The sequence below is a fragment of the Pagrus pagrus genome (genome assembly GCF_965226575.1).
Source record: "Pagrus pagrus genome assembly, chromosome: 13".
In the NCBI taxonomy this organism is placed as follows: Eukaryota; Metazoa; Chordata; class Actinopteri; order Spariformes; family Sparidae; genus Pagrus; species Pagrus pagrus.
In genome coordinates this window covers 26,180,659-26,304,900 of record NC_140197.1, presented here as the reverse complement: position 1 = coordinate 26,304,900, position 124,242 = coordinate 26,180,659, and the positions used below count along the sequence as shown (strand labels likewise).

The window sequence follows — 124,242 nt, the reverse complement described above, 5'->3', positions numbered from 1 at the left end:
AAATACATCATCCAGAATTTTATTGGCCAACTAACGTGCTTTTCATTTAGGGGGAGAAAAGGTAAACGAGTCCTTCTGTAATGCTTGAGGCAACATTAAGAGGCACACAGCAGTGGTTATATCATATTGTAGCTCATTATTTCACTAATGAGCAGAAGTTATTCACCTCTTCCCAATCAACTGACATGCACAGCCAGCTGATGTTTTGCTTTCCTGGATCACTAACCAAGTAGAAATGATGCTTGTGCACGTTTCAGACAGATGTTGAGGAACGGCACAACGAAAGCATGAAAGGGAGGAAGCATCCAAATGTCTGCTAATAAAAGTCAAATCTTGACCTCGAGATCTCTCCTTTTGTTGGAGGCTGATCATTTCAAACAATTGTGCAAAAAGTGATTCGTGATGAATTTCATGCCCAATAATAATCAACTATGCCTTCGTCAGTGGCTACAAACAACATGCCTTTGCTCGTTTCCTTTGTACTTCAGTTCCAACGTGTTTTTGGACAGATGCCACGAGCCCCAGACTCTTATCAGCGTGGTGTTGCTATGGATGTGACCTGTATGAATGTTAAGTAGGTTCTTGCTGAGAGGATGATTTCCCTGAATGAATAATTATTTAACAATAAACTCAGTCAGTCAGTTATCAGCTCCGTCGGCTGACAACAGGTTTCTCAAAGAATAACAACATGTCAAACTGAGAAGTGAGTGAAAACAACCTTTCACTCTGATAAGTCTGTATACAGGGGCTGATGACAGTCACATTTAATTAAAAAACAAACTAAACAATACCTTAAAACTATGTTAAAAAAAAAATAGGCTCAGTCTGCTCAGCCTCTCTGTTCAGCAGAGCCAGAAGGTAATGACAGGTCAATTGAGCTCTTATCAGGCAGAAATTGAGTTTAAAGTCATCTGCCCAGATGATTGGCTGTGTGGCAGGTCTAAGCCCTTTGTATTACCGTCCCTCACCCTTCAGACTGAGGTGCCAGGGGGTAAGAGGCAGTGAAGAGAGCTCATCTTCCTCTCAGCAGCCATCACGATGAAAGGTTTTGATTAGCTGTTATTCTTGTGGTCCCACCGAGCCTGAAGGAGCCGAGCTGCTGATGGAGCTTTCCCCTGATGGGCAAAAACACAACTGCATTACATCGGTCATAAAACCCTCCTTTTTAACACCGTCTCTGACATTTCTCAGCCAGCAAAAATAGAATTACTTCATGTTTGGGTATGTCACGAAATACAACTGTGAAAAAACTCCTGCTTTTTAACACTCTGTAAAGGACAATGGAAATGAGAACATTGTGTTATTTTTTAGACCTGCTGGCATTATATTAATGTGTTTCTCCCAGCCGCTGGGTTTATTTCTGTAATATTTGTCTGTAATGCTTCAGGCACACCTGAATTATGTTCTCATACCTGCAGCCAGTCTACCCAGAGTTCTCAGAGGGATCCACCGAGGCTCGGTGGACGCTGTGTCAGACACATTTAGATTTCTGCCTTTCATATATCCACCCACACAGTCACCCTGCACAGTTGCTGGTGAATGCTGCTGAAACCTGCGATTTTTCCCAAATACGGAGAGGGAAGGAGGAAGAGCTTTGAAGACAGATCACTGCAGCATCATTTATCACAAATCAGAACCACGTAAATGAAGAAAAAGTTCTATTTTCTGTGCATTTGCGTCTGCTGTGAAACTAAAACTGTGCCTCCAATGTGTGTAGAATAGAAATGAGTGCATTTGAATATACAGATTGACTGTCATCTACATGTAAAACACACTGGATTCACGTGTGCGATGATTTATTACAGCTTTATTTCAGTATATGAGCAACAAAGTGTAACCAAATAGGGTATGTGACAAGAGCTGTTTATAGCAGGATTAGTCATAGAAAACAGCCCACTCCCCCTGTGACAAACAGTCTATAAAACAGTAGCACATCTCGCCAGCCCAGGAGAAAGCTACCAGTCTGCCTTTCCCTTAATTCAGAAGACGGGGAAGCCACTCGGCTTGAACGCTGCCCCTGCTTATGCACCCAAACAAGATTATATTATAGCAGGGATTTAAATTCCAAGCCAGAACATGTCCCCTTATCCCCCCTGAAATAAGCTTGGGTATTGTTACAGTCTTCATTTTCATCTTTTCCAGTCAATCCTCCGTGTAAGTGTATATCACTGTGGCACGACAGAATAAGATAACAATATCTGGTGGTGGGAAATAAAAGCAGTGTTGCTGCTCTGATGCTCTAAACAACATGCCAAAATGTTTTCCTGTAAGCTGTACACCTCCAGCCAGCCCCATTTTCTGACTGGAGACACATTCAATCTTGAATATTTACTAAACATCTCCAGCTCGCAGATGTAATCCAGACTGTAGCAGTGAGATGAACCTGGTTTATACTTTTATCTATCAGACGGAGAGTCCTGAAATCTTTTCACTGTTCACCCCAGAAACTCATCTCTCCCATAAGTACGTCTTGTCCTCCTCTCACCCGCTGAATCATATCCCTTGTCCCGCATCGTCCTCCTGAACATTAATAGCCTACACTTTTATCTAGCAGTGCAGCTCTCATTGCTCTTATTTCTTCTGCTGCCACTACGTGATCACTATTGAATTATGAGCTATTGCGAGAACACTTTATCTCTGACCAGTCCCTTCTCTATTTTTTTCTCTATTTTTAATCTAAGAATTGAAGCTTTTTATTGAACTCTTTGCATATTGCTGAAGCACCTATATGAAGGTTTAAGCTTTACTAGTTTGGCAGCAGAATGGCTTTAAAGGCACCACCTTTATATCTAAAGCCCAGTCTGACAGTTGGTGTTGGTCCAGGACCATTTTTGCAACTGACCAATCATGTTTCTGTAATGTCATAGCTCTGCAACTCCAGAAAAAAGACTGGAAAAACGTGCACATGGCAGACGTTATCCTTTTGAACACGTATTTAACGTTATGGAAGGGTCCATTTTAACCCAACTGATGTTTTCCCAAACCAAACCAAGGACTCTTGTTGCCTCAACCGAACCGAACAGCAAGAGAAGACTGAAAAGAAACGGAAAATAATACGTGACCAGTTTAGTAATATATTCCAAAGGGGATACAAAAACTCAGTGTGTGCTTTGCTTCACCGGTTCAGCCACAACAGCTTGCTACAGACGCAGACTTTTTCATCTGTTTTTAGTTGAAATGATGTCCTTGAACAATATCATTATGATGCTCTAGGAAAAACACCGACAGGGTGTTAGACAGACACACCATATGTAAATGTAGAGCGAAGTGTAGCCATCAAAATTCAAAACACAGGATGAGAACCTGCTGTCAACCCCAAATGTATTGACATGTCAATAACACTCTATATAAAGGTCCTTGTAATGAGCGTTATTTAATAATACAACATTTATAAAACCTTCTTAATTAGAGTGAATCTATTAACCCTAACAAGGCCTTGTTCTCACTTTTTTGCTTTCACTTATCATTCTGAAGTAAATATTTGTGTATAGCTTGGTTCCCTATGAATGTTAATAAATGCCTTTTTAACTGCAAATAAATGGATAATAAGGTTTGTATTGATCTTTATTAAAACAACTATAAAAGCTTCATAAAGGTTTAACTATGACATAAAAGGTAAGTTGGTTAAATGTGTTTGCAATGCTTTTAAGAACAATTATAAGAACGTTTTATAAATGTCTTATAACAATAAATGTGTTTATTATCCAGTTAGTAACACTTATATAATAAAATAAAGTTAATTAGTATTTCTAAGGACTTATCAGGGCTTTATTACCTATTAACAAACAGAACTGTCACGATAATGACCAGGCCAGTTGTAAAACAAAAGAAATGTTTATAATTCATATTCTTTAATTAGCCCAGATATTTGAATATACAAACTTAATAGGGTTATAAAAATGACCTTTAATTTGCACAGTTGATCCTGGTAGTCTGTAAAGTGTCGCTGTGCCACTTGTTTCAACATTAATATATTTCATAGAGCACATTGCAGGAGCACGTATGAAGCAAAAGAACAACGTTGTGGTTATTCAGACGCTTGATTTCCATCTCCACTTGCCATTACAGCTCAACAATGTCATTAGGACACAAATGCTAATTACAAGGACCTTCATATAGAGTGTTTCTGAAACCTCAATATCTAATCATCACGTCATTTGAGGTCCCACTGCCCCTGAAGTGAAACCTCCCCACCACCCCACTGATGCAACATTACGTCCTTTCCCATCTAACCCCTCCTCTGCCTTCCGCCGAATCACAGCGAGATCTGGTCGGTTTGGAGAAAACAAGGACATACGTTGGTGAAAACGAGTTGGTAAGCGGCAGCTGCCTGTGAGCACATCCTAGAGTCACTTCTGAATGATCGTGCTCTTTCATGTTGCTCACCGTGTGGAGGTTTTTTCTGCAGCTCCGCTCAAACATTTCAGCTTTGAATCAGCATGAGTGTGTGTGAGTGTTTACACACATGCACGCAGCGTGGACAGAAGGACAGTCCGCCCCCACCTGCTGCACCTCCACAGAACAAGAAAAAGACAAACTGAAGTTATTTCAGGAATCCTTTCAACACTTCATATAAATGACCCGATAGCCTGCTGAGACACTGTTACATATTACTGCAACTCAACAGTGTCTGAACATGCCTATATCACACACACACACACACACACACACACACACACACACACACACACACACACACACAATCCATTTGCTTTTCATTGTCCTCCCTCAGTGTAAACACACACATGCAGACACACACATTCCCATTATTGCTCACTGTCAGGAAGGAGGTGTGGATTACTACTTCTTGGCCCTGTGCTGGCAGAGAGTGGATCCATTTCCCAGTACTCCCTGATGACCCATGTGCAGCATGAGTGTGGGCCAGAGGCCAGACAGGCTGCTGATGGTCTTTCTGCTGGACATGCAGAGTTCACGTACTCCTGCGATTGGCTGTTTGCTGCAATGGCAAATTTGTCCACAAGTTGAGTTTAAGCTGAATTTGTAAATACACTCTTCACCGCACACACTCCTACCAAACAACAATAAAGTCAGAATGGCAGGAATGAAATACACGCGGTACTTTTCCATGGTCCAAACAGCCATCTCATCCACATATACTGAGTAAGTCAGACTGCTTGGCGTTTCAATTATTCCTCACAATATGAATGTATAACGTGGAGAGCCATTCGCCGAGGGTTGCTCATAATAAATCAGACGGTCATGAAATGAAGTGTGCCGCTGACTCAAGCAAGAGGAACTTTTATTTTTCCCACACCACAATGGAGCACTCTGGTCCGTGCTGTGGTCCACGGTCATCTCATCATCCCTCACCATAATCCCCTTTTATTAGTTTCTTCTTATTTTGGGAACATAAAAGAAGGAGTCCTTCGGACCGAAAATAACATCTTAACATTTCATTTCCCTTCTAACTTCATTTGATGTTTGAATATTAGCACTGTTTTAAACGATGTTATGGAAATATCTGATAAAAATATGCCTGCATTCCTCAATAAATAAAAACATTTTCCCATGGTCTGTCTGGTTTTTTATTTTTTCCTTCTTTGGTCAAGGTTTTTGTGCAGATGAAGGTCGTGTGACCAAAAGCCTGGGCATTTTATAAAAGTGGAGCACAGCTCTGCTGTGTGTGGGCATTTTTTCTTTCATATTTGGTCAAGGTTTTTAGAGATGGAGTGAAAGAAAGTCTCTTTTGTTGCTATGCAAGAATTTAAAAAATGACTCCTGGAGTCTTTGTGTGCTTTTTTGCATTCTGATGAGGCTCCTGAATCATATGTTTAATTGTGCTGAAATTGTCCTTCAGAGAGCAATTCCTCACAGAGCAATTCAGCTGAATTGAAATTCATGTTTTTATTTTAAACGCCCGTCGTTTCCCAGAGAAACAATACTCTAATGTGTGATCCTGATAAAAAACAGTAGCTCTTTAAGGGGTTTTCTGAACTCTCTCTGAACCCCAAACAGCTTTTAAACACAACACTATTGTTCAAATACTCATTTCCACGTATTATTTCTGGATCCAGCTTTTTCATTTTTCTTAATCATTTTCTAAGGCCGTCTACTACAACTGACGATTTTCTCTCAAGGAGACAGTATTGAATGTACTTTCATACAGCTGCCCTGAGAGAAAATATATAATTTTAAGTTGAAATCCAATTGCAGATTTATTGTTTGTTGTAGCAGGAAAGTAAAGTAAGAAGACAATAACATCAGACTTAATGACATCTAAACTATGAAGCTAAAGACATGTGTGTACTGAGTGTCTGAAGCAAAGAGAGTCGTCACGTGTCTCAAGGTCAATAGTAAAAATATCTGCCTTTCATTTTTCAGCTCTGTAGGTTGTAGATTTTATGCAAACGTGACAGGTGATGTGTGGTTTCTGCAGAAACACCAGCAGCTGAAAGAGTCTGTGTAATTCAATTTGACATTCCTCAGATTTTCTGCTGTAAAGAAACCCACAGTTAAGATTTCTGATTGCATTCAACCTGCACTGTCTGAGCCCTGAGATATTCCTCGGAGCTATCAAAACAAGACATGCTGGAGTGTACATCAGACATACATATCAACATCTGACTCCTGGAATAAATGAGCTACAAGACCCTCAACGACTTGACATTTTCAGCTTGCCAATTTAAAACCATCTTTTTTAAAGAATGCAACAAGCAGAGAGGCAAGTTCAATTATGTTTTTCATTCAGCTGAGAAAACACGTCTAAAATTAGGCCTGAACTGGCTGTTTTAAAGACACGACGACAAAATGATTAATGCTTTTCTGGTGTGCCTGAACTACTGCAGTGCTTCTGTACGTGCCTTCGACGAGCTCCTGCATCTCAGCTCCAGTCAGAATGCTGCTGCTGCTGCTGTTGTTCTCTGAAGGCTACCCTCCAAATGAGTTTAAATCGCTCTGAGTTTTGTGGAAAGCATTTCAAGCGCCGGAGTGTACCCGTGAACATTTTAAGGTCCATTTGGTGCTCAGGACAAGAGTTCTTGGTTACTGCAATGATCACTGAATTCATGATCCAGTGTCAGTAGTGAAATATCGCGTGATGCCCGATTCAGTGCTGATACTTAAACTACATCTTAATAATGCGACTTTTCAGACAGTATCGCTTGAACCTCTGCACACTTTTCAATCACTTCAGTCGGACAACAGTTTGTTTCAAATCATTCATTCAAATCATTACCTGCAGTTGCCCCTCGGGGACAAATAACATGATTAAAAATGATTTGAAATTATTGTAGAGCAGCAACAAGTCGACTAATTGATGAGTGCATTGAAAGAAAATTAAGCAGAAATGTCCCTTTTTGCTCAGTCCAGCCTCTTAAATGTGGGGATTTGCTGCTTTTCTCTGTCATTCATGATAGTGTTTTGGATTGCTGGTTGGACAAAAGAAGCAATTTAAAGACGTCACTTTGAGCTCTGGGAACTCACAACTCTTTATAAACAGTTTATAGACTAAATGATCACTTAATCAAACGTGAAAATCGATAATGAAAGCAGTCGTTAGTTGCAGCCCTAATTTATTGTGTTTTTGTGTTTAATGTCATGTACTACACGCTTTCATCGAGTTTAAAATCATAGCTGAAAGCAATACTTCTTCATATCGAACACATCGGGCAGAAAACGCAGGATGCTTTTTTCTGCCCCTGCTTACTCTAAAATACAGACAGTCGGACACGAACACAGAAAAAAATAGCAATTTAATTTAGGCTGAGGCAGAAAGGAGTGAAAAAACATGCGGACAAGAGGAAAACAACTCTATATAGTGTCAGTCTATTTCCAAAGCCAGTAATTACAGAATAGATAGAAACCAGACTGAACGTCTAAAACCACACTGCTCATTACACACCAGAAAACAAAATTGTTGGTTTAGGCAAAGTGTCTGTTTATGGTCATGCACTTGTTTCTCCGTAAAAACCATAAGATATGTGAGGCTGGACGTGATGAAAACAGGTCATATTTTGACGTTTGAGGGAGTTGAGAAGATGAGAAATGTGTGGGCTTTGTGTCTTGCAGAGTCTTCCTACATTTCTTTCAGGTCACGTCTTTCCCTTCATTGTCAATCTATCCGAGTGGAGGCACCACCTCTGGGGATGATGCTTTCAGGGGACCCCAAAGAAACAGTGGTCTTAGTTAATTCTTACTGGCACCACCACTTCCCCAGTAAAGCTCCTCTACTGCTCCAGCACGCTACACACAAAGGGCAGCCGCTGCACGTCTCTGGTGGCCTCGGGCTAATGAGCTCAACTCGCCGGAGGTGTGAGGCCTGAGGCTGGAGCTGCCCGCGCTGTAGATCAGCCAGCCAGCGGTGGATGGAGCCGGTGGGTGGGATTGTAGCAGACCTCCACCAAGACTCTCCACAGCGCCTGACTTAAAGTTATACCAGTCTGGTGTGTCGTCTTTTCTGATTCAGTTCACGCTCAGACACCTTTCTGGTTTGATGTCAAACTTTTTTGGCCCTTAGTGAATCCAGCACTTATGTTAGTGTCCATACACTGTTTGTGAGCATCAGAGGACATGCTGACATCAATTTAAAGCCGTGAGTACCGCCACTTGTATTATTCACAGCATAAACTTCAGAGAGCGTTCACACTGCACTGGCAGGGAAAGAAGAGAAGCAGCAGCAGCGACTTTCTGAAGTTCACAAAACATCCAAACATCCGGCTGTCTATTTTTTTTAGCTCCTTATCTGTGTCAGGGTCATCAACATACCGAGCAGATGCCCAGATGTCCTGTTTCCCAGCAGCCTCCTGCAGCTCTTCTTAGGAAATCTTCCAGGTCAGTTGGAAGAGTCCAGCCAGCATGGTGCTCCCTGGTGCGCTGGAAATGTCTTGGTGGCATCTTCCTGAACCATCTCGACTTTAGTCAAGCTCCATGCATTTAGGAAACTGAAAAAAAAAAAAAAATCCTTGATCTGTCCCTTTACCCGGATCCACACCAAAAGTTAACTGGGTGTATTCTGGGTAGAGACTCATCCTCCACCCAAGTTTTGTGGAAATATGTTCGGTAGTTTTTGTGAAATCCTGCTGACTAACCACCCAACGGATGGACACGAGTGAAAACCTCCTTGATGGAGGTAATCAATTCCTTTTATTGGCAATACGATAAAAGGAAACATTGATTCTGATTATCAGAAAAATGCTCAGTATCGCCTCAGGGTATACAGTGTACACATGCATGTTAATATACTGCATGTATAATTTACTTTTACTTGTACTTTTAATACTTTAGCATATTTATTGCCAGAAAATTACTTTTCATCATCACATACATTTAATATCAGATACTTCAAGACTTTTACTCAATTTCTGTACATGAGGGTGACTTTCCCTTTCACTAAATATTTCATCTTTGCTGTTACTCAAGTTTCACTTTTGCCTACATTTTACAACGCTGCCCTGCATTGAGGAAAAAAAGGCTGACACATCTGCTGACACCAGAGGAGCACCTCGCTGAAATAAACACTGTCTAGACCTCAGCTGCACCCTGATTACAGTTTGACTCAGTTGTTTGACATCTATAATCAAGAAGAAGCCCGATTTAATCGTAAGAATACACAAACAACTCTGTGTTTTTATTACAGTTTGGTTAAATGCTGTCAAAATAACACCGAAAAATTAAAAAAACAAAACTCACAGACTGTTTTCTTTCGGAAAGCAGATGGACTGCAGAATTCATTAGCAGTCAAAATTCATACTGGTCCACGTTTTTTGCCCATTTACTCCATTTAAATTTCAATTCATGTTAACATGGTACATAAATCAACTTGATCCTGAGTCTTGCTTGTTAAAACATCATCAGACTGACATGGACCATAAGACTTCAGAGGGTTTTTAAGGAGGACGTTTGTCCTTCCTCGTACTGAGGGTCTAAGGACAGAGGGTGTCGTACACTGTACAGATTGTTAAGCCCCCTGAGGCGTCCTGATCTGTGATTTTGGGCTTTATAAATAAAACTGACTTGACTCGACTTGATGTCTGCCCTTATTTTTGTCAATGTTACATTGTTGTGCAGTTTCAAGTCACTGCAAGATTTTTGCATGCTAGATTTCATAAACACAAAAACAATGGCTGTCTTTAAAGGAACAGTTCAGCCATAAATGGATGACGGGTGAAGTTCAGTAGTCAACAAAACATTTCTGGAGCTTCATAGAAAAAAATGTGTTGCAGTATTCTCCAAAACAACTGAAGTAGCTGGAGACATGTTTTACAATGTAAAAAACAACAACCAAACACCCCAGACGAACCATAAAATGGCTCCACACAGCTCATAGGTCTCAATTTTAAGACTCATGAAGCCCTGAGATCCCAAATTGATTTGAAAAAGACGTTATTTACACCTTGACATGCGGTCCAGCACGCTAACATTTATAGCTTAGCAGCTACAGTGAGGACTCTGGCTCTGAAAAGGATGAAATAACATCTTTTCAAATCAATTTAGGATCTCAGGGCTTCTTCTGTAGCTGTATGGAGCCATTTTATGTTTTCTTCAGTCCCCATCTACTTCACTTGTAGACGAGAATGCTACAACGCTGTTTTGCTGTGAAGCTCCAGAAATGTTTTGTGGACTTTAAAACTTCACCTGACTTTCCATCGGCATGAGGGTGAGTGACTAAATTTAAATTTTTGGGTAAACACCTGAAGTTGTTCAAAGTCCTCCTGGATTCATATTCTACATATATTTTTTAATCCATTTTTTATTTTGTCATCCTGATCGTCCATAATGTAATTTTGAGTCTATTCGCAGAACATTTAAGAGGGATCCCTCCTCTGTTGCTCCGCCTGGCAAATCTGTGATATTCTCGGCATGTACATCGTCGGATATGCGCCGATGTGAAACTTTTTTTAACATAACATTAAGCAGGAATAGATGCCTGGGATCATTAAGAATGACTAAAATCCAAGTGAAGTTTATTGTTTTAGTGCACTGATGACATTTTAAACAATAAAGCTTATTGTTAAACTGTAAAATATTCTGCCTCTATCACACATCAAGTGTTTGATAACCTTGTTTTCGGGATCATAGCTGATATATTGATATTGAAACTTTTTAAATTCCTAATATCGGTGTGAGCATCGCCATGAAATATCAAGTATCCGTCGGGCTCTAGTATCGATCTCAGACCGACAGAAGTCAGCACAGTGTCATGAATGTCATCAGTCGGATGCTGTCATCCAAAGTGTTTCACAGCACCATTAGCTGTGGTGGCCCTGATGGGAATAAGACCTTTTACCCAACAATGTGAGTGCTCCCAAGCAACAGGAGAGTTTTTACTTTTGTTCCTCGTCTAAGAATACTGGGTGCAGGACTGTGGGGAGGACTGAAGGTCTCACTGCAGGGGGCCGACGTGCGCTCCTCAAGCTGGGATCCCGTGAGTCAAAGTGACAATGTTCAGCTACAAATAGGTAAAATGATAAACAGTGGCATTTCTACATGCCATGTCTGATCTTATAAGCCTCTTTCCCGAGCTGACATCATTTGAGCAATTGGTTGTGTTTGTTTTCTGTCAAGGAAATGCGCAGTGAACGCACGCAGGCACGCACGGGGGCAAGACATAATGGATGAGCGCATAAAAGGTTCCAAACCCTCCAGTGCTGACAAATCACTGAGGAGAACAACCACCCAACCACCATATAGATAGAGTGGACATGCTGGGAGAGAGAGAGAGAGAGAGGAAGAGAGACACAGGGAGAGAGAGAGAGAGAGAGAGAGAGAGACAGAGAGAGAGGGAGAGAGAGGGAGAGACAGAGAGAGGGAGCGTTGTGGTGGAGCCAATGTTTGTCGTCGAACTCCAGCAAATATGAGGATGGGAAGAAGATAATGGCCCACACTGCACAGGATGAATGAACCTCCGCAATTATCCATTTGTGTCCTTTTATGATGCTTCTGACAAAACCAAACCTGAAGAAGAGACTCTGGACAGCAAAGAACAAAGAGGATCGCATGTGTTGTTTTTTTTTTTTTTTTTTTTGGACATGTCCAGTCATTCTTCACACCATCCTCATTTACTGAGAAGGGATGCTTATTGAGTCCAATTTAAAATCTAACTGAAAATTATTGGATCCAACATCTCCATGGAGGGATTACTGGAGACTTCTGCGTTGTGTGTGCGCACGGAGACGCCGTAGCTCTACATGAACCGCGATAGATTGAGTACTTTTATGGAAATTGCTTGGAAATTTCAGCTCAGCTGAAAGACATACAGGCAGCAATAATAGCACACACCACACACACACTCACTCTCTCTCACTAACACACACATACTGCACAGACACTGAAGCCAGCGCCGGCGATCTGTGTGCCTCTGCAATAAGTGGCTGATAAAAAGCAATAAATTCTCTAAAATAAATACAGTCATCCGGTTGTGCGCCATGGGCGACGAGGCGTCAAACTTCAGGGGAAGCAGCAGGACCGGTGTCTCATCACCAAAAGCCAGGACTGGTGAGGATCGCGGCAGTGCGGAGATTCTGGGCTAAACTCAAACTGATCACCACTGAAAACAATGAGATTAATGATTTTTGGACGACTTGTCAGATTACCACTGTGACAGTTTTTGATGTTATTCAGAAAAAGAGATTCAGATCGGGGCTGTGCTGGACTTGGTCACTTTGATTTGTTCGCTCAGAGATCAAGTGGCAGAGAGGGACATGAGACGTTTTGTTTTGTGCTTGGAATAAACGAAAACAGCCATATTATTTAATTAATAAGTTCAAAGGGGATCTTTAATTTTATTTTTGCACTATGATGGAACCACCACCATGCTCGAAGAAGAGCCTGTCCCTGTCGCTCCCGGTTCCCCGGGAAGGACAGGCGACTCTGAAGCCGCCGCAGCATCTTTGGAGGCAACCCCGGACCCCGATCAAAATCAAACACCGGGGCTACTCCGACACCGACCGGCATCACCACCGGCACATGGAGCGCTCCGACGCCGTGGATACGAGCGACCGACCAGGACTGAAAAAGTCTCGGATGTCTTGGCCATCCTCCTTCCACGGGACCACAAACACATCCATCGGAAATTGTGTCGGGAATAAACGGTAGGCGAGAGAAGGGAGTGCATTCCAAACATCCCAATAATAGCCCATGACAGCCCACAAGGCATATGCGTAAACGTGGGGAGGAAGAGGGGGGGGGGGGCATTTTAATGAGTGCGTAATAACGCAGTGTGCCTTAAGGGTTAACTGATATGAAGTGTTTTCTATCGGGAGGCGGGACGCGTGGGTTTTTCGGTGCTGATGCGTTATGCGTCTTTGGATAGACTGTGTCAGATGGGTATGAAGCGCAAACCAGCCCGCCCACTCGAAACGCAGGAGCAGCATCTGTAAATACCAGTAACATTTTTAAGAGCGTCCACATGTTCCAGTGAGGCACCGTCGTTTTAATGGCACCAAAGGTCTAGTGGGTGCGTTCGAGCGTGCAGCACTGAGATATCGCCATCATGCGCACTCCAGGCCAGACTTTTATCAGCTTGTTTGCAGAGGTTAGGTTGGAGGCCCAGTGGGCGGAGGACCAAAAGTTAAAACTCCCTGTTTACTAGGATGCACCCTACTCAAGTGCCCCTTAGTGAGTCTCTAACTCAAAGGATCCTGACCTCTGACCCCCTGTACTGTAGGTGTGGTGGACGAGGTTAGAAAACACTCTCTCCTTGCTAGGCCTTTAAATTAGATGTGAGAAAGTTATGAACTTGTGTCACCGGAGAGCCCCACACATGGTTTCCATCAGCACACCATTGGCACGGCAGCTGCCCTCTGATCAGATGTGACAGTTTAAAAGTCGCTGCATTAGGAAGAGGACACTGAGCGAGGCTGGAAACAAACGCAGCAGAATTTCAATGACACATAAAACTCCACCAGCTAACAACTCTTCCAGCGGTTAAATCAAATTACACGATGCATGTTAATCAAGCAGATTAAATTAAAAGCATTGCGTTAAGTGAGTCATGGAACGATACGATTTTGATACGATTACTTTGTTCTTACACAACAATCGCTCCATTTGTCCTCATTAGAAGACACTGAATGCAGCACCTGGTTGTTTTTGGTGTCAAACAGCAGCTTTCCCATCATATTATACAGACTCAGTGGGGCTCACTTGAGTTGTTTTTCACGTTTGTAAAAGGGGGTATCCCCGTCTCTGGGAGAGCCTGCCAGAGAGAGGGAGTCACGGTTATAAATGCAGGTTTCCCAGGTTGCTCCCTCTTCCACTCTGTCCTCTGTGTGACCTGCAATGTTCCTGCAAGTGGAAGAGTTTACATGCTGGACTGTTTCTGACTCTCTTATTATCCCCCTCACTTCCTCCCAGTCACTGGTGAAGCCCAAATGTGCTCCTTCCACACTAAACAGGGTGATTATCAGACTAATAACACATCCCTGAGCGTGTGTGGGTCTCCAGGGGACTGCTGGGGTTCCTGTATTTTCATTTTCTACTCCTGTTATTATTTGTTTTCTTTCTTCCGTTTTTTTTAATGCCACAGACGGCCTCCGCGGCAGGCCCCTGGGAGAAGGGCCAACTCCAGTTGACTGGAGGAAGGGCTGATTTGTATTTTAGTCCTCGGGACACGCTCCCAGGCAGTCCAATCTTTGGAGCACTGGGACTGGCTCTGCCTGCCCTTCTCCTTCTGTGGGCGGTAAACCATGAGAGGGCAGAGAGAGAGAGAAAGAGAGGGAGATAATTTGATTCCGCCAAGCTCAGTTCTGAGAGCACACCAAGCTGGCTCCAACTGTGTGTGTGTGAGTGTGTGTGTGTGTGTGTGCCTCAGCAAATCCATGAGGTGATGTGTACTGTCTGTGGGTGTTTGTACTACACACTGGTCAGGAAGGAGGGTGCACGGAGGAATGGAGGCTGGTAGATAAATGTTGTGTGTCATGAGTAGTGGTGAAATGTGGCGTGCACGATGTGTGTGTGTGTGTGTGTGTGTGTGGAGGTATTTGTGAGTGGGCTGTGCACAGGTTAGTGTCTGACCTGTAGCCTGCTTGGATTGCAATAGGCCTTGTTTTATCTGTTTTCATATCAGTGGGAGGCCAGAGGGATTTCCGTCGTGTTGATATTATTTTCATTCTTCTCACATATTAGAGCAACTGTATATTCTGGCCTCTTACTTATGTCCGAATAAAGGATGCCTCGTCTCCACGCTGGATTTATGAGCGTCTACGTGGATCCAGCCGCTCTGTGTCTTTAGCTCAAGGCTAACGTGCGTAGAGTTCGGCCTATGGACGGCCGCTCCGTGCACATCTACTGCTCTGAATGCTTTTATTTACATGCCCTCAATGTCTGGGAATATCATTTCAATAAAGGCTGAGATGGAAACAGACAGGCGAGAACTAGGAGTTGCCCCCTTGATCTGGCTTCAGGGGCGGACTGGCAGCGAAAAGCAGCCGGGAATTTGCTCTCAAGCGGCCTTAATTTGATACATCAAATTCAAAGTGACACGTCATGTTTGGCGATCGATGAATCATTAATAATAATAAAAAACTTAATCTGGTAATTTGTATTATGTTTGTCAGGTTTGTCATGTAAAATGAAGAAACTCATTTTCCAAGATTTTCCTTCCCATGTTTGTGTGTGAAGCAGGTGAATTAACATAATGATCAACTGACACCTAATTTGACTTAAATCCTGCTTAAAACTAATTTACCTCACAGTCATAATAACATTCGACAGCGCACCTTTAATTGGATCTGTGCCGGTTCCTGCTCCCTCCCCCTCCTTCATTTCCCTTTCTTGTTCAGAGCCAAATTCACCTGTAGAGTGAGTGGTATACAGATCAGTTTTATTGCTGGGCTGGCCATCAAATATTATATACCTTATATGTTATAATGTGAAAAAGAGTTGATGAGTAGTTCAGAAGAAAAGTATTACATTTTAGTTTAAGTTCATTTCACCCATTCAAAGTCTAAGTTAATGACTATTTTTCTAAAAACACTTTAGTGTTTGTGTTTGTGAGTCTGACTAGTTAAACCTCGGTAAAGGTCAAACCTGCAGCAGGACGACCGCATTGAAACCCTGAGGTTGACAAACACATTTTGATTCATTTAGTTCACGAATTTCCATATCAGCACGTACAACGAATCGACACTTCTTCATTTAGCTAGTTCACAGCACATAGCATGTAAGCATGACAAATCAGCTGCTCCTTCGTGACACGTGTTCCTGCTCTTCACGGCTGTCCTCATCCTCACCTGCAGACAGCTTAAATAAATCCGTTATCTTAGCACACTTTGCGATGTCAGACAGTAAAGCTTTTTTCTTTGTTGGCGCACCTTCTCTGCATCACCAGCCGTGGGTTTCTCCTCTTTCTATCCATGTTTCGGTAACTAATACTTGATAGTTTCAGTTGCGATGGCAACTGGGACCTGCTATTATGGTTGCACGAGCCATGTCCCATCAGCTAAAATCACCTATTGAATATCTATATGAAGGCTTTAATGCCATGATTGGAGAAAGAAAGAGCAGCCCACCAGGAAAACTCCCAAAGGTACCTGTCTGGCTAATATTGATAATACAGTTTTAGCTTAGAACAACCATGTTTTTGCCATTATGAAAAATATTGTACATGTCCTGAACCCCTTTCACACCGGACACAAAACCCAATAACACCCAGGAACATCTGGCTTCTGTCTCCGGTGGAAAAGGGTACAATCAGCATTTATTCAGGGGTCAAATAACTCTGCAGTAGTCACGGCTCCAGCTCTAGTGATGGAAACACAACACCCAGGTGGATGCACCTGTAAATACTTTTCAAGCAGCACTCAAACATCATTCAGTCGGCGTTGAGTTTGAAAGAATGCCTGAAGTAAGATATAACAAGAGTAACCATTGTATCATTTGCATCCATTCTGCTTTCTGTTGTTCTCCGTTTTCTAGCTTTCGTGACGTCGAACGTGACACAGAAGAAAAAAACATAAAGGCAAACTCGTCTACTGGCAATAAGAAAGAGTCAATTGCCTCGTTTTTTGTGTGTTTTAAGAAACCCACATTAACGCACTATCCTTGTTGTAGAAATGGTATTGGACGAGGAACATGAAGTGACTGTTTTGGAGAGTTGAAAAAGTAATTGGTCTTTGATTGGTTGGGCACGGATCGACCCAGTGGATGACCTTAGTGTCTCGAGGAAGCACACCGTTCAATCACCGTAGAGTCGGTCAAGACCTCATCTTGCGGTTCGAAAGATCAATAAGCTCAAGAGCTGCCGGTGAGATTGTTTGCGACAAGGTTCAGACAAAAACAGATTGTACCGCGTTTCTGTAAAGTTATACCCCTGCTTTTGAAAATGAAGCACTCCCGGCAGTCGCCAGTCTAGGGATGGGTATCAAACAAGAGGGATTCTGGGTGCATAATTGTTCGAGGGATCATTGTCTGTGACTGTTGTCACTAGTCTATTTCTGTCTCTATGTTGTATCCCACAAAATGGCAGTCTTAGTGGCAATCAGCTTCCCCCCAAAGAGTGTCAGTCTGCCTCCTCTTCCCACCCCCGGTGTCTTTTGTCAGAGGATGCTAATATGTGCGTATCAGTCATCAGGTCCCATGCCCAATACGCTCTGGGAAGTTCAGACACGAAAATGAATGACTGACACTGAACGAGTATCAGCTCTTCCCGCAATTCTGTTGCTATGGTTACTTGTTTTGTGCATTTGTAGAATAGATTTCATTTACCCAAAAAAGGCAAAGCCTACAGGCACTTGATGGGCTTGACTGTATAATCTGTCAGCATGTAGCAGATCCCACTGGATATGCATCATGACTTGTATGTTTAGAAGGTGAAAAAGTGAATATTAATGCACCTCTGCTGAAGTGCTGCAGCCTGACGGTAGTTTAACCGCAGCACAGAGACGGTTTCCTGCTCAGTCCGCTGGAACGATTTCAACCCAAAGACCCCACTCCCCCCCTTCACCTGCCACTTCATGCATTCTTTACACCTTTTTTCCCGGAGCTGATTTGTAAGCTGGAGCTGCTCTTTTGCCTGCCTGACTGGCCGGCTGCCATAATAATTTAGCTCATAATGAGGTACAGCTCCAGTTAATTACAACAACAGCTGTATTTTGTTGTTGATCATAAATTTTCTACACTCTAGAAAACAAAAAAGTCTCATGTAGAGAGCATTGAGGAATTATTCCAACAAATGTGTTTTAATAGCGTTAAGTAATAGACCTCTTATCTCATTTGTGTAGTGGAACCATCTGTTTAAGCTACAGATTGCACTCCTCTGTGAATACATTGTGCTTTCTCACAAGTCTCGGCGCTAATTAGTGTCTGGAGGCAGTTCGTGTACTGGAACGGCGCTCACTGGCTCAGGCAGATCCGGGAGACCTCAGGTAAAATCCCTCCGAGATCTTTTAGCAGTGACACCAAACAGGTTGTCTGCTTGAAGGGAATGTGCACGGCTCCCATCCAAGGCCCCGTTTTGTGTTTGTTCTCTGCTCATCACTTTGTTTCACTGGGGGACTCGATAGGTTCCTCTCAGATACTCTGGCCACTGGTGTAGCAGAGTCTGCTTCGTGAAGTGACTGCAAACCTTGGCATCTTTGCATTTTTAATTAATTTCACACTGAATCCTCTTAAAGTGGTGATACACTAGTCATTTGTGTTTTTTTGTTTCTGACAAGTGTGGATGGGCAAGGATCCCAGAGAGAGGAAACAAAGTGAGCCACGGCATAGAGGATCCAACTTGCACAACAAGTCCACCTGTTAGCCACACATATCTTCCAGTTTGGTGCAACTAGTCGGCTTACATTACTGTAACAACACCCAGTCCTTATTTCCTTTTCATTTCACGTCCCTTAAATCCCCTTAATGGCACTTCGAGCCACAGTTTATTACGCAACAGTTTCCTCTGCCTCACTCAAGATGTCCAGTGTGATTGTGATAATCCTCATGCTGGCAATTTGTTATCTCTTCTGATCTGATAATATTCTTTGAATCAGTCTTTTGTCCATAAAAATTACAGTCTTTGATTGCGGCATTTTTCCCTTTGTGATCCTCTGTCCTCTCAGTGCTTCAGTTCACCCCGGTGTAAATGGGGAGTATTGATTCCATCTCTATTTCTGTTCTCCGCTTTGTCTCTCCATTGTGTGGCCCATCTCGCTGTAGTTTCTCAGATTCTCTCTGATAGTCTTGTTCTTGCTTACAGCGGCATTAAGCGCACCGTCTCTCTATCATAAATCCATCATTTCATCCCACTCTCCCTCTCTTGTCCACTGAGATCATCAGCTGCTTGCAGAGTCTCTCCCCCCTCGAAGCCATATCTGAATCTCAAACCTTCATATCCCCAGTGGTGGAGCAGACTGCCCACCACTGCCTCATCTCTTCCTATATTCTTCTCCTTAAAGGTATTTCATACTGATGTAATTTTTCATTCTTCATGCTCCAGCCGTTTCTTCACAAATCACAGACTTCAAGGGCATAGCAGGCAAATACACCTTCATCATATGGCTGGCAATAAGCTGCCATTAAAGAGGGAGTTCAAACAGACCTGTGCATCAAAGAGTAGTCTATTTGAGGGAAAAACAGTTAGTAGCTGCCATGAGACGAAAATACACACTTAAAAAATCTTCCTGTGCGAGTTCAGAGCAAACTTTTTGTCGGATTTATTTTTCTTCTTGACAAAAAAGATAAATCTTTTCAGCAGTAGTAATAGTAATTTATTCTTCAAGCCCATAGGCGCCAAGAGGAACTGAAAGGAAAAGCCTTTTTGGTGTAATCAAATCACCCACTTCAAACCCAGAAAAAGGTCTTCATTGCTGAGACTCAGGAGAATTTAAATGTCAAAATGTGTGGCATATTCAATTTCAAAATAAGTGTTAGTCTTTCACCTCGCAGCAAACACCTCCGCTCGGGAGAAAATACGTCCTTCGGGAGATTTCCTCGCAACATAGATGGATATTGTGTCCATGTTGCGTCCCAGTGGCTGAGACGGCCCCCACAATTCAGAAACAGCTGGCGGCCTCTGATGCGAGTCCACTGAGAGGACAACCCTGCTGAATTGTGCTGTAGGCCGCTGTCTTAGCGCAGATCTGTCTGAGTGACGGAGACGGACAAACCCTCTGTCAGCTGTGTGCCAGCGCAACACACACACACACACACGGACAGAGCGGGATAGAAAGAACAAATAGCATACACCTGTCAAGCACAGCGCCGTGGCAGACTAAGGTGAAGTACGCCAGGGGAAAACGGAGAGTTCAACTCACAACAAATCGGAGCTGAACAGGATGAAGGGGTGCACCTGGAGACCGATGCTTGCCACGGACAGACAGAGATGAAGACAGCATGCTCGTTCAACTGCCTGCTAACGTCTGAGGTATCATTTCCAGACCTCCTGCCCCAGGACACCGTTCTTGGCCAAAATTACTGGCAGAGTGTCAGCTTCACTGGATGACTATGAGAAAGTGTCAGTCCTGTTCAGAGAGGAGGGACAGATGGCAATAATAGTGGCTTAACATGTCACAGACTTCCTTACTGTACTGTACTGTACTGTACTGTACACTGCGGTCCAGTCCCGGCAGATTCAATCAAAGCTTTGCTCAGACTCTGTTCATAATATAACTCATACTCATGAATCCTGCCCATATATCATTTCTATGATAAGACAGTGTTGACAGACTTACAGTACGCCTGAGAAAGAAATATAGCAGGAAATGGGTTTGTTTTGCCCATTCTTGGTCTGACTCAGCTCCACTGTTGCTGTGTGAGCTCGATTAGAAAAATGCTGCAAACGGCATCAAATCATATACAGCTGCTATCAAAACAATAACAGCACAAGGGTCTAGCTAAATGCGCCACTAAATATTTCATAGGGTGCTAATAAGGAAAGCAAGGAACCAAATGAGCCTGCAAATATTCAGTGTCACTTGCGCTGCCGTTGGATGAAAACCTGGTATCTCGTAAGCAGTGCTGCAGGAAGTATTCTGATCCTTTACTTGAGTTGAAGTAACATTACCTCAAGGTAAAAATACTGCATTACAAGTGAAAGTCTGGCAATCAAAATGTAAATATGGTAAATTATTAAAACAGAAAAATGGCTTCTGTCAGTTTTTTTATTTCATGGCATTAAAGGGTAACTCCACCAATTTTACACAATGTTCTCTCACTGGCTAAATTGGATTGTGGGTAATGTAGGCACCAGGTTATGAAACGAAATGTTATTCTGTATTGATTTTGATCATTTGTTTTTAAGCTGTCCATAATGACTTTAACAGTTGCATAGCAATAAAACCTGGCGGCTACCCAGAATGCAACTTAGCCACTAAGTGACATCACCGGAGGATTACATCAGATAACATGCAGCTTCCTCTGGAGTCACAAAAGACTTTACACTGCTTTTTCCAGATACGCAGACGTACTCCACAAGTAAACACACTTTAATGAGTAAAATTGGTGGAATTACCCTTTAAGTGTGGCATTTTACTGTAGAAGCTGTACCTTCAACAAGCAAGGAGCTGATTTTTACTATTTCTATACAGTGTTTGGTAGTTTAATCTACAACAAGTTATATTTTATGAGATAATTTTATATTTTTTAGGTAAAATCTTAATTTAAGAGTAACAATTAACTCAAAAAGTACTTGTACTTGCTTGTAAGTGTGCAGGAATCAAGAAAAGGCACTGCAGTCGACAGAATGAATGTAGACACTGTATGTTTTTGCATATCACTGATATGCTTAAACTTTATGTTTCTTTAAGTCCAATTATCAATTGTATGTTGAGATAACAGAGTGGTCTCTCACTCCGCCACCATCCCCTCCTCCTGACATGAAAGTCAGCTCGTGTGTTTTGCAGAAACATAAAATGCCGACCATTTATTCTGGTGACTGGGCTGCAAAAGTATTCTTCTTTTCAAGCTGCTGAACTGTTCATCCCATAACAAGAAATCTTTAATTTTTTTAAAAATATGACAAGGCGAGGACTTCACTGTATTTATTTCTATTATAAAATTACGATTACAGGTGCAGTGCATGTGTGCACAGTGTATTTTTACGGTATGTTGTGCTGTTGATATGTTAATGCCAGATGGTGCTTCTGTTTAGGAATGCATTATGCATGTTGCTTCCTGTCTAAGATAGGGCAAAATCATTTTTTATTGCCACCGAAACAGAATGATTCAGGGACACATGAAAATAAAACAGATGCAATAGGTTGGTGTGAGGAATATATAGAAAAAAATAACACCGGCAATCTGTGCAGCGGCAACAAGGTTTGTGGGAACACTTGAGAACTTTACATAATGCATGAAGCAGCTTTTGATTTATAGCCAGCTGAAGGTGTGATATACAGCCTGATGCAGTTTCCTCTGGTGGAAAAAGAGCCGCTCTTCCAGCTCCTGACCTCTGCTAGATCAATGCGTGAACATAACCTGTCTTGTCAGAGCAGTGAGCCCATTTCTTGTAGGTCATGTTCATGTTCACACATTAACACGCAACATTCGGGCTGTTGGAGGGCGGAGAGGGAAGAAAAAAGCACGGCTCCAGGGTTCAGGATGGTATTTTCATTTGATGCTCTACTTTTCAGTTTTGAGATGCGGATGCTTTTGAAGATTACATTTTTTTTTTTTTTTCCATCGGCCAGGTTCACAGCAGGGGGTTTAAAGTAACATCCTCCATGATTCAATCTGTCTGGACGGGATTTGTAATGATGCTGACACAGACTGAGAGGTGCATTTTACCCCCAACAAAGGCAAAGTAATTAACACCAGTGAGGCTCTAGTCCGAGTTCTCTCTCTCTTTTTCTTACTGACTCGCTCTCTCATTTTTGTTGTGTGCGTATCAAGGGGCTTATTGGGTGATTACTTGTGTGGATTGGGGGGGTTTGTTGTGAGAAGTTTTCTGAAAGCCGACCCGAATAGAGTCATCTCTTTCTTCTTTTCTTCGTTTTGCTGTTGGCATTTTTAAGAACTTGAAGGGTTGCTGGTGTAGTTCATATTACTGTCAGCGCCAAGCTGAAGTTTCAGAGTGTCCCTGGCTAAAATCAGCTGAATCCCTCCAAGAATTCCCATCCTCATCCTCAGTTTGAGTACTAGAAAATTCCAGTGAAACCTCTTGGTTTGATCGCGGCAGAAGAGGAAGAAGCAGGTTGCTCAACTGCCTGATTTAATAAAGACAAACCCTGAGCCCGTTCCTTTCCATCAAACAGGTGGGATGAGGGAAGCCGACGCCAGGGAGAAGGTGTGAAGATAAGGAGAGCGGAGAGGAACAGAAGGTAAATGTGGCAAACGAGGAAAGCGCGCATGTGTCTGGAGAATAGCGAATGAGGGCGGTTGCTTTCACAGATCACTGGCAATTGTGTATTTTGTCACATCAAATTTGATGCAAGACCTGTCTGTGATTGGTCGTGTCCCTTGCCACTCGAGGCCGCAGTTGCACAAGCCAGTGATGCTGTGTACATGAAGGCCAGCCCTCCTCCCTTTCAGGGCGCTATAAATAGGGGGAGAGAAGCCTCGGGCTCTCAGTGTAATGAGATTAAACCAAACCAGCCTCAGCTCCCAGTGTTTTATTGAGCTTTATTTCAGTTTCTATCCTGTGTTTCAATATGTATAAGGAAGATATTGAGTGGGGCTGCTTCTGCGTGCTGCATCGAGTCCATGTAGGAACATTATGTGAATTTAAAGTGAAAGACTTGTGTGTATATGTGTGTAACGTCCTCATTTTGCACCCTGCAGGGCATGGCACATCTCCTGAAGATGTGTTCATGATGATGGCAACGTCACCATAATATTGTGCTGTCACGAAGGTCCAAACGCTGGCTTGAAATCATCATGAATGCCACACTTTGCTTCCTGACTTCTCCAGCGGTTTCAGAATCGCGGATGTGAGGCTCGACGACAATCGGCACAAGACATGTGCAATGCTATTGTTGAACGCGTTTCTATAAAAGTCAGGCGGAGAGCGGCACTGGCACAGCTATTGAGGCTGAATGTCTGAGTGTGAGCATGTGCTTGTGTGGATGCTATTGTGAGACGGATAGTGTCTGGGGACATGCAGAGTGGGAGACATCCATTCTGTTTGGACATACTGCAGATTCTCGCAGCCCATATTCTCAGACTGACGTATCCGAGCGGTCTGCTAGATGCTGCTGCCTCTTATACCACACCGCTCAGGCATCATTACCCAATCACAGCTTCTTCCTCCATCATTTTGCCATCAGTAAGGGATCACTTGCCTCCTAAGGTTCACTCAATCCTCTGCTGATAAATATATCTTGTATTCACCCCCTGCCTCTGTTCCCATTAGTAGGGAAGATAACATTATCAACATCTGTAGTCTAAGACTCATCATAAGAAAATATTCATTAGTGGCCAATGACAGAGAGCAGGAGAAGAAAAAAGAGAGCAGGAACAGAGCTTCTTTGCATCCATGACCAGCGTAGTCACGACAATAAAATGTTGGCATTACGTCTTCCTGAAAACATTCATCAGATTTGCAGGTTTCATACGTATCAGATCGATTTTACCACAATATGTGTCATATCACACTCATTACTTGTATATGAGCTGATCTTCATGTCAGAAGGAGGAGAGGATGGTGGTTTTGCGGCGGTGGCTGTGCATGTGCAACTCTCAACAGAGATCAGAAAAAAGCTAGATCTCTCACTCCTTAGCAACTTCTGTTATCAGCTCTGGAAAAAACAATGTGTCTAGTAACGCCTCTAGCATAACTTCTTGAAAAGCCCCTCTAGTGCAGGAGTATAATGAGCAAGAAAAGTATGAGTTAGGGGTGGTCGGGACACTCACATGTTGTTTGTGAGTCAAGAGTGATTTGTTTTCAAGTTACGTTGCTTAACTTATGTTTGTATCACTGAACGTAATTACCTGAACCCAAAGTATGATCTTTTCCTAAACAAAACTGCGACCGTTTCACGTTTGTCAGTCTAACCAAATGTTGCATATTATGTATTATTGCTAACTTGACTGTGGAGCCCTTCACATGCAAATCTGATGCTCGATGGGTACAGCAGGCAGAGCATTAAGCTGCCGTGTAAACTTTATGAGTTTGGAGTGAGAATGTGTTGGGTTTTGTGACGGCTGCCAAGAGAGAGACCTCGGTTTGAAATGGTGTTTCAACATTTTTAAGTGCGAAACCACGAGATATTTTTAACAAGACATCGAGCCAGTTTCTAGCCATGTGGCAGCAGAAACGATACTTTTGAAGGGACATCTTCAAAGACATCAGCTGTGGTTACAGAACCAAAAAAGCCAAAGCATGATCTTTTCTAACCCTAACCAAGTGGGTTTTGTGCCTACCCAAGGACAACATTGCCACAACATTAGATTGAAAATTGAGCATAAGGAAATGTAAAGTTTAAACATAGCAGTTGTTTGCAGAAATGCACATCTCCAACATTTACTCTGGTGATTAGGTTGTTAAACAGAGAGAAACACAGTAACTAAAAACGAAAATGATCAATCTTTAGGTTTTATTTAGCCTAGTCCGTACAGCAGCCTCTGACCAGATTCAGACAGACGCTGAAATCTTCCAGCTGCTGGCTTGATGTGATGTGGGGGGAAAAGAAGCGGAGACAGAAAGAAGGCGTTTGAAACGGGGAACCATTCTTTGAGTCTAAAATTGTAGTGCTTATGCCTAAAAAATCTGAGCATAAGAGGAGATGAGCGGGCAGTGAATGACACAAGCATACAAATGACAGACAGATTGACTCATCAGACAAGCATGTCACATTCACTGCCCCGCTGCAAGACAGTGGGCCCGAGGCAGTTCAAGGACAAATGAATCCTCACTGATAATCGTACTGTTTCCTCACTAATGATATATAAGTGCTATCTAGAATAATCACTCTGATTTTCTTATTGTTCTCTTACTAACAGGAGTCTGCTGGATTATGCCTATTATTATAACAGCATTATAAATGGAGTTGAGGTTCTCTAATTGTCCTTTTTGGTATTTAATTTATGGTGTGTTTTTTTTTTTTTATCTTCAAGGATGTAATTTACCAAAACATAAAATACTCTAACTTTTGATTTTGCAATAGGGATCATAGTGTTCATCTTTTTAGCTTATGACCCTTAATTATATACGTCGGTGCATCACAGTGTCGTCCGAATCAGGCTCATTTAAAGCAGCTATGATTGACACTTTAATAACAACGGATCAAAGGACTATGTGTGATGTGAAAGGGGTTGTTTCAGCAGCAGGGATATTCAATTACAAATTCAATTTGGCCAGATTTTCAAAGCAGGAAAACATTTTCGGCAGGCTTTTTTCAAAAAACCTTTTAAACCCGAATTTTAAACAAACACTCAATGAATGCAGTAAAACGCACGTTAGAGGTGAAGGAGAGGCATACCAGGGAAACTTTGGTGTTTCATCAGTTTATATTGTTAAAGTCCGGGGTTATTATGGTAATTTTTCTGTTTTTGGTGTGTGTATTGTTAATAATTGGTTGTGCAAGTTTGTTTTGATTCTATTCTATTTCAGTATTTTTTGGGTAAAAACACACTGTTTCTGGAGGGGATGGTATTGATGAGAGGACGAAGGGATGAAAGGAGAGGTGAAGGTGGCACGCAGACTCGGAGGAGAAGGACAGGGAAGTAAAGGAAATCTGTACAGACGTCAAGTTATCGCTTTCTATGTGGTAGAAATTTAAAGAAAAATGTTGTTATAAGTGGATTGTGTGTTTGTGTAACATAAAGTTTTAAGTTTGTCCGGAAATGTTGGTGTTAATACTGTTCTCTGAATATTGTATTGTTTATTTACTGCAATGCAACACATTAAACACACTGGTTTAGGTTTAGATTTGGAGATGGCAGTAAAATAAACGAGTTCTTGCCAGTCGAGGCAGAATTAAACGGTTTTCATTGTCCAATTTTATATTTCAGGGTTGACAGAGACATTTTATCGTATCACTTGTTGAGGCTGGAGACATATTGTGCTAATTTTAAGGTTCATAATTTTATTTTGGGTTACTTCTGAAATAGGTTTACATGCTTTAATGCTCATACTCATACTGTGCAGTGCTGCAGCTCTGTCTGAAATGCTCTTTTTTAGCTCCCGTCTCTTTAAGGCCCTCCTCCTGCATACCCTGTCTCCTCTGATTGGTCAGTTCACACACGCCTGAGCAGGCACAGCTGTGCTAAATTAATTCTTACGTGCCAAACTAGTCGCTGGACAAAACATATACAAATGTGTGACACTGTGACGTAGTGTGATGTCACAAAGTCACAAAATTAAAGGCGGGACTACTGACGAGGCGTTTCAGGAGCAGTGTTTTCTGTGGGAGTGATCGGCTTTTGTTGGTGATATCCCATATAAAACACTGACAGAAAGGGAAAAATATGTCTCCTTTAAGGCTTGAATTTATGGATAATAAAGGGCCAAGGGTGCTTTGTTTGACAGCTATCTGCTAGCTAGACTGCCAGCAACCAGGCTTTCATCCTCCTCAACTCCACTCACGCTCCACCTCTTCACCTCTCCACCTCTTTGCCCATTTGTGACATTGCCTTGAGTGAGGCGGAGTCAGGCACTGCCAAAACCACACGAGCTTCACAATGGCTCTTCATAAAACCTCTGGGTGACATCTTGAAGAACACGTCCATGTTTAATACAGTCTATGATCACTAGCCAAAGCTCCTGAACATTGGTGAGAGCTTTTCTTAAAGTAAAATTGTTTTTGCTTCATGTTGCTGCTTGTTGTCCTCGCTGTATTCATCAACTGGAGCTCACCTACGACTGCACTGCTTTTAAAATGACTTGCTTACTGTATGGCACTGCCACTGGATTTGAATTTGAATATGAAGGACAGTTCAGCAAAACGAACAAGAGGGAAGCAATTCACTGGTGCACTCACTTTTGTTCGGCCACGTCATGAATGCATTACAGGACAATTCAGAGCGTCAAGCTAAATGGACCATTTCAATGTGTGTTCAAATCAACCTTGTGCGCTTCTCTCACTCAGCTGCACCCTGCCCAGCGTTTGTTTCTGCACCACATTATATCAGTAATTATCTATCATTCCAAGGTAATATGCAGCCAACCATCTTTGTGCTGGGCAATATGTATGACGAATTGGATGCCAAGAATGCTTATTATTCTGCGTTTCACTCCAAGATCGGATTAAATATGACAGAACTTGAAATTTAAGAAAAGATATGAAGATTTTCAGACCATGATAGGCACGATGATGCATAGATGGATAGATAGATGGATGGATAGATATATATATAGATAGATAGATAGATAGATAGATAGATTACATTAGCCAACAGTGGTAGACTGAGTGAAAAGACAGATGGAGGGAAAGATAGTGAGATGGTGAGGAGGAACACAGCCACAGTGACACAAAGGTAGCTCTGGATGACTCACACACTCTTCTCTCTCTCTCTCTCTCTTCATCTCTCTCTAGTCTGGATTAAAATAAAAGAGGCCCAGCAGCCCCAGCCTGCAGAGAGGGAGTTACGCGCTCCATCTCAGAGATAGGGTGATGTGCTAAAAATACCACTTCTTGTGTGGGCTTGGGCTTTGGGAGGGAGGGAGGGAGGGGGGACACATCATGGGGAGGGAGGTTTATGGATTTGGTGGTATAGTAGAGACGCCAGTGCTTTCGCTACATTGCTTGGTCCAGCTTGATCGCATTTCCAGCCTCTCTCTTCTTTTCTCATCATCTCCGCTCCACAATGTGCACTAATTGGGTTTTGTGAGAGCACTCTTCCACTTTCTAGGAATGCTGGTCAGTGCAATTAAAATCTAGTTCATTAAGCTGAATTCATCTGGATACCACTTTTATCTCTTTGACCCCTCCAATTCTTTCTTCCCATCACAGCCTGCTCCGTCTCCACTCTGAGAAACATCATTAAACATCAAAAGCAAATCAATATCATTGTGTTTGCTCGCGCCGCCGCGGAACAGTTACTCGCCGTGTCGAGGAGTTCGTCTCTCAACTCCCAGTCGATCTGGATACGAGTGGCAGCAAACTAAACAGAGCACCAATTGAACACGTCTCTCCATCTGTCATCTCACAGGATGGTTCTCTATGGCGGCTGATCCATCTGTTTAGCCCAGCTTCAGGCTCCACAACAGCAGAGGGGAGGAGAAATACAGTGGCGTTCCCGCATCACAAACCTACGAGGTGCTTTTTGAGAGGAACAAAGCTCATTAAACTAACAATTCTCCCCCTGATACTTGGGAATGGGATAAATAAAAAGAGCTGAGTGTTGGGAGTCACGACTCTTAAATACTTACCTTTCACACTAAACGGCCTCTGGGGTCGCAGTGGCATTTACATATAAAAGGGAAGGAAGCTCCGCGGATCAAGAGTGAAGAGGGGAAGGAGAAGCAGGAGTAATATGGGTTTCTGTTGGTTCTGGGTTTGCCCACATCTAAGTTGAAATTAATCACTTTACCAGAGTGAGAACAGGGAGAGATTGATAAAGACACTGTGCAGAGGTGGCAAAAGTACACTCATTCTTTACTCAAGTACTGTAGAAGTACAGATAGAAAAGACTGTTAAAAGTAGAAGTACTGATTCAACTTCTTTACTCAAACCAAAGAAGAAAGTACAGGCTCTCAAATGCACCGTAAGTAAAAAAGTGTCAATTTTCTCTCTGAAGGGCAGTTCAACCGGCCATTTCTTCTTCAACGCTACATGTCACATTAATATAATTCAAAGACTATTAAACTTTAAGGTAGAATCAGTAGGATTTGTCCGGGCCATTTGTAAACGCGCCAGAAACATAATTGATTGTTGAGTCTCATTCGCACGACGTCAAATAGACATTTTGGGTTGGCAAAGTTTCTCAAGCAGCAAGAAACTGAGCCAGTGGGCTGCAGGGTCTCTGCAGATAAAAGACATCAACACACTTTCTCTCCATTCGGGTCTCCCTCTCCATCTGTTTCCATCTTGTTGCGTCTTTAGGTTGAATCATGTGATTTTGGGAAGGCGATATGCAATGATATAAAATAAAAATAATCAATAATTCCCCTCAAATGCATTCAAACTAAAGTAACATGCCTGTTTTGAAAAAAGGAGTAGGAAGTACAGATATTTGTGTTCAAATGTAGGAAAAGTAAAAAGTTGTCAGAGAAAGTACAGACACCTGAAAAATCTACTTAAGTACAGTAACAAAGTGTGCTGTTGGATAAGAGACTGTTGGATAAAAGACACACAGAGAACAAAAGAGAAAATAAAACAAGCTGTGCTGACCTAGTTGCCCCCTGTTTCTTACACAAGGCGCAAATGTGCAGCAGACAAAAGCAAAATATTGTGCAGAGATACACCGGAGTCAGAGAGATCTTTTCATTTCGTTGGCCGAACTCCAAGACAGTGACTGTGAGGTCGAGGTAGTGACTTTACGGATGTTAAAGGTAAATATGCGATTTCTCTTTATACAAAATCACCAAACTTTAGGCAGCGGGAATATGATCTTAAACACAGAGGAAAAGAAATGATGAATTTTTATGTTTAAATAGTCAAATAAATTTGACTGACCAGGTCAGTCATTTGACCTCAGTCCAACTGAGCATGTGTTTGACTTCCTGGAGACCAGATTGAAGGCAAAAAGGCCACAAAACAGGCAAGATGGCTGCAGTACAGGCCTGGATGACACTATGACTGCAAGCGATTTGGATCCAAATTGCGATTAAGATGTCCCTCAACATTTGGGGAGTGTGTATAATCAAAAAGGCACAATTTTCTGCACTATTTGCCCGATGTGAATGTAAACACACTGTCATTTCTGCTGCTCGGGTTAAAATTTTAAAATTAAAATCTATCTATATGTGACTCAGGGATGAGGTAATGTTTTAAAGTTTTGTTCACGTTATGTACACAACTCAACTAAATATATAGAAAATATATTATCATGACATGTTGCGCATTATGTCAGGATTTTAAACTCTTAGTCAATGTTTGGAATAAAGGAAGGAACCAGCACCAGCAAAAATGTGTGAATGTCCTCCAGTACTGTCACACTCCACTATATTGTTGCATTTAATTTGTAATACACAGCAGTTTGTGTGCTGTGCAGCGAGGCATGTCACCAAGTTGCATCGAAACGGAGCTGAAAGTCGAGCAACCGGTGAGGCAGACGCAGCGGTGACAGAATGAGTCGCTCTCCACCTGAGGAGAGACTCCTGTGAGTTTTGGGGAGTTCAGACATGTGCTGATGGTGATGTAAAGTGACGGATGCCTCTGGTGGGTATTTGAAGGATACAGAGTGGAAGAGCAGCAGAGTCCAAATTCCTCAGGTGAAAGGGGACACTGTGCTAAGAGCTTTGTGCGTCTAATGTGAATCACTCAATCCGTGTGGAATTTATTTTGTACAGTGCATTAATAGATTAAGAGGGCTGACGGTGGCTGTCCTCTCACAATGTTGAGGCCCTGTTGCTGCGCGGAATAAAGGCTGATTATCCTGTCTAGTGTAGCCCATAAAATAAATCCCCTTCCTGTGGTATTTGCCAGGTGTGTGATTGCTGCCAATCCCTCCGGCTTCTTGCTGAAAGGCATGTGTTCTGCACTTTCAGAGGCTGAGGTCGACTCTCTGTGTTCGGGCCGCCCGGAGTTGGGTTGGTGATCCTGCGGCCGGGATAATCTGCTGTAATCCCCAGCTCTGTGATCTGACCACAGCGCAGCGGAGAGCTGGGTGGGAGGTGGAGGCTGAACAGTTGGGGGGCAAACAGGAGAGGGGAGGGCTGAGGGAGGTCAGGGCAACTGAACACATTTAATAATATTGACCAAAAACTATAAATTAGTTTAGCATTAAACAACATTTCAAAAAACAACTAGACCTTTGTTGTTTTGTTGTGTATTTATATCATCCCAAATATTTCCTACAATGTTTAACCAAGAAAAACTGTTAATTTTATTCAAGGTGATAGTGAGTTTCATTTGTCTGTCTGTCGATACAAATTCAAGGATACGAGAGTCAAATAGTTCCTCGTCTGTAGCCTGATTTCTACCAGCCACGTCAGATCAGTGGTGGTTGTTTAAAGGGGCAGTATGTAGGTCGGGGGAAGAAATTCAAACTCAGAATTATAATATTTAAAATATTAACGAAGTAATAATACAAACTCAGAAATATTTAGTTTTTCCGTAACTGAATAAACAAGCTGTTTTCAGAGGAAAATAAGGTCCCCAGGACACTGTTTGAAGCTAGAGAGGTGGCAGGGTCCGCCAAATAAAAACAAAGTAAAACAGTTAATATTTTTGATTGGAGAACCCTCGCAGTAGAAAATACATACTGTGCGTTTAAACGAACAAGCACAGAAAAGTTTGCTCTGTCTGGCCATCAGTTGTTTTAAAGGATAAGTTCACCCAAAAAATGAAATTCAGTCTTTATCTTCTCACCCTCATGCTGATTGAAAATCAGGTGAAGTTTTGTAGTCCACAAAACATTTCTAGAGCTTCACAGCACAACAGTGTTGCAGCATTCAGCTGAAGTAGATGGGGACTTGCATTTAAACGTTAAAGAACAACCGAAAAACTTGAAATGGCTTCATACAGCTCGTCTGGTGTAATCCAACACTCTGGAAGCCCCGATATCCCAAATTGATTTGAAAAGATGTTGTCGATGTTGTCTTAGTGAAGCCGGAGTCTGCTCTGTAGCTGCTGAGCTAAAAAGTGAGGGCGCACCCCGACTGAAGTGGGTACACGAGCACTGAATTTTCATTTAATCTTTAATGTAAAACTCTAGTTTTAAGTCAGATTTGCTTCCAGTTGCATCAGCCCGTCCAGTATTGATGGACTTTCAGTTGTAATACTCCTTGAACAGTAATGAGTACAGATTTTCTTACATTGTGTGCAGCCTCATTCAGTCCAGTATTAGTACGGAGATGTGGATCTCACGGCAGCTCTGGCGACTTATAAACTGAGAGTGTGGGGGTAGGGTCTGGAGTCAATTTGAATTTTCATCGGGGTTAGCGTTGTTTTCATTTATATCTGAGAAGATATCTGTGACTCATCCGAGATGCACGCACGAAAAGACTCATAACAAGCCTCCATCATGCAATCCTGTATTCAAAGTGGAGAAAGGAACGGCTTTCTGGAGAGCTTCAACTCAAATGCAATCTATCCTAATAAGATAATGACGTTTCGTAATTTGATGACTTTAATGAGCATTCAGCAGCTAGGTTTCAAGAAGTCACGAAATCTGAATTCATGATGACTGGTTCTGAAATGTTTCCGATCGTGTTAATTAGAGATTTCTATCGAATTACATTAAATTAGATAAAAGCTAAAAGATCTGTTGATCAGATGTGACAAGTCAAGACAAATCAAGTGTGACTGACTGCCGTCACCTTGACCGTCTCCTCACAGCTTCTCCCAGCTGTTTATTCTCGCTCCAGTGTCACGTCTTGCTTTTCTCTTCCTTCATGTAGGACATTACTCTCATGCTGGCTCTGTGAAGCTCCAGTGGCCAGATGCTCTCTCTTTGCCCATGTGGCGCGGCGCCAGCTCTTTCCCTTCAGAGCTTCTACTTCTTGTGCATCGTACTGTAAATGCCGACATTAAAATGGAAGCAGGCTTGAGCGTGCCTCTATCTTTCTTTGCCTCTTGTGATTGCCTGAGAGGCACAAAGGGCAAGCTGAGGCAAGCGGAGATGGCAAGCCTGCTGTGGACATGTCATTTGAGATGTGTCAGTGACGGGCATGTTGCCCTAAAAGCATGCCCCGGCCTGAGAGTGCCTCATAATAAAAACCCTTAATGTGCTCCACAGATCTGCAGATGATTCAACGGCAGCAGTAGTGAAGCTGTGATTATATGGTCAGCCTATAAAAGTAGCACCCTTTCCCAATTTGCAAGTCCTCGCTTCAACTCCCCTCACTGCCACCCCCACTCTGGTAGCAATCAGCCAGGTGCTAAATGCCTGGGTGAGGCACAGCTCATGGGGGGGGCTGGGGCTGTCGTGGAGGGAGGGTTGAAATTGCACGTGGAAATAAGCATCTGTGCTTGCTTGGCAAAGGAGGAAGCGGGGGCAGGAAATAACTGTCATTCTCCGCAGAGGCTGAGAGTACGGACTGTGTGTGTGTGTGTGTGTGTGTGTGTGTGTGTGTGTGTGTGTCTCATGGTGAGAGAGAGGGTGATGGACTCAGGCAGGTTAATCATTAACTTAGTCAGCTGAAGAGAATGAAGAAAAGGGGGCAGGGGGGGAGGATTGACTGGGACTGTATTTTTTTTTTGAAGCAGCTTAAATGAATGAGGGTCGGCTCATCCCCTCAGAGAGGCCTGATTAAACGCAGCACACAGTGTGATGGAGGGAAAGGAGCGCTGACACCTACCAGACTGTTGGGAAAATGCTGATATGGCAGCAGCTTTCCCCAGCCGGCAGCTTCCTCGTGATCATTGTTAATGAATAATCGATGGCAGGAGAGGGTCAATGGAGGGGATGCATGTAAATCTCCTCCACACTCTCATATAGACTTATAGGTTTAATTAAACTAATCGCTGCATTGACTCGGGGCTCCAAAGCCCTTTGAAGCCTGCCGTACTAATGACACGAAATCAAGCTCCCCCTTTTTGTTGCAGAAACGTGTGCAGAGAAGAGAGAAAATGAAACGCTGCAGCAGAACAGTCCAATTTCCCGGCTTATTCTGCACACAAGGACTCTCTGTGGGAACATCCACAGTGCTAATTTAATAACCACACTAGTACTACAGTAATACCTGTATATAAGATTTCTCTGCTAAAACAAATCTCAGCTGTTACGCAGCCACTGCACATGCGATAAACAAGCTTTACATTTTCCAAGTCAGTGACCACATCTCTCAGTCATGCAAACTGAATCAGAGTCATGTTGTTGTAAATGACCTTTAGTGTCGTCCAGCATATTTAAATGATCTTATGTCTCTCATGTTTATTCATGTTGTGAGTATTTTCTTATGGCTGCGCTATAATTTGTCCTGTCAGTTATATATTTGAACTTGAATGCTGGTGGGAGCCAAAAAGATGTACAGTCAGGCAAAGTGTCTTCAAAAGAAAGAAACATTTTGTTTGCTTAGCAGCTGAACTATAGGGCACAATGTTTGTCAGTATTTCATTATATATTGTGTGCACTATTGAGTAAGATTTTAATGTTTTTTATGTGAGTTAGAAAATTAGTGTGCATACGCTACAAAAACAGCCGTATTAGCCCAGCGCAGAGCAATTCTGTGGCGCTTAACAAGCAGTTAACATTGTTTGGTTAAATGAAGTTTGCTATCCTGAAGAAATGCAGTGTTATTAAAGCGCGTTTTGCTGTAACAAGCGAAGCTCGTTTGAATGGAGAAGATTAAAGCCGCATATCACATGTGATTTGCTGTCTGTTTTCCTATACTCGATGTTAAAGATCCAGTTTATCCTAAAATCAAAAATACATATTTTTTCCTCTCATCTTTTTATGGATCTAGATTGTTTTGGTGTGGGTGGGCTGAATTTTGGAGATATGGATGTCTGCCTTCTCTCCGCCAGCTCTACAGCTGATGTCTCTAAAACTCAGCAACTCACATCAAAACAGTAAATATGGATAAATAGCAAAAAAGTATGCCATTTTGCTGGGTGAACTGTCCCTTTACTTGTAGTTAAAATGGTGAACAAATGTTTCATTTTTAAACTAAAAATGCTCACATATAGAACTGAATTAGAGATTTTCAGATTTCCTGATTGTGTATAAATAGTAGCATTAATGCGTTTCACCATCAGGATGTTAAGGATGGCTTTTAGCTCTTAAGGTGGTTTCACGGCATGTTTTCGGAGCTGTACTGTCGATAAAGCTTTTGTGAACCATCAGTTGAAGAGTTAGAGCACCATTCAGCCGATGATGCTAAAGCTGTTAACATACCCATTACCATAGGGTTGTCTCTGGCTTGCGTCACCAACCCCAGTGAGTTAACAGAGCGAGGCAGTTCAGGTAGCAGGGCAACATAAAAGACAGCAGCTTTAATGTGCGCCTCTCCATCCTGACACAGACGGTTTGTTATCTTCCATAAGAAGGAGTCACTCGGCTGGCACAAATCCCCATCCCTCTGAAACCTCTGATCATCATGTCATTGTCCGCAGTGATACACTCCGGGGACTCTGCTTTCACATAATGAAACCAAGAGAGCTGCCCACAGCCCGGCTTATAATCACCCTGTGTACAGTGTGTGTGTGTGTGTGTGTGCATCTAGTTGCCTTTTTATAGTGTTTGAGTGAAAACAAAAGAGCTGCAGCGTTAGTGCTCTAGTGTGTGTGCTCAAGTGCAACATGGGGGTGTGTTTTTGCCTTTGTGTGTGTGTGTGCGTGTGTGTGTGTGCGTATCCACATGTGTGCGTGCCTGTGTCTGCATCCACGTGTGTGCATGAGTCACTTCGAGAGGTTTCACCAGCTATTATTGAGCTGGGACTCTGTATTTAATAGGAGATAGAATAATTGTCTCTTCATCAGCCCTCCAGAGATCACAATAGTAACTGTCATGTGAATTAGAATTCTTGACATTTTTCCAGAGGCTGTCTTTGAAAGGTACTGTTCAAACAGGCTGTACGTAAGGCCTTTTCACAAGTGACTTTCCAAGACGAGCTCCAGCATCCATCCCCTGTGCATCATAAACAAACGACGGTTGCTCTCCACCAGGAAAAAGAGGGGAGGGAACAGAGGGGCTCAGAAGAAAAGGGTAAACTACAGAATGTGGAGGGCGAGGGGAGAGGAGGAAACAGCTTGACAAGGCATCTTATCTTTCCTGTGTTCTCCGCTGTGCTCAGGCTTTAAGCTGCGTGCTGAAAGGTGGAACACTGAATTCATGCAGCAGGTTGTGCTTGTTTTTTTCCTTTCCCCTTTCTTGCTCGCTGCTCTCGCAGAAAAAGGCTGCGAGAAAAACAGATACGATTCACAAGTCGTCTCATTTGTGCCCTCATTTGGTATGTGCAGAGTGTATATTCAAATTGTGACACAAAGTTTGAATACCTTGCCTCTTTGTGTCTCGCGACAGCCGCAGGTAAACACACAAAATCAGGTTGTCGGCACACACAATGTCTCTCTCTCACACAGACACACACACACACACGCATAACTTAAAATGTCCAATCTGTATTCCAAACACTGACAAAAAGGTTAGCCCCGCCACCAAAAACAAAAAATGTGATGAGAGTTTTCCACTCAGACAAGCAGAAATTCAAGAATCAGTAGCATGAGATAATGTAATGTATGATCTGTTCTCATTTATTTTTCTTACAAGTCCATCAACCTCTAGTACAAATTAGTCATCGTCAATAATAACTACAAGAACTTCAAGGAACTTTTAACTGGTTAAGAAACGGTCTCAGTTTAAATATGCCTCTATACGACCGACATGAGCAAACAAGAGCATCAGCAGAAAGATATTATTCCTGTCACCGGGTGGGATTCTGACTTAATCAGGTTGGATAAATCATAAAATTACCACTATTTTTCATGGCAGAGTGCTGAGGATGAATCGAGGGGTCTCACGGCCTGAGGAAAGAAGCTGCACTGGTACGGCACTAAGTCTACTTTGTTTCACTGTTGTTGTATTACAGTTATTAATCTTCCATAGCCACAGACGGATACGTTACCTCGTCACTGTTCTTCCTGCAAACAGCTGTGTTTAAAAAAAGAAAAATAGTGCCAAAAAGAAATCGTGTCTTATGCTCACTCGCTTTCCAAAACAAATGCACTTTTTTGGAGTTGGCATTTCTGCATCTCCAGTTCCCTCATCTCAGAGTCAGTGTTTTTTTGTTTTTATTTTTTATGTACTTTCAGTTAAATGTCTGAAATAAGGTCTATGTTGAACACAAGCATCTAACTCTTCAGTAAACACTCCACGCTTGAATTAAAAGGTGGTTACGTGTCTTACAGAAGGTGGTTGCTAATAAACGGCAATGTTTTTTTACTTCTGGCGATTTTATACATGCTTCAAAAATCATAAAGTGGTGTTCACCTGTGAAGATTATCTTGCCAAACAAACATGTACGTATCATAAACTTGTGTTTACCGCAGAATTTCCGGGTTAGCCTGCAGAAATACGTCATCGCTGCAGCGCTCTTTTAGACATCTCTCTTGAGTAGTCATGCATACCAATCTGAAACCATTAAAAAAGACTATTGTTTTACATAAACAAATCTTAAATAGCCTCTTGAAATCTATGACTGAAAGTCTTCTGTTACATGTGAGAAAAATCTTACAATAACTATGTGGAGGTAGACATGTTATCCTGGAGTGTCAGACTGTGCAACAGGAATGTAATTCAGTAAGTTGCACAATCGTTTCTGTGAAACTCAACTAGTTCAACACTTCTTTTGTTCTCTCTGCCAAGGAAATTGCCACACATTCAACAGCCTTATTTCCAAACACCATTTTGGTAATTCAGGGGTTAATGAGGGAGTTACGCTGCTATTAATCAATACCTCCTCTCATGAAAGTAATAAATGGCACCTCAGGAGCTGTGCTGCCAGCCAACCTGATACCTGCAGTGGTTCAATATCTCCAACATAGTTTTTAATAACGCTGCAGTCAATTTGATTTTTCTTGCATTTTACGTTGCAGTGTGCTGGAAAAGCAGCCATGTACTGTTTAGAAACCATGTAAGAAAAATAAAAATCCTGCTGGAGGCTGTCTAACGTTGCTATCTCGCATGTCATCACTGAATTAGTTGTGGTTGACCTAAAGCACCTTGTTTGAAAGCTATTTCATGGTCTAATTGTTGCTCACGGAGAACATTAAGGTAGCACTGTGTCTGCTCACATCTAAAGGCCAAGGAAAGTGCTGTTGGTGAGCAAGGCTGTTGATGTCAAAATACAAAATGTTTTGGGCGCAAACCTTGCACGCTCTTTAGTGGAACATGTAAACATTTACACAGGGGTATGAGTCAACCCGCTTTCCCCTGACTTTTTTTTTTCTCTTTTCTCCTCCTCTTTCTGGTTGTTCTCTATCTTCTCTTCAAAACCTGATTACACAAGCTCTGTGTGTTGCTTTATTCTCACGTCTGCTGTCTGTTGCTCTTACTGATCAGTCTTCCTGTTGCTGCAGAGGAACTGTGTGCACAGAGAGATAAGGACAGAGAGAGCACATGCTTGCACTGGGGAGGCGGGGGAGGAGAGAAACAGTAACAGATACAACGTGAAGGGCGAAAGGCTGACTAATTAGGAAATTAACCGAGATCATCGCAGGTTGTTTGTGCAGCCCGAGTGTCTCGAGGGCTGTGAACGTGAGACGGCAGCCACAGCAGCCTGGACACCAGATGGGGACAGAGGTCCAGTTAAGGCCGGCCGGTCCCAGCAGGACTCAACTGAGCTGAGGTGGTGAAATACCAGAAGAGCGCTCCTCTGGGAAGCAGTCGGTGCCGAGGAACAGACGAACCTTAAACAAAACTGCATGGGCGAGGATTAACGAGACCCGTGTAAATCCAGGGAACAAACTGAGGATGTGAAAAGGGGTGAACTGGAGTTTAAGCATCCACGGCCTGAGGATCACAGCCCAGGATATGCATGTTGATGCACTTTGACTCCTCTGGCATGAGACACATGGGAGAGCACTACTAAAGGGAGGATCGGGCCTTGATATTTGATCCTGCTCTGGATTGTGGACGGTTAGCGCCACATAAGACTGTCTGTCTGCTTCAGACGTGAGTCGACACACTAAGAAGTCGATGAGTGGAACTGCATTAGAGGGAGACAGCCAAACAAAGCGAGACAGACAGTTTTAAGTCGAGTCTGGGGGAGTTTTCTTTAACTGGTCGGCTTCAGCAGGGCCAGAGCTGTCAGCGATGAGTCAGAGGAAGCTGACACGACAGCTGAGGTTGTGGGAAGGTCCTGAGGGTCCACCTCCCGCACCCTCTCTCACCTCGCCCGTGTCACCGGTCGATCAGCCTCGCGGACACGGGGGCTCTGCTCTGTTCCGGCGTATGAAACTGAACCGCAGTATTCAGGAGCGCAGACGTTCATCCAACTGTATTTGCAGGTACATTTCTGCAGCCAAGGTACATTTTTCTGTTAAAAACAGAAGCTGCAGTGACTTTTGATTGTTCTGCACCAGTTCAGGTGAGGTGTGAGCATCATAAACATTTGTGCAAATGAGTAAATTATTCCATGCACACACACTAATAACCTGAGTCAGATGGATTAGATTTTGGGAAGTGAACTGAATTCTGAATGCTAAAGTTTCATAATTACTCTCAAAGTTTGCAGGAAAAAAAAATAAAAACAGGGATTAGCGCGTGCAGCTTGCAGACGGTCCCCCTGGCAGACATTTCTGATGTGTTTTTCATTACTGGGGAAACTTGTTTAATGATAATTTGATCTTCAGCCATATTCACAAAGCCTTCTGGGGAGAGCAGTGGCTTCTAATTGGCCAATTTAGAAGTAAATTCTAAAAATATCGCACTTCACGCTTAATTTAAGAAGTCAAACTGAAAACTGTCACAACTGTGTTGACAACAAAAGTTTGGGAGAGGTGGGGAGGTGTTGTGGAGATTAAAGTTATCCTACATTAAAAATAGATGCCGCAGCTACACTGCAACCTGCTTCCCTATCTGTCCTTGTCATCCTCACATTTGCAGCCTGAAAGTGACAACTGTAGATGCATATTATTATAGATGGAAGTCTTGGCTCGTAGCTGTTTTAGTGCACAGCAAGCCTAATAACAATTCCAGCAGTGTACTCTTCAGATAAATTAGTATCTGTCCGATGGCTACCAACAATTCTCCATCATTTTATTGTTAAAGGATGCCAAACTCCACAACCTTATTCGATCAATACTGAGTTGATTTCTTAGCTGAGGGATCGAATCTTCTTTCATCTCAGAAAACGATGGAGTTTTGTCGAGGGCTGCTGGAGAATAAAGGCTTCCTGACTGCAGGTGCTGCCGGTGAAAAAGAGACGAGTGTAACCTGAGACGCGTGTTACCGTGTCCCCTTCGGCTAAGCTCGTCTTTGACTGGATCTAGCAGATTAGCTTCAGCCTTGTGTTTTGGGTTTAATGTTAATTGGCAACGTGCTGGCCTGATGTGTGTGGACAGATGCTGTGTTTCCTTCCTGAGCTAAAAGGAGAAGACAGATGTTGATTTACATGACTGTAACAATGCTGCTTCGTCAGTGAAACCGTATGTTTGGGTTGGATGTTTAATTATCTAGTATCCACTCGTGTCATGTGTCCCAATGAGCATAGTGGTGGTGACGTGGACAATATTTCTTCAACCTGACTGAAGTCATTCTGATTAGAGATTCAAAGTTAATTGTTTACATGTACGCTAAATAAAGTGACAGATAAGATGTGTTTACACGCCCCAAAGTATTAAATCAGAATATAATTAGTTTTTCCTGCTGCTGTGAAGCGTCTTATCTGTAAGACATATTCAACAGAAAAGTAAAAAAAAAAGTAGTTCTGTCTGTTAATTTTCAAGATGGACCTTCATTGTGTCCAGGGAACAGTATTTGCATTTCTATGGCTCTTTCTAATTAAGCATTTGACCATTCTTAATGGACAAGTTCAACCAAAAATGGAAATTCAGTCATTATCTACTCATTCCCATGGTAATGGAAAGTCGGGTGAAGTTTTAAAATGACCAAAAAAAACTAAGAAAACAAAACAAAAAAGATTTAATATAAAATGGCCACAGCATAATCCAAGTCTCTGGAAGCCCCGAGATCCGAAAATGACTTTTATAAGCTGAAATCTTCACTGTAGCTGCTAAGCTAAAAGTGTTACCCTGTCTGAAGCGGGTGCACGAGCTCGACCGTCTGTACTTCAGTTGTTTAGGAGGAGGATGCATCTCGGTTTCAATTTGAAGCTCCACAAATGTTTAGACGACTCGAAACTTGAGTAGATAATGACTGAATATTCACTTCTGGGTGAACTCTTTAAATATCTAAAGCTCTAAAGTACACTAAGGTTGTATCAGCCACAGACCAGGTTTGACATGTACAGCCATGTTTCTGTCCTCCCTGAAACTTACTTAAGAATATATTTACTCCAATCAGAGAGAAATGATTAAGGATTAAGCGTTAAAATGGTTACAAGGCAACAATATTTTCCTACTGATTGAATGATAAGAGATTTACACCCCTCCTCTCAACCTGATTGAAAATTACCTCTCATCAGGCCAGTCACTCCCAACTGAGGTGGTCACACGAGGCATTTATTTTCTGATTAGGCCATCAATCTGATTATAAATGGAATATTTGGTTTCATGGAAAGGAAGTTTATATGAAAGTTGGCTTCGTACTGGTCTGAACACTGTTGTGTCTTCGTCCTAAAAGAAATCTGAATCCATAATCCAATATCTCAATCACTCACGTCTGCTGACAGACAGCTTTGGCTCCGAGAGACGCTGCTGTCGATGTGGCTCATTTTGCTCACTTAAATGTGACTTGTTCTAAAATGTGACTTGTCAGTAAAGTGTAATTCCCAGGGCAGCCCGGTGGCAGGCTGCCAATCCAACGGCACCACAGAGTCACAGCTGTATGGATTCATGCTGTAGTGTCTGTCACATCTCTTCCTTCAGCTTCCTCTCTAAGCGAGTAGAAAGGATGGGAGTTTGTTTGGAAGTTTTAGGTTTATCGTGCCAAGACCTGTTGTCAATGTGAGATAAGAGAAGCAAACACCTAAATGACATGCATGATGTATAATCAATTATTCCTCTCTAACCCCTCAGCTTCGATTCAGAAAATGGTCCCTCGCCAGGCCGCAGTCCCATGGATTCGCAGGCGAGTCCTGGGTTGGTGCTCCACCCTTCTTTCCCCCAGAGCCAGCGCAGGGAGTCCTTCCTGTACCGCTCGGACTCCGACTACGACACGTCCCCCAAAACCATGTCACGCAACTCCTCCATCAACAGTGAGGGGTAAGCACGCAGCCATCGTCCTGGATCCATCACACGGCACACTGAATTTAAACATGTTTCCCAAATCTGCCGTGTCCATTTACACACACGCACCACAATAACGGCACATTATCCCAATCAAACAGCGAATGGTTGTGACTGTAATTATGCATTCATTATGCTAATGAAATCATGATGAATCCTCTTAGCATTAACTGTTGTGCTCTGTTTCCTGGCTCGTCTTTCCGCAAGTTTAATCCACCCAAAATCTTCCATTAGTATATTTCAGGACTATTTCTCTGTTTAGGTCCACATAGGTCTGTGTAAACATCCAGCTCACAGATGCAGCCGCTCATATAAACACTAACACAGAGTGCCTCAGTCGCCCAAACCTCTCACACTCTCATTCTCTGCTATTTGTTTTCATCTTTTGTCCTGCAGGCACGCCGAAGACATGATTGTCACCCCTTTCGCTCAGGTATGTTTTCCTTGTGCACCTTGTCTGACAAGTTTAATTGCTGTAAGTGACTAGAAAGGTGGCTAATTAGTGCAGTGAACTTGTCCCCCCTCCCCCTCCTCCTCCTGTCCCCCCCCCCTCCCTCCTCCTTCTTTCCCCTCCTACGCTGTCCATCCATCCCCCAGGTGTTGGCCAGCCTACGAACCGTAAGAAGCAACTTCACCATCCTCGCCAATGTCACAACACCCACTAACAAGTCAGTATCATGCTGTCAAACACCCCTTCCCCCCACTTACACTCGTCACGACTGCCTGCTTAGTTTGCAGTGTGTTTGCTAACGTCTCCTTCTCCTCGCTCCCGTGGGAAACACTTATGCCATCATGATTAACCAGTTTATGATTATCAGGCTATGCTCAAGGAAAATATGATCTGCATTATCTGGCAACTCTCCAGCTCGCTGGCTGAGGACTGAGTGCAGCATGCCTCAGATGTATGTCCCTGACTCTGTACCTAGACGATGGAGACGGTCAATAACGCTAAAATTATTCTCCTTTGTAATGCAGTAGACAGAAGGAGCTCGAGTTGGCAGGCTTTTAGCTCCACGTCAATATGATATATAAAGCAGTGCACCACAGAATTATCAGCATCTATAATTATGCGGTGTTGTGCCCTGAAAATGCCTCCCTCACTACACAATTATGAAACCACGAAGGCTATTTGAAAGGAGAGCGGAGCTCGTGCTTTGTCTTCGACTATTTTAGGATGCTTGAATATTTGAAGTGGAATGAGGGAATTTTATGCATTTTTAAAAATTCCCACATTGCAGTGTTATTCAAGATTCATAGGCATTTTAATACAAACATGCCTTTGTCTCGTTCCAGGGGCATATAAATGAATAAAAGACATAAAAAATATTTATACCCTCTCTGTGAGCCAAGCCTTTTGTTGCCTCATTGTGTAGTGCTGAATGTGTGTTGAACCCCAGCAGGGGGCAGCAGTGTGCGCTTCTCCATCTGATGTAATGATGTGTTTGTCCACAGGAGGTCACCAGTGACAAGCCAACCCACTGTTCCCCAAGCTACGCTCTCTGGTATGCTGTCAGCTAATTAAAACTCTTGTCCAAAGAGACCCACAGTCCCCTCACACGGCTTTAAGGACACACTAAGGCTCCCACGCTCCCAAATTGCATCATCAGTAATGCAAATGTGTGCAGGACAGCACAGCACATCATCTTGTGGCTGATATTGAGGATTTACTATTAGATCTTTATTATCTCAACATATAATGCTACAGCTATGAAAAATACGTGTGTTGAGAAATAACTCGACAGAGTTGAATCTCTTTTCATACATAGATGTTTAAATTATGTACGAAAGGCTTCATCTTCACCAAACCTTAAAACGTCTTTACACTGAAAGTGAGAGGAAATGAAACCTACTGTTTTGTCGTAGCAGTCGTAAAAATACTGCGAGCAGAGTTTGCATCATCAACACTTTTAGAAGCACATGTATGAGTAAACAGTGAGCTATAGATATATACTTATACTTTTGTCACTCAGCTATATCCTAAGCCCTGTCTTACTGTGCTTATACAAACAGCATGTAGAACATCAGTACATGCAACTTTAGACAACATAATAAAGGTTTTTAAATGGGAGACAAAAGACTGGGAAAGTTGTTTACAGTCCACAGGTAAACAGGTTCGTTGGTAACAGGTGATAGTATCATGATTGGGTACAAAAGGGGGATTCTCGAAAGGCTCAGTTGTTAATAAGCGAGGATGGGGCGAGGTTCACCACTTCATGAAACAGATGGTTGCATGACGGATTTGACTTGATAGGCTCAGGAACGCTTCGTAAAACTGTTGTCCATAAACACAGTTCACTGAAAATGATTGCATTCTCTTTTTATTTGTGTTTCACACAGCGTCTCAACCGTTTTTTTGGAGCCAGCATTGTATAATTTTATGTTACTTAGCTAGTCATAACTTAAAATACATTTCACTAAAATGTGAAAAACTGTTACTAATTCTACAGCATCAGAAAACACAAATAATTATGATTCAGTTGTTTTCTAGGGTTATAACATACGGTACTAGACTTGACAATCAATTTTAGACTGGTAGTATGTTACATATTTTCAATTGTGTTGTTGTTTTGTGCCTGTGTGTGTGTTTTCCCCAGAGGAGACATACCAGCAGATGGCTCGGGAGACTCTGGAGGAACTGGACTGGTGTCTGGACCAGCTGGAGACCATTCAGACCCACCGCTCAGTCAGCGAGATGGCCTCCAACAAGGTGAGCACCTGTCAACACACAAACATGCTCACTTGTACCTTCACTGTCCTTCTAGCTCAACATTAACTCCATGCCAAGCTTCTTAAGGAGGAGCAACATATAAACGGTGTATTTCATGGTTCATGAGGACTGAACATTACTGGGTTGTAGCTGTATCAGTCAGACACATGGCTATAATGTCTTGTTTAAGCTTCCAGTCAAATATATGTTCACAGTGCAGCTCTATCGTGTTTGTAAAATGTATTAAAAATACTTTGAAGAATGCTGCGTTTGGGTCAGAAAAACGTTCATCTGGCTGTCTAGTCTCCTATAATACCTATCACATTGAACGCTCACACATTTTCACGTAATATTGTTTAGAAAATGACTCATTAGATATTAAAGAGAGAGTATTAAGAGTCAATTCTCAAAGAGTTGTTAATCAGAAATAGCAATTCTTGGAAATATTTGTTTCCTAGGTTGGCTGCAACTAACAAGTCAGTTAATCTGTTGATTCTTTTCTCAATTAATCATTTAGTTGTTGGCGGTCAAGTAGTGAAAAATGTGGATCGGTGTTTTCAAAAGCCCAATATGACTCCCTTAAAAAATGTTTCATCCACAACTCAGAGATATTCAGTTTACTATCTAAAAAAAACTTTAACATTTAAGAAGCTGGAATCAGAAAACGACAACCTCAAACTAATGAATCGATTATCAAAATAGTTGGTATTTAAATTAAAAGCTGACAACTAATTGATTGTTTGTTGCAACTCTGTAATTGTACAGATGAATAATTGTGAGCTTTGTGGTTGCACCACTTCTGGGCTTTTATGGACTAAACTGACATGATTATGTCTCGTTAAGCTTTTGTGTTTAGAGCTGCAAAGAGATGCAGGTGTGCATTTTGCAGTACTACATCTACATGCCTGTGTGTGTGCACGTGGGCAGGCTTCTTCAGTATGCATGCATTTGTATTTGTGGGGGCTCAGGGACAGAGAGAGAGGAGGGAGGGTGACGGTCTGTGGGTATGGAGGATGTGAGAGGGAGGGGGGGACGGCCCTGATGCTGATGTCTCTGCTGTAACCTTGGTTGCTATCGAACAGCAGCAGGGTCTGCCCTTCCCTTTTAGTCATTGGCTTGCCTCTCTGACCACAAGCCATGTGGTTTGAGCAACGACCAATGAAATAGAGGTGATGCTCCTTTAATAGTGCTCTGTCTTAAAGAGACAGCATCGTGCACCTTGTTTGTTTTATTCGAGAAATTCTTCCCGTGTTGCACTGCACTCTTAATTAATGGCAAGGATCTGTGTGTTTATAATCAGTCAGGCTTATGATGAAGGGACTGAGGGAGGGAGAACAGCAGAGTGCTTAGAGGACATCATTTATGTGTCTGTGTGTGTGTGTGTCTGTGTGTGTGTGTGCATATACAATGTGCAGAGTCTCCTGGGGTAAACAGAGTCTCTGTGAATATGTTGCCGCCTTTTAGCAGCCGCAGCTAAGCTACAGAAATCCTCCGCGCTGTGCCAACATGGAGGTACACATGTAAATTCCCACTCAGTCTCTCACTCTTACTCACACCCTCGCTCACACACATATTTTCGACAGACGTACATGCTGTCTTGTCGCACATGCGCACTCAGGCTGAGAGCAGAAGCAGGCACAGACACACACACGCACACACATGCATGCGCCTGCAGCCACACTGCCTGATTAGCTTGCGAGAGCTGTCTACAGCATCCAGGGAAATGGCGCAAGAGGCAGAGCATTGGAGGAGGAACGGCAGCCTAAAGCGGCAGGATTAGACCTCTGGCATTTCGGCCAGCTGAGGCATGGATTGACTTGGAGCAGGGGACTGGGATACGGAGCAATCAGGAGGCAGCCTGACTGACTGTGGACTGACTGTGCGTTGATGGGATCAGTGTGAGACGGCACAGGCGGGCTGATGCACCGGTAGGACTGGGCCGGGCCTCTGGATCCGTACCGTGGGGGAGGGGCAGTCGACGCAGGAAGAGGGAGCCTGTTTTTCCAGACCACAGCTCTGGTGTGATTCTTCAGCCTGACCGTCTGCTTCAGGCCTGCCTGCATCCCTGCCTGCATCCCTCTCTGTCTCTCTCTCTCTCTCTCCCTCTGTCATCCTCTCCATCCCTGTTTTTCTCCTGCTATTATAATCTGTTTCTCCCCTCTTCCTTCCCCGATGTTCCTGCTGTCATCCAAGCTCCCTTTACCTCCATCATTCGATACCACAGTCATCTATCTGTCCAGCCGTCACCATCACTCTGTCCCTGTCACCTCCATCATCTAAATTTTTTATCACTGTTTGTCAAGCAGCTCGGCTCTCTCAACATAATTTTTTCGTTTACATCTCTGTCACATTCCCACTCATCACCTCCATCGGCTCCTCTCTGTGCCCTTCAGACGGTCCCTCGCTCCCTCTCCTTCTCTGTTTCCCTCCATCTTCCCTCTTTCGGCTCCCATCCACCTCTACCCTGCAGTGACAGTACATTTGGGTCAGTCGGCTCAGCAAATGGGATGAGATGTAGTCTCCACAGCAGCCGGATCCAGGGGGCTCCTGGTCTGCCCGTCAGGGGGACCCTCATCTTCGGACCACACTGAGGCTGGAGCCGGACTCTGGACTGACTGGGTGGCCTGCTTTGGGGTGCTGCATGTAGGCAAGGACAGTCTGCACCAGCAGCCCCTACCCTCACCCCCTTCCCCTGTTCCTTCACCCCCTCTCGGGGCAGCCGTCACTCTGGAGTGTCCCCGCTTGACTGGCTGTGGCCTCTCCCCACACACCCTGACGACGCCCTCATGCCACTGGGGCACCCACAGTGCCCCCAACCCACTCCACTACCGCACAACCTGCCTGTGCCATCGGCCCAAACCGCCCGTCACGCTCAACATGGGTGTTGTGGAGGCCATTGACCCAGCGCCGTCCCCCTGCCCCTCGCCTGTACCAGGAGGCTACAGGCTGCCCCGCTCCTCCAGCTACAGCCCCCTGCAGGGGAGGGCAGGGGCAGAGCTGGACCTCGGTGCAGCCGCCGGAGGGGTTCTGGAGGGGGGTGGGACGGCGGCGGAGCGCAGGACGCCCTTTGTGGACCTATTCTGTGAGACCTGCTCCAGGCCCTGGCTCATCGGCTGGTGGGACCAGGTAGGGCTCGGAGAGCTTGCAGAGGGCAAGAAGGCCTGGCAGTGGCCATCTTGGATAGATGCTGTGGACTCTTCAAGTGTTACTGCCACATCTATGCATGCATTTACATCTCATCTACTTGATTACCACATTTATTATCCTTGTGTTTTTAATCCAACAGTCAGTTTGTGTATTTAATGTTTTTATAAGGGACAATCTTATATGTTCAATATAATTCATTATACACTGAATTTATGTGGTAAAGAAAGGTTTTCTGGGTCTGACAGTGGAAGGTAAGAAACTGTGAGGCAGAGTATTGGTGTGTGTTTTCTTGTACATAATTTATACACAAATCCACTGAAGGGGAACAGTAATAAAGGCACAGAGTTTATTAACTCTGCTCAGTGTTTCTACAGCAGCGACACTGTAAACAAAAAGACAATATCACTTCTTCTCCTCCTTCCATACCTGTCTACATGTCTGTCCTTTGAGAATACACCGAGCTGCTTAAAATCTAAAAACAACTTCAGTGGGACTTTGCGATAAGTAGTCTAGCCATCTTTACTGCAGGTACGTTGCAGTGTCACATAATGTCCGTTTCCATCCTCCACACCTGCGTCCCACATCCCTCCGTCTCTCTCTCCTGCCACCCTGAGGCTGGCCTCAATACAGACTCAAGGAAGCCAAGCGTATTGTCACTGAAGGACAATGCTTGTTGTCTCAGCACTGAGAGGATGTTTCTTTTTCCTCCTTTTGTCCTCACATGTGCCAACATCCATAACAAATGTATGAAGTTGGAGACTGTGTGAGTTTTCTATCATAGGTCAGGTTTGCATTAGATATGGTATCATGTCACTGTGTTACCAAAACAAATGCTGGCTTTTCTCTTCACTGTTTACTTAAATGACATGGGGGCAAATCAGGATATATGTGTTGCTTATCTGCTGATATATTTGTAGTCTGGATCAATCAAATGTGCAGGTTATAGATCATAATTTTTTCAGTTATTCATGATTATAGACAGAAAGAGTGAAGCCCTCCTGGGTCCCTCACATATGCAGGTGTATTAGTGTGTGTGTGTTCGTTTTCATGTCTGTGTGGCGTTTGCATGTTTGCTTCATTAGTCAGTGTCAGAGGAAGAGTGTTGTTTGTCCTGGCACTCGGACTGGCACCGTGGAAGTGTTGGTTGGCAGCTATGACTCAGCGTTACAGCATTAGGGGAGGAAAGAACGAGAGAGAGCAAGAGAAAGAGGAGGAGGTTTGGGCTGAGCCTGATGCCTAAGTGTGCCACTGGGCTTGACTTGTTTTCCTGGCTCATGATGACTGATTCTGCCCAACTGCTTCTACAATTTGCTGTCAGAGTACTTACTTGCTTGGCCTACCATGTAGAGAGTGCAAGGCTGGATGAGATAGGTGGGAAAAGAGAGAGGGAAGGAGTGAAATATGGTGGGAATGCATGAGGTGTGTGAAATGGCAGGAAGGCAAAGTGGAGCCTATGACAGAGGAGGATTTTGGGGCTGGAGGGCAGTAGCGGAGAGTGTTGTTTACCTCGAGAGGGAGGGAGGAGCAGATATAAGTAACAGAGAGACGTGGAGAGGAAGACAGCAGAGGAGGGGAGGGTTGACCTTGGTAAAGGTCAGAGACACCTGCCTACTCCCTCTGATTGTCACCCAAGCAGCCACCGCTCTCACATCAAGCTGAAGGACTGACTATGAGGAGGCAGTTGCCACGGCAACCGCTCTGGTTGCCATGGAGATTGTTATGTGTGAGAGATCAGTCAGTAGGACACAGACTGAGGGGTCTCGTCCGAATTGCATTGTGCCTTCGCATGACTTGTGCGACAGGTGACTGTCGAGCCTCGAAAACACAACATTTATCCATAAATATAAAGAATGACATTAAAGCCGAGAGAGCGTTCAGAAACAGTCTGCAGGGATAATGTATTCATTTAATCACATTCGTGCCTGTGCTGCAAGGACCTGCAGAGTAGTCCTTCATGATTTCCACTCTAGATGTATGGAGAAAAATACATGCAAACAGGCAACATTACTGCAGCATATTAATACACGGCAATCCAAATGCAAGTCCACTGATTTGGAGTATTGAACAGTATGTTCTCAAAAAGAGGAGGCATGATTCATAATTGATTTTTCTCACCCTTTAGTGAATGAAGCCAGTTTGAGGGTGATAATTTATTTTCTCATATTTGACTCATAGGAGGGTTTTGTTGTTCTGTATCAGTACAAATGGAATCTAAAGCACAATGTTATTCTATCTAAAGGTTTATCTGCCCATTTCAACATCTCTGAATATGCCTCTACATTGCAACTAGAATTAAAGTCACTCACTTCCTGTTTTTGTCTGTCCTTCCCTCAGTTCAAGAGGATGTTGAACAGGGAGCTGTCCCATTTGTCAGAGATGAGTCGCTCAGGGAACCAGGTGTCAGAATACATCTCCACTACCTTTCTAGGTAAAACAAATCTGCCATCTATCTGTGAGCAACCAATATATATCTTATAGCTTTGACCTTAGGTCAAGCACATCACACAAGTCTCCATCCTGGCTAACCTCTGAGTCTTGCCCCCCCAGATAAGCAGAACGAGGTGGAGATCCCATCCCCGACTTTGAGGGAGAGGGAGAAGCCCATGTGTCACATCAGTGGTGTCAAGAAGCTTACGCACAGTTCCAGCCTTTCCAACTCCGCCATGCCTCGCTTCGGTGTCAAGACTGAACACGAGGACGCGTTAGCCAGGGTAAATACATCTTCAATTGTCTCACTTTTATCGTGCGTTGTGTTTTGTCTCGCTGCAAGACAAACTCTTCTTGTGGGGCCAATAAAAATCTGACCTGAACTGAACTACATAGATGGAAAAGCAGCCGACAAAAATCAAGTAAGTATATTGACATGCACACATAAACCCACACAGTAGATGGAGTAGATCACTAAAAAAACAGGTTAGATGTATTTCCTGTTACTCTTGTCAACATATTCCATCGCTTTATGTAAATATAACCGTGTTAAGCACACATTAATTTCTGCACACACCTCTGCAGCTTCCCTGTCTGTACACCCACTAATGTGAACAGATAAAGGGAAAATCAATTCAAGACATCTGTTGTTACACATATATGATGTTTAAAGTTAAAAAAGCAGAAAACTTTACCACAACTTAAAACATCACCTGTTAACATCAACAGTGATTTAACCCCTTACAGTCGCAGCATGGATTTTTTTCTTTCTCATTCTCCTTTAGAGGAGAAACCCGTTTCTCTACCTGCAAGAACTACAACACAACACAATCTCATGCGGCCATTTTGCATGATGCAAATTTAATGCAACTTCATTTAAATCTAATCTAAAGACTCCGATCTAAAGAACACACAACTGTAATCTCATGCACCTTTGTTGGTGGAATTATCAGGTGTAACAAACTCATGATTGTTGTTGAGGATCGTTGTGTGTTAATGTTGTCTGTTTGTGTCTTCAGGAGCTGAACGACTTGAACAAGTGGGGCCTTAATATCTTTCAAGTGGCAGAGTTCTCTAATAACCGACCCCTAAGCTGCATAATGTTTGCCATCTTCCAGGTGAGAGACAGAACTTCAACTAACAATGGATTATATAGTCTATAATGTAGCATGACTAATGACCCCGTGGCCTGTCTCTCCTGCAGGAACGAGATCTACTGAAGACCTTTCGGATCCCTATGGATACATTTGTCACCTATGTGATGACCCTGGAGGACCACTACCATGCCAATGTGGCCTACCACAACAGCCTCCACGCTGCAGATGTCACTCAGTCTACTCATGTACTGCTATCCACACCGGCTCTAGATGTAAATATCTCTGCTGGTCCGACAACGACAAAAAGCATTACTCCAAACACCAAAAACACATTCATGCAAAATGTTCGTTTAATTAATTACGTCCCTTTCATTTCTCTCCCACAGGCTGTGTTCACCGATCTAGAGATTCTAGCTGCTTTATTTGCCGCTGCCATTCACGATGTGGACCATCCAGGGGTGTCCAACCAATTCCTCATAAACACAAGTGAGTCAAGATTAAGAGGCAAACAAACATGTGAACTGTGGAAGAAATATACAGGAAAACAGATGACATCATGTTGCAGCGGACAGTCAAAAAGCAGCTATTGCTGAGAAATCCAAATACTTCAGCATTGATAATAATATCAACAGGTCTCGTCTGGAAAAGTCTGATTTCAGAGAGAGCATAAGGTAGGTAGCTAAGAATTAGATGAGGACAATTTTCTGGGTCAGCTATTTTGAGAATACCCAGTTAAGGTTTGTCCAAAATACATGGGCTTTGCAAAATATATATATGTATGTGCGTATGTATTTTTTTAAACTTCAAATTGGTTCTTGACTGAGTCTTAAATATGAATATTTTACCTGACAGAATAGTTGTATTTAATATAATTTCATACTGATACCCCAACATATTATTTAACAGTGTACATTTTAAATTAAGGTTTTGTTGCCTTAGCTAATTTTGGATATTAGTCTACAGACGTATAGTCAGTAGAAAAAAAGATGCAATGTCTCTTCCTCATTACAAAATCAACATAATGGTGATTTTTCTATGTTAAACATCGTCCCAAAGACAATATACCTCTGCTATGTAAAATTTAATTCTAATTTTTTAAAAAAGAATTTGGATAAAACAGGTTTTATTTTTGAAAAGAAAAAAGTTTGAGTATTAAGAAATCTAAAGTTATATGTCAATAGAGCAAGTTCTCAGCAATCATGCAATATTTCGGTGCAACCTCTTGAGTCTGTACTTTTTATACATGTTTTTTGTACATTAATGTGTGTAGTCTGTAAATAGTGTAGTTTTAGTTGTTTTAAATATAGATATTTGTCTTATATCTTCCTTCAGACTCAGAGCTAGCCCTGATGTATAATGACGAGTCTGTGTTGGAGAACCATCACCTAGCTGTGGGCTTCAAGCTGCTTCACGAGGACAACTGTGACATTTTCCAGAACCTTAGCAAGAGGCAGAGACAGAGTCTGAGGAAACTTGTTATCGATATGGTGAGTGTTGTCAACAAACTCATTCTATATCATGAAGATAATAATCTTCCTGCTTAGCTCTTCCTCGTCTTCTGCTGCCTTTCTATTCTCCATCTTTCATTAGTGCGCTAATATTAATTTTCTCCCCAGGTTTTGGCAACAGATATGTCTAAACACATGAGTTTGCTGGCAGACCTCAAAACAATGGTAGAAACCAAGAAAGTGACAAGTTCTGGAGTACTGCTGCTCGACCATTACACTGATCGGATACAGGTGAGATGCCATCTTTAATGGACATTTAGCCAGTTAGCTTGCAGATTGTCTTGATTCTGAGTCTGTTACAAAAGAAAAGGACGATGAAAAGGATATATTCAATTAATTTAGAGTGCCAAAAAAAGAAAAGGGATTGGTTTTGAGATGAAGACTAAGCAGGGTGTTAACATTGCTCTGGTTAGAGTTAGAGTAAAGGTTACTAGGTAGGAGGCTGGACAGAACAACAAGTCTGGTGAGGGCTGATTTATACTCCTGCGTCAAAGTATTTCACCTCTGCAGGATGCTGCTTGTATGTGGGAGATACGGCCTTGTCATAACTTACACGCCCCTCCTTAATGTCATGATGTAGTGATTACATTTTGCACATGGACGCCACAAGATCCGTGACTGCTCTTTCTGTTTTTGCATTTCCTCCAACCTGTTTCCAGTGCTGGTAATGTTTGTTAAGACAGACAGGCTTAAAAAAAGGCTAAGTAGTTTCTTCTTTTAATGAGGGTTTAGTAGCTTATGGATTATAAGAGTTAGAGCCATAAAATGCAGGGACTCCTGTGGAGTCTGCTCAACTCACTGATCCTGGTTATCACAGACTATCCTTAAGTATTTCATGGGAGAAGTAGGTGTTGCTGTACTTTGTCGATAAAAACGGAGAGATCGGACTTGGGGCAGGATTTTGCAGAGAGGAAGAGCTGCTCAATATTGATTAGAGTTTGATGGACTGGAGATGTCAGCCAGGCATGCAGAAATATATCTGACTTGATTTGATCTCAATGTCAAAGATTTGAATCAGAGGAATGGTTAAGTGTCACGTAGAAAAGCAAGAATCAGAGCTTTCATCAAGAAGAGTGAAACATGCAAGTGCTTTCCCAGAGATCTCGGTGTCTGCAGACGTCCTAAGGAGACTAAGTGATTCTTGTTCTTGTCTTAAATGAGGTCAGGAGATCAGAGAGGAGTGCACTGCTGGGTCAGTATGCCTGAAATGATTTTGGTGCTTCTTTGACAATTCTTTGATTCTCTCTGTGTAGCCATTGACATGAGATGGAAATGTTGTGACCTGAAGGCACACAGCCAAATGTCAAAAAGAATTGATGATTAACATTAAAAGAGAGTGTGAAGGGGGTGAGGTTAATTGTGCATCTGTATGTGGCGGAGGATGCCTTTTGAGCTTTTTAAATATGACATACGTACTTGCTAAAACAGATTGTGAGCAGAACTGGAAAAGGGAGGAGCAGGTGTTGAGGTGTTGGGAAAAGGGGAAAAAAGTGAAGAAAGACAGTTTTAGAAGCAGAGGACTGGATTTGTACAAGCAGTCAATATAAAAGTAAAGTAAAAGTGAGAGAGGTCAGCAGAAAACTGGGTTTCAATCACTTTCTTTCAGCTGTTGAAAGATTTGATAATTTACAAAACAAATTGTCAGGAGGAACAGGGGAGATTAAAGATAGATGATCTGAAATTATAAAAATTCATCCTTGTTAACCTGCCCCTTGTAGTACAGAGAGGGCCTGGGTAGAAGGGTTGTTCAGTGAATATGTTAATCTTGTCCGCCTGAATCATTGATCCTTTATCTGACTGAAGTTTGTGCAAGTTACAATATCAGGCTGTTTTTTATTAATGCTTTACGTGGTGCTGAAGACGCAGACATTTGTGTCTGCTATATACCATAAATCCTCAATTATAAACTATACTGTTGCCTGTATACTTTATGGACTTCATGATCGAATTGACAAGCTGCAACATAATCACAGAAGAGTGGGAGGATCATAGAAACACACTGTGTCTGCAGTATTCATATAATATTCCTGATCATTATGCAGCTTCTGTAAAAGAAAAATTGAGATATGACTACAGATATGTGTGTTGGTGTGCATGTCGGTTGGGGCCACCCCCCTTTGTTGTATATACAAAAATATCGTGTGACATGTGACTGTCCGTGCAGGTGTTGAGGAACATGGTGCACTGTGCTGACCTGAGCAATCCCACGAAACCCCTGGCTGTGTATCGACAATGGACGGAGAGAATCATGGAGGAGTTCTTCAGGCAAGGAGACAAGGAGAGAGAGCGAGGGATGGAGATCAGCCCCATGTGTGATAAACACACTGCATCTGTGGAAAAGAGCCAGGTAAATGTTATACACATGCGTGGGAATGATTCTGTGCACACCTGGATAACTGTTAATACTGTAGGGGGGTGATAACTACAGTGCAGAGAGTGATCTGTCATCTCTGATCACAGCAGTCATCTTCATACATTTTTAATGCGGATTTGTAGGAAGTGAAATTACACCGCTGTGACAGTTTATATGATGTCTGTCATACACTTTTTTCTGGCTGCAGGTGGGTTTTATTGACTACATCGTCCATCCGCTGTGGGAGACATGGGGGGACCTTGTGCACCCTGATGCCCAGGACATCTTGGACACTCTGGAGGACAACAGGGACTGGTATCAGAGCACTATCCCACAAAGTCCCTCGCCACCTCCTGTGTGCCATGATAAGGAACTAAATGCCTGCATGGACAAGTTTCAGTTTGAGCTCACCCTCGAAGACAGCTCTGAGAGAGAACAGGTAGACGAGGGCGACAAGCCTACGCCGAACCACGTGGCACAGGACTGCAGTCAGGGGGAGGAGGAGGAGGGTAAAAAAGAGGAGGAGGAAGACACAATGGCAGAGGAGGAAAATGAGGACATAATAGAAGAGGAGGACGAGGTGGCAATGGAGGAGGAGGAGGTGGAGGAGGAGCAGGAGATGAAAGCTCAGTTGGAGGTGAGATCTGAAAAGGAGAGACTATCTGACACAAGTCCTGTAGAGGAAGAGGAAGATTCTTCTTCACAAGCTGAAGATACATGAGTAATGCTCCTGTATCTCCCTCCTCACTTGCACACATTATCTTGTTCATCCTTTCAATGGCCAAACCAAGAACAAATAAGACTGCAATGACAATACAGACCTTTAAATATATTTTTCAAAAAGGGAATAAATTAAAATTGCTTAAAGAGAAGGTAATTACACAGCAACTGTAGATTTGGAGTGGTGACAAGTCCTTCGACTGATTTCACAATGAACTTTAGACTAAAAGGAATCTAGGAGAGCATCGACGATGGGTAACTAATGACAGCGTAGCACTCTGGGACTGGAATGCACACATACAAACACACATAAAGTGGCACACACAAACACATAGTAGGAGTAAGACAAGTGATTACACCAATGCAATGGGTGTACACGCATGCATCAGTCGTGCAGTACAATTGGAGCCCAAATTAACTCCCTCCATTCCTGCACACGCGCAGACACACCAACACACACACTTGACTGTATGTTTGCATGTGTGCATTTACACGAGGGACATTGATCAGTGATGAATCTCTTTGGAAAAAGCCATCTCTTAATGGAGTATTAACTAGTGTTCAGTCAGTATTAGTAATTCATGTTTGTTAGAACCTCAACAGAAACTGTTCTCCTCAGAAAAGCTACACATCCGAGTGACTTTTTTTCCATTTCTGTCGGAAAGAAAAATAAGAAAATCCACAGAGTTGGAGGAGAGAGGAAGACGTCGAAGGAAAGGAAGATGCTGCGATGAAGGGACCCCCGGGTCCCATACCCCTTTTCCCTTTACGAGGAGAGTGCTACTGGTGCAAGATGGCTCTGTGCCTTTCTGAAACACCAGCTTCCTGAATGGAGCTGTCGTGAAGCAATGCATTGTGGGACGGGAGTGTCTGATTTTGTTATCATTTTTGATTGTCTCTTGTTAAAGATCTCTCTTTACTGTTCATGGTATTGTGGTGTGTATCTCACACGTACAGTTTCTGTGGTGATATGTTTTAAGCTGTAAGTCTTCCTTTGTTGCTCTTCTGGTAATATAATAACTCTAGATGCAGAGCAATCACTACCACCACCACAACCACCAGTGGACTCCAGCTTATGGTTTTTTCTTATTAGAATGATTTTTTTAAACTTTGAGAATAAGCCATGTGATGCTTTGAAGCATAAGTTTTGCCTATTTTCTATTTAACAGTTGCTAAACATGTTGGAAGGGAAACAGAATTATTTCATCAGTAGAACAAATTTTCACTCGCCATCTCAAACCCACTTGCACTGTGTGTTTATGTCTCCTCATACACAATGATTCTCACCAAAGTCAAGGATGAGAAACTACAGTGGGTGAAGTGATTTGAAGGAACATGGATGAATAAGAAAATCAGGGAGGCAGAATGTCAGGGGAAAGAAGTGTGACTTGGCCAAAAGGTGGTCTGGCAGTCCCTAATCATCCTTGTTATGTTTGATGCTTTTTTGCCTTAATGTCAGATGCAGGATACATACCTGCCAGTATGTAGATTTATAAGATATATGATAGATATCCTAGTATATTTATATCACGTCTGTATGCTTATTTCTGTGAGTATCGGTGTGTCTATACACAATGTATCCAGCATTGCATTTGGAGGGGAAAGGGAAACATTGCTGCCAATTAGTCGTTACGTTGTTGCTGTGCTCTGACCAACATAAAGAATGTGTTGTTTTTTAATCAGGATGGTAAAATGACTATCTCATAGCTACCTGAAGGCATGCAGAGGAAATAAGGATGGGAGTTAAGATTTTGCAGCCAATGAGAATTAATAAGGAGGTCCTTTGTTTGAATTTGATCAGATTTGTTGGCATGATGGAGTCGATGGGTGTATGCGTTCGTTTGCGTGTCTTATTGTGCTGTCATGAGTAAGCAAGTGAGTAACAGAAAGAGAGGGCAGGATGCTAAAGATGTTGTCATATGTGTCATTGTTCCCTCACTGGCATCACCACATCTTGTTGAACGGTGTTCAGGATTTGATCAGCACAGCTTAAATAGGTCACAGTTTGTTTAGGTGTTTGTTTTTCACAGGGTAAAAAAAAAAAAAGAACATGGGTGTGGTTCTTTTGAAGGTAAGAGCAAGTTTCTGCAGGTCAGTAACTGAACTTATCTGAAGACACCATAGCTCAGTGCAACAGAAGCCTGTGTGTTTGACCTGCTCTGTCGCAGGATGGAGCAGAGCTGCGGGGCCACCACACAGGCTTTGTGGAATGGGAATCCAGGATTACTATTGCAGTTACTTAAATAAAAGATTCCCATATGCATCGGCCTTTTACTTTCAAGATGTTGCTTTGTTTTTGTGGCTTTTTGTTATGTCATGAGCTATAAAAACATTAATATTTTATTGCCATACAAACACAATACTGTAGCAATTGTTTCTTATTAAGAAAATTATTCAATTGATTGATTGCTGCCATTCTTTTTAAACGATGAAAAGAAAACCATGGGAAGTGTTTTCTTTGAACAGTTTGTGTACAGTTTATTTTTATATCATTCTGGTGGATGGTCTGGAAAATGAATCACGTGTTGATGATATAGCTATAAGCATTATCACTCTTGTACATAATGTAATATTGGATTGTATATTATAAATTTATCCAAGTCATAATGATTGACAAATAACCACTTGAGGTTGTTAAGTGAACCACTGAAGCACTGCAGGCCACATCCCCACCTTTTCATTCTCTGATTATGTTTATGCTCACGTGTGCTTAACTTTCTGTCATGTTTTTTAACTGTCCACACTTATTGTTGAAAATCAAATATATTTGTACCAGCACTTTATTCCATCAGGTTTCGAGGCAGACAGTGTGTTTAAGGTAGTGTATAGTCTGTGCTGGTGGTTTGGTCATTGACAGTCACCTGTTGATTATATTCCATTGGGCCAAATCACAAACCTGCAGTAATCAATGTTAACCCCTTTTCTAGAGGCATAATCAAACAGACTAGTAATTCTCTATTAATAGTCCATGTGAGATTGATTTTATTTGACCGATAAAGTCAAATGTAAGCTGATGTAGTCACATAGGATGTGACATGTTCAAAGGAAATAAATGTGCCCTTATCTAACTTGGCCATTTCTAATACTACCACCACCTCTGTTTCTTAGTAACTTTAATCACTATCCTGATAGCCTAAATGTTCGTCCAATGGTGGCCTAACTAGCTGGTTCCCATCGGGTTGCTGTCAGGTTACTTTGTCGCAGACTGACTCCCTCTGTGAATAATTCTCTGGGCTTTAATTCATGTGTTTGTCACAAGTAAGAAAGATTATTCAAGGGAAAAAACAACATGAAATGATTGTAATATTTGTAAATGATCTTGCTGTAATGTGTAAAATGTGTCCAAGTTATTTTTTATTATATTATTTTTATGAAAGTTTTCCCTCTTAACAGAGCTGAGGTGTCATTTTGTGAATAAATGCATTTAATAAGCAAACATCTATATATAAAACAATATTATAGTATATCAGTATATTTTTCTTTTATTTCACTGTTCAGTACTGTAAAGTGTGTTAAAAATACAAATAAAGTAAGATTTTTATATTAAATGCAACACCACTGTCATGTTTGCTGTTTGTTTCTTGTTTGTAGTGCATTGTTTGGTATTAATTGTCAGGATATTACTTGTTTGTGTGTTTGCAATACTACCATGCCTATTCATTTATTAGTCGAGGGTAGGGTAATCTTATTTAATTGTAGCAACACTAGCAAGACTATTATCAATGGATGTAATTACTAGATGCCCTATTTAGGCTCCCTATTTGATCCAGTATAGATCTGTACTGAAATGTAAGCAGATGATTTTTAATACTGCCCAGACAATGAGCATGAACACCTCGTTAAAAGTAGAATAAGTTTGCAGATCATGTGCGGAGACGTTTACGTTATTTTTTAGATTCATTTGAACGCTCATGGCAGTTTCTTTTAATAATCTTTGTCCGCTTAGACGCTATTACTTGTTCGCTTTTATGCTACTATTCAATTTCGTTCAAAATAACAGTTTATAGTCACAATTAGTACCTGCACCTGTCTGACATTGGCGTGAGATGGCTGCACCCTCAAGTCTACCCAGAATCCTCTGCTTCAGACAGGTGCCACGGCTCTCCGCCAATCAGAAGGCGTAAACAAAGCCTTGTCCAATCAGAGTGTAACAAGACAGCGAGGGGGGTGTATCTACGCATGCGCTTTGTCGCTACGGAAGTGGGCGGTGTGTTGGTGTTGACCGAAGTACTTCACCGGTAATGATAACCTTTTAGCTTGTTCTGTAAAGAAGAAATACACGTTTTATCTGTCTTTGTCTACTTTATTAACATCGTACGCAAGAGGTATTATGCTGTTGTTGTAACGACATACGTATAACTTGGTATTTTTTATTTAACCGTTAGTTATTATGCTTTGCTGTTAGCTAACGCTTTAGCTAAATTCGCTAGTTAGCATTCACTTGTTAGCTCTCGGCTAACTGAAAAGAAGACGTATTCTGTCTAAATACATGAGGCCAAGCGTACATACTTAATGTAGTTTTATCGCTTTTTCTTTATATAACGGTGTCGACCCTGTCACCGCATGCCTGTCGTTATAGTTGTTTCACTTTGCTTGCTTTATTCATCTGTACATCTTGTGTAGTTGACAGGGGGTTCTGGTAAAGCGGAGTCTTGTTAAAGTCTAACCCAGTGTGGAGCTGCACCATCATGATGTCCCACCAGTACCTCCTCCTGCTGCTCCTGTGTCTCGGAGTCTCAGCTGTTGAAGTCCTACGACCTCGCGGTGTCCCTCTATCCAGTAAGCATTTATGAATAAAAGCTACAACTACTTAAACAGATTCATGAGTAACCACACAGCTATGTATATTGCGCTTGGGTGAAAGTTCAGAAAAAAAGCTGTCATGGCACTGACTCGTTTTCTTCTGTTCATCCCTACAAGAACGGCAGTTCTATGAGGAGGGCAAACCATTTACGTGCCTGGATGGCTCCCGCACTATTCCCTTTGATAGAGTGAATGATGACTACTGTGACTGCGAGGACGGCTCTGATGAGCCAGGTGCGTATTTTCTGCATACTGAAGACTCTTGCATATCCCTCCAGTACTACTTTCTCCCCACAGTGTACTGAAGTAAATACAATAGTAAGGGATACATGTACATGACATCTGCTTAGTCAGTATGATGACAGTATTGAGCAGCTATTTTGTATATTTAATGACACATTTTTTTGCAGGTACTGCTGCTTGTCCCAACGGCAGTTTCCACTGCACCAATGCCGGTTTTAGACCAGCCTTCATCCCCTCCTCTCGCATCAATGATGGGATCTGCGGTATGAATTTTAAAATCTGCTGACTATTTCTTTTCAGGTGTGTTGTGCTGGCAGGATTTAGTTTAATGTTGTTTTTTCCTGTACAGACTGCTGTGACACAACTGATGAGTACAACAGCGGTGCTGCCTGTCAGAACACCTGCAGGTGGGAATGTTATGTGTGCTTTACAGTCTAAGCCCAATTTCTCCATAGAACATTTACACATATACTCATTGAGTCTCCGGAAAATGTTAAATGTTTTGTTTTTGTTGAGTTATTATTGTTATTTCATGTGACTTGTAGGGAGCTGGGGAGCAAAGAGAGAGAGGTCATGCAGAAGATGGCAGAGATTGCTAAGGAGGGCTTTCTGCTTAAACAGCAACTTATCCAGGAGGCCAAGAGGGGCCTAGAGGATAAGAAGGTATGAATGGCAAGAAAATGATTGGTATTAGTGAAAAATCAATATCCAGAGTACTGGCACATAGATTATTGCAGTGTCAAATATGTTGTTATACAGATGCCCCAACACTTGGTGTCTACACCAACTATTGTATATGTAGCTGCTGTATGTCTCTTGTTGAATAAGATGTTGAGTAGATAATGCTCAGTCAGAATGTGCCTGATTTACAGCCAGATAATGGATGCCAGCCATCTGAAGTCTCTTTTAAAAATCAAGCAATAAAGCTAATTTAAGGGTTGTTAAGTCTTCCAAGTTGCCAGTGAGTACTTGTGAAATTGGTGGCTCACATTAGTTGTTCTTCCCTGCTGCCTTTGTGGATTATGTTCCCTGGAGTAGATATTAGGCATTGCTTCATACAATGAATGGAGTTTTCTGGTATTATGTGAATCTTATTTTGTTACATTTTGATTTATTTCAACAGGCCAAACTTACAGAAGTTCAGGTTAGTAAGAAGGATCTGGAGGACAGACTGGAGGCCCTAAGAACTGTAAAGGAGACTGCAGAGCAGCCTGAGAAAGAAGCCAAAGAGCGCCATCTGAAGGCCTGGGAAGGTAAATTAAAATTTGAAAGTATATCACCATCCACTGTTTGTACGGAGCATCACATTCCAGATAGTGCAGTCTATTTATTTAGTTGATGATGCCAGGATGCTACAAACACGAGTAGTTGCTTAAACTGATGAAAGACTTCTGACATGAAGTTTAAATTCAAAACATGCACTAGCTAATGTAGTAGTGGGATCAGAATCACTGCTATCAATAAATGCAATTTTACTCTTTGTTTTAGATGAAAAAGCTGCTATTCGCCTGGAGAAAGACAAAGCTAGAATGGCTGAGGTGTTTCTTGAGCTGGATGATGATGCAGATGGCTTGTGAGTATCTGGACCCACCAGAATTGTCACATATCCGATTCCAGAAAAAGTTGGGATGCTGTGTAAAATGCAAATAACAACAGAATGCAACCAGTTGCAAACAAACTGTGTTTTTCGACACCAGTTTACGAAATATTCCCAAGCACATGTAGCAATATCCTTTGAAATAATTGTGTTTCACAAAGTGAATCTTGCACCATCCTCGCTTCTGAATGACTGAGCCTTTTGAGAATGGCTCTTTCACTCCCAGTCATGACACTGTCACCTGTTATTGAACCCGTTTACCAGTGAAATTGAAAAAACATGTGTTTTTGGAGCATTCCACAACTTTCCCAGTCTTTTGTTGCTCCTGTCCCAACTTGGTTGTGAAACGTGTTGCTGGCATCAAATTGAGATTGACAAAAAATTTACAGAAATCAAAGAAGATGATGAGATAAAACTTAAATATATTGTCTTTGTACTGCCTCATGAAAATTTGTCAAATGATAAGCAAATGATCCCGGTCATTGAGTTAGTTATGTTTTACACAGTGTCACACATATTTTGGAATCAGGATTGGGCCACCAATAATAAGGGAAGTCATACATTTATTTATTTATTCATTCTTTTTTTTTTTTTTAAGCGTAAAACTTTAGGAACACAGCTTTTCAAAAATAGCACAAGGACGAAATGCAGCATCAGTAAATCTTGAACCATATTTGAAGTTGCCTCGTGGCTCTGCACCTTATTTAGTGGGGATCCAAAATGGTGGCACACAGCAGATTTAAAACCTGATGGTATGCTAGAGAGATCACTACTTTTTCCTAAAGAAAAATGTTTGTGAATAGATTAACACTCTTTAAAAAGATGAAATGTTCGAGCCTCTCACTTTAGTAATTGGTCTATTGGTCCTTTTTTGTCGGTGACCTCATTGACGGACTGGTATAAATATAAAGAGTTGTTACTGTCACTCCTTGAATGATGTGTTTTTGTTTATCTCAGTGTCTCAGTGGCTGATCTTCTGTCCCATTCTGAGCTCGACCCTGATTCAGATGGTTCATTCACAGAAGCAGAGGCTCAGGTAAAGCTTTTCTTTTTGTAATTTTTTTTTCCGTAAAACACTGCTGTTCAAGTGTAGTTATCATTAAATGTTACACATCATATGGAGCCGAACAAATCAAAATGTGAATATTGTCTTTGGCTTGTACAGGGACTGTTGGGAGGAGTGGACAGAGTGGACACAGCAACATTTGAGTCTGTTTGGAATAACATCAAAGAAAAATATGTATCAGAGGTAAGAGCCGGATTATTCTCGTAGTGAACTCCATGTGTAAAAGCCTCTTCTCCTCTAAATTTGTAACTCTCTTGGCATCAGTCCAATGCAGACATCCCGGCACCGACAGAGACTCCACAGGAGGACATGAGGGAGCCAGTCCCTGGCAATGACTCTGAGCAGTACCCTGAAGATGACATCCCAGAGGAAGAAGAAGATGATGATGAAGAGGATGACGATGAAGACCCCGACGAGGGGGACTATAAGGTAAGCCCAATTAGTATCTCCATCAGATTTATGATGGATAATCTCAAGTTTTATTTTAGTGAGTCATTCTTATGTATTTTATAAGCAGAGCCCTCCCACAACACAGACTCAAGAAAAGAAGGATGACGATGATGAGGGGACTATGCCACCCTACGACGATCAAACGCAAAACCTCATTGATGGTAAGTGTCTGTATAAAGTGTCTGTATAGAGTGACTCAGCCTGTCCTCAGCTATGAGTGAGTCACGCAGCAAAATACCAGAAGTAAAGCACAGATGTGTCTGCATACCTTTCAGTTTGAATTTTAATGTGCTGTTTTAAAACTCATCACTCAAGGGCTGCAACTAGCGATTATTCTGTCAGTTATTTTCTTCATAATCAATAATAAATTGTCTGGTATATTAAATGTCCATTAGAGTTTCCCAAAGTCTAAGGTGATAGTGCTCAAATCCCTTTTTTGTCCACAACTCAAAGATATTCAGTTTACTGTCATAGAGGAGCAAAGAAACCTTAAAATATTTCCACTTAAGATGCTGGAATATGAGAATGTGGAGATTTTTTCTAAAAAAATGACTTAAACCTTTACCTTTTTTCAAAATAGTTGGCGATTGAATTTAATAGTTGACTACAAATTGTTAAATCATTGCAGCTCAATATCACTCATACATTTTTAAACTAAAGACCATAGCAATTCATCTAACAGCTGTGTGCTTTTGTACAACTGAGTTCTATTGCTTATCTTTTATATAAGCATCAGTAGGAAGGTGTGATTTGCTCAGACATTTTGTATGTGTGACTATGTAAGCACGTGTATGGGTTTGGACTAAATTTCCTGTAATGATGTATTTGATTCCCAGCTGCTCAGAAAGCCAGGAGTGAGTTTGATGAGGCTGAGAAAGCTCTCCGAGAAGTGGATGATCAGATCAGGTGAGTAGCGAGACATGAATTGTAATGGAGCTTCTTTGCCAATAATGCAATCAGTGTTTGTTTCCACAATTGCATTCTAACTCTCAAGGCAAAGGTATGAGTAATGACTCTGGATTTGCATTTTGTCTGCAGGAACCTCGAGAAGGAAATCTCCTTTGACTTTGGACCTGGTGCTGAGTTCGCCTACCTCTATAGCCAGTGTTATGAGTTGTCTACTAGCGAGTATGTGCAGACTCTCACTTTGGAAAACAATTATTGTATTTATTAATAATTTGGTCTAAGTTCCCATTTTTTGAAGGACTAAGTTTATATTTTGCTTTCAGGTACATCTATAGGCTATGTCCATTCAACAGAGTTTCCCAGAAACCAAAATATGGTGGATCAGAAACTAACCTAGGGTAAGAGAATATCTGTGGTGTTTGTTACTCCTCTGTGGTTTGTGCTGTTTCTTGTCCTCATTTGACTCATCCCTTGCTGTTCTCCATTTTCTTTCTGTAGAACATGGGGGAAATGGACAGGTCCTGAGGACAATATCTACTCTCTGATGAAGTATGAACATGGAACAGGGTGCTGGCAAGGCCCTAACAGATCCACCACGGTGAGTCTCAGACCTTACTTGATGTTTTTCTTCACCTGATTTTTCACCGTTTTAATGTTTTTCATTGGACAAGGCACATAAAAAAGGTTATTTTGATGTTATTCAGGTTAAGTTAACGTGTGGAAAGGAGACCGTTGTGGTATCTACCTCAGAGCCCAGCCGGTGTGAGTATCTGATGGAGTTCACCACCCCAGCTGTCTGCCAGGAGCCCCAAAGCCTGTATCCAGAGTCTCCTGGGCACACAGAGCTCTAGATCCACATCATTTGTGAGTAGCTCTACTTTTGTGTTTGTTGGCAAACTTTCAAAATGAATTTGAACAACCTCACATTGTATTGTGTGGGGCACATACATTATGTTGTGCAGCAGGCAAATCTTTTCCCCTGTAGGATCTTAAATTGGTCCTCCAATAGGGCCAAGACCTACACCTGCTCCTACAGTGAGCAGCCGATAACCATTTCTAAATGGTGCTAACTTAAGCGAAATAAAAATGAATGAGCTGCATTATATAAAGGTTTAGCGTTTAAACATCTTGTTGCGAAGAAAAGAGTGCAGTGCAGTTACATCCTCCCTTTTGAAGAAGAGCAGGACTGCAGCAAGAGCAAGGTAATAACTACTTAATTTGAGTTAAGTGTAGTTGTAAAGGTAATAGAGTATTAAGAATGAATAAATGAAGTATATGAGTGAGAGTGATGCATACTGCAGTATACTGCGCCACATTTTCTTTGGACAAATTATAGATAAACTGGACATCAATCAAACTTTATTTGTATACCACCAATTCACAACAAAAGTCATCTCATGACACTTTCCAAATTGAGCAGATTTAAACCATACTCTTTGATTAATTGTTGTATATATTGTTGTGACGTATTTGCTTTCCTTACTGGTGCAGCATTGCATCCATCCTTTACTGCAGACATTTTAACTCTTGATTTGGCAAGAGGTTTGTGACAGTTCAGCCTCTGAGTTCATGGCTGTTTGCACTGTTTTTGAATTTGCACAGAATTCTGCTAAACAGAAAGCATTTCATTATGCTGTAAGAAAGTATAGTATTTGATTTTTTTCCCCCCCAAAATGAGTTTTTGATTTTTCTTTAGGTTTATGTGCTAGGTTTGCGCTGTAGTTACAGCTTCAGTATACTGTGTATCATAGACGTTGCTTGCCCTGATGCTGCACAGAGAGAATTGATATCAGGGGTTCCTTACCTTGAAATATACAGTATATTGAACTAAGCTTTCGAGCTTTATGATCATGATAGTGTGGATGAGTCTAGGTCCATTCGAGTCAGTGTGGTGGTAAGAGGGTTTGGACAACAGAATTACTTTTTTTTCATATAATCAATCACAGCATCCAATGCAAATGGAGGTGCTGGCCCCAAACTAACACAAGAAGTGGATAAATCACTGGTGTAAACACTTCAGTCACCAAAAATGAAACCTCCAGGGATTAATTACAACTAAAATTGCCCTTCACTTTAACAACTAGCAAGTCATGACTTAAGCAAACAAGCCAGTGAAATTAACGTGTATGTGCTAACTTTTGCAGATTGTTCTTCAGGGACCACAGTCACTGCAGCAACATGAAGTTGCCATGCTGTAAGCGGCACCACCTTGGCGTCAGCTAATAATCAAGGATAAACGATGGAAATTCCAATGAGTGGTTATGTTGTCTACATATCCAATTTCCACTGCTCCCTGTTGTGTTTTTTCTCTGAATTATGTCCAATATAGTCATTCCAATGTTTTGAAATAAAGTTGCTTTTATCATATTCCCAACTTGTGTCCATTTCTAAACTCCAGCACAGCCATTTTGTTCCAACTGAGCTTCAATCGATACTGGTGGCTTCCAAATAAGATGGAAGCAATTTGTAGTAGTAGTAGTAGTAAATACAATATTAGGAAGATCAGAGTAGAAACAGTAATACATTTTTCCATTTTTCCTTTCATACTGTCAAACCGTTTTGCATAGTACTTAGTCTGCATTCATTTTATTGATATAAAAATTCATAAGGAAGCATGTTGGTATTGAAAGAAGGTCAAATCTTTGTGAAGGCAAACAAAATGTGAATACATGGTGTTGAAAACGACATCATTTTAATATTTCGTTAGATTTGTCAGTCAATAAAAATTGGGTCACTCAATATTTGTAACTTTTATTTTATTTTTTTCTGGCATGTAAAGTACAAATAATTAAACAATTCCATGAAAAAGTCTTCAAGCGTCTTCAGCTGAAATCCCAGTAATAAATATCCTAGACTAAACTGAAAGGTTTTTTTTTTCTTTGTTAAATTTTGACATTGTTCATTTGGTCATGTTTGGAAGTATGAGATTTTGTGTTTCTCCCGCTGACATTGGTGTCAGCAGAACTGTTTTGATCATTTTCACCTTTTGATTTGTTCTACCATTCCAGGAAAATGTAAGAAAAACATCACTAAGTTACTGCGTCCCCTCTTCTAAATAAATAGACACAAAATACAGTTGGTTGAGAAACAGAAGGACCACTCACCCCTTTACTACCCTAGAGACTCCCAAGAAAACCTTCCTGCAGCTTTAATGAGCTCGTCTGTATTTTGACGGAGCTCTTGGCTGGGTTTCCAAAAGCACAAATTGATATTGAAATTGATACAGATGATTTCAGTATTGCAATGCTTTTACGGTAACAGAACCCTTTAATATCATTTTTATAGATCAACCCATCAGCATTAACAGGAAAGCATCTTGAGAGCATATCAAACCTAGGACATCCCCTCTGTTCCTGGCTATTTGCTGGACCCTCAAATGGGCCGAAGCCTCACTACAGGGGCTGTCCCATGTCTCAGGGGTTCACAGAGTGGTTGAAAAAACAAGACTGTGATTAGATTAAATAATTAAAAGATTTTCATTTAACAAGACAAACAGAACACAGGCAGTAAAGGCATAACATCTAGCACACAGCATGTATGTTTATACACTTCAATTAGTTAAATATAGCAGTGCATTCTTTGACTATGGAGAACGTTTCCAAATCGTACTTCTAAAGCTGTTTTTCTATTTGTCCCCCTTTTAAGAAACGAAATGGTGTAACCACAATTTTGGCAAACTTAAAATCTTTTAAACTTGCAAATATAATGAAATAAACCATAAATATACACAAAACATACTTTATACGAGGCAATAATAATAATCATAATAAATAGTTTTTAAGTTAACAATAAGTTAAAACTACAAGCTTAAAGTCGCCCAAATAATACAAGTTTGTTGGCGCTATTTTGAATTTTTTCTGTTTAAATTATTTTATGTTGCAACAAAAGCTACCACAGACTTTTACAAACACAATTGAACACAGTTTGATTGAAATAAAAAAATCTAACTAAGTCTAAAATCTGCATACACTGTAAAAACTGCAACTAATTAAATAATGGAAGAAAAATAAATTGTACCCAATCAATGCAACCAAACAAAATCTTTGACCCATGTGTGTTCTCTATGGCAACATCAACAACACAAATACGCTCATTTAACAAGTGAGTCTTGATATGTAAATGAAATCAATAAATTACAGTAAAAAATGATATTTGAAATTGACATGGGCTAAAACTGATGATATATTAGACAGTATTCCTTTCAAGGTCATCGAGAATTGCTCTATTAAGTCAGCCAAATATGCAGTTTGTTTGAGCTTGCATGGTCAGAGCACAAATTAGGGGCTGAGGAGGTGATTATGGAAATTTATAGATCAGAGCTCTCATTGCTTGTTTGATTTTCTTAATGAGTCTGTTCATTTTAAAGTTGTTGTCTGAACTTTTTGCTCCTTTCACTATTCCGCAAACCTTTTCAGTGTGACGTTTAATTTCTTTTTTAAAAAATATATATCATTTGTTCTCAGTCAATATAAAAACAAAGCACATTGCACTTACTGTTCCATAGGAAAGTTTTTTTGTCTTTTTAAATGATTATTGTTGTTGCTCAAGCAGTGTAGTACTGTTTCCTGCCATGGTCCTTGGCTCTCTACTGTAGATGTAGGTCTTTGTATAGACAGTGTATGAAAGGTCATTTCGGGCTGTGGGGTTTGGTTTGTGGGTTGACTGTACTACATTGGACATGGCTGGGTAAACAACTCCAGCTGCAGTTCAACGTGGCCTGTTATCTCGGTTGTTCCTAACGTCTATCACTGTTCTCACCAAGTGCTCAGTCCTACGGTGCTATCTCTTGCAAATTGCTCGACCCGAAATGGCTAGATTAGTCTCTTTATGTGGTCGGCTTGGGACACAAAAAAGCAACAATCATTCAGAGTATTTTCGGGGGATGAAACAGTATGAGTCAGATCGAAAGATGCCAGAGTAAGTGGTGCAATGTTAACAGTTTTAAAGGATTAAATTGGTCACAAGACAAAGCAGATGGTATAAATGTTGGGGGAAATACATTATATGGATGCATACAATTTTTCCTTTGTCAAGAGGTGAACGGATTCGTCATAATTTATTTTTGATATGCCTTTTTTATCATTCGGTGTCTCATGAAATGTGTGCAAATGGGATTCCTTGCACCTGTTTCATTTTAGCATTTGGTTGAATGGTTTTAGGATTTACAAATGCAAACTGATATGCGCAACTTAGATATTTAAAAGTAATGATAACTGAAATTGTAGAGGGTCCTTATTCAATAAATAACATAGATTTGTACAGCAATTACTCAGGGAATAATATAGTTAGTCTTAATTTATCCTTCTTGGTACTGACTTGCAAAGCAATTCTTTGGCAAAAATCAAATCTATCTAATCATAAAGAATCATGCTCAGTGTTCATTATGAATCTGCGTCACTGTTTGAATCTGCGTTTTACCTTGTTTTTTTTTGCAAGCAGCTATTCAGTTTTCAGCTGGGCAATGAGCCGGTCTCACTGCAACTTTGTCTGGGATTCTCAAGTCAAAGAACTTCACTTCACTGCACCATCATTAGGCAACACTGTACACAACTTCAGGACACGAGATGCGAGTGTGTCTAAGCACTCAAAAGTATAGATGTGTCTGTCAGGTTATACCCCAAACTGTTTAATTTCACTTTTTTTTTACATCGAATTTGTTTTTGTTAAGTTTGTTTCAATTGTTCTGATATGGTTCAACGGTTAAGTTTGTACGAGATACAATGTTCCTTCGCCCCCTCCCTAAATCCCCACCCATACACCGCATGCTTATTCCCCCTTGCTCTGCAAAGATCAGAGGGTTTAAAATAAAGCCATGCGATGTCCCAATTTTTCCAAGCTTAAGAATCTGTAAAAATTCAGCACAAGGTCTTGTTCCTTTGTATGTATAAAAATAGATTTATCTTTAATGTAATCCTTTCAAAGAGATCGTCCTCTTTGGCTAACACAGCGTCATTTAGAAAAGCAAAAGCAAAAATGTCTTGAATATACTTGACCTTATTTAATCTATAATCATGTGCAAATGTCTTGATATTGAAAGACATTAGCTCTCCCCACGGTAAATCTTAAGTCTGTTCTGAAACAGACATTTCAACTAGACAGGTTGGCCTTAATGTTTCATCAAGGGTGCCATAAATAATTTCCATGCAATTGGGTTGGGGATATTTTGAGAAATGCTATTTTTGTGATAGTGCCAAACAGATCTGAAGCAAATAAATAAATTCCTTTCTGTTGTGAACAGAAGTATAATTATGACACTTATTTTCAGGCTTGATGTTGTACAGTCATCTTTTGAGAGGGCAGGAGTTCAAAGTTTCTGGGAAGCTTTTAAGAGAATAGAGGGGTTTTAAATAAAACTGAGTAGCATTTGGCAAAGCTGTAGGAACTGGTAATCTTTCTCCTCAAAGGATCAGTGATAATTTTAACATTGCCAGATATCATTGCTCACACATGTGACTGACTCTAAGTCAATTTTAAATGTTCAGTCATTTGAAACTGCAGCCCTCTTAATCTGCTCTATACATGTTGTTAGTCTAGAGCTCATGTGTAGTAAAACTCAGACCTCATTTACTCTGGAAGCTTCTATCTGTGCACTAGACTTAAGAATAATACCGGTGCTCTTGAGTTTTTGCTCATCTGTGTTATTTCTCTACAGACCTCCCTTGACCATTGTTTATTCCCTCGGGTTTGTTGTTTTACGTTGTCTTCAGAGTTACTTTTTGCAGCTGCTTGGATCGTAGTCATATTCAAGCTGTCAAATTCCCCGCTTGTTTTTATCTCACTGAATCTGAAGACATTACCGGTAACATTCATAATCAAAGCACGTCAGCAAGAGCAGTATGAATTGTCCGTCTTTCTTTTTACCTCTTGACACCAGATCAGTTAAAGGGATATCACACCAAATCATGGCAGACAAAGCCATGCAAAGTAAAATGGCCTGTTTGGATAGTGTGAAATACAGGTGCAATGGAAAAATGATGCAAAAAGTGAAAAAACACCGGTATTTTCCTTTGATGTGGCTGTGTTATGGTGAAACGGTTTTCCCCTCGCACTTGCTCTCGCCCACCAGAGAATTACTAATGAACGCTGTCACCATGGGAGCACTGCCACTCTGCTCTAAGTTCACAGACAGTCTGCTTGTGAGAAATTAGAAGAAATACAGGAACTTTTTTCTGTTTTTGTGGACTAAATATTTATATATCTTCTAGTTATTGAACTGTGTTTCTGTGATACATAAGTGTACTATTGTGTTGTTTGGTGTGAGACTGTGAGGGAAAGAGTGATTCTGATGGCCTTCCGACTACTCTTTTCTGTGACCAGTATTCATTGGTTTGCCTAAATCTGAGTGGGTCTGAGCTATCAAGCTCACACAGGGTAGAGAAACTGCCTTCACGCTAGGCACCATCTAATGCAGGTCAGGAAACAGTAGTCAAAGTTTCTAGAAAATGCTTACATACTCGGCTATTATAACCACCTTAAATATTGAATATATAGTTATATTTTAATAGACGTATATAAGAGAACACTGTTTTTTAATTTCATTTTCTTTGATCTAAAAAAATCGCTGATTCAAAATGCCCAAGTGTAAAAAAGTGACTACATCCTCTCCAGCAAGATAATGGGAGAGATGGTGGGGTAAGAGTTTGGGTAAATTGCACATATTCGTTCATTTAAATTTTTGATCGTTTTGTTCATCAGTTGTCATTATTTGCCTGAATTCAATCAAAGCACTCAGTACACATTCTCTGTCACATTCGTTAGACTGTCTCCTAAATAGATAGCTCTGGCCCCTACCCAACAAACCAGCTACGTACCCCTTCTAATTCAATCCAGGCAAATATAGGGAAGGACTAGCATGTTGTGTAAAGAGAAAAGAAAAACTCCACTAGTGTGTTTGTTTGAAACTCTGACTTGTGTATGGATATGTTTGGTTATGTGTGTGCATGTCTGTGTGTCTGCATGTCTGTGTTTGTGATAATATATCATGAATTTGTGTGAGAATGTGTCAGAGAGAGACTCAGTCCAGGCCCATGTAGAGTGATGGCACAGGGAGCTCAGGTTGCTCTCCCTGCAGGTCGAAGGAGCTGGTGCCAACAGCCTCTCTCTCTCAGGCCTTGTGCTGCTTGCTGGTCTTGAAGGAAACCTGCAGCACGCGGTCGCCCAGGCGGTAGCCGTTAAGGCTAGCGATAGCCATGGCGGCCTCATCGTAGTTGGTCATGGTGACAAAGCCAAAGCCCTTACATTTGTTGGTGGTGAAGTCACGGATGACCTTGACGTTGGTGACGGCGCCGAAGGGCCCGAAGAGCTGCCACAGAACGCTCTCGTCTGCCTCAGGGGACAGGTTGTATACAAAGATGCACCAGCCGGCTCCAGTTGGACCGGTAAGGTTGACGCCGGCCAGGCTGGTCATGCTGTCAATGGTGATGGGGGAGAATCTGGGGAAGAGAGTAGGAGAACTACCATGGGTGTCATTCTGAAGTTCAACACAGCATTCAGTGCTCTATACTGTTTCTTATGGGCATGTTTCTCAGTGAGAAATGATAAAGATTGTAGTCGGGTATGGAGTCGGGGGACCCCATCTCCATCCCCTCTGCTGTACAGTAAGTAGATAAATATGTGTGGGCACCACAGTGGCTCCAAACTACCTGCTTTCATACAAAATGCCACTGTGTGCCCTGAGACACAGACACCCACACAATGTGCATATTTTCTCATTTTCTCTGCTGACCAAAGCCTCTGGAAGAATTAAACACATGAATCACAATGTTCAACGAAAATCACAGTATTGAACAAAACACAGAAACCTAGAGAGGGATGAAAAGCAAATTGGAATCAAATCATACACAAACTGGAGCAAACAGAGGAGACGCAAACGGAATCTGGTATGTCCATGCTGGTGAAAAAAGGGGACATTAAAGCAACTGAAACTGACAATGTTAGTTCATAAATAAATACATAGAAATTATTTCTATTAATTAAAAACAAAAGAACGAAAAGGTTAAACAAAGCCATGCCAGAATACCCTGCTGTTAGAAGGCTGCACCATTGCCTATTGCAATTACAGGTAGTATTTTGTTTTCTGGGCTGCTTCTGTAACATGGTTAAATGGGCAGTGGGCATTAAAAATTATGGCCATTATATCTGATTTCGAGATGAAGTCAGCAGGTGGTATTCCAGGCACTTTGTTTGAGGTTTTATTTTGGCATGGATGCTTTTGAAAGTACACCTTTGGCATTTACCTCTTGACTCCGTAGCTGGCGTTTAGTAAATTGTCGAGTCTGCAACGCAAGAGGGAGAATGAAGGGGATGCAGAAGTTAGTTATGAGATCTACAAGGAAGGGGGGCTTTCAGTTAACAAGTTGCTCCTTCACCAGCTGGCCTCCAGAGGGCATCCTTCACTGCAACGCAGTCCCAAACCATCCAACCTCAAACTGATGCCGTTTAAAATAGTCCTGTGAATATGCGTCTCAGCTGGTATTTATTGTTCACTGTCGTTTAAGCTCCTAAATAGATCCCCCTTTAATAGTTTAAATATACGATCAACAAATCCTGTATCATAGGTCATTTTACATCTTCTTGTTAAAAAAAAATATCCATACTTATTAAATGAGCATTCCAACCTGAGACGGTATCTACAATTGTTTGTGAGGTACCATGAAATTTTGAACCTTCAAAATTACCCAAGTATAGATGTGGCCAACATCTGGCAGTTTCAATCTTTATGATGCCTATGTAGTATAGGCACAAATTAAAGATTCAGTAGTATTCTTTTATGTAGCTTTATTTTTTATTGTATTTGGAAAAATCTGGTCTCTTACATTGGTTTTGAGCTGTTATTTGGATCTGGACCCTTTCCAAGTGAAGGGATCATGCTGCAGTTTAAAAGAAAGTCAGAGAAAAAGAGTGAGAAGGAGGGACAAGAAATATTGCCTATTCCTTCTGTACTATAAAGCAATAATATTGCTTAAAGTAACAGTTTACAAATAAGTTGTGTTAGTAGTGACAGAAAATTTGTTTTGGCTTTTAAATGTTTTCGATTACACAGTTTTCCTTATAAAAGTAGACCATATTACTGTTTTTAGCATGTGCCACGTCATCTGATTTTTCTTGTATATTTACTCTTAGCTAATCTCTGGTGTCGTTGAGGCTTGTATAAAAACATTTTAGAGACTGTAATTTGACTGTTGACTCAAAAACGACATCCCATATCATACTGAAACAATGAAATATTGACACATTTAAACAATTGCCATTGTAAAATAGTGAGATACAGCAGGACAACCTGTGATTTGGTCTTGAAACAGTGGCTTTTTACAGACTATCTGTTGATTAACTCATAGGTGGTGTGACATTGGTTAAGGTTCAGTACCTGAAACGCTGAGTCTGGTGGTGCAGGGGCCCCGTGTAGCGGCGGGCAGCAGTCTGGTACAGCTGAGTCAGTAAGGCCTGGCCTGTCTTCTGGCTGGGGTTGTTGGCGAACTTGACAGTGATGGGTTCGGCAGCACCCAAAGGCTTCTGTCCATTCAGACCTTTGATGGCCTCCTCTGCTTCGTTTCGCTTGTCAAACCGGATGAAACCCACTCCTCGTGATATGCCTGCTCCGATTAAGAAAACAGACCAATGTTACTACCTTGGCATCAAGGACAGTGGCGGCCTACCATGTTTTCATTCAGAGAAATGTTGCAGACAGCATGAGGAGTGAAATAAGGCTATACCTGTAACTTGGTCCACTAGGATGCGGGATGTAATGATACGACCATATTGGGAGAACAGCTGTTCCATGTCCTTCTGGCTCATGGTCTTCGGGAGACCACTCACATAAAGGTTGGCATCACGAATAGATGCCGAGCTTGGCCGGGCATATGATACCTATAACATCAACATTAGATAAATCAGTATGTACATTAAATGTATTTACCCCAAAATCACAAGTTTATCTTAAGATATAACATGTTAGAAAGATCTGATGTAACTGGTCTGAGTTTCCCAACAAGTTCCCAACACAACATCATTTTGACTCCTACTGATTTTACCATCTCCACAGTCCCAACTGTCTTTTTGCTATGTGTCGACTTAATCAGTGCCTTTAAGCTCACACTCAGGCACAATGAGGCTGTCACAGGCACACTGAGATGACTGTAACCATTACCCAAACTGATACCAATCATCAGTTAACAAGCCCAAGTGTCAGCTTTGTTTTGCACTGAAAAACATCAGCCTTGGTCGATGTATTTTCCTGAATTCACTGGTGACTTAATTAGTGCACGGCCATTTTTGGTGCGTCTGTGTTTATATCCCTTATGGTTTTCTGTTGGTCTACTTTTTAGAACATTTTACATCTGGTACTGCGGAGAAAATATCTGATTGATTGTAAAATAAATAGATAAAAGTCACACATTTTCTTGTTTTTGTGTTTATGGGTGCAAGCGAACACATGTGTGATAGATAATCCAGTGCAGTGCATTGTTGGGAGTGCTGTGTTTGTGTGTGATGGAGAGACAGAGTGAGTGTTGTCTGAGATAGGCCGAGCTGCCCTCCCTGTCCTGCCTCCTTCCTTTGTTTCTATCCTCTCGGGGAGAACAGCTCCACTGGCAAACAGCAAACAATGTAAGTGCATCACAAGACTTGCGGGATCCTTGACAACTTATAAACACACTGTCCGCACACGTACACACACACTGTTTGTATGCATATGTGTTTGTCCCATAAATATATATGTTCATGAAATGTATAAATATTTGTAGCAATAAAATGTGCTTATTGCAAAGGCACAGAGAAACCTGTGATGTGAATTGAAAGGACTTCTTATATTGTCTGTCACATGAATACAGGTGTTCTGATTTCATCCATCAGTACTAAGCACCAGTGTCTATTGTGTACACAGACAGACTGTATGAGCAGGAGGGTTGTGTGGTGCAGTGATTAGGGTGTTCTGGACGAGTCAGGGGGGAGTTGCTGTGTTCGGGGAGCAGAGGCTGCCCTATAATTAACCCTCTCCCTGTCGCTCCCACAGTACAGATGGTGCCTGAAGCCCATATGGCCTCTAATCCCGTCATTGGCATTCTGCTCTCAGAGCTACCCCCTACCCTTCTACTGCTGCCCCCTCCCTCAACGCCTTACCCCTCTCTATTGAAGCCAAAAACCAGCAAGATAAAACTATGGTATTGACCGGAGGAGTTATTTTTTTAAGTTTGAGAATACAATTTAAAGAAGTTAATTTTAGTCAGTGATTCTACATAAAATCATTCATGGTTGTCACAACATAAGATTAACAGCATAGCATAATGATTGCCAAGACAGTCAACACTTTCTCCGTGGGTAAGAAGTAATTTCTCATGTGCAAACTGTTAGATAAGATTATAAATAAATCTACATAGGCCTACATATATATATTTATATATGTTCTTCCACAAACAAACCAAATCTGGCACTCCTGCATATAGCTTGTTTGATCAGTCATTAGTCAGAATTAGCGTCCCTATTCATGGACAGCTGTTGGATGATCACCTGCTCTGCTCTCTCAGAGATTTGATTTCTCAATCCTGCAGTTTGTCTCAATCTTTGATCTACTTTGATCAGGTCGGGGGGGATGGGAGGAAGTAGTGTTTAATAATATGGCCCCCTCTTTCCCTCATCTGATTTTGGGACAAAGAAGCCCCCTAATTAGGCTAGATTGGAGGCAGATGGGGTAACCTGGACTGACCCTTGTGCACCACAGTCGGGCTTCCTAATTACATTTCCATCACAATAACCTCTGCATGCTGTCCGCCTCTTGCTTTCTGACCTCCACTCTCCTTCCCTTTTTACCCTTTCTCATACTCTCTTTGTTCTAGCCACCGCTCCCTTCTGCCTCCTCCTCCCCATTTTCCTCCCCTCCCTCTGTCACGTCTGCCGCCACCTCTCTCAACAACCCCCCCTTGACAAAATTTCCACTTCCTCTCTTTTTGTCTAGCACGTTGTCAAGAATAAAAAAAAAATGAAGCGTGATTATTGTAGAGAGGAGAGGTCCGCTCACCTTGATTGTTTTAGTCTGCAGTTTCAGACCATTGAGTGTGTTGATGGCCTTATCTGCATCATTTGGATCCACATAGTTTACAAAGCCATATCCCAAACTCTGACCTGGTGACAAAGAAAGAGCCGTAGTGGTGTCAGTGATTCTCAAAACAGGTTCTTGTTATAATATATTTTTCCGTCATGGACAGTGTTGTACCTGTTATCTTGTCTCTGACTAGCTTGCAAGACTCGATCTCTCCGATGCTACCAAACAAACTTTTGAACTCCTCCTGGGTCATGTTCTGAGGCAGATAGTTGACGATCAGGTTGGTTTTGCTGTCGTCTGTGGAGCCATTGGTGCTAATGACTGGACCATTAGGCAGACTGGTTCCGCTTGGACCGTTGGACACCTGGGTTTCCATGGTGCTGATTATCTGCTGAGGAAGAGGGTGGAGTTAGATTTATAATTCTCAAAGAGACACAAAAGGTGGCTGTATAAATCTGCATGTGCTCATAGTTAACATATAATACATGCACACATATGAGCTATACACTCAACCACACGGACAGGCTGTCCACTTTGTCACTGTCAGAGGGAAAGGTCAGGAATCAGCATTGCAAAAATGGAGATGGATACAAAGTGTAATTTATCATCTCCCCTCCCCCACGTTCACCCCATCTTTCCTTCTCTCTCTCGCTCCCTGCCTCTGGTCCTGCAGATGTCACAGTCCTTTTTCCTAACTCCTCCCCTCCCCCCACTCTCTTCCAGGGTCAAACACCATTACATCATTACACAGGGATGGATAATAGTGATGGTGGTGTGTGAGGCTGGGCGAGTAAGGGGATAAGATGACGGACAAAAGGGAGAGTGACATTGTTAAATGGATTTGATGCTGAGGAGTATCACGGTCTGGTAGAAAAATAAGTTGGGATTAAACGTTTGTTCTTCTGACTTTGTTAAGGTTTCTTTGTGTTAATCTGATATTTATTTTTGTAAGTAGAGTAAGAGTGTGGGTTAATGCACAGTGTACTGTTTGTGTCTACTGTGTTGCTCAGGAGTACACCGTGTTGCTTAATTTAATCCACAGGGGATTCTCAAGGAACATCTGTGTGGTCAGAAACAAAACTTCCTGCTCCACTTCCCTTTCCTCACTCTCTGTCTCTGGATCATTATTTCTATAAATCTACATGGATTGCTAACAAAGGAAAACAATATCCAGAGTTAAATGAATTGCTGTGTCGTTATTAAAAGTGATGCTGATGTTATGTAGCAGCACAGATTGGTATTTTAATTAGAAAAAATATCTAATATAAAAGGGATATGTACTGAAAATATGCAACAGCTTCAGGCTTAATATCAACTATTTAAATTTGACATCTTTTTATTTTATAATGCATAAATTGATCATCATTCACACGCCTCATTTTCATGTCTAAACTTCATTAGAGTACATATTTGATTATATGCATGTTTTGAGTTGAGTTCTCCATGTTGTCTCATGCAGCTGAAATTAGCCTCCACATTACCATTCATGTATTTGTGCAGCAGGTGCTGATGCTCACTATCCCTTTGCACAAACAAAAGTCTAAGGTGTTCAGATAAACTGTTTGAATGCAGTGTGCCATTAGTGCCAAAATGTAAATCGTTATGTCAGTTTGTAGGTTCAAGCTGCTGCAGATCTCTAACTCGTGGGTGTTTTGAATGTCAGTAAAGCTAAATGAGTCTCCTCTAAAGCTTTCGGGGTCTTACAGTGCAGTGCAAAGCAACAAAGGCACTTAATTAAAGAACCTTGAGAATTATTTCAAAATTATATTCAGGGAATTTCCTCACTTGATGGAGAAATACTATGACAGAAATATTTAGCATTTAGCCAATCTCGCTTTTTGTCTTCCTCTAATAAATGACCAGCTTAATTTTGATTCCAAAAGAGAGGTGAGCATGATTTCATTTTAGTATTTGTTAATTATATTAAATTCATTTATAGGTTCTCTGCGTCTGTGTTATCATCATATTACTAAAAGGATGAATTTGTGCCTTCAAATCTTCGTGACATTTCATGTGTTCTCTCCTTTTCGTTCGTCTGCGAATGGGTCTGTCTAACCTGCCTTTCTGCCTCGTCTCTGTAACCTGCTGTCTCGCTTTGAGCCTCACCTCCACTCAGGTTGCCCAGGTAACAGCCCCTCAAAGACTGCATTGTTTCTAATGGCTGGATGTCTTCCTTACTTTAAGCCCAGCGTGCGGTGCAGTCTGTGCTTATTGGGAGCACATATACAGGTCAGACATTTTTCCTTCATGCTTGCAGAAGCAGGGAATATCAGTAAGTCAAATTGATAATGACAAGGGGAAGAGGAGCACAGTGACAAAGTTAAGACAGACTAAAAATAAAATACATCAGACACACGTCTGCGCACAAAGGCAGTGCAACGTAGATAGCAATCACATCAAGAGTTTGATGCACGGCTCAAATGCCTTTTGACTCTCTTTTTCGTGCCATTATGAATTATGATGTGATTCACACATACGTGTTGAGAGAAAAAGGTGGAATCAAGCCATTATGTTGTATTTATTATAAGATTAACCTAGTACGTTTTTGTGCGATGTGATGCATCTGACGAACAGAAATATGAGCCACTGGATGTGTCCCAAATATGACAAAAGCATTTTGAAGGAAAAACATATTAGGGCAAATTTGACTTGCCAACTGAAATAACCCTCAGCGTGGCAGAACACACATCCCCAGTGAACAGTGTGAAGTTATATAATTCACAGACCCACTGAGTATGGGATGGGCACTGAGATTGGCTGACACAAGCAGCAACTAAGATTAAGATTTTCGTGCAGAAATAGAGGGAAACAGCGTGCTTTGAAGTAATTTGAAACAAAAAGAAAAGATAAGAAACACAGAGGATTGTTTCATCTTTGAGAAGTCATATTTCATATCGCAACAACAACAACAAAATAGCCTAGTTTGGATTGCAGTAACCCAATTACTATGATGTAAAAACACGATAAATCATTGTGATGTTGCAGTAAAGCCTACAGTAGCATGAATAATCGCAATACGCCCAGTATAGATTTGCTCCAGCTATAGGCTCCAGACATTTTCGACTGCTGGAGACAATAAAACCGCTCTCTCCAGGGGAACCTTGTAACCACATCTTGGGTGTAAATATGGCCATGGACGTTACTGTCTAAACATATTTCTGTTTAAGTACCTGATAAGGACAGAAACACGGCACATTAATACAAATCTTGTAAAAGACTCTCAAGGATTCCAGTTGTTAGGGTTGCAATATGTGTCCCACACTGCTTTTTTCTATTTTGGGGTTCTGTGAGATCTCCCTTAATATTTAATGTTCTGCATCAGCATCGCCCACACATGGTCCCAGACTTGCACGCAAACAAGAGCCCTGCCTCCTCTGCCAAACACATGAACCCAGACTTGCACGCAAACAAGAGCCCTGCCTCCACTGCCAAGCACACGTACCACCTACACTGTACACAATTAAATTACAAAACACAGAAGCATTACATGACTGAATGTAAATGCAGTCTGTGTTCTCTGATGCCTGTAAAACAGCTTTTCTAATTTATTTCTGCTCCAAATGCAGCACAGCACTGGAGGCTATAATGTACAGAAGAATAATTGTTTCCCATTCTAACTGATAACGTGAGATTTTGTCATGTTACATGTTACAATGCACTTTGAATCACCAGAAATCCACCCTGAATGTGAGATATAACACGTCACCATCGGTTTCTGCTTTGGCATGCAGTCGCAGCAGAACGATTAAGTGTTTGGGAATTTTAGGCTTAGTGTAGATTTAAATTCACTGGCTGTATGCCTGCAATATATGTATTTTAGTTGTCTTTGTCTGGACAAACCCAATAATCAATGACGATGAACACATACGAAATCCACCTGGATATTTTCAACTGACAGCTTTCACAATGAAGATAATGATTTATCCTTTAAACATATAACCTTGTCTGCTGTCCACATTATGATGCCTTATATAAAGATTTTTCTTTCTGGAAGGCATGAATCAGAACTGAATGCTAGGCTGAAGTGTAAATGAGCCTTCTAAATAACACAGATTACAGGATTATCCCAAACAAAGGGCATTAGCCACACTCTCTGCAGCTTAAGGGATCATGGTGGCAGCTGTAAAACAACAGGACGACAGGAGTCACAGCTCATGTCAGCCATGCACTGAGGCTCCATCCTATTCTCCGCTCCGCAGACTAAGAATAAAAGATTTCTAAAAGATTTCAGCTCTCTGAGTATGTGCTGCTTTGATAAGATGGGAGCAGACAACGTCAAAGGCTCGGGGAGACAAATCTGTCCTGCAAGTCCTTGTAGCATGCGGGGCGCTATCCAGCGTGCTGAAAAAGGGAGTGGCTTTCGGACGGTCTCATTTGAGGCCACAGAGGCCCCTGAAACCAGCAAAACACCACCGAGTCGTTTCATTTTATATTTTGTTGACTTTAAAAACGCTTTACCTCGACTAATTTATCAATAAATCACAAAAAACGGCTATTAAAATATGTCAGATGCAAAATATAATCCCTCGATTTCTACGTTTCCTTTTTTTTAGTAACCCCCCCTTTAAAAAAAAAAAAAAAAAAAAAAAAAGCAAGACTTGTGAGCTCTGCAGGCATTCATGAACCAGAGCGCCTTTTTGCTGAATAAACGTATTGAAACGACCAAACAAAAGAGCCACCCGTTCCTCCTCGTCTCCCTCGCAGAGGCTATGGCAGCACTATGAATATTAATGTAAACAGTGGCGCTTTGTGTCGTGGCCAGGGGCTGCAGGACTCTCCGGGAACAATGACTGTTACAGTTGCCAGCCACAAGTCAAAAACGCCATGATAGGTCAAATAAAAACCAGCAATCCGATTTATTTATCAGCTCATTCCCCCCAACAGAATTACTACTCTTGTATTTAGTGGAGGTTTTAATTTAAAAAAGCGAAATGTGTTGTCTGTTATTAACACGAATAAATAATGTCGGAGAAATAATGTTTTTTCCATAACTCTCATAAAATTATGAAGATCAGTTTTATGTGCCATGTGCAATGAGATTAAATGATCCATATTTGTAAAAGAAAGTAGTGTCTCTGTCACAACAGGCTTCATATTTGTTGCTGATAATTACATGAAGTTATTGGCAACAGGAGCCAAATCGCCGCTTACATAACAAAATTGCATTTATCGCCTCTTCTAAGTCAGACAGGCCACGTCCTAACTGTAGTAATGTAACACAACATGACGCCTTTTAATGATTGTATTTTGGACACACTGTAAAATGGCCTCTAGCCTTTTATCAGCCAACAAGATTTACATTTAATTCTGCGTTTTTAACCTGACATCCAACAACTGCTCGGACCGGTTTACAGTGAGGGCCTCGGCTGCCCTTGTCCTTGAATTGTGTAAGTGCCTTGGATAGGTTATCTGACTCAACGCTTTTATTTGCTTGCCACTGCGGTACAGGCATGGAGGACTGCGGACCATGTGGAGGGGAGCCACAGCCTCCGTCGGTGGGTTTCTGTTTAGGTCTGCAGGGGACAATAGGTAATGTACAACAAAGAGAAACTAAAATTGGCACTGAAACGTGTCAAGTGGACAGTTCGAGCCGCACAGATGGTGAAACAACGTGCTGTCCACCTCCATTTTATGAGCATAATATTTCCGAGCGAGACTCTGACTATTTTTTATTCAATAAATGAGATTTTAAAATAGTTCAAGGACCAACTCCACCTCTCACATCACCTCCTTCTATGCGTTAAATAATATATTTTGTATTCCCACTATTCAGTCACACACTGAGCAGCCAGACATTTTATCATCTGAGGATGTAATTACAATCCTACGTGATAATCCCGCAGTTTTCCCAAAATTAAACTGCTAAAATACTTTATGGATTATTTATATTTCACATTAATAAGCAGGTTTTTACAACACGTGCTCGTTGGACCGAGCAGCAGTCAGCAATCTGCTGCTGATTTCCTGTTTATTCCCTCTCTTCTGTAATTTCATGTAAATCTGTCTGGTCTTAATTGGTCTGCTTAGATGAACTATCTGTTGTGAAGCGTAATACATGTCAAGAGGTAAAGCGGAGTGGGCCTTTTGAGGCTTCAAGGCCCTCGTTTGGTGCTCCAGTCCAAAGAGACACGCCCAATCCGGCCGTCGGCTCAGAGCAGAGCTAATTTATCAGCGCTCACATCTCCTTTTATCCGACGAGCGCGATGCAAGCATGGCCATCTTGTACGTATGCGATCTGGTACAATTGGAGAAAATGCGCTTAAAATGGAGATGTCCGTGCGCGTCCTTACTGTCGCGGCCTCAGAGATTTCCAGCCCATTTACTCGGTTGCATCGCAACGAGAACCCTGAGGAATTTGGACTTTGTCTGATTCAATGCAAACCGATGGATGCGTAATTTCCCTCCTCCCCCTCCCCCTCCCGGAGTGACTCGACCCTTTTTTTTCCTCTGCCTTGCTGGATGGGCCCTCAGCCTCCGAGGCATCGTGTTTTGTCTCAGAAACCCGTCTCCAGCATCCTTGTGCTGTACGAGGCAAAGAAAGCCAGTCCTCCCCCCCTCCTCCCCACTGAACCGAGCCGCCTCATCGCTTTACTGCCTCTCCATCACTGTAATCCTGCGGAATTCCTACATCTTGACTCCCGCATCATTTCGGAAATATAACCAAAAAGCAGCGACATGCTGGCAGTCGGTGTGGCTGCGATACATAAACATAAAGGCTGTGCTATCTAAAATGGCAGGATAAAGACTTTATCCATCGCTGGTGATGACTGCAGGCTGGAGCGCAGCCGGCATGGCGCATCACTCAGTATGAGATTGCTAATTGCCTCTATCGATCGCTAGTCCTATCATAATAATATGGTATCGCATATTGACCAAAAACAGAGGACACTAATCCCTAAATTCTCCTATGTTTTGGCATGTGGACATAGCCACGGAGCTGTAATTACATTTATATTAGTCTCCAGTACAGATACATCAGTAAGATATGAAATAAATCAGTGTATGGCTACATCACATGTGTACATGCATTGCAGATCATAACAAATCTAACATAAAGGCACTGAGATACAACGTAGGCATGCTGCTACAACCTCCCCTTCACAAATATAAGAGAAATAGAGTCATACGTACAGTAACCATTCTTGACGTACAATGAAAGAAATCTAGGTCCGTCTTTGCACTGGTCTTGAAGCTGAATGCTGAGTCTCTGTGTGCTCTTCGGCCTTTATATTATATGGCCCTTATGTTCTGTCAGCAGTCCAAATGAAAAAGAAAAAAAAAGAAAAAAAGGAAAAAAATACAATCTTCGCCAGGGAATCTCAGCCCTCTGAGATTGTAGGTGTCCTCTATAGGATGAAAATGAGGAGAAAGGGGTTTTCTACTGAATGATGATGATGGGAGAGCGTTCTCTCCGAGTGGCGTGGGCGATGGCACAGAAAAAAAGAGAAGCAGTGATCCTCAGCAGGGTGTGTCCAGGGGAGGGTGTTCTGGTTCTGCTGTTTTTATGTGTAATTCCCTGCTCCTCTCGCAGACTCCTTCTGTGCCTCTGCTGCAATGTTCTTCTTTTATGCATCCTCCTGGCTGGCAGAGCGCGCTGCTGATTGGCTAATTGTGCAGGGAGGGTACTACATGGCAGCCATTGCAATGCGCTCCTCTCCCATTATCCCCTTCAGGAGAGATCACCAAGAGTCCCCCCCTCCCCACCCACCCTCCCTCTTCCATCCATGCCCTTCCATCTCTCCACTCCCTTTTTCTCGCTGCCCTTCCTTTCTTCCTGCCCCCCTCTTCACACACACACGCAGAGCGGAGTGAATAGGGCTCCACCTGCACTTTCAGAACAGATGGGTGCAGCAGAAGACAGCAGACTTGTCTCTCTCATTCCCCATACTTTGCACTCACTTCCTCCTCAGCACAGCCCCTTCCTTTCTCTCTCATTCGCCATTTAGGCCGGTTTGAAACCATAGCAAACAACTTCACTCCTCAGGCCTTTGTCTTTGCAAATAAAAGCGATTTTGAGTGTAGATTCGTGGACTTTCAGAGCCCACGTTCTCGGCTGACAATCACAGAATTCAAGCAATGGGCGGAAAAGACACAAAATATGCAATAATTGGGTGTGAATTGTGGCTAGAAACAAAGCGTTAAATCCATAATACAACTAATGGGTGGATGATTTCTGGACCTCTCAAATGCAAGGCAGATGGCCAGCTATAGGGTCAGGTGCAGACATGAGAATAACAAATTAGATACCCCCTGAATTAATTCATGTCTATTCAATGAAAAGTTGAGAAAGGTGCAGTTGTAGCTCTGATCAGGCTCTGCTGAATGATCTCTTGTCTTTGCTTTATGAGCAGAAACGTGGGCCACAGTGATTTTTGTCTTACTTTACAACATCCCAACATCCCCTTCCTGAGGAGTTCTCATCCCTCACTGCCCACCTCCTGCTGCTCCCTCCTGTGTCTAGCTGTGTGGTGAGTGCTCACTGAGACATGCTGTTTGGGCTCATCTATAATGCATCCCCTGCCCCGGGACATCATGTGTGACAAATGACCTATTTCTGTGCAGACCCCCATAGGGCCTTGACCTGGGGGGGTGGGTGTTCGTGCAAGTGTGCGTAAATCAGTGTACGTTTGTTTATTTGTTGACGAGTCTAGGGTTGCTGTTCATGTGAGGAAATGAGATGGTGAATGGAGGCTGTGCTTTGTTTAATACTAATGTCTTCGGTGTGTGTTTTTCATCTGTCGATGAGTGGTGCTGATGTGAGCCCTCTTGTAACAACAATCGGTTTCTCGGCTTTGCTCTCCCTAACTGACCTTGAGGAGTCCTCAGACATCTCTGGTTGTGAGGAGTGCTGGTGCGAGGGAGAGAATTGTTTGCGTTATTGACACTGACCACTTGCCTTCAATGGATCTGTGGATGGATGTTAGTCTGTACTAAGATGAAGATACAGCACAGGACACTTGAGCATCTAACGTCCTCATACTGTATGTCTCTCTCTGTTTCTCACACCTTCCAGTTCCTCCTTCCCAGTCACTCTCGTATACCCCCTCTTTTTCTTTCTGTCATTGTCCTGTAGCTCTCTTCCAGTCAGATTTTGAACATGGGCCCTGTCTGATATTTTACATAATTGCCTTACATAAGTAGCAAGCTCGGCTCAGAGCTTGGATGATATTAGTGGAGATGAATATTGCATGAGGAAAGCACTCGTTAAGCGTTAATAAGAGGATAGAGATGGAGCCCCACTGTCAGTCTGTCTTAACCCCGCCCCCACCGTTCTGTCAAGCAGTGACTCAACTCAGCCTGGATGCGTTGGAGCCTTTGAGTCAGTTTGTTAGAGAAGGAGGAAGAGTATGTGTGTGTGTGTGTGTGTGTGTGTGTATGTGTGCATGCGCACACGTGTGTTTGTGTGTTTCTGCCTGTGTATATGAACGTCTAAGAAGAGCCAGCGAGATTCGGTCATTAGGTGCTTGTGTTTTTTCCGTCTTTGTTTGCTGAATAAAAGCGGCTCTTGTAACACAAAGGCACCCAGGTCTGTCAACTGACTGCAGCCCCACTTACAGTTCACACTTAATGTGAATAAATGGGCTTAATTGTGGCCCCTCATTAGAGCCCTGGTTAGTAGCACTGCAGCTGAATCCTCCATGTGGGTAAGAGGGCATTTGAAGCGCCTATTGTACATTACTGAATCAAAGGATCAAGCATTGGTTTTGCCTAAAAGGCTTTTTGTTATTCTACTGATTATTTTCCTATTGTTAAGGGTTCCTCCACTCGTGGTGATTACGAGTCTTGTTGCAGTGTTTCTTTTCTCTTAGCATATCATGGAATGCTTGTCGGTGCCAGAGGGATGAACTCTAAGCATTTACGAAATCAGTTCACTGATTTTAAAGTTCATCAGCCCACAGAGGATGGATATACAGCTGAGTATGAAAATTTCAGACAACACAGTAGAAGGAGCAGAGAAATGCATACATTTTACATAGTATACTTTATTTTTAATCTCACAATTTAGTCTATACAGCAACAGCAAGATTATGGCAGTAGGATGCAAATTACTAATGAAATATGTATTTGAACTCTGAATAGTAAATATATATTGACACTTAACTTTGTAAATTGCAAAACCCCTTTAGGACTGAATTCCTCAGCCTGGTCTTTTCTGTTTCGCATCATTATTATTCTCGTAGTATTACGTCAATATGAATGCCTGTTGCCATTGCCCTGCGGTAAGGTAGTGGCCCTCTGTGTGTGTGAGAGGGAGAAGGAGAGAGGGGGAGAGAGAGGGAGAGTGAGAGAGTGACACTATGACAGTGTATCTGGGGGATGGGTAGGATGATTCAGCCTCAGGTCTGGTTAATTCAGTGGTCTCTCCACTAGGCCTGGCTCTTGGCAATTCAGGGTTTTGTGGCAGCAGCAGCGAAGCAGTTATTGCTTTCAGGAAAGGATCCAAAATTAAATTAGCCTCTTTTAAAAAGGACATTTGTTGATAATGGCAACCGGCCTAATTCAACCCTTTATGTATTATTTGGCAATTTTCTTTTGAGGTCCCTCATGGCTTCACTCTTGCACTTTCTCTCCGTCTCTCTCCTCTCTTTCTCTATATCTTTCTCTCTCTGTCTGTCTGGATGTGTTGTCTCTGGGCTATTATTAGAGTAGACAGGCTGGTGGGAGGAAGTCTCTGAAGTAGACGCTCTTGTCATCTTTTTATTTATGGATTATATTCTGCTTTCCATGTGCCTGTTTAATTCCCAGTGAACAGTTATCTGTGTTTTGTTTGTATGTACCTTTTCAGGCAATCTTCATGCGCCACATTCTTATCTTTTGATTAAAGGAAAAAAAATCACACACAGGTATATATCAATATGTGTGAATCAGAACATTATCCGGGCCACATTTGTATGTTCATGTGGCTTTGAGGTTGGGTGGACCAGGACAAACCGCCTTTACAGAGACCATGTTATACGCAAAACCTTTTTAGATATGAAGCCATGGTTATTAATCTTTCATTTTGTCCTGTCTGAGTCGGTATCTAGGGAGAGACCTTAAATACACATAGCTCTTAGACATTCTCTTTGTTTTTCTCTCGCTCCTTTTTCCTGCTGCCTTTTTTTCTATCTGACATGAAAAAAACACACGAGTGACAGACACAAAACGAGCGAATGGAAGAGGTGCAAGCATGCCTGTTCCTGTTAGCTTCATGAACTGTGACACGATCATCTTCAGATGCTCTGACTTGTAATGAACAATAAATAATATAAAACACGTTTCCTGCCTCAACCTGAAATGTACTCATTGTGCTCTCATGCAGAATTCTTGTTCCGTTTTATCTTAACGGGGAAAGAGTAGATTATTAGATAACCGGAGCTATCCAAATGGAATATGATAATGCCTCCTAGAAAAAAAATCACGAGTTTAGCCATTGCACTCTATTTTTTCCCCCTCCATCTTCATCTTTCCTCCTCTCATCTTTCAATCCCTCCCTTTAGTCCAGCTCTCTCCCCCTCATGGCCCTCCCCTGTTTCAGTAATAGGAGACTTGAAATCAATAGCACATTAGTCTGGCCGGAAACTCTTGTGGAATTAAATATGAATGACTGAGATTGCAGCTCTACCTGCTGCTCAGAGAGATGCATGATGGCTCCTGGGGATATGGGTTTTTGTTTTTAATTCCTCCCTCCAGTAAACAGCCTGGCCATTTTGTGCTGTTCTTACAGCGTACCAGATTACTGAGCTACCTTGTTTTGTCGGAGATCAGTGTGCAGCACTGTGGACGTATTGTCGGGGTTGTCATTTCGTCCTTGGCACTGAACAGTGACCAGTCCGATAGCATAATTTGATAGAGCAAATGAGATCGCGGACGTCACAAAGCCGCGACAGCTCAGGAGGCAAGAAGAATCAGCCAGCCACACCCATCCTCCAAACACAGCAGCAGCACCATTTGAATATGAAAGAGCTCTCTGGTTATTAGCAGATTGCATCTTACTTTTTTTTCCCAGTATTTCCTCCAGATACAATTTGTGCTTTCTCTTTCATTAAGCTTTCAGGTTTGCGGCTCTGCACATTCATTCTGGAACTTTTTACATGCAAATTTCGTTACTTGCTAGTCTTTCATTTTCATTAACTGGTTCACTATGTAAAGTGGAATAATTTCTTTTAACGTGCTGTTTAGCTTAAAAGCATAATTTGCAAGGTGGTTGGAGAGTGCTGGCTGGCTGGTGGGAGGAAGGTAATACGAGACAAAAAGCCACTGCGTATGCTTCTGGGAATTGATAGAGGCTTGGGCACCAGTAAGCTAATACACATAGATGATATAGAGGTAGATATATTTGTGAGCTATATTTCATCCCATCAGAGATGAAACGGTTTGTGACAGATGGAGTGATATTGTTCCTCTGTACGGCCCATGAGTGCGGCCCCTCCTGCTTTCCCTCCCTGACAGATGTAGGGGGAGGACCACAGTGCACTCTTCTTTCTTTCAATTGATTTGGGTGCTTGAACCCTTAGGGACTGGAGGATGATGGTGGGATGGGGGTGGTGGTAATGGTGCTGGTGATGGGGGTTTAGTCGTTTCCTGCAGCACAGAACCTGTAAAAGTCTAAAGCAAGTGCTGTAAAGAAGTAATAAACCTATTATATGCATATATCTGCATTTATTCAAACATGGAACGCGCGTTATAGCAGTGTTCACTGTGAACTGCACTGAGTGGAGCTAGAAGCGAATATTTCCATAAATCTTGGTTAGAGAGTGACAGCGTAGCATGCATCCATGCGTGTAATGTAGGCAGAGGAGAAAGTGTGGCTGTGCATACTGGTGGTGGCAAAGCCTCATGTGCTGCTGTCCAAGGTACATTTAGTTTGATGACAGTTTATCAGTGCATACAGATAGAAATGCAACACATTTTTCTTCCATCTGATTAGCTCAATATTCTGTTTTCTGTTTGGAGGAGGGGTGAACACCAAGAGGTGTAGGTTTGCATGTTTTGTAGCAATTAAGCAGATTTTAAGCTAGTGTGTAATGATTACGTTTAGCCCTCCACCAGCTCCCCAACCCTGACTGTAGGATCAACATAAGGGGACTTAACAGCTGTCTCGTAGCAGATGTGTCCTGTTGCTACACCTCGCTCTCTGTCCCTGGAGGGGAAAGGTCAAGACAGGGGTGGAGGTCGAGGCAGAGATTCTTTTGGAGATGCTACATGTTGATGCTTTGAGGGAAACAAACAAATGAGCATCTGCTTGCCCCCTTGCATAGGACACCACCACAGGATGCAGATTAGAATTAGCATTATTGATTACGATATTCAGTCTGGTGTAATTCCTCTTTCCTGCTTTAATAGCCGCTGACCCTGAGAAGACCCAGAATGACAAGTTTAATAATTTCTTTATTTTTTCTTTTCAGAATATATGATGTCAAATAATATTGCAGAAAACAATCACCATTTATCTTTTTGAACAGTTATGGTATATGTGTATGTTTTTCTCAATTGTCAGTAATTGTTTTTCCTATTTATCCAAAGGACAGATTGTACGTTTGTCCTTCCTTTTTAGCAGTTAATGTTGTTAAAGTTTTTACTGCTGGCAAGTAATGTCCTGGAAGCAGACCCCAGTAAAAAGTGGTTAATGATTTTAATAGGACTCCCTGGTGGGGTGGGATTGAGAGGGGACGTGCCCTGGCCACGGGCGCGTGGCGGCGGAGCAGGTGGATGACGGGCAGCTGAGTAGTGGGCTCCGGGGGGAGGGGTGGGGGCTTCCATTTTGGAGGACTCTTGGGGTTGAGAGAAACCCTGAAAAAAGGCAACCCCATCTGGAACTGAGGTGGGGGCTCTGGTGTGAAAGAGATCTAGTGGGTGGTGTCTGACACTCTCTCTTTTGTTCTTTGGTAACACAGCAGTGATGGTGGTGGTGGTGGGGGCTCTCGCTGCCGTGGGGGCTGGGCGCTCAAACAATAGTGCCGATCTAGGAATTGAAAGCTTTCGATGAACAGAAAGGCAAGGAAGCAGGCAGGGAAGGTGCGGACAGAAGGATAAAGCAAGCATGGGTTCAGCCCACTTATGGTAGGTGGGTTTTTCTGTACAAGGACACAGCAATGTCACACAAACACACAATATATATATATATACCCAATTAATTCATGATCAAATGGTAAATATTTTTAGACACATATTTCTTGAGATGAATGCATGTGCCTATGAATGCCAGTAAAAAAAAAACATGATTATATTTCATTTATATACAAATCCATTATGGAAAGCACCAATGCACAATAAATTTGAATTCAAGGAGCAGAGAGAGAAAGATGAGTTTTGGCATTGTGATGGAAGCGTGCCTCTATAGGGGGGAGATGGAGAGCGTGAGCTTCATTTATTTTCATTAGCAGTGCGTATGGGCCAGACTCAAGCCTCCTGCGAGCTCTTACGCTGCTCTGACTGCTGTTCCATGCATAAACATATATCCCCGAGACGTCCTTGCTCAGCTACAGCCAAACCTCTGTCACGCAAGGTTAATATTACCTCCGTCTCCTCTCTCTCTGTCCATTTTTCACATTTCTCCTATACAATCCATGCCATTCATCAGCCATCTCACAGAGGACAGCCGAATACCTGCAGCAGCTCTGAAGGGTACTGAATAAGACGACCGTGGGGGGGATGACTGCAGCAGCAAGCATCTTCATTGTGGGTATGGAGTGATAGCAGCAGGCGGGGAGGAGGAAGATGTAGACCAGCCATTACAATAAACTGTCAAGTCCTCCATTAGTGGAAAGAGTCACTGACAATGTCATTCCTCTTCTAATTAAAAAGACAGGCAAAGGACACTGTCACATATACAGTGTGTGAAATATTTGTTTTACCCACCCTTAAAGAATCTGTAGCATCCTTTTATGACTACTTGTTTTCAGAAATGTCAGATTATTTTCATATCAATTGATTCAGAAGTCTGACTCTCAGTCACTGTTAGGCAGCAAGCCAGTAAACAAAGCTGTAGCTTTTTTTCCCCTTCTCCTTGTAGAGGTCAAATGTAAGGACTGAATCTTAAACAATCACTGATGAGGCAAGGCTTTCTTTCTTTTCTAATCATGGTGAGCAGCCCCACCTGCTGGTGCAGTCGCGGTAAAACACGCTCTGTTGTCTTGTAGAGACCTGACGGAGTGCAGGCAATCCTCTAGGTGGTGCTATTGTGCATTGTGCTTTCTAACAACATTAAATTTGGACATCGACAACATGATCTTCCTTGTGAACTGGAAGGTCAAGGATAAAACGTAAACAATCAATACCGTGCCACTCAAATGGGAGGTTAAATTTGGTTTTGTGGATGCCAAAGTGGGGTCAAAAGTAAATGAAACATCTTTAAAGAAGTACAGATTGAGAATAACATCAGGCTTGAACTTATTTGGTCCGCTTCCTAAATTTTAAACAGAAATGAAACCAGTGAAACCCTAAACTGAGGTGGATACGCGCCACTTCCAGGTCGCTCTAAAACCGGTCAGGTGAGATTTCTGCACGAACAGATGGGGGTTGCCACCTTTAACAAGCTGTCCACATTAGTTGAGGGAAAATAGTAGGACCGGAAGTAAAGAAGTGACTTACACAGCGCTGTGAAATTGAAATTAATGTATATGCTCATTTGAAATTAGTACACCTATATAAAAAAGGACTGCGAATTAGTAGCTACAAACTGGGGCTACATCACCGCGTATGACTAAATAAAGAATTTACAATGAACGCGAGTCAGATTTTATTTTGAAGCTTCGCCGGATGTAGTACACACATCATGGCGGACATGACACCAACGGCCACGGTTCAGCTCCCGGCCGCTAGGAGGAACAAGGAGGGATCCTTGCCCAGTCCCAGCGTGGAGAAGGAAGCGGTCTGAGAGTCCGCATCCCCGCACAAGACGGGACAGCCGAGGCACGGGAGGAGGAGGGGAGTGCTTTCAGTTTGACTTCGAAGAGCTTCTTTACATGGGGATAAGAAATGACATCCACAGCGAGCGAAAGGAGGGCGTTTGCTCATAAAATCAACCGGTGAGACTGTAACAGAAGTTATTGTTTATCGGCCACAGTTGTGCCGCTTGCAGTGCGCCAGAGTGACCTGCTGGACACACGGCACGTATAGCCAAGTATGCTAGGATTTGTAAGGTGTCACTGCTCGTAAACCGGTTAATATAAACACAAGTGTGCCTTCCTCGAGCGAAACAAATGCGTATTAAAGCGGTTTTCGTTCTCGTAAATGGTTGGTGACACTTTGGAGAGTTTATTATCTGCCCTGTGTACGGTATCGTAGCATCGGACGAGCATTGTCATCAACAATGATTGAGCTACTTAAGCGTAAAATTGTCAAGATAAGCGCTAATCTCATCACGATAACCATGCGGGGAGTATTAAAATGTAGTAACATATAAATATATAGTGGTATATATCTCAACCAAATGGTACCAAATGACAGTCGTTGAGGTGTTTTGTTCTTGTGTCGTGTGAACGCCTCGCAGCATTATAGTAGCAACTTGTTTCCACATGTTGTAAACTGGTTTTCCCTCTTCATAATAAGGTATAGGCTGCATTTGTTATTATGCCAAATAAATATTGATCAGACTCCAAGATAACTAACAAAGACATGTCATGTGTCTGTCAACAGGCTCTTTGAATGGCATGCTTTAACAACACTGGTGTGTGTGGAAGCATTTGCAGCCTAGTGCCTCCCATCTTTTCACAAATAGGGCTCTTCAAAACCTTAGTTTTATCCAGGGTGTCGCTTTTCCCTGGCTTCACGGGTAATTTCATCAAGAAACAGCTGAGCCCTTGCAATACCAGATAGCCTCACCAGATGCCTGTAAGAAAACAAACAGGATGACAGATTCTTATCCTGCAAGTGAATATTTTCTCACCCTAGTGAAACCCTTGTTAAGTCATCTCTGTACAGTGGTTATTATAAACACCATCACGAGCCAGACTTGTTTTGAATAATGTATTACACTAATGGTAGCCCGCTACTTTATATGCCTGTTGATCGTCAGTAACATATCCTGTATAGATGTTAGCTTCATCGAACAGTCTCTGCAGTCGCTGCATTCCCCAAGTCCTGTCTGTCCGAGTATGGCCCAGACCATTGTTTAGTGCCGGATGCAGGAAAGGGTGGGAAGTGGTGTTCTGGTTATTGCCCTTGCAGTCGATAGCTTTCCTTTTTCCTGTTTTAAATTGAGGTTTGCAGAGCTGCAAAAACTGTTTCTACGTCTTTTGAGGATATAGTTCTCATAGGATTTGAACATACAGAAACGGCAGTTTTAAAAAGAAGGCTATGTCATCAGCAGGAAGTTTAAAAAGTCTGTCTACGTCTTGGAGATGGGAGTAGAGGTCATAGGTTTTCCTTCTGCCTTACAGTCTGTGTGTATTGATGGAATGAAAGCACCAACCATAGCTATGTAATCATGAGGACCATAGTTTGGGAATTGTTGAAGCCTTTGCAGCTGTGTATATGAGAGAACCAGACATTATGTGGTTGTAGAGGAGCAGCTGCTTGCTGTCTTTGTGAAAGGATTGTGTTTTTTCCTGCTTTGTCTCTCTATAAGCCTCCCATTTGCCGTTAGTCCATAAAGGCTAGGGACAGAGCTCTGGCTCTGTGCCTGCTCCCCTGAGCCAGCTCGCCACCTCTCTGTGAGATCCGCTTGAGTCCCTAGTCGGAACAGCTGCTGTCCTTTCGTATCGCTACTAGTAGCAGAAGCTGGAAAGTCCTTGATAGGAAGCAGATCGTGTAGGACGTGTCTCCGAAACTTGGAGGTTAAGCCTTGCAAGTGCAGATGAACTTGACACTTTCCTAATAAAGTTTTAACACAGAATCTGACAAATGTAAATGAGCATCACAGTGCAGGAAGAATTTAAAATGTTTTTTGCTATGTAGATTTCTCTATTAATGTAGGATTATTCATTTGGGACTAGTTTCTTTAGTAGGGGTTTCAATTCAGGGGTCCCTACTTCAGTGAAATATGCAAACATAATATTATGATATGAATGCATCCACCCACATCTGTCACTTTATATTGTATTTATTTTTGAAATGTTTTTTACTGCTTGTTTTCATGACTATAAATGTGTGCTCCTGTTCTCTGTTTGACTCGCTAACAGACCTTTTTCTTTTGCTCAGGACTGTAGCTGCAGAGGTCAGAAAACAAGTGTCCAGAGACTATGGCTCTCCTCAACTGACCAAGAAACGAGGAGGAGCACACCACCCTGTGAGTCACCCTGTGTTTAACCTGCTGAAGTCTGAGGCGAGCAGGTTTAAAAGCTCCAATTATTGAGGTCAGAAGTTGAGGGTGTAACTTTGTGAATAAGGCTTAAGACGTAATTAGATTCAAGGAATGTAGATGAGTGTAGTTTTAGTTAATGTTGACAGCAGTCGTGACGGGAGGTGGTTTAGAGTAAGTGGTGGTTATGGCTGTGTTTTGGAAAATGTCTGTTGTCATGTTACAATGATGACGGTGGAGTGTTTAATTAGTAAGCAGATATTTACCAATACTCTATGGACTGTAAACAGAACAGAAACCCCTGAGAAAGCAGACACAGGTTGGGATACAGAGACTTAATGCAGTCTAGAGGTGTTCTCATAAGAGCAAAAGAGACGAGCAACCACTGGTTTATATTAATATTGCTGAGACTATTTATGGCAATATGACTGATATAAAAGTTAACTGGTTTTCCAAACAGAAAGTGAATGCTAGCAATAGTGGCTGTTGTAGACTCTTGTTTGGCTATAACATAAATAAGGGCAAGGGGAAAAATGGAGAACTGAAAACCGATTGTTCTCAGCTGACCACACCATTTAAATACAAAAATAGTCCTATTATTTGTGTACATGCAATGTTCACAACGGGTTGTTGTCAAATAATTACATTTTTAACACTAAGTTTAGCAAGAAGTGCCCTAAAACTGTTATTAATTGCTTGACGCTAACAACAAGGCCACTAATAAAAAAAGACTAATATAGTTTTTACATCACAATCTTTTGTTTAATTATGATCCATTTCCTGTGTTGTGTATCATAAATAAAAGTCAAGTATCCTGTGTCGGCCTGTCCTAATGGCATCCTGTCTCTTCTCTCTACTGCACCTTGTAAGTCCTGCTGATCAGATTAGGATGTGTCATCAAGGCCATGTCATAGTTATTGGTACATAACAGTTTAATGTTGATTGACAGTTGCCCCTGACGGAGGTGGTTGAGCCAGTGGATTTTGAGGAGTATGTGAGCAGTCACGCTCCTGGGGTGGAGCCTGGCCCCCTCAGGCAGCTGATGGAGTTCCCCCAGGATGACCTGGAGCTCCTCCACCAGGACAAAGAGTGCATTACACTGGAGCCCCCACTGCCTGAGGAGGAGGAGTGAGTCCAGCTGCTAATGGCTTGCACAACGCTCGTACTGTAACACACACACATTCCTCTATGGTCTTTACACTACCACAGTAACACTGAAGGATTAATATACTGTAATGGACAACAAACATCACTACAGATAGGAACAAAGCCTGTCTCTCTGTGACACTGAATGAGCACACTTCTAACAAGCCTGCTTTGCTCAATTATTAATGTGTTTTTCTGTGTAGCTCACTGGATCCCCGAGTGAGAGATGCCTTGGCAGTCTACACAGATGACTGGCTCGTCGTTCAAAGAAAGTAAGTGCTGTCAGTTGTGGTACCAGTTGAGTTAGCCCACAGTACGTGTTTCATCCATTGTTTAATAATGTGCACCACTTTTCCCTGTTCACTGTTCACATGATTGACAGTTACATTATTACCAGGACAATGTTTTTCTTTTATCCTGTAGATATCAGCGATACAGCACCACATTCACCCCTCAAAACTCTGAGCGTCAGAGGGAGAGGCAGCGTGGGCTGGTCAAACAGACCTTTGAACTGGACGAGGCTGCTGCTGCTGAGCGCCAGGATGACCAGGTAGCTCGCCGATGATGATGTTCAAAGGGCTCGTTATCTTGAACACCGAGTGACCATTCAGTCATTTTGGCTTCATTTAACAAACTGTATTGATCTACTGTACAAACAGTGTTGCTAGCAGTAAAAGCTTTGAAGATTTATCATATCTGATACCTGGACAAAGAGAAGGAGAGAATGGCCAGCTAATGAAACTTGTGTCTCATTATGACGGGAAAGGCAGTATGAGTTGTATTCTGCTCAGCAAGTTGATCGTATGGAGAATAAGTAATGCATTATCCATTATCCATTACACAGTCTGTGTATGAATCATATTAAATGGTAATAAGGTAATGGGATCTGTAGAGTATTATTCTCCTTATCCTTCTAAAACATCTGCAGTGAGCACTTAAAGGCGACATCTTTGCCTGGAAGGAGAAAAAAGAACACATGATGTCACCTCACCGTCTCACTCCTGTGTGCTACAGGATGACGCAAAGCGGCGGTCAGTTAGCATTGATGAGACTCCTCGGGGAAGCTGGGCCTCCAGTATCTTTGACCTGAAGAACTCCTCCCCAGATGCTCTCCTGCCGTCTGTCTTGGAACATACAGCTGCAGAGGACATGGACCGCCGCAACACTGAGGCACGCCTACAGGGACGCCACACTGACCTGATGGGCCTATACCCTCCCCCTGATGAGGTTTGTCTGAAACTGTCCTGTTTCTGCCTCTGTTGGGGAACAGGCTAGGTGAAAGTGGAAAAACTTTTGACTTTATCAGCTAACCAGTTTTCAGGAAGAGAAACCCTGAAATATAAGTGCATTACATCATAAACCCATGAGCATGTATGTTTTTTATTAAGGAAGCACAGGCAGTGATGCATTTAGCAACATCAATTGTGGTTTGAGACCAGTCCAATAATAACTTCGTAGTTTCTGTTTGTAGAAGTAACCGCAGTGGTTGACCTAGAGCTGCTCAGGACATGTAAGAGCAAATCTTTATCAGTGAATCTACAGAGTGAAAACACTATACTGACCGGCCATTGTCACTGATCGAATCATTAACATGTAGCAGCTCGAGCTCCTCACTGGTGACTGAGAGCAGCGTTTTTAGCTCAGCTGTGACTCACAGTACATCATTTCCTCGTTAAAAACGTGGATTTCTATGTCTAAGCTTGACAAAGTTAAGAGTGCAATTTGTGGAAATTTGCAGAAAATCTAAAGAAAAGGAGTTTATAGCCACGGCCAGACAGAATGATTGCAACTTAATCCTGGAGATCACTACTTAAAACAGCAATCAGCTGAACTCTGTTGGGAATACTGGTGAATGTAGTTGCCATTTGTTCTGCTCCAGAGTAACATTGTTCAGCGTTCCCATCAAGTGAATGTGCATAAAGTCTGCAAACCCTGCCACTTCTAGAGAACTGTTTGCTTTTCTTTCCTCTGTGTTCTCCTTTACTTGCTCCATCCTTCTTTCTTTATAACTGTAGTGTGTACACGCTGTCGCTCTCTGTGCTGCTGTGTTGCCATGACATCTGTGTAAATGTTATGCTGGTGTGTGTGTTGTACATGGCTTTCGTTGTCTGTGTGGCAGGATGAAGCAGTGGAGAGATGCTCTGCCATTGAAGTTCCCAAAGAACACTGTGGCCAGAGGATCATGGTCAAGTGTCTGTCTCTGAAGTGAGTCCCATTTGTAATATAACAGCTGACATTTATATCTTCATGCTCTGACTCAGTATTAGAATTACATTGGAAACTCTCAGTACTCTACAACTATACTTTGTATGTTTTTCAGGTTTGAAATAGAAATCGAGCCAATATTTGGAACACTTGCCCTGTATGACGTCAAGGAAAAGAAAAAGGTATTTTCTTTTGTCCCAGTAGATGACTTTCACTCTGTAAAACCAGTTATGTAATGCTGAGCTCATCCTTGACAAATCAAATTTCCTTTGTCTCAAAAAGGTCTAAGTGGTCTTGCGGTTTAGATCACTGAGACAAAACTGAATTAAAATCCCTTGACGTGCATTTCCATTATCATCTTTCCTTCCCCTCCCTCTGCTGTTTCCCGCTTATCTCAATCTTCCCTCCAACAGATCTCGGAGAATTTCTACTTCGACCTGAACTCGGATCAGATGAAAGGGCTGCTGAAACCCCACACACCTCACACCGCCATTTCCACACTTGCCCGTTCTGCCATTTTCTCCATCACATACCCTTCCGCTGATATCTTCTTGGTCATTAAGGTACTGAAAAAATCCCCTTCGACACAGAAGATTCTGACTCTGACTTTTATTTGGCATTTTACATGCTACTTAATTTAATTTGAACACAAAATGTCAAGTTAAAATTTTAGTATACGATTAAAAAATGCTTTCATATTTTAACGATAGTGTGTCCATGCATTTCAGCTTGAGAAAGTCCTTCAACAAGGAGACATAGGAGAATGCTGTGAACCCTACATGGTCATGAAAGAGTCAGATTCCTCAAAGGTAATGCACCCAAAATTGTGTTTGCAATGCTCAGGGCTGGCAGCAATCATGCACATTTACTGTCTAGTCATAAGTATTACTCAATTCTGTCTGGACCGCTGTAATATTGACTATCCTCTTTGGCAGATCCACTCTGTTGGCCGCTGCAGAGTACTTTATTTTATTTGACAGGGACAGTGCATATTAATACAATTTCTGAAAATATGCCAGTGATTGCCAGAAAAGCTCATTTTCATCTGGAGTCCTGATACTTGAAGTCTTTCTTTGTCTTTTGATCTCTTATATTATATCCTGTCTACATTTTGTCCCATCTCAGCACAAGGAAAAGCTGGAGAAGCTTCGTCAGCAGGCCGAGCAGTCATGTAGTCGTCTTGGACAGTTTCGCATGCCTTTTGCCTGGACGGCCATTCACCTTCTTAACATCGTCAGCAGTGTGGGAGGTCTGGATCGGTCGGACCCTGACTCAGACTCTGGTACTGCTGCCTTCTAACACATTTTCTACACTGTCTCATGCACAGGGCTATTTATAATGATAAAAATTACATAAGTATGTAATCAAGTAACAGTCATGCACATGCCTCTCTAATGTGATATGATTTTCCTTCCTGACAGAGCGAAAAGGTCATGGGACGTGGAATGAGAGAAAGAAAAAGGGGTTTGAGCGGATGAGTATAGGGGATGACATGTGTAACTTTGCAACTTTCCGCCCAGCAACTTTGACCGTCACCAACTTCTTCAAACAGGTGAATCATTTAGCGGTTAATGTTACTGTCACCACATTGCAAATCATTTTATTGATAAACCTGAATATTGTCGCTGTAAACGGCAAAAGGCGAGGAACCAAGTTGGTAAAATAATTTCACAACAAAACAAGTCAACATTTCAGTTTTGACTTTAATCACATGTAACTGAAGAGACAGAGGAAATTACATAAGTATGAAAACTACTTTCCCCATTATCCTGGGATCAAAAGTGAAACTCTGAAAAGATAGATATCTTTAAAAGAGGATGGACACTTGCTAACATAGAATGAAGTGCAGGAATTGGTTATCAGAAAACTTTAAATTAAAGTTTAAAAGTTTTTAAGTAACTTCTGACGTTTAAAATGTTTTCTTTGTTTGTGTGATAAGATCAAATGAAGATTGTAACCTGCAGTTTCCTCCAAAACTAAATCTGCACAAATGCTCCACCATCAAATATTTTTAGTAGTAGGTAACTTTCTAGTACTATACTGACGATGTCATTGAGATTTTGGGATCCCAATACAAACTCTGCTCTTCTGTTTGTGGTTATGAAGGAGGGCGACAGACTGAGTGATGAGGACCTTTACAAGTATCTGGCAGATATGCGCAGACCGTCCTCTGTTTTGCGACGCCTGAGGCCCGTTACAGGTAGATATGATATGAATTCATGTATAAAAGTTAGTGGCGGATTAATGATCAGTGTTTTTTTTTCTGTCTTGCTGTGTATTCATCACTTATTTTGTCCCTCAGCCCAGTTGAAGATTGACATCTCTCCAGCGCCGGACTCCCCTCATTACTGTCTGTCACCAGAGCTGCTACATGTGAAGCCTTACCCAGACCTGCGTGTTCGCCCAACCAAAGAGGTGCTGGAGTTCCCTGCTCGCTACGTATACACTCCACACACCACCTACAGGTGAGTGTTCACCTATCGCAGACACAGACACACATACTGTTTACACACACTGTGTAAGTTGACCTATTAAAACAGATGTACGTACATCCACCCCTTCATTCCATGGCTTAGTGTGTTTGTTTGGATATTGATTTTCTTTCTGCCTTAACTTCAGTCAGTAGTTTTCAGAAAAGAGGACAGCAGGTTCTGGATTTTAAGTTGAAACACATTTTTATTGATAGTGTTTTGTTAAATATATAGATACAACTACAAGCTATTACCTTTAGGGTTTTTTTCTATCTTTGTATTGACAAATAACACAAGATACTGTTTGGTGAAAAAAACATCCATAAATTAACAAATATATTTGAATGATTCATTTTAAACACAAAGTTTACAAAATCAAGATAAATAAAAGACGCAGTATACTTTACATAAGAAATAGATAAGGGCCAACAACAAGGACAATATCACAAGATTACAAACAAAAAATAGTTTCTGGCCATACAATAGACCTATAGCATACATAGCAGGAAGGGAGTGCAGTTGGGATCTGTATGGACTTGTCACTTTCAGAGCCGTGTAGACTGGGAGACCTCAGTGGAGGCTATGCCATAGCTTCACTCTGGAATCTGGAAATAAAAAGGCGAATTTAATTAATGGAAAACTATAAAGATGTTCAAAACAATTGTTGTGAACAAGTCACTTACTATCTTCTGCAGTTTGGAGAGCTGATCACCATGAGTGTCAATATTCTCCTTTTGGAACCGGATAAAATGCCTTAAACCTTGCAAGACATCAGAGTGCTCCTTTGCTCTCTCCTAAAAACAGGAGTAAAGATTAAGTAAATGTTTACTATACGTCCATAAATCAGTCACTGGTATTTAAATACTTAGAGTTGCCGTTTCCAGCGTTCTGTTACCTGCAGCTCTTTGATGCTGGTGGGTGCAGAGTCCTTGAGATACATCTCCAACTTCTTCACTTTTGTCTTCAGCTCCACCTCTTCCTGCTCCATGCCGGTCAGCCAGTCTTTCGTCTTCTTGGTCTGAGCCTGTTGCTCGGCCATCTGGGCCTGTCAAAAGAGCATCTGCCCATATTATCCTCTTCCCCCAACAACGGTTCCAGTGCAGCTGGCAGCTGCCTGCTCCACAGTGCAACGTGCAGCCCTCTAATGACACACTCACTCTCTTATCTCAGATAAAAGAGTTAGATTTACCCATAAACATCAGGGAAATAAATGAAAGTATCACATGGTGATTATGAGACTTATATAAAAGATAAATGATGGGCCCAGTCATGTTACATAAGGGTAGACATAGTATAGACATTGATGCTGTTTAAAATCAGCAAGGAGCTGCATTGTTATGTCTGTAAGCAGTTGTTTCTCTTGAGAGCTGAGAAACACAAAGGTTTAATCTGATGGGGATTTTGGATCCTTGACATACCTCCTCTTTCCTCCTCTGCTCCTGCATGTTACATCTTTTAGATCTGCTGTTTGATTGTAATTCTCAGGGGTTATCTCTCTTGTGATTTTACAGCCATTCAACAGCACACAGGGAACCGTTTGTTTACATATCTCTGTATTTTCTTACCTGTAGCAGCTGTATCATTTCTTTTATCTGTCTCTCCACCTCTGCAGCCTGCTCAGTCTGCATCCCCAGCTTTTGGAGAGTCCCCTCATGGCTTTTCAAAGTCTGGCTGATTTTAGCTATCTTTGCCTCAGTGGTTTCAAAAACAAGGTTAAGGGATTCACTGAGCTGTATGACACCAAACATGAGCACGTTGACTTCCTCTTGTGGTGCAGCCTTGGTCTTCCTGAGCGGGCCTGCATGGACTCTTAACCCCCCAGCCAAAAAAAGCAGACACAGGCCCAAGATCATCTTCATTATACTAGTCGCTCACAGACTCACTGTAGTTCAGTTGTCTGTTCTGGATGTTCAAAAGTTTGTGTTTTCTTTTCCAGCAGTTTAGTTCAGGATGAAGTTTTTTTTAATATAAAACCTGTAAGTCTGTCTCAGCTGTGCCGAAGTTGGCATCATCAGAATATCCAGTGGATTATGGATTTGGATGGTGGTCTGTCCACCTTATATTGGATGTGCACATGCAATACTATGGTAAAACATTAGCTCAGCTTTGGTTCGATCACAGGTCTTGTCTGTGGCCTTAGTCTCAGTGACCTTGCCTTGAAGTTTAACCCCTGAGATACTAATTAGGTCACAAATATGTGAGACATGCATAACATGCATGTAGCACTCATGTAGCATGTGTTTGATGGAGAAAATGTATGAGCAGACTCACAATATGTGCTGTAAATGTTATTTAATGTTATTTTAACACATGAGATTTTGTGGTGTGGCCTTGCGTCCTGACAAGGGGATCAAATCAGCTGTTTCAAAATATGGACAAATGTAACCTTTAATGTTTGCCTTGGACAGGAGTGAAGGTGACTTTCAACTAGCAAATCCAATACTGGGTCACACTCCTCCCATGTGCACACACGCAACTCTTTATCTTTTCCTTTTCTGAGAATAAGAATATAATAATCTGTGGTGTAGGTTGGTTGTAGGTGTGAAATTGTTGACAACATAATGAACTGAAACCGGGGTGTGAATGTGCCTTCCTATGACTAGTATAGGAAGTACAATTAACCAGCAAGCAATGTTCCTTTAACTCCTTTATAGTTATGTGTTTTAATTATTCTGTTCTTGTCATCTTTCTCTGCCTTTCATCATTCTGTCTTTAGGAACTTGCTCTACATATACCCACAAAGTCTAAACTTCAGCAGTCGTCAGGGCTCAGTGAGGAACATTGCCGTGAAGGTTCAGTTCATGGCAGGAGAGGACCCCAGTCAAGCTTTGCCGGTGAGTCACAGTTGAGGATAATCCAGTGACGTGATTTTGATGTTGTCAGGAAAATGGTATTCGAGTCACAAAGAACAGCTTGAGGCAGTGAAACTTGACCCAATGTCTTCTTGGAAGAGTGAAGATCTTTAAAGGGATGTTTTTTTAGCACAGAGGGAAGGAAAAGTTTTGTTACATTTGGTGAGCTAATGCAAATCTTTTGTGATATAGCTTTTTTACTTTTGTTTACTGAATAGCAAATGGTTGATACACACTATGCAGTACTGGAGTAAGTAATACTTCACCTAAAATCTATGTTTTAGGTATCAAGCACTTACCTGTTGGTTACTTGTAAAGTTCAAATTTGATGTTTGCAGAAGAAGGCTGTGGTCAAATGATTGTGTCAAATCAAGTCAAATAATGTACCAAAACATAGACACTTCTAAAAACCACTCCTCTTAAACAATCCACTACCTTACAAGTCAACCAATCTGCAGCAGTAGAAATCTTAATTTTATTTATTTATTTATTTCGGCATGTTATTAGACAGTCATCATCACACATCATCTTAGTTAAAAATCAGGTAGTACACATGGCCGAAAGGGAAAGCGGGAGAAGCAGATGCTTATCTAGTCCCGCCCCCGTTGCCCACAGAATACATTATTTCCACAAGTTATATTTCTTTTGTATTTTGACGTACATGTTACAGCAGCATGCAGTGAACAGAGCTGCAGTCCAGCTCTAGACAGTCAACAGACTACGTGTGTGTCTGCACAGTGTCTATATTGGTCCATCATGAGTGAACAACAGTCTCTACTTGTTGCCTGGAGTGTAACACAGTCATAAGGTGATCCAATCGATATAGGTTAGTTTTAATTTTACCTGTGAAAATAACATAAGAAGTAAGAAAATAGCCCTATTTAGTACCTATTAGGTTTCTTGGAAGAGTTTGATTAAGGAAAAGTTTTATAGATGATTGCTAAAAAATATTTTACCATTACTTCTGTTTTGACCTACACTGTGCAGAATGATCTAAGTGTGGGGTCTGACACTAGAAGGCTGCCTATCTAGTTTTTTGTGGGAAAACCATATCAAACAAAATCATTTTTCTGATTTCTGGAGGAGACCTTAAAGTCTGAAAATAACATGTCTGGCTGTCAGAACTTTTACAGCTCGAATCAGATTCAAACAACAACATTTTTTTGTTAATGATTGACAAGACCATGCTGATAGTGATCATGTCATACGAGTTCCTCTTATTGTTCACTGAATAACTATTTACTCTCTGCCGTTTGACCAGGTCATCTTTGGGAAGTCAAGCTGTGCTGAGTTCATGAATGAGGCGTACACTCCTGTCATCTACCACAACAAGTAAGGCCCAATCACCTGTTAACCCTCACTGTTGACCTCCCACTGGAGTCTGTCCAACTGTCTTCTTTGGTGTCTTCCTTACATGTTGTGTTTAACTCTTGTTCAAAAGGTCTCCTGAGTTCTATGAGGAGATGAAGATGAAGATTCCCGCCAATCTTACAGACAACCACCATCTGCTTTTCACCTTCTACCACATCAGCTGCCAGCCAAAACAGAATACTCCTCTGGAGAGCCCTGTGGGCTACACTGTGAGTACACTCCTTCAGCTGGCCCACATTTACTTCTCCCACCCACACACTTTCTTGTTTGATAGTTCCTTCTGTTGTCTTGCCATCGGTGAGAGATCGCGTGTCTGTCTTATGCCTGCAGTGGATCCCTCTGATGCAGCATGGCCGACTGCGCACCGGCTCTTTCAGTTTGCCTGTCTCAGTGGAAAAGCCTCCACCGAGCTACTCTGTGCTCACCCCTGACGTAAGTGTGTTTAAAGACATTGTGTGACTATCAGTTCGCCTGCCATTACGTGCTCCTTTGTGACGTGACTGAGTGTTAAATGGGTGAGATGTCACTCTGTTGCAGGTTCAGCTTCCAGGCATGAAATGGGTGGATAATCACAAAGGGGTGTTCAATGTCGAAGTGACAGCGGCCTCCTCGGTTCACACTCAGGTACGCAAATATGCTTTTATACTATAGTATAAAAGGACTATACTATTTTTTAAAAGCCTCAATGGACTAAGTGTTACTGAAATTGTAATTAATTATTCTTGATTGCATATTTTGTTATTGTAAATGCCCATTGCCCATGCAGTGTATACATGTAATAGCACAACAGGATGAAATATTGCAATATTGCTGCCATTTAATATTTTTTGTGTTCCTGCCTATAGGACCCCCACCTAGACAAGTTCTTCACTCTAGTGTATGTTCTGGAGCAGTACTCCTTCCCCTTCCGCCTGAAGGACGTCATCATTACCGAGGCAAATATGGAGGGCGAGCTGAAGGCCAGCATGGCTGCACTGAGGGGGGCTCTGCTGGATACCTGTGTGAGGTTCCTGCACCAGCTGCTCAACAAACTCATTCAGCTCATCGTCTACCCGCCGGTCATTGCGGGCCAAATTGGTGAGTGAGTTCTGAAGGACAGCTACTTTACACTGATGCTACTTCTGGAGATTTGAAGTGCACTTCTGGGAACAAGGCTGACATGCTAATTCTAAAAGTTTAAGTAGATAATGTGATTACTTGTTACTGTTTACTGAAACCTTTTGCTGCTATTTTCTTACGCATACATAGTAGATTCTTTTATTTTATTGTTTATCTTAAATGTCTTTATCTGCTGTGCACTTCATTGTTTACTTTAGTGTTAGGAAATGTCTGTCTTTATCCATTGTGCTTGTGCACTTTATTTCTTTCACCTTGGGATAGTGAGAAACGTCTTCTCGATTCCTCTGTATGTCCGGTACATGTGGAGAAATTGACAATAAAATGAACTTGAACTTGAAACTGTTCTTGATAATTTAGGCAACAAAACTTTTTTATTTTCAGTATGTATCTTACTGAACATCTAAGTCCATTACTTTTATCTTTAGTGACACACAAAGACAGGACAGCAGATATGCTAGGTGCTAATATAAGTGTTGTGAAGAATTTATGAAGCTACAATTATGTGTGATAATTTTCCAGCCATAGTTTTAAGTTTTTGCTTCTTGCTGCTCTAACTCTTAATTTATCTACAGTGAACCTGGGCCGGACCGCCTTTGAAGCTATGGCTTTATTGGTCAACCAGATCCACAAGAACCTGGAAGGGAACCAGGACCAACATGGTCGCAACAATCTGTTGGCCTCCTACATCCACTACTGCTTCCGCCTGCCAACTGCCGAACCTGCAGTTCCCCCTGCAGGTGAGTCCCAAGCCTGTATTTGAGAAGCGGGCAATCATTTGGTTGGACACATGGCTGTTTACTTACTAATATCTCTCATGTGACACTTCTGTTCGTCCATCTCTGTAAGTAGCTGGCTCGCAGTCCTACGAGATGCCCATGCAGTACGCCACCATATCGAGAGCAACAGCCCGGCCGAGCAGCCTGCACCTGTCCCGCTCCAAGAGTATCAGCAACTCCAACCCAGACCTGGCCAGCTCACCAGTTTCTCCTGATGAAGAGGTGCAGCGGATCATAGGGAGCAAGGTGAGTCGTGCTGACATTAGTGTGTGTAGAAGATTTTGAAAGTCATGAAATCAGTTCAGTACTTAATATTCACTTCTTGCAATGATGCAGTTTCTCTGTTGTCTTCTTATGAGAAATCTGCACCGATGCATTTGCTCTAATTTGTGTTGTTGTTTAATTTGGATATTTATTTCATTTGCAAACCGTCTCAGGTTTTATTTTGTCAAGCATTAAAGTCTTAAATAATTAATCTCATTATGCTCTACTTCTGTCCTCACTAGATATAAATGGCACAAAATGATCAAGGTGTTTATGGTTCCCCTTGTGTCATATTCCCACTTTCTGTTTATCAAGAATCAGGCTGTTATTTTGTTGTTGTGATCTTTGCAGCAGATTCAATAAGCTCAGGTGGACTGAGAGCTCTGCCCGGCAGTTATTGATGCCGCTTATGTCAACAATGCAATTATGCTTTGTGCTTCTGTCCCCTGTGTTAAGAATGGTACCTCCAGCCCGTCCTTTGTTTTCCCTTCTTTTGCCTTCTTTGCAGATCAAGCTTCACTTTTCTACACTCCTTGTCCCTCACTTTTGTTTCCTCCCAGTTTTATCCTTAAAATAATATCTTGTGTGGTAATTACCTTCCCTTTACTCACTGTGCCCTTGCCTCTTGCCACTCTGTGTGTGTACATGTTTTGTGTGTGTCTCTGGTGGCTTATGGCAGGGCATTGACCGCTCCCACTCCTGGGTAAACTCTGCTTATGCCCCCGGGGGCTCCAGATCTGTGCTACGCCGGAACCCCAACTCCAGCTGTGAGCTCAAGCAGGTGCCAAATCCCTCCTCCTCCTACTCCTCCTCCTCCTCCTCATCACCTGCACCACCTCCATCCTGATCCATCTCTGATTAACTCTCTTGGGCCATTTCCTACCTTCATTCTCAGAGGTTGTATCTCTGTCTGACTCTCCCTCTGCCTGCCATGTCCTACCTGTCACACCTCTTTATCCATGACTACCACTTGTCTGTCTTTCACAATTCATCCACTCACTGCCACATCTGTTGCAGTCATAATCTCTGCCTGCCGTTCGTCAGATTTCTGACCAGCCTTGCACTCATCATAGAGAGTTCTCTGGCCACCCATCCATTTCCATTCACCCATTTTCACATCACTTTGTCCTCATCTCTGTGTTCACCTCACCGTCACTCCATGTCAGGCAAACGACCGCAGCTGCAATCGCATGTCTGCCTTCCTGGACAGCGTGGCCTTGTTTTCAGTTCCCACAAGGCAGATTGCCAAGAAGGTAAAACCGACACCTTCTGTAACAAAATGTAAAAAAAAAACCTCATACCTCCTCATAACAAACTAACTTGTTTGATGTCCTAACAGTCATCATCATTCACTGTCATTAACATTCATCACATTCATGATATCTTAACAGTTGTGTTTTTTTAAGTTGAAGTGTCTGGATTTTGTCTGCAGATCTCAAGACTAAATCTGTGGCAGAAGCACTGAATCATGTGTCAAATTTATTTTTACTTTCTAATAAATCATCACTTGATAAATCTTTTTAATAATGCACATTTTTTAGGTCGATCCAAATGCCTATCAAACAATTTGACTTTGGTATCTTTACAAACCACAGTTACAGTTCACATCTTATATCTTATGAAAATAAACTTCACTTCCACTTCAATCTTAGTAGCTCATCTTGTTTCTACCTTGCTTTCCTCGTGTAAGCTCAAATTTTGCTCTGTTGGTTGATATGTAGCTGCTCCATGAGGAGCTGGCCTTGCAGTGGGTAGTCAGCACCAGCACAGTGAGGGAAGCAGCGCTGCAGCAGGCCTGGTTTTTCTTCCAGCTTATGGTGAGTATGCCTTTATTAATTTTCCACAACTTTATAAAAAAGAAAATACAAACAAAAACTAGCCCCAAAACACACATACAGCGTTGTCCTTAAGTGACTGTTTGTTCTTAATTACTGTTTCTTCTAGACAAAGAGCATGGCACACCACTTATTCCTGACCTCGAAATCGGATGTTCCTAGGCGCCAGCGTTTCCCGGACCGCTTTGTGGACGACATTGCTGCACTTGTGTGTGCCATCAGTGCAGACGTTGCTGGTCGATACCACAAGGTACACAACCTGCAAAGCCACACTAGGAGCAATACAAGACATTAATTGCTTGAAGTCCAAATATTGACTGATAAAAGTTGGCTAGACTGACAGTTGTTTTGAAATTTTGTCAAATAGAAAGTTGCTTTATCTCTTACCCAATGCATGATGATTCTTTGTATCCATCATTTTAGAAACCCATGTTAAGTGACCAGAAAGTCACAATGTTTGTTTTTCCTTTGATATCATGTCTTCCCTTTTATCTAATCGTATGTACTCCCTCTCTTGCTCATTCCCTTCCTTTTGAATCTCTCTCTCTCTGTCTCTCTCTCTCTCGCTCTCTCTCTCAGGATGTGGAGCTTGTGGAGAGGTTAAACAGCAGTCTGGCATTCTTCCTGAATGACCTGCTGTCTCTCATGGACCGGGGCTTTGTGTTCAACCTCATCCGCACGTACTACAAACAGGTGTCTATTGCTCCCCTCCCCTCTTTCCTTTACTATCAAACACTTTAAATCCCAGTGCTCCCACCCATATTTTAAATATAACAACATATTGTTGCGTTAAACAGATTGCCAACAAGTTTCACACAGCGCAGAACCAGAGCTCTCTGAATGCCCTGAGGATGGACTTCACTCGTATAATCTGCAGCCACGAGCACTACGTCACCCTCAACCTGCCATGCTCCACTCTCAGCCCTCCAGCCTCTCCGTCCCCCTCCACCTCCTCCACCACCTCACAGGTACTGGAGCAGGCTGGGAAGTAGAATATGACTGATATACAATGCTCATATATTGTTTTTATATTCTTCTATCCTAATATCTTCAACCTCATATCTGTTGTTTTATCCTCAGGGTTCAGCATTTTCCAGTATGGTGCAAGACCAGGGTGTGGCCACCATGTTTGAGCTTTCCGTCCCTTTTCGCCAGCAGCACTTCCTGTCTGGCCTGCTGCTTGCTGAGCTCTCTCTCATCCTTGATCCTGATGGAGAAGGGTAAGCTTGTAATAGTTCATATATAAGAATCAGGATTGACATTCAGTTTCCCCATAGGGTTCAGCAGACTTTAAAATGAAACCCAGTAGAGCATAAAGTACATGTGCACATTGAAAAACCCAACAATTGTACTAATACATTTTATTTATTTTTTACCCTCAGTGTTTTCTTCCTTCATAAAAAGGCCATTAGTGCCGTTCACTCCCTGCTGTGCAGCCATGATGCAGACCCTCGCTACACTGACCCTCAGGTCAGAGCCCACGTTGCTAAGCTCTACCTGCCCCTCATCCCCATCGTCATGGAGACACTGCAACAGCTCCACGACTTTTCTGGTCAGCATATGCAGCCCACTAATATTGTTATAGTGATCCCTCTCCTACACACATTTATTTTATTTGCAGAATGTCTTTGTTTCCAGCTTTATTGCACCTGAGAGAGCTTTTCTTACTTCTTTGTAGACTCCTCGCCTGCTCGGGTCCGCCATGCCTCAGCCCACGCCGACGATGCTGACCCAGACAGCGGCAGCACTATCAGTCAGTCTGTTGCCATGGCGATTGCCGGCTCCCCTTTACCGCATGCCAAAGCCAACCCCTTCGCACTGCCCACAGTGGTGAGTGATAGAGGCAGGGGTCAGGCTGTTCCCCCAGGCCCTACATACTGACAGGTCACAGATCTGCCTCTGTGTGGGAGGCTGCTGCCTCAGTTTGACAGACGATCACTCTGCCCTTTCTCTAACTCCACACAAACACATTTCCATGTTGTTTTTCTTTTCTGAAGTACAACTGCTCCTCTTAGCCTGTAGGTGGCTCTCTGTCCATTTCTATTATAACTCTGTAAACAGCCATTTTGTACTGAAACATATTAAAAAACTGCCACTGAGTTTGTGTGTTTGTCTTCACCAGGCTGGGCGCCAGTCCAGCTCTCTATCTGCTGAGTGCAGCAGGACTCTGCTGGTGAGTTTCCTTTGGGTGCTGAAGAATGCAGATGCTGCTCTCCTGGAGCGCTGGGTGTCTGATTTGTCTGTACAGCAAATCAACCGCCTGCTGGATCTGCTGCATCTCTGTGTCTCCTGCTTTGAGTACAAGGTATAGTAAAATCAAATCAATCAAAATCAATTAACATATGCTTAATCCTGACACGCCAGCACTACAGTACATCATTACAGATATGTCCATATTAAACCTGTTGTTTTACTTTTCTAAATTGTTGTGTATCTAATGCCTCAGCAACTGATTTTAGCTCCCTATCACTTCATTTTTGTAATCTTGTTTTCTCCTCATCTCTCTTGTCATTGTTTGTCTCTTTCCTGTGATGATTGATGGTTGTTTTAGGGGAAGAAGGCTCTTGAGAGGATCAACAGCCTGACATTCAAAAAGTCTCAGGACATGAAGGCCAGACTGGAGGAGGCTATTCTGGGCACCATTGGGGCTCGTCAGGAGATGGTTCGCCGCTGCAGAGGTAAGTAGCATGAGAGGAAAGCAATGTGCGTGTGTGTGAGTGTGCCAGTAGCTGTTTTTGTTAGAGGGGTTTATGAGTTTGTGTTCACGGAAACTGTAATTTGTTTACTCTTCCAGAAAGGAGTCCCTATGGCAGCCAGGAGAATGTTAGGTGGAGGAAGAACGTCACACACTGGAGACAAAATACAGACAGAGTCGACAAGTACGTTCTTTACTTAAATTATATCAGTGCCAGCTTAAAAACAGTCTTACCCAATGTATTTGCAAGGTACATAAAAGTATTCTAATCTTCTGGATAAGAATTTAAATCATAAACTGGTTGATATGCTGTCTTTTGATCTTAATAGTGCTTAAATGTAATGCTGATGCTTATGAAAAACCCCTCTCACAGGACTAAAGCTGAGATGGAGCAGGAGTCCGTGGTGGATGGAAACTTAGCTACTGAGGCCTCTCTGATTGTTCTGGACACACTGGAGATAATAGTCAAGGTAAAGCAATGAAGAGAAAGAAATACCATTTTCAATCTTTTGCCTTTTGCCAGCTGTTCACACACAGTACTCTGTATTTTATGTAGAATTATCCTGCTGTAATTTGTTGTGTGTGTCCTCTGTCAGACTGTGGTGGCATCAGAGCTAAAGGAAAGTGTTCTGGGTGGAGTGCTGAGAGTCCTCCTTCACAGCATGGCAGGCAACCAGAGCGCCCTCTTCCTGCAGCACTGCTTCACTACACAAAGAGCTCTTGTCTACAAGGTATTTATGTGAAATGTCTCTAAAACAGTTTTGTATTTGTTTATTTATTTTATTCACAATCAAATATTAATATACCCTGAAATATTTTCACAGTAAGTCAGCAAATGTAATTCTTCTCCTTGCTTGTTTTACACATTGACCTTATGACTCATTTTAACACCTTTTAGGGCAAAACAACAACATTATCTCATTCGTACGCTACGTATTTTCTTGACTGTGTGTTTGTAAATCACACATCATCACATATAGAGCTTGTTTGTGTGTGTAGTTCCCAGAGATGCTGTTTGAAGAGGATACTGAGCTTTGTGCAGACCTGTGCCTGCGTCTTCTGCGTCACTGCAGCAGTAGTGTCGGTTCTGTCAGAAGTCACGCCTCTGCCTCTCTTTACCTGCTCATGAGGCAGAACTTTGAGATTGGAAATGTAAGTCCAGACACTGTTTTTGCATCGTAAATCAATTGTATTTGTATGTTCTTGTCACAATCAGTGTCTGTCTACAGGACATGTACATGATGTTTGAAGGATAGATTTTATGATAATGAATCACAATCTGTCCTAATTCTTCCCTTGGACCAGAACTTTGCTCGAGTAAAGATGCAGGTCACCATGTCCCTGTCATCACTGGTGGGAACCTCCCAAAACTTCAATGAGGAGCATCTTCGTCATTCACTCAAGACAATCCTGACGTATGCCGAAGAGGATCTGGAGCTGCGTGACACGCCCTTCCCAGAGCAGGTATGTAACGACATTTTTCCAAAACCCTATCTGGAGCTGCTAGAAGGGATAAGAATTTACTAAAGTACTGTGTTGCACTTTTGAAACTTAAGGTCCAGGATCTGGTGTTCAACCTGCACATGATTCTCACTGACACTGTTAAGATGAAAGAGCATCAGCAGGATCCAGAGATGCTCATTGACCTCATGTACAGGTACAGTAGTCATCATTATTAAGGCCTGCATACAACAACAGAGTGCCACAAATCAAACCTCTGATATTATGTCTAATCTTTCTTCAGGATTGCAAAGGGCTACCAGAACTCCCCTGACCTGCGTCTGACGTGGCTCCAAAACATGGCAGGAAAACACTGTGAGAGAGGGAACCACGCTGAAGCTGCCCACTGTCTTGTCCACAGCGCAGCACTGGTTGCAGAATACCTCAACATGCTGGAGGACTGCCGCTACCTGCCAATTGGTTGTGTCACGTTCCAGGTCAGTGCATGCTGTTTAATTTGGTGACTCATTCTATTTTCAAACAATACATATGGGCAGCAGAATGAGGTAGGAGGTTGTCCCAAAACTGGAGCACCAAGACTCAAGCCCACGACTGTTGAAAAAAGATTTTACACTGGAAAAAATGACACTTCAAAAATAAGTGAAAACGATAAATACAAGGCTTTTCAAAACTTTTTTACTTGGCAAGATATTCAAGATGCATTCTCTAAAAACAAGTCGCTATATCTCACTGAAATGTTACTTGTTACTTGTCCTATGTTAAGTGTAATGAGCTATTTTGACTAGAAAACAGGAACATATACTTTTGAAGATTTTGAGCAGTGTATGTTTGTTCTGACTGACTGCTCCGTCTGTTTTTCCCTCAGAATATTTCATCCAACGTATTGGAGGAGTCAGCCGTATCCGATGACGTTCTGTCTCCAGAGGAGGAGGGGATTTGTGCTGGGAAGTACTTCAGCGAGTCTGGCCTAGTGGGCCTCCTGGAGCAAGCAGCTGCCTCTTTTAACATGGTACGACTCACATTCTCCAACCACATGGTGACAGACTGTATGTTAACACAGCACAGGGTTACAGCAGTTACCACGGCTGAAGGGATGTTATGTGATCGGGTGGTATGTGTAAAATTGCCTTTCCGTTACGCTGTGACTCCAGGCTGCCATGTACGAAGCCATAAATGAAGTGTACAAGATTCTGCTGCCCATCCATGAAGCCAACAGAGACTTCAAAAAGCTGGCTACTGTCCACGGGAAGCTGCAAGATGCCTTTAACAAAGTCTACAACCAAGTGAGTTTACAGTTTGACATCGGCAGAAATGAACTGTTCTGTTACTGTTCATGAGAAAATGTGTTTATACATGTATCTTCTTTTTCTTTTCAACTTTCCAGAGTTCAGGATGGGAGGTAACAAGTTTATTTGTCCTATTGAGTATATATTATAATTAAGATCAAACTAATTCAGAAAATCCTTTTATTTTATATTGACACAGTTTTCTTTATTCCCCACTGTTTGTCCTCTTCTCACATCTCACTGGTGAGTGATACAAAACTTGCTTTCACACTTTGACATAGATGAGTCGAACCACTGTTACAAAACAGCAACATATTTTCCCTTTGTCCTTCTCAGTCTCTTTGAACAAATCCTCAGTTACAAAATATTCTGTCAGCTTAATAGAGTAACACAAGACCAGTCATTTCAGCCTTTTTATCTGTGGAGCCTTGTTGTGTTCTTCTTTTAAGAATAAAAGATAGAAACCAAGGAAGAAGACAAGGTGTAAAACCTGAAAAGATGAGAGTAATGATACCACAAACTGCACAAATCTCATTGACAGTAGAGGAATAGACTTCCAACTTTACTACATTATAAATGTTTTATTTCTCATTTTTGCTCTGTTTACCTATTTCAACTATCCTTGGCTGCCAAAAGAGCAAATATGTATTGTTATATTGAATATAGGTCACATAATCTCTAAGTCAGCTGATTTTAATTTGCGCAACCTCTGCACTCTTAAACATGGTCTGCAGGTCCTTAAAAAGTCTGATATAATATATAAAATATGTCTGATACCTGTAGACATGCTGTTAAATCATCTCATCTTTTCATCCCTTCTCCAGTGTTTAGAGAATGTTTGGGACCTACTTCCGCGTGGGTTTCTATGGTTGTCGCTTTGGAGACCTGGATGATCAAGAGTTCGTCTACAAGGAGCCATCAATCACCAAACTAGCTGAGATCTCCCACAGACTTGAGGCATGTTACCATGTCACGATACTAATAAAGGTGTCATCAGTGATTTATGAGCAACATATTTCTAAAGACTCATCTCTCTGGTGCACAGGAGTTCTACTCAGAGAGGTTTGGAGATGAAGCTGTTGAAATCATTAAGGACTCCAACCCAGTGGACAAAAACAAACTGGATCCCAACAAGGTGACATGATATGTGCACACATTATGTGACTAAAATATGTCGGTACAGATTTTGTGTAAATGTACTGATGAATGTTTGTGTATGTTACAGGCCTACCTCCAGATTACCTACGTTGAACCATACTTCGACACATACGAGCTAAAGGAAAGAATCACCTACTTTGACAAGAACTACAACCTACGTACCTTCATGTACTGTACTCCCTTCACTCTGGACGGACGAGCCCACGGCGACCTCAACGAGCAGTACAAACGCAAAACCATCCTCACAACATCTCATGCCTTCCCTTACATCAAGACACGGATCAATGTTATCAACAAAGAGGAGGTGGGTGTCTGTTCTGCAGGTATTATTGGTCAGTGGGTATACGTAGAGCTTCAGACTAACTTTTTTCACCAGCATTTCATTGTGTTGTTCACAATGTAGCATTATCAGGGAAATAAATAGGGTGTGTCCCCCGTCAATGCTGTGTTTACTGCGTCCTTTCAGATTTTAACGTGTCATATTTTTCATAGGTCTCATGCTGAGTGGCCAGCCAGTGATTCCAGCTAGAACAGAAACAAAGTTTGTAGATGGGTCTGGCTACAGAAGACTATAACTGTGGTAACAGCATGAGAACAGCATACGACTCCGTTGTAGTCAGGGCTCACTCCAGTCTGTCATTTGCTAAGCGATTACTCATACACAGAAAAATCCCCTTCGTCCTGGAGGCGTCCAACAGTAGATGTCAGATTGTCCCAAACACATATACTATTCTACCTTAAAGGACTTGACACAGTTAGTCTTAAGTCCTGGTTATATGAATTGAGTACATGGGTAATTTCAGCTAATTCTGTTATCCTTGGTTCTTCAGATCATTCTTGTCCCCATGGAGGTGGCCATTGAGGACATGCAGAAGAAGACTCAGGAGCTCGCCTTTGCCACAAACCAAGACCCTGCAGACTCCAAAATGCTGCAGATGGTGCTGCAAGGCAGCGTAGGCACCACTGTCAACCAGGTGTGTGTTAAGATACTTACAGCTGATGATTGATAACCGTAATGCATTTAAAGTGTCAAAGACCCACATCCCCCTGGAATACTAATCCCATCCTAATGGGGCTGAAAGTCTGGGTCAGTGTTTGAAGCAGTGACAGACATTCCTCAGCAGATATGTAACAGTTTCTCCCCCTTACAGGGCCCCCTTGAGGTGGCGCAGGTCTTTCTCTCCGACATTCCTGATGACCCGAAGCTGTTTCGGCATCACAACAAACTGCGCCTCTGCTTTAAAGACTTCACTAAGAGGTGATGACACACTCCGCAACCCAGACACAGACTGTTGTGTAACTAATAAAAACAAATCCCAACTCCCCGTGTCTCCGCTGCTCTTTTTCGTGCAGGTGTGAGGACGCCCTGAAGAAGAATAAAGCCCTGATTGGACCAGATCAGAAGGAGTACCACAGAGAACTGGAGAGGAACTACAATAAACTGAAAGAAGCTCTGGGTCCTCTCATCAACCGCAAGATCCCCCAGCTATACAGAACCCTGCCAGCTCAGACTACGCAAACACAACGGTAACTTGAGACATTAAACACACACACACACACACACACACACACACACACGCCTACGCACAGAAACACACAAAATGAGCTCATGCTGCTTCTCCAATACCATCAAACCAGCACAAGAGTGACATAAAGCCAAACTTTATCATAGTCCAGGTCACAGGGCTCACAGTGACACTTCAGAAAGATTTGAGTTTTCTTTATGAAAGAAAGATGCCGTTCTTAAAGTATTGTGGCCTGTTTGACTATGGAAACTATCACCATATGTTTTTTTGTTTTCATCTGCTTTTGGCATCAGCTCTGTTTTTGCATGTGAGTGTCTGAGGACTGCTGGTTCTTAATCGAAAACAGAGCTACAGTCAACAGCACCTGCCAGAGCGATGCTTTCACACCGAGGACGAATGTATATTGAAGAAGTTGTTTCTTCTAGACTTACTGAACTTAATGTTAATAGATGTTTAAACTCTTCACTGAGACAAAATGAACTTAGTTATATTGCTCTGTAAGCAGATAATCAACATCTGAAAGTGTACACAAATTAGCACATATTTCATTTGATAATGCCTCATTGTCCTCATTTATTTATATTTCAACAGGCCACATTTGTACCCTATTCACCTGCACTTGAAATGAATAACAGAAAACAATATTAAACTTCACATACACGCCTCAATTGATTTAACTGATTTTCGGATATATCTTTCAGTAAAATAAACTGAAACACTTGAAGTATAACACTCTTTATCGTCTTGTTTTTCTCTCGCAGGAACTCCTACAGTAGGTCCAGTCTACGCAGAGTCGACTGCTGAGGCAAACTGGATAACAACGCAGAAAATCAAGCTTTAGAAATTAGCTTCATCCCGTCTGTTCCCCCTCCCCCCAGTGTACTGCACACCAACTGTCACAGGCACACACGCACCGTCCTCTTCCTCGTCTAGCTCGTTATTTTACCCACCCACCCCCCTAGCCACCCAGTCATGCGATAATCCCCCACCACCACCACATAAATGCAAACACACAGACACTTGTCACCTCTTCCCCGGCTGAACCATCTCCCCCGTCACCACCGCCACTCTCACACCTCTGTAGGAGAAAACGTTGGCTGTTTATACTGGAAGGTTATCTGCACTGTAAACATCCCCATCATTTGGAGTAAGGCTCTGACATGTCAGTGTTTTAAACCCAGCTTTCAGAAGTCGTCTGCTCACAGTAATCTCTGAGCTTGATCTGGTTTTAACCAAACTTTTTACAGGACTAGAGCTGCCAAACACATTTTATATCCAAATCATTTTGGGGGATTTAGCATCTAGCATTTGCTTTTAAAGAGGCTTTAGTTTTTCTGTTTTGTGTCGTGGCCTTACTGAATTTGTAAGAGATTTTTTCTAAACTATGCCTGGTAGTGGTCTCTGCCAGACCTGGTTATTAAATAGTCCCAGGGAGTTTTCTTTTGTTATCAAAGGACCAAATAACTGACATTCCTCTTTCCTCAAGTTGTCACATTTATCTGCCTATCTCTCGTTATTAAGAATTCATTAAAGAGTGGAGGTGGGATCATTCACTCCGAGCTCAGTCCTCAGTCCAAGTCTGAGACCAGCAGGAATGAATGTTGTTGCAGTCTGAAAAGGAAATGGATTATTGTTGAGGGAAACGGCAGGATGGGATGTTTAAATGTGTTTTTTAAACTGTGAAAATTTCTTGTAATGCACTGCAGTCACATCTGATGTTTATCACAGAAGCACTGCCCTCGGCCAGGCCATCTCCCTCACCCACACAAATATGTTCAAACTGTGACTTTAACCATCACCCTGCAGTGCAGTCTGAGAACTGAATACATTCGGTCTGTGTGGTGTAAGGCAAGCTGTCTTTTGACTGTATTTGAATTGCTGTCAAAAAAGTACAAAATGTCTTACATGTGTCTAACACCCTGTTCATATACTCATTGTAGCTGTCTCCAACTACTGTTTCTATTATATTGCACTATTGTAAACAAACTGCGGCACATTAACACTGTAACTACTTAAATATCTGAGCTTCTGTTAATTTACAAGCTGGAAACTCTTTTTTACCAATTAGATAAACATTTTTTTTATTTTATTTATTTACACTGTCTTTTTTTACTGCCTTCTATTAAATTTCTCTTGGTACATCTCTGGTCAGCTTTTATTTGTCAGAGAGCCGAAGAATAATCACTTTATTCACTGCAATACATTTATCAAACTGTTCTGTGGCGACAATAACACTTTAGGGTTTTTTACACTGTAAAGTAGTTGGTTTAATGTCTCTAATCTGTCAATTTATTATTGTACTATTATTATAATAGGGTTTTTTTTGGAAGGGTCAAAAGTTTAATTTTTGTGATCAGTTGTTTATTGTTTATTTAAACACAGAACAAAAACAAACACAAATATTAGACCATACAGTACATAGCATTACCCAAAACAAGAAGTACAAAAATGATAGACATTGATAGACATTAAAACATTGAACTTACAAGACAAAGCAAAGATGTATTTGATCCAGATGTCTTCCTGACCTCCTTTTTCCATACCATCAGTCTAATTTCCCTTGGCGGTAGGGCAATCCACAGTATAGCCTGCGATGTTTGTCTAATACCAGAACAAAGGGCTCCGCGTTTATAATCAGGTACTTTACAAAGGCTCAATCAATCAGAGCTGAGGAGAGGAAGTTTTCCAGTTAATAAGATCACTCAGTGTGTTTGTGCCAGATGTACTGGCAACAGATGACAAGAAAGTCAAGGTTCATCTACTGATAAGTGAAAAACACAGGGAGCAGGTCCACACAGATGACAATGGGAATGCAAAAGGGGTTTTCCTAAAAACATACAAAACATTATCTGTGGGGAAGTTTTCTGTAAATATTAAGTTTCAACAATTGACATTTCAATAGATTTCAATTACATTTTTATTCTATTTGTGCAGGTCCTTAAATGTCCTTGGTGGTCCTTGGAGTTCCTCACTGGTACTTAATGTATCTTTAGTTTGATGTAATTCCTTGTAGGTCCTTAGAGGACTTTGAAAGTGCTTGAAAATCATTGACATCCTAAAGTGTTTAGGTGATCTACTCTCTGCTTCCATTGACGTTCTTTGTTGTCCTTGGAGACCCTTGGACTTTCTTGGCAAGCCCTTAAAGGTCCAGTGCGTGGGATTTAGTGGGGTCTAGCGGTGTGGTTGCAGACTGCAACCAACTGAACACCCCTCGCCTCAATCATCCCTACAGAAAAACATGAAAAATGTGAGAGGCTCCGTCTTAAAAACTAAAACACAGCAATTCTTAAGTTTTTGAGGTAATTATACATTAATGAAAACATTATTATGAATATTATATATAAAAATAATGAATGTATCACTGTAAAATAAGTATATTTTACTGCTCACACTTCTGTACTTTTATTTGAGTAAGATTCTGTGTGCAGTAAATGTACCTTGAGGTATTTCTGCTTTAACTTCTACCATCACTGCCTTCCCATGATTGCTTCCCTGGAGGTCCTTGAACGGCCTTTAAAGTCACTGAAGGTTGCTGTTTGGATTTCCTTGAGGAAGATGACGATGATGATGATGATGAAGATGCACGGAGAAGGCCTCTCCCATGATTAAAGCCCCCTGTAGATGATGGAGCTCCCAGCCCGGCCTCGTGGCTGCTGGCCCTTTAAGAGCAGCGGGAGGCGGCGCGGAGCATCTTGTCTGCGGTGTTTTTGTCTCTCTGTCAGTGAGCGCTCCTGGGCCGAGGCGGCTGAAAGGATTTCCAGAGGGCAGGTAAGAAAACGCTAAATAAGTTCCCCTCTCGTCTGTGCGTGGATCCTGGTCCTGCGTCTCTGTGTTTTCTTGTATTTTAACGCGCTTCAGAAGAGGCGCCTTCTCGGGAGTGAGACTTCTTTTGTGAAGCGTCGGTCCTGCCCATTCCCCCACTCCGCTCCTCTCTCTGCGAAGTAACGGCTCCTCCATCCTCCAGAACCACCGCAGCTTCTCTGAGATTATTATTACTGTATATCAGCACCAGCTGCTCGGACTAATTGGGTTTCATAATGTCTCATTAGTGTTTGTTTACCTGTGGAGGACTGTGGATGAGTCTCTCGCTCCTCCGGTGCGTGTCTTTTTGTTCAGAGCATCAGTGACGGAGGCGCCGTTCACGAGAAATCGCTTTATTGTCATAATAATAATAATAATAATTATAATGATAATAACAATATAACCAAATGAAATGAAGGCGCACGAATCACAAATAAATGTCTGTTTGCAGAGACTCTACATTTCATTTGGTTTTTCTTATTATAATATAATATAATCGTCTGTACAAAGGGTCATTTTCTGTACAGTAACCCTGTTAAATCCATCATGTAGGCTACAGTCTGTATTATTATGGTCACACGGGGCTAATGGAGAAAGGTTTCTGCACACGGCCTCAACTTTTTCCTTCTTTAATCAAAGCAGGACTTTCAGCTCAGAATAAACTGCACGTTGCAGCACATTTCGGTGTGTGTTTGTGTTTGTGTTTGCTCTTCATTATGAAACTTTCCCCCACATGCCCGACACATGATCGGCCGCGACAATCTGAGCATTTTCACTAAAGAAAAGGGGGAAAAAAAAGGGAAAAGCTCAGTGACGACTGGAGGCTCGGGGGAGAGGGTGGGTCCGTGCATTCTGCAAGTTCTCATCACTTCCAGATGTTCGTCAGCTTTTCGCTGCCGCTGCTTTGCCCTCAAATTTGCTCGTCTCGCCGCCTGCGGATGATCAGCGGACACCGGGGGGAGTTTATAACCTCCCAGGATGGATGAGGGCTGATGGAGCTGTGTGTCAGCTGCGTCAGGAGGAGGGGGGAAAACTACACGAAACTCTGTTCAACTGATTTTACTTTTCCGATCGTGCAAAAGCTATAATGGGAACTGATTTCCTTCAATAAACAGATTTGTTAGGCCTTATTAGGCGAAGAGCATGTCCTCTCCTTGAATATGTGATTGTTTTGTGTTAGTGAGGAGGATTGTTTGTTTGAAAATGAACTTAATGTGACAGGA

General features: G+C 42.1%; 5 protein-coding genes across 25 annotated transcripts in view; 4 read left to right on the top strand and 1 right to left on the bottom strand.

Annotated features, from left to right (window-relative positions):
• The first annotated feature begins 11,771 nt into the window (after window positions 1-11,771).
• Window positions 11,772-60,265, top strand: pde4a (phosphodiesterase 4A, cAMP-specific). 4 transcript variants are annotated; one of them, XM_084370482.1, is made up of 15 exons: window positions 11,772-13,049; window positions 42,561-42,746; window positions 43,167-43,203; window positions 43,368-43,438; window positions 44,223-44,272; window positions 45,365-45,477; window positions 50,959-51,052; window positions 51,172-51,335; window positions 52,071-52,169; window positions 52,256-52,420; window positions 52,535-52,634; window positions 53,481-53,635; window positions 53,765-53,887; window positions 55,821-56,003; window positions 56,218-60,265. In XM_084370482.1, exons 1-15 carry the CDS (start codon window positions 12,754-12,756, stop codon window positions 56,728-56,730), a joined length of 2,349 nt encoding a protein of 782 aa, XP_084226608.1. In that variant the 5' UTR covers window positions 11,772-12,753; the 3' UTR covers window positions 56,731-60,265. The 4 variants fall into 4 exon arrangements, with proteins under 4 accessions (XP_084226608.1, XP_084226609.1, XP_084226610.1 ...); XM_084370483.1 differs by lacking the exon at window positions 11,772-13,049 and adding an exon at window positions 39,014-39,869; XM_084370484.1 differs by lacking the exons at window positions 11,772-13,049; window positions 42,561-42,746; window positions 43,167-43,203 and having other exon boundaries at window positions 43,373-43,388; window positions 56,218-60,264.
• Window positions 60,266-60,894: 629 nt separating this feature from the next.
• prkcsh (PRKCSH beta subunit of glucosidase II) lies at window positions 60,895-68,161 on the top strand. Of its 2 annotated transcripts, none has more exons than XM_084371419.1 (18): window positions 60,895-60,967; window positions 61,353-61,508; window positions 61,650-61,766; window positions 61,943-62,038; window positions 62,125-62,182; window positions 62,321-62,438; window positions 62,899-63,028; window positions 63,264-63,348; window positions 64,330-64,408; window positions 64,538-64,621; window positions 64,703-64,867; window positions 64,956-65,049; window positions 65,725-65,794; window positions 65,927-66,016; window positions 66,118-66,192; window positions 66,293-66,392; window positions 66,499-66,658; window positions 67,939-68,161. In XM_084371419.1, exons 2-17 carry the CDS (start codon window positions 61,418-61,420, stop codon window positions 66,643-66,645), a joined length of 1,599 nt encoding a protein of 532 aa, XP_084227545.1. In that variant the 5' UTR covers window positions 60,895-60,967; window positions 61,353-61,417; the 3' UTR covers window positions 66,646-66,658; window positions 67,939-68,161. The 2 variants fall into 2 exon arrangements, with proteins under 2 accessions (XP_084227545.1, XP_084227546.1); XM_084371420.1 differs by having other exon boundaries at window positions 60,966-61,054.
• Window positions 68,162-68,529: 368 nt separating this feature from the next.
• Window positions 68,530-86,451, bottom strand: elavl3 (ELAV like neuron-specific RNA binding protein 3). 11 transcript variants are annotated; one of them, XM_084371425.1, is made up of 8 exons: window positions 85,962-86,450; window positions 79,002-79,221; window positions 78,807-78,910; window positions 76,507-76,660; window positions 76,161-76,389; window positions 75,610-75,663; window positions 75,031-75,069; window positions 68,530-74,226 (listed from the first exon to the last, which is right to left on the bottom strand). In XM_084371425.1, the coding sequence occupies exons 1-8, from the start codon at window positions 85,968-85,970 to the stop codon at window positions 73,899-73,901; spliced, it is 1,137 nt and encodes a 378-aa protein (XP_084227551.1). In that variant the 5' UTR covers window positions 85,971-86,450; the 3' UTR covers window positions 68,530-73,898. The 11 variants fall into 11 exon arrangements, with proteins under 11 accessions (XP_084227551.1, XP_084227550.1, XP_084227547.1 ...); XM_084371424.1 differs by having other exon boundaries at window positions 68,530-74,247; window positions 76,161-76,386; XM_084371421.1 differs by having other exon boundaries at window positions 68,530-74,247; window positions 85,962-86,449.
• A 6,280-nt stretch (window positions 86,452-92,731) lies between these two features.
• dock6 (dedicator of cytokinesis 6) lies at window positions 92,732-121,357 on the top strand. 7 transcript variants are annotated; one of them, XM_084371676.1, is made up of 51 exons: window positions 92,732-92,873; window positions 93,394-93,495; window positions 96,954-97,041; window positions 98,003-98,181; window positions 98,403-98,471; window positions 98,623-98,749; window positions 99,214-99,426; window positions 100,319-100,404; window positions 100,520-100,586; window positions 100,818-100,967; window positions 101,133-101,213; window positions 101,530-101,686; window positions 101,826-101,956; window positions 102,511-102,604; window positions 102,707-102,869; window positions 105,592-105,709; window positions 106,989-107,059; window positions 107,169-107,307; window positions 107,429-107,530; window positions 107,636-107,722; window positions 107,944-108,175; window positions 108,790-108,954; window positions 109,064-109,239; window positions 109,937-110,038; window positions 110,424-110,510; window positions 110,979-111,074; window positions 111,202-111,342; window positions 111,672-111,785; window positions 111,890-112,060; window positions 112,173-112,312; window positions 112,475-112,644; window positions 112,771-112,922; window positions 113,215-113,397; window positions 113,644-113,770; window positions 113,887-113,971; window positions 114,161-114,257; window positions 114,384-114,518; window positions 114,787-114,939; window positions 115,093-115,251; window positions 115,344-115,444; window positions 115,532-115,724; window positions 116,114-116,257; window positions 116,400-116,531; window positions 116,633-116,647; window positions 117,366-117,491; window positions 117,580-117,669; window positions 117,760-117,996; window positions 118,523-118,666; window positions 118,844-118,950; window positions 119,046-119,219; window positions 119,980-121,357. In XM_084371676.1, the coding sequence occupies exons 4-51, from the start codon at window positions 98,096-98,098 to the stop codon at window positions 120,020-120,022; spliced, it is 6,132 nt and encodes a 2,043-aa protein (XP_084227802.1). In that variant the 5' UTR covers window positions 92,732-92,873; window positions 93,394-93,495; window positions 96,954-97,041; window positions 98,003-98,095; the 3' UTR covers window positions 120,023-121,357. The 7 variants fall into 7 exon arrangements, 6 of the variants coding, with proteins under 6 accessions (XP_084227802.1, XP_084227798.1, XP_084227797.1 ...); XM_084371672.1 differs by lacking the exons at window positions 92,732-92,873; window positions 93,394-93,495 and adding an exon at window positions 94,612-94,840 and having other exon boundaries at window positions 109,067-109,239; XM_084371671.1 differs by lacking the exons at window positions 92,732-92,873; window positions 93,394-93,495 and adding an exon at window positions 94,612-94,840.
• Window positions 121,358-122,695: 1,338 nt separating this feature from the next.
• The window catches only part of kank2 (KN motif and ankyrin repeat domains 2), a 17,600-nt gene continuing 16,053 nt past the window's right edge, over window positions 122,696-124,242 (top strand). Inside the window, exon 1 of the mRNA XM_084371365.1 lies at window positions 122,696-122,986. The gene's annotated coding sequence lies outside the window, so the exon portion shown is untranslated. The remainder of the gene's footprint in view (window positions 122,987-124,242) is intronic.

What these genes read in the sequence shown, in the direction of transcription:
- prkcsh (XM_084371419.1), top strand. Translation starts at nt 61,418, where the DNA reads ATGATGTCCCACCAGTACCTCCTCCTGCTGCTCCTGTGTCTCGGAGTC. An exon ending in CATCAATGATGGGATCTGCG is followed by an intron (nt 62,039 to 62,124) that starts GTATGAATTTTA and finishes TTTCCTGTACAG; the next exon opens with ACTGCTGTGACACAACTGAT. An exon ending in GATGATGATGCAGATGGCTT is followed by an intron (nt 63,349 to 64,329) that starts GTGAGTATCTGG and finishes TGTTTATCTCAG; the next exon opens with TGTCTCAGTGGCTGATCTTC.
- pde4a (XM_084370482.1), top strand. Translation starts at nt 12,754, where the DNA reads ATGATGGAACCACCACCATGCTCGAAGAAGAGCCTGTCCCTGTCGCTC. An exon ending in TTGTCACCCCTTTCGCTCAG is followed by an intron (nt 43,204 to 43,367) that starts GTATGTTTTCCT and finishes TCCATCCCCCAG; the next exon opens with GTGTTGGCCAGCCTACGAAC. An exon ending in GGAAACTTGTTATCGATATG is followed by an intron (nt 53,636 to 53,764) that starts GTGAGTGTTGTC and finishes TTTTCTCCCCAG; the next exon opens with GTTTTGGCAACAGATATGTC.
- elavl3 (XM_084371421.1), bottom strand. An exon ending in AGTCAGAGACAAGATAACAG is followed by an intron (nt 78,911 to 79,001) that starts GTACAACACTGT and finishes CTTTGTCACCAG; the next exon opens with GTCAGAGTTTGGGATATGGC. An exon ending in AATAACAGCTCAAAACCAAT is followed by an intron (nt 75,070 to 75,609) that starts GTAAGAGACCAG and finishes CTTGCGTTGCAG; the next exon opens with ACTCGACAATTTACTAAACG.
- dock6 (XM_084371671.1), top strand. Translation starts at nt 94,791, where the DNA reads ATGACATCCACAGCGAGCGAAAGGAGGGCGTTTGCTCATAAAATCAAC. An exon ending in AGAGCCCTGTGGGCTACACT is followed by an intron (nt 107,308 to 107,428) that starts GTGAGTACACTC and finishes TTATGCCTGCAG; the next exon opens with TGGATCCCTCTGATGCAGCA. An exon ending in CCAGCTGTGAGCTCAAGCAG is followed by an intron (nt 110,039 to 110,423) that starts GTGCCAAATCCC and finishes ACTCCATGTCAG; the next exon opens with GCAAACGACCGCAGCTGCAA.